The sequence below is a fragment of the Haemorhous mexicanus genome, chromosome 10, assembly GCF_027477595.1.
Source record: "Haemorhous mexicanus isolate bHaeMex1 chromosome 10, bHaeMex1.pri, whole genome shotgun sequence".
In the NCBI taxonomy this organism is placed as follows: Eukaryota; Metazoa; Chordata; class Aves; order Passeriformes; family Fringillidae; genus Haemorhous; species Haemorhous mexicanus.
In genome coordinates this window covers 11,281,170-11,403,065 of record NC_082350.1, presented here as the reverse complement: position 1 = coordinate 11,403,065, position 121,896 = coordinate 11,281,170, and the positions used below count along the sequence as shown (strand labels likewise).

General features: G+C 39.9%; 1 long non-coding RNA gene across 1 annotated transcript; it reads left to right on the top strand.

Annotated features, from left to right (window-relative positions):
- The first annotated feature begins 6,475 nt into the window (after positions 1-6,475).
- On the top strand, positions 6,476-117,563 carry LOC132331467 (uncharacterized). The gene is made up of 5 exons (XR_009487594.1): positions 6,476-7,071; positions 7,284-7,424; positions 30,574-30,644; positions 115,293-115,442; positions 116,268-117,563. It is a non-coding gene; the product is annotated as an uncharacterized LOC132331467 (long non-coding RNA).
- Positions 117,564-121,896: the final 4,333 nt, after the last annotated feature.

The window sequence follows — 121,896 nt, the reverse complement described above, 5'->3', positions numbered from 1 at the left end:
ATGTTTGTCACCAAAGGGAGGTTTTTAGGAAGAATTCCCAGCATCTGTGTTTTTTTAATGGCTATTTTCACGTCTATTTCTACAACTTAAAGTAGGAGGAGCTGCAACAAACTTTTCATGCGAGCAAATCCTGTTCCATCTCACTAAACCAACTTCCAAAAGCTTTAGCCAGGTTTATGTACTTTGGAGTTGAATTTTAAACAAATAAAAATGACAGAGCCAATATACAGCTCAGAGCAGAGGATCTATCATATTCTTATTTTATGATTCTGTTGCCAGAGGGAACCTTTTATCAAAACCGTGCTGTCATTGTTGCATTCATTAAAGAAGAAAAAAGGAGGGAAACTACATTGTTCAGGCAGTGCTTCATTTCTGATGATGGATCCCACACACCCTGGGACCTTGGAGTCAGGCAGGGACATGGAAACCCCCAGAGCTGCCCATGGCACTGGCTGGCCTCAGCAGCACAAAGGTGATACTCCCCACTTAACCACTGCATGTGTTTGAATGGCAAAGCTGGGTGGTGGATCTGGGCTGCTCCCTGACAGGATTTTACACTGCAAATAGGCAGCAGCAGGAGTGGAGCTCCACTCACTGCCCAGAGCCCCAGCTTGTGCCCAGAGTATGGCTGTGGGTGCTGAGGTGTGTGTCAGTGTGAGCCTGGGAGGATGGCGAGACAGAAAATACAATGTCTTTTTCTCAGAATAAAACCCCTTTTTCTCCCTTAGATGGACAGTGTGAAGAGAGGAGTTGCTCACCTGAGCTACAAATTGCTCAGTGGTTTTTTTGTCCCAGTGAAAGAGCCAAAATAGGATTCTTCAAGCTGAGTGTTTCCTCACCTGTGTCTGCTGTTGCCCTCTTTGGGCATCACTGCTGGGCCAGCAGGAGCTCAGCACACCTTTCAGCCTGGATCATGCTGGTGTTTATGGGAAATGAAGGGATTTAAGGTAAAATCACACCATGAGTGAAGCATCCTGGCTGTGGGTAAATCCCCATCAGATGGCATGTGGTTTCCAAAGGAATGCAGGATAGATCTTTGCACCTTCCAGGACAGTGATTGAGAGCAGACTGAGTATGCTCCTCCTTCAGAGCTCAGGCACCCACAGGGGCTGGAGGGCTTGGGAAGCCTGGGAGCACATGGGGATGGCAGGTCACTCTGCAGCCATGGGATGGGCACAGCAGCACTTGGGCATTAAGACATTCTTCAGGAGGGGAAGCTTTATAGTGAGAGAAAAGATAAGATAATTGTGTTTTTTTTTAAATTGGAAAGATGACTGAAGAATTTTAGAAATGTTTCATCCAAATGTTGAGCTCTCAAGAAGCTGCAGCCAGCCTCCTGCCCACTCTGTGTGTGCACTTACACTCTACAGTCATCACACAGCTGGGAAGAAATGTGGGTGGAAAAAATCTTGTGGAGTATATTGGCTTATAATAAAACAAAGTCTTTCTGGGGTAATCTCAAATAATTTCTATGTCGTTAGGAAGATCAGGACCAGCTTTTTATGTATTGCTAAATATTTTGAGCACAGTACTACTACTTCCTGCAGCTGAGGGCAAATTTTAAAAAATCCTTAGATACCTCATTCTCCCTAAAACCAGTATTTGCTAATTAGCATGTATTTATCTTCACACACATATACATAATTTGCATATTTCTGATGCCCTGCACAAACATAATACACCTCGGTCTCCAGACATTGTTTAGAAATTAGAGGAGTTGAGGAGGTACCTGCCTGCAGATCAATTAGCATCCCAAATTAGTGCTCTTGGATACCAGTTGTTCTAGATCCAGACACAGCTGGACTTTTCCTTGTGAAAGTTTGACCCTGCAGTAAGGTGAGTAGGTGACCTGTCTCTGCCCTTATCCTGCTCAAATTTAATCTTTAGAGGGTTGAAGATATGTTTCTGGGATTGGGGAAATCGAGAGTGTTTTTTCACTGGAAATTGTGGTGATTAAGGGGAAAAGGCATTATAATTAGGGTGAAACTAATGCAAACAGCATCTTCAAAAATGTGTATTTTCATGTTGTACAGAGACTAAGAAGAATGATCTGAGCTTCTAGCCTTTTTTTCTTCATTGCACATTTCAGATCAAATCCAGCACTGGTCTTATCTTTGGAAGTTCCTAGATCTATTAAATCTGAGATTGCAATGTATTTCCAGCAAGGTAAGCTGTTTTTCATGTGCTAGGAAAGGGGATGGATGATGAAAATAGTCAAATTTTCTCCTTTCCTTCAGGATGATATAGATAAAGTGTGACTTCTCTGAAGCTGGTGCAGGATCAGCACCAGAGGATATGGGTAGATGCCAGATAGGGCTGATTCTCCTCCCATGGTTTATATCTGAGCCACCACTTTAGACTCACAGAGAAAAACTGAGGAGTGTGGGGTTTTGGAAAGAGGAACAAAGGAGACAATTCTGTCTCAGCTGTTAGGGAGTGGCAGGATGTTCAGAAGCTGCTTGCTGGGAACTTTGGCTGAGCCACTGAGCTTTTGTGTGTTGCTCGTGTGCACAGCTCAGGAGGCCCTGTTTGCCAGCTGACCCCACAGAGGGGTGGGCTTTCCCCGTGGCTGCTGTGAGCTCTATGGTTGCTTGCCAGGGCAGAGCCTTTTTCTCTTGCTTGTCAGCAAACCCTGGCACTGCTGATGGGTGGTCTGGCCCAAAAGCACAGCAAGGACTGTGTTGGATTGCCCACATGATTCAGAGCTGCTGCACGGGGATGGAGTGACTGTTCACTGTCATTTCTTTCCTTCTGACATTGTCCTCTGCAAATTATGAGATGTAAAGAAAAAAAATGTGGGGAAGTTTTAGGATCAGGTAAAGGACTCTGTTAAATCCATACACCCATTTCCGAGTAACAGCAGCAACACAGGATAGCAGGGCTGGATCCTTGTAGGTGTGTATCTGCATATTTCCATCAAAGGCAGTCATTTGTCAATTTAAGCTTGAGCAGGTTTTTGCCCTAAAAACCTTGTAAAATGTCTCATTTTAGAGTGATTTTTATTGGTTTTTTTGTCAACCCAATAAACAAAGGCTTTCTCAATAGTATTTCAATGGGCTGGCATGGCCTGTGGCCATGCCAGGCTGTAGCCAGGGCTGGTGTGTGTTTCATAGCTCTGACTGAGGGTCCAGAGCTGACTGCCATCACTTCCATGACTGGCACCCAGAGATGCTGTCACAGTCAGGTCTGGCATCTTTATGAAGTATTAAATAGCCATCATATATCTCACTGGGGAAGACTAAGAGAACATTGGGTCTTCTAATCCAGATGGTACTAAACCCAGGTTTTCTTACAAGGATGCTGGATAATCTTCTGGTACAGAGACCCCTTTAATCTTAATTTTCAGAGCAGGAGATGGCCAGTGACAGGAGGGACCATACTGTGCCCTTAAAAAAAAAAGGCAAATGATAGGTCTGTGATTTCAGTCCTATGAAAATCACTTATTGTCAAGGTGGGAGTTTGGAGTCAGACAGCAGTGCAGGCAGCAAGGTGCCAGCCAGCCTGCTTGAACTTCAGTTCCTCTGAGCCAAGAAATACTCTAATTATTTTATGCAACATGTGGCCCTTTGATTCTGGCAAGCAGAAGCAGAGAGAAAGTTGCTATGCAACCAGGCAAGCAGCTGCTGAGCCAAGGAGTCCAAGAACTGGGAACATTTACAAACATGAATTGTCTTAAAAAACACAAATGGACAGAATTTTATGGTTGCTTCCAATTTTTTGTTTGTCATCATCTTCCTTCTGAATTTATTTAGTCAGTGTTGGTGAAGGGTCATAGAAATGTTGCCTCAGGTGCAGGCTGGCAGCCTGTTTTGGGAGCTGTAAAACTATGAGAATTTGGCCTTGGTGACAGCGACATTCTGTCCATGCAGCTGACCCGGGACTTTAATTATTTTAGTCTAGCCTTGCACTGAGCCCAGAGCCCTGCCCCTGTGACTGCAGTGCTGGCTGGGGCATGGTGTCTCTGGCTGCGGTGCCAGGTCACCAGGAGGTTGTGTTCAAGTCCACGGCTGGCAGGGATGAGCTGTGCAGAGGGACATCCCACACTGCCTTTGTTCCTGAACCAAAATGAGTTCCAAGGCCCCTGCAGGGACCATCACCCTGGGGTGAATGTTTGTTCAGATGAATGGCTGAATTTTGCTTGTGTTTTCTGCAAAAATAAATGTGGCTGTCTTCTCAAAAACTGGGCAACCAGCAAACTGGTGTTACTGCTCTGCTCAGATGCAGTTCTAGTGCTAGCAGGGAGGCCTGTCTGGCATTAGCTTTTTATTACATAAATAACTGAATAAATAGTAGTGAAGAACAAGTTCCCTTTTCTTCCCTCAAATATACACAATGAACTAGCAAAGGTCATTGACAATCTTTTTAATGGAGTTACAGCTGAATTACAACTGGACACAAAAGACAAGCTCTGACTACCACTCGGGCTATTTACCTACTTAATAAATTCCAGGAGAAGTGTGCATTCAGGGCTGTAAACAAGTCCTTTCTAACCATCCCTTCCCATACAGGCTGTAAACTCTGTTTAGACACTCTGACTTGGAAATAATATATTGGAATAAACACTGCTCCCCCTGCACCACAACCTAATTCACTGCATGGCAGACGGGGGCATTAGGTGAAGTCCCTGCAGAGGAAGATCGATGGTTAAAGAACTGCCAAGTAGGGCCACAAATCCTTCATCAAATTACAGCCAGGGTGTTCAGGCTGCTTCTTCTGGCTCTTATTGATAAAATTCAGACAGCAAATTATCATATCAAAGTATAAATTCAAAGCAGCAGAGCGATAATCATCTCCAATTCCTGGTGGATAAGCAACTAATGAGAGATTTGATGAACTACAAATGCAGGAGATAACAAAATAATTACAAAATGGCAAACTCTTGTCTGCCAAACAAGTTGGAGACTTTAAGGAAGAAGGATAAGGAGAAATTTTTTAAGAGGTGCTTTTTATAAGGAAAACATGTATCAACAGTCCATCTTTGACCAGATATATTAGGGAAATTATACCAAAGCATGTTGGGAAGTGTTCAAGGCTAGGTTGGAGGGAGCTCGGAGCAATCTGGTCTAGTGAAATGTGTCCTTGCCCATGGCAGGGCGGTTAGAACTAGATGATTTTTAAGGGGCCTTCCAACCCAAATAATTTTATGATTCTTTGTCCACTTGGTGCTTTTACTAGTTCTGCATGTTTCTTAAATTTTATTCCAACAAGAGATCATTCTGATTTTAATAGTAAAGCTCATTTTCCTGTTGCAGTAATTAAGAGTCTAATTTGTCTGTTGATGGTTTTGGATGCTCAGCGTAAACATAGGGAATGGGTAATGGTGCAGGCACCTGGGAAGCCTTTCAGTCCAAAAGGCTCTTAAAATTATCTGTTCTAAGATGTTAAATCAACAAAGGAGGTGAAGGGGGAAAATTACAGAGGTTTCTGCCTGTGAAGCTGCAAAATGTCTGCCTGGAGCTGGGAATCAGTGAGTGATGAGGCAATGGGTTTGGGTTTGCTGATGGCAGGGACCTGCCATGCAGAGATCCACTGAAGGGTCTCTGAAAGGGGATGAGCTACAAGGTTGAGTTTTTGAGGGAAGATTTTATCAGATGGGAGATGTGGTGCTAGTGAAACTTTTTAAATGGCTTAATATATAAGAAATTGCATCTTACAGATATCATGCAGATGGAATCTGCAAAATGCAGCCATACCCTGACCCTGGAGAAGGGAGATGGAGACTGTGCTCAGGTCCTGGCTGTCTGCGGAGGGGACCATGCTGGTTGCAGTGGAGGCTGAAGCAGCTAAGGGAGGTTTGGAAAGGGGCTGGAAGGGGGGGCTTGGGCTCTGCATGGCAGGACTTTGTCTGTAGTGAGGAGAAGGCACCAGGAGCTGCCTGAGTGGCTGAGAGTTGAATTTGGGCAGAAACACAACAGCTGGGGAACAGCAGAAAGGCAGGAGGGAGCTGAGTTGTGCTCTAGGAATGAATCCCTCACATTTGGGCTGCAGGGTGAGGAGTCCCTCATTCACTCTGTGACCTTATGCTGGGTGACAGCTCAGGACAGCAAACCACTCCCTGGGGAGAGGAAAGTGCTGTTTCACGTGCCTGTAAAGCCAGCCCTTGTCTCCTGATGAGTGCAGCTTTGGTGGCTGATCTCTAGAGACTCCAGCCTTTTCCCAAACACTGCAAACTGTTGGAAATCCTTATTCCAAAGAGCTTGCAGTCAGAATCAAAAGAAGACAGAGGCAGTTCAAAAGAAACAAGGACAAGAAAAATTTAGGTGTATGTGATATTCAAGATGTCATTAGCTGTAAATAATGATTTGTCTGACCTTGGCACTGCTCCCAGGAAGTCACACCAGGCTCAAGAATGCAACACGATGACGCACAAGTTGAAAATACTGTGTCAAACCCCACCTGGTTCCTGTTAGCTGAAGGTCTTGTTGACACTGCTCATTTGTTCTTCACTCGACTGAATACTCATGAACTCATTGAAGGATGCAGCTTGATGGAACTGCTTGGCAAGCCCTGATAGTTTTAAAACATTTAATAAATTACTAATTAAAGGAGGAGAAAAAACTCAGCTCAGAAATGTCAGCAAACATGTGCATTGTTTTTTTCAACATTTTGTAAATTAAGTAATTTAAATTGATTGATGAAAACTGTTTCCTTTTCTTTTTCTTTTTTTTTTTCCCCAATGTGGGATGTTTATGGAAACTACTTTGATTTGGGCTTGCCCAAGTACTGACAATGCTCCTTGCGTCTTCCTCAAGGACCTCATCATAGCTTGTGCAGAAAGGATTTCTCTAACCTGCAAGTGAATCACACCGACCTGTTTTTTGAACCAGAGCTTCATGGGGGTGCCTTCTAAAAGCCCAGCTAACAGCAGATACAGTGTTCATGAAGTACTGAATATCCATAATGGTTTTTTTGATGAATATGGTTTGAATATATTTTCATACCTCTTACACAAACATAGAGAAGTATTTTAACTGCTGTTATCCCTCTTAGCCTCCTGCAGACCATCTGACCCATCAGCTTTGTTTGCTATTGCTGAAAAACTGGGACTGAACTTCATGAATGAATTTTGAGGTGAGCTGAGGGAAGATACCAAGTGGAAGATATCACCTCACAGATTCATGTGCTGTTTTGTCCCCTTTTAAAAATGGTATAATTTTCTTAAATAATAGTGTGCTCCTTTCCCTGTGGGGAGACAGTTTGGACTCCTATAATATTTTGTGTGTTGGGGGGGCAAGTCATGCACATGTGGATATTTGTGCTTACATATCTGCCTTTTATCACAGTTTGCTATGGTTGCTACATACTCCTGATGGAGAAAGCAGGGCCAAAATGCTGCTTGAAGGGATACAAGAAGATGGAGGGCCTCGTGGTAATAATTAGCATCTCTTGAGGAGTGACTCCATGATCCTGAGCTGACCACCAAGGTAAATAGAACACTTTGCTAGAAATCCTCTAACTCAAGCTAGTCTCCTCTGGTTGTGCAAATGAACTTTGATAATGAAACAATTGTGGTTTTCAAGTTTGACACATCTAATGAACCTCTGCTCCTTCAAATTTGTACTGAACATCTTCTCCATGTAACCAGTGAGTAAGAGGAACATAGTTCAAGTATCTTTCCTCATCCTATTTCCTGATAAGATACATAAACATCGCCAAGTTACTTTTTCAAGAGAAAATACAATCCTCTGGCTTTCAATGAGCAATTGTGAAATAAACTGTTTCCTCTGTTGTAGGGGGATACAGTGTGGGTGAATGAAGGTGGTATAGAAGGTAATCTTATCCCCCAATGAGTTGCAGCTGGACCAATTATCAAAGATTAGAAGCAGGCCTGATCTTAACAGGCCACACCTGTAGCCAATAAGAACAAGTGGTATAAAAGAGTGGATTGGTGGGATGTGGAGTCAGATGACTGCTGCAAGGACTGGGAACAGTCAGTGCTGAGAGGAGCTGCTTGCAAGGAACATTGATCAGGTATGAAGCTTTGGTGATATGAAATCCTTGCACTATAATGATGTTAGAACTCATGCAATCTAAGACGACACTCTGTTCCTTAAAAATGCTAGTTTTAGCTAATCAAGTAAGAAGTATGAGAAGGACCACATAGTTCCTTCTGAGGCCTGAAGAGATTGTGTTGTGGCTCAAAAACTCAGTAAAATCAAACCCAAAACAATCCTGAATGATGATGGCTGACTGGAATGGCAGGGATTGTTCTGAAAGTCTGAAGTTCTATAGGAATTTATGTTTCTGAGTCACCCAAGATCCCTCAGTGGTAAGCAAAATAACAAAATGGAGAAAATGCCTAGAGTACCATCCATTAGAAAACAAACAAATCATAGAGAACTTTGCCAAGATATAACTCAGGCAATTAAACAGGGAAAGCATTCCTGCCTTAATCTTGCTGTGTGCTTGTTGGTCTTAAACAAGGATTAGAACTTGTAGATTTATGACCTGTATATAAAATAAATAAAAAATCCCTCATAGAAGAGGGATTCTCTTTGCATAAAAAGTGATGTTTGGCAGAGATGATTGTGCACTAGAAGATTTGACTTTCAAATATTCTCACAAATCAAAGCAATTCCTTGATGAGCCAGTTTTACTATTCTAAACCCCAAAGAAAAGCATCCCCAGGTGACACAAACTGAAGCCCTGACCTGAGCAGCTGCAGGCCTGTTTCAGTTGATAATTGAAATTCATTAAGCCAGGCCAAGAAAGGCAATAGGAACATGGCAAAAGAGTAAATACCTTAAAACCAAGCCAGCCCTTTCCTCCTCTTGCCCTTAGTCCCCAGACCCCTAGAGATCCTTCCCTCTAAATTAGCATTCCTCCTTCAGGGTCAAAACTCTTAAACACCTGTAGAATATCCCCTGAACCAATCCTGACCTATGTTTTGTGAACTTGGTTCACCTTCTGCTACTGAAACTCTGCCTATTTTTCAGGGTGAGAATGACAAAGACTGGGTTAGAAAGAATTTCTTCAATTTGTAAAATTTACTGACTTATCACAGGTGCTTGGTACCCAGGGGAGGGTATCTCAATCTGCTGGATGAGTCAAAACCTGTCCATAAAAGAAAGGGCTGTGTGACAAAGAAGAGTGTTGCTGGTGCCTCTGTGCAGCTCTCCTGGTTTCAGCATTGGGAAGTTTCCCTGGAATTGGTTTCTGTATCAAGGGAGCCATGGGCAGTAACTCTCTGCCATTAGGAGAGGGATTCAGAAAAGCTGGATACTGCCCCAGTGCCTCTGATGCCTCTGCTCCCTCCCAAACCATGGGGACTGTCAGGGCTTAGCAGGGACATGGGCTGAAGGAACTCTGAGCTGGTGAATGACCATCAACATCCAAACTTCTGCAACTTTATGTGAAGGTACCAAAAACCAGGGTGGATATGGGGTCACACAAAAGCTCTGTTTCTAAAGGCACTTTTCGGAAGAACCTCATTTTAAGGCAACACTAGCCCTGCAAATAAGTTATTACACTTATTTATAAGATGCTCATGAATAATTTATAGTACATTAACTTGTAAATGTGATAGCTTTTGAAATCATTAGGCTCCAGTAGCTTGCTTTGTAAGTCCATGGGCTGGATCTCATTATTAAAAGCTAATTAGCTCATTCAACTGGAACACATTCTGTCAAATAGCTATGCCAGTGCTCTTCTTTTTATTACAACAGATTATAATAATTCTAAAAATATTCCAGAAATGGCATAATGGAAATATTTAATAATAAAGATACAACATTCTCTATGAGTAGATAATTTCACTACAACTTCAAAAAGTTTTCCAAGACTCAGTAAATGAGGTTTCAGGATTATGATTATTTTTACAAATATATGGTATTAGAAATATCTGATATATATAATCTCATTTATTTAAATATTAAAGTGATAGCTAATACATGGGAGGGATGCTTTCAAATTGTTCATTTGGATGTGTGAGAAGCTTGGATCTGTTTAAAAAGTTATGCTGCTAAAGTTAGATTTCTAAGCCATGTTTGGCACTAGAAAGGACTCAGATCACAACTAAGTGTGAGCAACATACCCACAACAGCAGGGTCAGGGGGTGGGGCAATGCCTGAGGCTGCTCTTGTCCCAGTCACAGGGAAATACTGTGGCCATCAGTCAGTTGTAAATTCAATTTTTTTTTTTTCCATGAAAAGTATTTATTTGCTGTTGAATTTTACATACAGAGAAAACACTGCATTTTCCACTGTTCCTCCTATGGGTATCATTCCAGCCACTTTGAAGTGAAATTTGAGGAGGAGAGGAAAGACTAGACACTGACTGAGCATTTCCCACCTCTGGCACTGGACCAGGAGTCACAGCCAGCACAGCTCCTCAGGTGACAAACCCAGGTGTCAGAAACAGCCCAAGAACCACCTGGCCAGTACCATGGGGAAGATTATCTTTGCACAAATGACTTGTTCCCCAGTCTTCCCATACCACCCTTCCTATGAAAATAATCAGAGTGTACCCATCCAGCACAATATCAGAGGAGATGTTCTGTAGAATGTGTCTTTTTATCAGCATAAAGCAAAATGTCATTTAGGTCCATTTCTGCTAAAACCCTTTGGGAGAAGAGCCTCTGTAGGAAAAACAATTGCCACTGGGTATAAAAAAAAATCTAGCTGGTTTGATAGTAATTATCTGTTGTTGGATTTGTAAAGTATTTGCTGTATAAATTATCCAAACATTCTTTTTCTTTCCCAGTATTTTGGGTTTATATTTGTCTTTCCTTCAAATTTAAACATTTTTAAGCTTCAATACTTTTAAATCCCTATTACCAGTTTTAAAAGGGATTAGGGTAAATGGCTTTTATTGTGCAGCCACAATACTATTGCTTTCAAATACATCTTCTTGGATTTCCTGCTAAGAAAAAAAAAAAAAAGGAGGAATTTAAATAATTCACAGCAAAGCTACAATGTCTGCTTCTCCCCTGATGAATGTTTCCCTTTAGGAAAGGCAGTTCTCTTATTAATATAACATCTGGCTTTCATCTTGAATAAATACAACAACTCAAAAGCAGAAGAGTAGAAAAATATGAGCTTTCTGGCATATCAAGTAGCCAAAAGGTCTAATTAACAGAAATACCTCACAAGCAATGCTGCTTGAGAAATTGCCATAAATGAATCTTTTGGGACAAGGTGTTTCGGAGGGTCTACTTGGTCACCTGGAGAGCTGAGAGGAGAGGGATGGCAAGAGGAGCAGCAAGCAGCTGGGATTTGTGGCTCTGCAGGTCCCAGCAGCGCTGGGAGCCTCCCCTGCAGGGAGGGCAGCAGGAAAGCTGAGCAGTGCCACTGGCAGCTCTGGGCCACAACCCCTTGGCTGCCCTTTGCCCTTGTCAGAAAATGTGTCCTGCTCCTGCAGAACCCATCTCCAGGGCCTCTTGCCTTCTAAAATGCAGTTTTGAGAACCAGACCTGTCTTTAGAGAGAAAGTCAAGAGGGTATTTAATGATTTTAGACTTTTATCACTGAAATTAAAAACAACCCACAAAAAACCCAAACAAATGAAAAATAAAATCTAGAAATAAAAATCCTCCAGAAAAGCAGTGAGGAGGGCAGGGATTTAACAAATGTCTCAGAGTCATTTTGTTTCCCTGCTGCAGAGTAGGAGAGTGGACATGTTCCTGATGGAGGTATGGACCTGAATCAGGGGCTGCCATGAGCAGGGACTCTCTGAATTGAACCCAGTTCATATTTCCTGCCTCTCTCCTTTGCTGTGGGGAGTGCATTGATCTGCCTTGTCCATCAGTGAGCAGACACCAGGCTGGCCAGAGCAGTGCAGTTGGGTTTTTGTGTGCTGCTATCCCTGCTGGGTGTGAGTGCTCTGGATGTGCCACAACAGGGCAGGGACTGCAGCTCTGCTGGGATGGCAACTGCAGCGTGGGGGTGACAGCAGCTGGGAGGTTCCTGAGCAGAGTTTGTTGCAGCTTAGAAAATCATTGTGTTCACTGCAGCTGCTGACTGGAAGCTGAGCCCAGCCTGACAGGAGTGGCTGGCAGGAGGGCAGTTGGATATAAATGCCTTTTTATTTCTGTTCCATTTGGGCTATTGTGTAACACTTTGATCTGAAAGCTCTTGTAATTTAGAAGTTTTAAATTTAATGTTACGACTTTGAGAAGCAGCTAATATAATGTTTAACTTTCATGAAGTCTTATCTATTTTTTTTTTTAATAAATTCTTTTGGCCTTGCACTGTAAGGGCAAAGTCCTGGGAAATGAACCCAAGAGCTGGATCTGTCTCAGGGTCTTGTATCTTCTCCCTTTATTTGGTCTGTTTCTGTCACCCTTAAAACTCTGTAGCTTCGCAGCATGCCCCTATAAGGTAAAATTCAATTCCTCCTTTCTGTAGAAGGAAAAACTGATGCACAGAACAGATAAATTACCTGCCCAAGGTCAGAGTGTGACTGAGGGAGCACTAGCACACTGATGAAACCATTTCTATCCCATTTTGATAAGCCTCAAAGTGGCTCTTGTTAGGAAGCACTGGAATGGAATATCTGTAGCAATGGGAAAATATCTTTTTACCCCTTTTTCATGGGTACCTTTACATCAAACCTTTACATAAGCCTTGGTGATAAATTTTAGCTGCTAGTGGGGTAAGCATGAATGAACAAAAAGCAAATTTATAGGGAGCAGGCAAAATGTTGCAAATAAATTTGCAAGAATGTACTGTCTTATATCCTGCAAGACACAGGGACCAAGCCTGTTCTAGCCTGCCATACAGAATTCCCACTCACACTGATTGGTGCCTTTCAGCAATTTCTGAGGTGAGGGACACCAGGAGGATACAGTCAAGTTTTCTTATGATGGCCTGTTTCCATTAACTGAAAGCAAAGACCTCACATGTCAAGATCTAATGTTTCAAGAAGCCATTTGTTGTTGACTTGACTTTTGTTTGACAGGTACAATGTTGTTAATGAAAAGAGAGGACTCACTTTGTCACTATGGTGAAAACACAGAGAAAGATTTCTGTTGTGGGTTAGACTTGTTTCCTCCAGTGAAAAAACAGTATCTTATCTCTTGTGACTCTTCCTAAATGTGTAAACATCAGTTGCTCAGGAAAGTGATATCAAAATGAAAGGAGACATTTCACTCATCCTCGCCCACATGTCAAGGCAGTGGAATTTTGGCTGCATTCCTTTATTCCGCTAGCACCTGATTTCTTATGGTTTAACCTCTGGACCCTGAGAGCCAGACAAGTAACTCACTCATCTGCATCTTCACTTTCCTTCCCTGCCAGCTCTCAAAGCAACTTAGTGGGCTGGTTCTTGCACTTTTGTGCATTTTACTGATAATTCTCATCTGGTGATATGTCTTATTGCACTAGATTGCTACAAAGAAATCTAGGTGAAATGCCATGTTTAAAACAGTGGTTATTTGAACACTCTGTTGAGAAGGAAGTTTGCTTAACCGAGATTCACAACTCCTTCGATAGCCTGTCCCAGCTGCCCCCAGCATCTGGGGGGCTGCTGTAACCACCCCAGACAGAACATGGTGGGGTGCTCAATGTGCTGTGAATGCTGCTGAATCCTTAGCTGGGACCAAGAAAACACAGACACTCTCAGCTCTGGAGATCTTGTGCAATTAGGAGGAGAATGCATTCCTGGATTCAGATACTGATACTCTGAGGTTTATTTTTTCATCTTGAAAGGCATAAAGACCACGCTAGTGGTTTTAACGGGAACATGTACAGGTTGATTTTTCCCACTGTCCCTCTGTGTCTGCAGGAAATTATAACCAGGAAAGAGCCAAGCTGTGATAACCCCATCACCACCAGGGATGGTCTCTTGCTGCCTTCCATTCTGATGTGTCTCCTAACCTGCTCTTCTCCTCCCAGTGCCAGCGCTGGCCCTGTGGCAGTGGCCGCCCTGCGAGCGCTGCTGCAGCATCAGACAGCCCCGATGATGATGATGGGGAAAGCAGCAGCAGGAGATGGGAGCGAGTTTTTCCCAGTCACGGGACTTGCTCAGCAGCATGTATTATTCAGTCTTTCCATTTGCAATCATCAGAGTGAGTCTCTCCTTACAAGAGAGGCACAGTCCTGCTGACATTAAACGCTCTGGCAGAGGGCTGCAGACATCAGTGGGGAAAGACCATATTTTAATGGGTTTTGTCTCTTAAGTAAAACCTCAAAATGAATTATTTTCCCCTTGTTTATAATCATTTCAGTAATCTGAAAGCATTTATTTCTGTCACCAACAGAATAATTCTTCCTTTTGACAGAGAAGTGAAGTTCACAGTCTGTTGAGGTACCATTATTTTTGGGAAAAGGAGGTTTCAAAGGCACTTTTCTAAGTGATTACAGTAACTCTTGGGTAGCCCAACTGCCCTCAGGTGTCACCTCACTCAGGGGCTGCCCCACTACTGTGGTCATTAAAAAACAGCTCAGCATTTACATGAGGCTGGGTTAAAATTCATCTTTGTGAAAGACTGCATCATTTAAAAAAAAACACTCACAGACCAGCATCATTCTTGAAATCAGTTAGCTAATGAGCTTTTTGATTTTTAATTATTATTATTTTTCACTGTGTCTTTTACTGTACATAAACAAGGAGAAGATGATCTCTTTTGCTAAGCTTCTTTGCTGCAGTAGTGGAAATCAGCTTGTATAAGAATTGCTTTTTGCTTGGCTACTTGCTCTGTTTTCACATAGAAAATTGTTGTAAAAACTACTTTGAAAACCACATAGCAATAGTTTTAATATTATTGCCAAATTAATTATGACACTATTGGTAGTCTCTTGATCATTGCAAAAACTCTCTTCAGCATTCTGAGGAAGGTAGAGAGCAGAGGATGGAGCAAATTCAAGAGCTGAACATTTTCAAATAAAGATCATCTGAAGATCCAAACCCCCGTGGCAGAGAATGGCTGCAGCCATGGGACCACCACTGTCTCAGCTGTTTCAGTGAGCAGGCAGACACTGGACATTTAGTGTTTTCCCAAATCTACTTAATAACAATCCCTTGTATAACATGGTCTACTCCTGCCATTTATTAAAATCTGTGATTTGGGGGAAGAAAAAAAAGCAATATGTTTGAGCCTCAAAGGGTTTCAGTGGGGTTCAGTTTGTTTAAGTTGTCAAATGTTTATTAATTTCTTTCAGAAGAAAATCCTTATGCTTTGTTGCAGAAGGATATTTTATTAAGTTCAGACAAACTGAACTGACTTTCAGCAAATAGCATTTGGCTCTTGAACCAGGAGGAAATAGCTTGGTAAGGTGCCATCATATTACAAAAGTGATCTGGTGGCTAGAGGTCAGAAATTCTGGTGTTTGTTCATTTGTATTGAATATATTGAATTTGTGATGCATTATCTGAGTTCCTGTCAGTGCTTTTCTCAATCAGAATGTCACCCTAGTCCAGGAGGAAATGCAATAAATGTGTGGTCTGTGCTCCTACAAACAAAGGGCTTCTGGAAATGTTGATATTGCTGTGGTTCTCTCAAGCTGCTTCGGGTATGCTGCACATGTGGCCAGCCCCTGCCTGCCCTGGGACCCTGCTTTGAGTCTCATCAAGGCAGGCAGCTGCTGCTGGCCCCAAATGGGTGAGAGACATGAGCAGTATCAAACCAATTGGCAACACTGAACGAGAGCAGTGGTTTCTGTCCCTGTGTGCTTGTGTGACAGTCAGACCTTGTGGCTGTCTGCTTCAGAATCAGGATGGAGAGGTCAGAGATGGGCTGGCAGTTTTGAGCTCTTTCACAGATTTCTCCCCTGTAAGGCTCAGTAACTCACTCTGCTTTGATTTTCCAATAGGAAAGTAGAGTTTGCAATCCCCTTCCTGTCATGGCTCCTTGGGGGCTGGTCAAGGACAGTGATGCTTCCACTGCTACCTAATCTGCAGCATCCAGGGTAGGAACTACCTAGCCCTTGGCTTGCATTATGCCTGGTGCACTGGCCCTTGATCTCACCTGGGGCTTTGGAGCACTGCCTTGAACCTGAATTTAATATGTTGTACATAACTCAGCAGAGACTGAGCACTGTCCAGCCATGGCCAGCAGCACTGGGGACCCCCCTTGTGCATTCCAGTGCATGTTTCTGGATCCTGCATGCTTCTGAAAAATGTTCTTTCTGTGACAGAAAGACCCTCAGCTTTTCTTTGAAAATATTACTATTAAACCGGTATTTCTGAGACATGCCTGAGTAGTGGTTATGTGGTGGTTGCTAATATTTAGATGATGTTAGCGTTTGTCTGAGAGATGTCTTCATTCTTCTGCAGAAGTAGCTGGATGAATGTCCTGCTTTCTCACTGCACAGCTATGTATCCCTCCACAAAACAGAAAGGGGAAAGAGCCCTGGCAGCTCCATATCTGCTGATGCTTTGCAGCTGCTGGAGAGTGTTCTTCCTCAAGTGCTGCCACAGAATCAGGACAGCCTGGAAGATGTGGGGTGTGAGAAAAGAGAGTTAAAACTACTGCCCTCCCATGGAGCTCAATAATGTCTCTTTTCTCTCTAAATTTGTCTTTCAAGCATAGCAAAGGATTTATGTTGCTGGGCAGGGCAGTGTCAAGAAGCTGCATGGTACTGAGGGCACTGAGCAGCCTGCACAGCAGAGAGCAGGGACAGGGCCTCCAGCTGGCTGCTGCCAAATATTAAGGGGAATAATAGATGGGTTTGCTGGACTTGAGGAAGTTTGTGGAAAAAGGTTATACAGAGGCTTTCAAAACTTGTAAAATCATTTCAGCTCAAGCAGGGAGCGATATGAAATGAAAGCCTCCAATGTGTTTATAGCCAAGGGAGCTCTGGGGTGCCAGTCCCTCGCCTGGCAGCAGCCCCCACAGAGCCACCATGCCTTGTGCCAGTGCTAACGGGGTCCTCTGCAGGACTCCAGATGATTTTAGAAATGGTTTAACTTTCAGAAAACATTCATGTTTTTGTGTCTCATTGGTGAGCTTTGCCTTCTCTTGGAGCAGGGCTTTTGTTCTCAGTGCGGTGAAAAGACATGAGTGAAGATGAGTGTTCTCAGTTGCTTCTGCCCTCCATTTATGTTTTATTTCCTGCTGCTGCTCATTCTGCTCCTCCACAGAGCAGGTGCTGACTGGTTCCTCTCCTGTCTGGGGAGATGCACACTCAGCACATGAGCACACCTGATCCTGACCCTGTCCTGCAGCAGGGACAGGAAGGGGACATTGCTCTCCAGGGTGTGCTCCCAGCTGGCCCAGTCAGCAAAGCACAGAGAGGATGTGCATGTGCTGATCACCCTGGGGCACGACAGGGGGAATGGCTTTCCACTGAAACAGAGGAGCTTTAGGTTAGATAGCAGGAAATCATTCCTTACAGTGAGGGTGGTGAAACAGGTTGCTCAGAGAAGCTGTGGCTGCCCCATTCCTGGGAGTGTTCCAGGCCAGGCTGGAGAGGCTCTGAGTATCCTAGTGTAGTAGAAGGGGGCATGGAACTAATTGATCTTCAAGGTCCCTTCCAGCCCAAACCATTCTGTGATTCTATGATTCTGTGATCACTTATTGTACTTGCTAACATAGTAGGTGAAATAACAAAAGCACTTGAATTTGGGGCCACTTTGCCATCTCCATGAAAATACTTCTCAAAGGTGTGAATAACTCTGTAAACACACAGCAGTGGAAAGCCTGCACTAAGATTTAAACCACTCAGATCTCAACATCACAGTGAACTAAAGCCAAAATAATCATGCTGTGCATTTAATCAAACAAGGTCTATTTCAAGGAAAGCTTTGATTTTTTCTCTATGGCTTTTTCTGAGTTTTGTTTAAATACACTCTGGCCATATTCTGCCTCTGACTACTACAGTCTGATGCTCTCTTTGGAAAGGCTTTTGATGGTTTTGGAAGAATTTGTATATTTATACTTCTAATTCTACAACTCAATAAATATTTTAATTTCGGATTCAATTAGGTCTGGCTCTAACCCAACCTGAACCTCCCCTAGGGCTCAGGAATGATATTTAATTTTGAAAGCATTTTTCCAGGCTTGGCAAAGTAAGAAAAATGAAGCTCTCATTAAACATAGGAAGGCAACGTGTTGTTTGGTTTGCAGTTTAATATTATTATTTCCAAACAGCTTCTCAAGGAGTGGCTTTGCTCTTGTACAACAAAAGCAGTCCTGCATCTAGGCATAGTAAAGCTTTGCAGGAATAAAGTAAGAAATGCTATTTACAGTGAACAGGAAATCCCCAGACCCTATACAGAATATATGTGCATAATTTACTGAAATAATGTGAGTTTTTCAAGGTGGTCACTTTTCACACTCTCAGCAGTCCATCAAGGTGTAGCAAGAGCAGACACCCCCAATAAAAACAAAATGAAAAAAAGGGGGAAAACTTTAAAAGACTGAAGGTGAAGAAAAATTATATAAGGCAGAAATGAAACACTACATTCATTATCTTGGAATGCCCTTTTAATCCCTGTGCCTGGTTTGTTGGGTACCTTCCCCAGAGTTACCTGCATTTATCATCAGTGGCATTTGGCTGGTCGTGGGAATTCTGGCTTTTCCTCCATTACTGTATATAAAATAGACACTTTGCTTTGTCTCCTGCTGCTCATTACCTGATTTGAGGGGGTCATTCATGAATACGTCATTAATTTTTCAATTTTCTTTGGAGGTAAAATATAATTCTTGTCAATGTGGCAGTTAGGACAGTAACCATGCAATTATGGAATGCTATGTCTTTAAGTGACACCTTTCTCAGGATATGTGGCACTGCCAGTGTTAGAGTCTGTGATAACTTAATATTTAAGGGATCTGTAGAATGAATGATCTGCTGAAGCCCAGCCCAGAAGGTTCCTTCCCAGCCTGCAAAACTCATCCTTCTCCTTGCTGGTGCTGTGCCACGCTGGGTTAATATAAACAATTTTCTCACACTACAAAAAGTTTTTGTCAGCTCCTTGATGGGATACGGTGCACATTTCCTAAGTGTGTACCCAAAAATTAATTGATGAAGAGTTTTATTCTGGAAGAGTAGAGGACAGGCTGTTGAACTATTTTTAGATGCTTAAACGGGGAGATTCCTTGAGGGATTTTTTGAGCCCTTCCTGGGATCTGTGATAATGTGGTCCAACACTTTCAGAGGTCTGGTTGAGTCTCAGAGAGCCCCTTGAGGGTAGCACAGAAATCATTCTTTATCACACTGGGAGTTTTCTGCTACCTGCCAGACAAACAAGTCAGCTTTGAGCAGAAGTTGCTGTTCACTGGGTTGGAGGAGCCTGGGATTGTTACAAAGGGAGAAGTTTGTGTCATTATTCAGTATTTTGCTGACAACATAACCCCAGATACATGATTTCATGGACTTTATTTTACGAAGTAGCCAAAGCAAAAAGTATTAAAAAAATGATACTGCCAAACATGCAGACAGGAGCCTGAGGGAGTCCATGGGGCCCATATGGCCAGAAATCCTGGCTAAAAACTCTGTCAGGGAGAGAGAAGCCCACTGCAGACATGGATGACTCTTTTCCCATGCTTAGCCCTGTTTGCTGGCCACCACTGGTGCCAGAAAGGGCTTTGAGAGTCACCTGGGGTGCTTTGCTGAACGTGTGGAAGGCCACCAGAAGGAACTGCAGTGGCATCTGCTCTTACCTGGTGGCACAGATCCAGGCAGGGCTGGGTGCTGTGTGCCAGTGCCATTCCATCTGTTCCCCATTCACCACCACCACAGGTTGTGCTGACAAGTCTTCCTCTCGAGGTGCTTCTGCACTTGACAGTGAAGTGGCATTTCATTAACTCGGCCTCATAACACCCTCCTCAGTGACACTGACATGCTGTAGAGCTACTGCAGAACTATTTTAACTGTGTTACTTTAGGTACTTTACTCTGCTAATTATCTTTGGGTACTTTCTGTTATTTAAATGTGTATGGTTTATTGGATGACAGCAGGAAATAAATTTTGCCTTGCTGCTGGTACCAAAACAGCCCCCTAAAAATTCCCTCTATTCTTCAGCTGCTGCTGCAGTGCTGAAATGCACACAGAGAAATCAGATCACCTCAAATCAGCCTTAGTTGCCATAAAACATAACCTTTTCAATCCATTTCTCAGCAAATCACTACTAATTACCTGAAACAGGCAACATTTGTGAACATTGCATAGAAAATACAGTAAGATGTATCAAATTCTGGACATTTAATTTTTTAAAATGCTATTATTTATTGTAAATATTACCAACTTAATGGTAAACTTTACTTAGTTGCACAATCCCAATGGCAACAGTCCCTCTCCCAGAGAGGGACCTTCTCTAAGTGAGCAGGGTTAGTGCAAGGTTTTTCTTGTAGTATCAGTGTGGTATCTTCAAACTTGATGGACCATGAAGAGAGACAGTGAACCTTTGTATTTCAACAGATCAGTGACACAAGCTGGGGAGTGTTAGTGATGGGCAGGGATTTAGGCATTCCCAGCTAGTGAGCAGGGTGAGTGCTGTGAGACAAAAATCTGTCCAGTTGTGTATCTGACCACATGGCCAGTGTTTCTGGAGCTCAAGTCTATGTAAAAAATGTATTTCTAGTGCCTAAAATTCTTATTCAAATGGAGTAACTTTGTAAACATTTTTTTTTTTTAAAACAAAGAAGTTAAGAACAAAGACATGCAAATATGCAAGTCTGATAATACACATGCATCCCTAGGTAGAACATATTTTCTCTGCAAAGAGAAAAAAAAGCTTTTAATTGGAGTAAAGCCTTCAAGAGGAATGTTTCTACATAAATGGAAGTGGGGAGAAGAGGCTGTTTTATTTAGTTTACAGCTGTAAGAATGGGTTGTGATAAAGACAGGAAACTGGCACTGGCATTCTGAGTAAGATGATTTGTTCCTTGCTGATGGCCATTAACATTGTCAGCAATTAGCACACAGGAAAGAACTCAGCTGCCTCCCCTGCTGAGATTACAACCTGAATCCATCATTGGCAGCACACCTCAGACACTTCACAGGAAATTCAACACCACAGTAGATAAACTTTGAAAAAGTTAAGGGCTTTAGGATTTTACCTGCAGCACTGTGTCAGCCATTTTAACAAGATCAGGTGCCTTTTGTGTAAACAGGCTTGAACCAGGACTTTTGGAGGCAGTATCTCAGACATGGCCTCCAAGTAGACTTTTTTCCCTCCTGCAGACAGCCCAATCCAGATAAAGGAATAAAACAACCCAAAAGAAAACAAAAATTTCTGACAGCCAAAGAAATCTGACAAGGCTGCAGTCTCAGCTTGGGAATTCAAATCAGGTCTTGTTTTCTCTTAATTAGTTGAACATTCATGGCTGGAAATTACCTAGAATGGGATGAAAAATGCTGGGGGATGGGAGGCAATCACATATTTACCTTCTCTGTCCTGGGTTAGTGACTCCATGAAGGCTTTCACTGCCCATCTGGGAAGGTGAGGAGCATGTTGGGTGAGCAGCTGTGTCTGTGCAAGCTGGGGCTAGGGGCACAGAGCACCCACTCACCCTCCTGATGGGGACTGGAGGAAGGGGCTGCAGCCATGGTTGGACACACACCGTGGATGGACCCCACCTGTCCAAAGGCTCTTTGTTCTCTTAAATTCCTTGTAATTGTTATTGGACAACTCCTCCCTCCCACCACTCGAGTTCTCCATGACAGATACGGACCATTATGCCCCAGGTAAGGACTTCAGTCCTCTGTCCCTGCTGCTGTCAACAATACACAGGGTATCAATGGTCTCTTCTTACTGCTTTTCTTCCCTCACTTATCCTATGGCATTTCTACCCCCTATTGCCCTTTTTATTTCCTATATCTTTTTCAATTCCATTTCAATTTTTAATCCCCCTGAAGGAATGGCCTGCTTAACCTATGGGTCACTTACCCTGTATAGCATTGCTTTTGTACCATCATGACATCCACATTTAAAACCAACCTCACCTGTAAATGCCTGTCTATAAGTTTGAAACTTTTGGTTTTTTTTGAGAGGGGGGAATATTATTTAGGTTGTAGTATATTTCACTCTTTAAAATTTTCCTTTTATTAACAGGCCTTCATAAAGACAGGAAAATGTCTTTGGTACCCATCATCCACTTTTCTAACACGATGTTGGAGCTGCCTTTTAATAATTATTTAAAAATAGGTATGAGCTCAGGAAAACAAATATTTTTTTCATCTCAGATCATCTTTTATTGCGGAAACCAGCTGGTCTTTGCAGCCATCATATCAGTTGTACCTTCATAAAACTCTGCAGCCTCTCTGGAGAGTTTTCAATGTGGAATCCATTTTTCATGGCATAACACAAACAATCAAAACAAATTAGGCACACAGACAATTTAAATTCTTATAGAAGATGTGACCTTATTTCTAAAAAAAAAGCTCCCAAAATAGTCAGAATGACATTTTCAAACTTAGCAGAAGAAAATTAAGTCTGGATTTTCCAAAGAATTGCGTGTCCCAGATGAGTAGCATTTTCCTATTTTTAAGTTCAAGCACATAAATGCTTTCTGAAATCTCTCTTGGCCCTTCTCCCTGCCCCAGCAATGTTCAGGTTTTTGAGTTTTGTGTTTAGCACCTAAATCTGAAATGCCTGGTTTCTGAGTGCAGCTGTGCTGGTACAGCAGCCTCTGCCAGCACTCCAGGAAGGAAGTTGCCACTGAAATCCTTAGGCTTGGTCTTTCAGAGCTATCTTTAAATGTGTTCCTTCCAGTGTTTATTCAAATGGAGACTCTGTGATCTTGGCTGTTTCCTACCACGAGGAGGAGGATTTCTGCTGACTCCAGCAGGCAGCTTTTGCTCCGCAGAGATGGGCCTGTCTTAGAAGCATCTTGTCCATGCCAGCAGCCCGTGGAGGCTCTGGTGGCCCCCAGGCAGTTCCCAGGTGTCAGCATGTGCAAGGATTTCCTGGGCAAGTTCTTGGAATGTGAAGGAGCCCCTGGTACAGCAAACAGGTGTTTGCTCCTGTTCAGTAATGCCTGCTGGTGGAAAGGTCTTGGAGACATTTAGGAACTGGAGAGGACACTGCCTTGGAGGCTGGCCCTGCCCGTCTGCCCTCAGCACTGGCTCTGTCTGGCCTGCTTGCAGGAAGACAATGCTAAATTCCTTCAATTTCTATAAGTTTGAAGGATTGGCTTTAGACAGAAGGACTGGAGCACTTCATTCTGAAAATGGTGGTGGGCTCTGTGTTGAGAGGAGTATCTGGCAGCGGTGGCACAAGGTGCAGGAAACGTGTGTGCATGAGATCTCCCATCCATCTTTTACTTTGTTTTGCAAGATGGGACAGAATGGGAGTGGGGTTAAGGTAAGCATTTCATGACTTCATTACTCTAAGTTAAGGAAGAAAAGGCAATGAAAGTATACCACTACTTTTTGCAGACCTTGCAGACTCTTATTTGATAACTTGGTATTTATTGCCCCAATATATGTCGAGGTAAACAGCAAATGCACAACTCTGCAACCACTGGCCAGTTACAGAGGGGTGATGACTCCAACTCTTTCAGGTGTGTTGCCAAAGTCCTATGCCCATCCTGTGGTTTTAATTCCATAATCATGGGTGCAGCTTCGTACACTGGAGGCTGTGTACCATGTGATGGAAGCAGTAACACATCAAAAGGCAATCTTCACTGCTCTCCAAAGCAAAGCTGAAGTGCTGTGTGCTGCCAGCCCAGAGCCCTTTCTTTACAGCCTTTGTCAGAAGCCATCCAGCTGGTGCTTCCAGTGCTGACCCAAACTGTGACATTAACAAGTGAACTGCTGGTTACTGCTTCAGCTGTAATAGCACAGAGGATTTCAAAGCAACAGAAAAGTTATTTGAGAAGTAAAGCAGGAAACCAGCAGCAAACCCCAAAGGTGGACAATCACTTGGAATTTTATCTTTGCCCTGCTCCTGGCTATGTTTGGAGTCACTTTCTTGTCAGCCCTGTGTGGAAGAGCTGAGTATGTGATTATTGCAGCCTGCCTACAGCAGGCATTTTCCTCCTTAGCTCTGTGGTGTTTTTGGTGGTTTCTGGTGGCAGGGCTGTGGGTATTAAAAAGAATTGGCATGTGCCCAGCAGCTGCTGCTCTCCTGTATGGCAAGCTGACAACTGCTTAGTGTTGGCAAGCTCATGAGCAGCACTGGTTTGGGAAATGCAATAAAAGAAATACTCTAACATACACAGTCTGTCATTCCTTGACTTCAAAGAAGTTGGAAGCTCAGTTCAGCCATGCACAACTCTGCTCTACTTCCACATCACTCCTGAAAAAGCAAGACAAGTATCATACCAGTGGGAGTGTATCTCTTTGGAGACAGCTAGAAAAGGGATGAAAGCCAGGACCTGACAGTTGTACAGGGCTGAAGGCTATAACACTGCCTTCAGCTGTGACTTTTAGGTTCAGATATCTCTGAGGATTGATCAGCCTGGTGTGTGCAGGGAAAAAAAGTATCATTCATTCACTGTTAGCTAATTTATTCCTGGAAACTAATTACAGAACATTTTAAAAGTATTTTGTAATATTATGATGGGCTTCTAGTTAAGTAAAAAACTGAAGCAGTCTGGTGAAAGATAGAGTAGGATTCTGCATTGCTTTTCTTTACCCTGAGCAAAGCATGCATGGCTAGCAGTTGTTGACAACCCTATGTTACTTCTAATGAAATGTCAATTTTCACACTGGGGAAGAATAATTCAAGCAGTTGCATACTAAAGACTGCACTTTTATAAGCATCATAATCTCTTTTTTTTATGCCAAATTTCACATTTTGAAGCACAGGTTCCAGGTTTTGCTTTTAGTGGCTGCCTGAACTGGCCTTCCTACAACTCAGACTGCATATTTAAAATATCATTCAGCATTTGTTTGGGTTCATTGTTATAGCAGCAGTGTGTGGCTGATGGATCCCTGGAGTAAATGAGTCCTTGCTGCTGTAGAAAGGTATTTCTGCCCAGCCATGACTTCCTACTCTCCTGACTGTGCTGACAGATCTAATCAGATATTTAATTGTGTTCTTTCTAAAGTGAACAGGAAAGGCATTCAATGACCAGTGAAGACATTTCCAGAGGAAAACACTCACTTTCTCCTGAAAAAAATACAAAGGATTAGCTCTCCTTGGAATTGTGTTATTGAGAATGAATGGCTGTAAACATGGATTGCAGATGATTTATTGATTCCATATGATTTATTCTATATCCTAGGATTTGGGGGGATGAGTCATATTACTGTACCAGACAATGGCTGGACAAATTAAAAAAAAAAAAAAATTCTTCTTCTATTGGGAGGAAGAACTATAAAATGGGGAAAAAAGTGTTCTCCAGCACAATAAAAATAAATACACATTCAAAAGAATTGTAGGACTGCATTTATTTATAGCAGAAAAAGTAAAAAAAGAAAATGCTTTCATATCTGGATTTTTCATAATTGTTTCTGTAGCAGCTACATAACATATACACATTATGTTTGCATTTTATTTGTCTGTATGCATATATAAAAACAGTACAATTTTGAAAACTTATGTATTTCCTGGCATGTCTGCAAGCCCTGGATCACTTCTGGACAGAAAGAAAGCAAACCCTAAAAATCTGCTTACTTTGGATTTGGCCTTTGACACTTTGATGGATAACAGATAAGAGTGTCATTTTTAAGAGGCCTTCAGCCAAGATAAAACCTGTATATTAGCTGCAATATTTCTGTGCTAGATCAGAGGATATAATATAATTTTTTTCCCAGGGTTTGGCTGGGAAAAAAAAAAAAAAAAAAAGACCCCCTTGGCATGTGCTGATATCAAGTAATATTCTTACAGGTAATCTTGTGGTACTCATTCTTCCACAGGAGCTGCTCCACTTTTCCCACTATAGTCAGATTAAGCCTGATCAAGCCATAGTAAGGAGTTTCAGTACCCAAGCTCTTGGAGAAGTTGACAAGCTGAAGCAATTCCCTTGAGAAATAGGAGGTAACAGTCCAAACACCCATGCCCTAAATGGATCTAGAGCCTCTTTCTTTCATATTATTTTCATGTTTCTGGTATCAAAGACAAACTGTGTGCTGTGAGCAACAAGCTTGTTTTGCTGGAGTAAATGAAGCATGGAGGATTTGGATAAGAGTTAGTTATTTTAGGGAGACAAATGTGCAACATCATCAGCTTTAGATAGTTCAAGAGACAAGAGAATTAACAGGATGCCTTGAGGTGGATTAATGTACCCATCAGAAATCATTTTTTGCCTTTATTATAGTATGTGTGCAGATTTTCAGGACGTTGATGATATCTAGATCTATTAATCAAACCCAAATTCACTGAAGGTGAGAAGAAAGGGAAAAATAAAAGCCATTTCTAATTTGATATTAGTCACAAGTTCAATGCTAAGGTCTGGTAATTATTTGAGTAGGACCTCCTTTTGCTAGCTAGTCAGGAGACATTGAATTTTATTAAATGGGATTACTGGGTCATGACATTCACTGTATTGTGAATAGCACTTGATCAAGGAGAGTACAATGAAATAACCTTCAGACAAGGTTGTCAACACACAAAGACATCTTAAATGAAAAGCACTTTACTGTGAAGCAAATCCAGCAAACTTCAGGAAAAATTTCCTTTGTTTGTAGAAGAAAGATACTTAACTGGAGATTCACAGATGAAGTTCAGAACTCAGAAAAGGGCTTCCATTTTGTGTACATCAAATAGCTGCTCCACGTGGGCTCAACACAGTGAACAGTCTGGCCTGAATAGACAGCCAGCTTTGATGCCCAACTCCCAATGGGGTTTTTCTAAGGAAACCATGGGTTATATTTCCTGCCTTCTCTGCCAAACCTGGGGTTGTCACTCCCTGCTCTGCAGACCACCATTGTACCTAAAGAAAGCAGGTAAAGGGATGAATAACCCATTGAAAAAAGTAGTGTATTTTTTGCTCCCTAAAGTGTACGCTCTGTTAGACTGAGCTACTTCATTCTCAGGAGACTCTGGAAACAACCAGTGGATGATTTAGTGAGTATTAAGAATAAGTTGAAAATCATTTGCTATGAGATTACAGACTCATTTATGGGTGTAGACTGCAGTGAGTGCCCACATGACTGTCACATAACTCAAGCCACCTTCTAACCCAAGTGTATTCAGGTTCCTGAATATTCCTAAAGAGACTGCCCAGTGCTGGCTCTCCATTTCCATCTAGCAAACAGCTTGAACACAGTTTGTGGAACATGGAAACAATTTCTGTTGCCTCCTCCAACGCTGCATAGCAGCTGTTTGTGACACAGCTGGGTACCAGAGCTGGGCCTTTCTTCTGCCAGTGGGGGTGGCACTACCTGAGAGCAGGGAAGGGCTGGCATCATGTCAGCTGAAATCCTGAGGACCATGTGAGAACACTCGGACCATTTCTCAGTACAAGACATCTGCTGCTAGATGAAGCCATAAAGGTGAATATTTTTGACACGCTGCTGACACTGAGGACAAAGTGCTCAGGACAGGCACGATTTTTGTTGTCCAATGTATTACCTCAGGCAACAACCAAACTTTTCTGTGGCTGCAGTTTGGGGGCAGTGCAAAGTGCATTGCTACAGAGCTGGTGCTGCTGGAGGGGAGGCTGTGCCACCAAGAAAATTGCAACATGGACCATGAGAAAAGATTAGGCAGTTCAATTTAATCATCTTCCAACAGTTGTGTGCAGCTGGGTATGGCTGCCTATTGGATGTTAGTGTCCAGGGCAGAGTGTCAAATGAGTGTGTTTCAGCCATGTGTGTCACTGATGAACCCAGAAACCAAAAGTTCACAGGATGTTCTGAGTATGCATGAGAAGAAATAATTTGAAGTGGAATAAAATGGACAGTAATTAAGTGAGGAGCAGAGAAAATACATTAGGAAATGTTAAAGACCTTTTGCAAAGGCCCGTGAACAGTTTTGCTCAGGCACAACAGAGGAGAGAGTGAAGTGTGTGTCAGGAAGACTGAAATGAGTCAATCAGATAAAACACTGCTGTGACCTAAAGCCCCATTCAGTTACTTTTAATGGCAAAGTACTTGGAGCAATTAGTTCTTCCTCTCTGTGGCAGTTTTGTACGACATGGAAATTGATAAGGATGATGCTGAATGGTTTTACCACAGTATAAAAAGGAACAATTTCATTAATACAGTTATCATTGTGTGGGTGTAAACTGGAAATGTTTATTTACTTTTTTTTGTAAGATCCTATGAAGTCATCCAAGGCTTCTTGGAAAGTAAAGAAAACAAAGCAAACCCTTAACCAAACAAAGCACTCAGGTGGAGTGAATGTTCAGGGTGCCTGAGCTGGTCACATTTTACTTCAAACATCTGGTCATCAGCTTAAAGAACAGTATCAAGGCATCTATTTTAATCTGTCACTTTACCTTTACTCCATTGCAGCCTCAGGGCAAACCCTGAGTAAAATGCACAACACACAAGGATGCTGGGGGTCTCAAAGCTGTGCAATTGCAGCTTTGCTTATTTGTGCAAAGATCTGGGAGCAGAGAAGGAAACCCTTTTGTAAGTGGAAGCCAAAATGTCAAACACAGCTGGTCCTTATCTCTTTTTAGAGTGCAGTACCAACCTCAGTTTGGCATGATTGTAGTTATTTCATTAGCAACTCAGAAAGTGAAATTGCTTTTTCAAAGCAAAGCCTTTAGAATGCAAACATTTCAGTTCACTGCAGCTCAGAAGGCATTACAGCAATAGGGAAGCTCTCTGTGTGACTTCCTCCTCCACTGTGCCTTGGAAAATCTGAAACCTGTTCTGTGAAGAATAGTCACCTAACATGGTTATAAAATCGATTGCAGAGAAATGCTAATGGCTGGTAATGTGGAGGAACAAAAAGAGAAAAGGCCAATTCATTTCTATGAGACACAGCAATGGATCATGGTGTGACACACCACTGGGACTGCAAAGGAATGAGCTCCTCTTAGTGCTCATGGATTCAGTGATTATTTATGACTGCTAACATCCATCACCCAAAGGGCAGGGTAGTGGTGCTGGTGCTGCATCATTTCTGTCCCCATTGGAAATACACAGGAGTGGAGTGAAGAGGTGTCTGAGGGCAGATTCACACACTGGTTCTTTGGGCTGGCTCTTCTACTGTGGCCTAGAAAAGTATTGAGTAAGAAAATTACTGCTCATGGCCTTAAATTTTTAGAGGGAGAGCTGAGATATGTGAGAAACAGGTCTACAGCATACACTGGGAAATGCTGACATCAAGGGAATAATGCTCTGCATAGCCCACATTTCTTCCCCTGTATGTCACCTGGCCCCCTTTCCAAAGCACATGCACATAGAAGGACCATGCCAGGGCTGGCAAGGACAGAGCAAGAGAGGTAAATCTTCAGGAAAGAGATGGGATTTAGCCCAGAAGTTAGCTCTGTCTCACTCAGGATCACTGCCTGACTGCTCTGTGACACCTTGAGGTTAGGATACAGGAGGCAAAAGCAAACCAACTTTTTTTTCATTTTTAAACTTTAATTGCAAGCACCATTTATAAATGCATGGCTGTAGATTTGGGGTGGAGGCCACAGGATGTGTAATTCAGTGTAATTTTAGGGAAGTCAGAGAAGAGAGAGTTTACTGTGGCCAAGGATTTAGGTCTTAGTAATGAATGTTGGAAATTGAAAGGAAAACAACCAGTTAAAAAAAAAAACCTGCATCAACACTGCCAAATTAAAAGGCTTATTAGTAGCATTGAAATAACCTCATAACCACTTACATCAAGTTAAAACAACTTCCCTCTTTAACAGCAGCAGATTTCTGCCCTTTCTGGTAAGGCTGTTCTTGCTGTGTGCTCCCTGTCACTTGGGACTGGGATACAGCGAGTGGAAAGACGATGGCTCGGCAAAAATGACTCAGTTCTCATTTGTAAACTGACAATTGTGTACTGGAAAACATGAAGAGCAAACCGAGTTTGCTTTGTAAACAGTGGGAAACCTCAGCAATATCTGGTGTAAGTGTTATGTAACGCCTGAGTGAGACACTGATTTCTGGGTGACGCCTGCGATACCATAACAAACACTGAAAAACAGAAAGGCAAAGAGAAAAGGCAGTGGGAGTAAGAGGAAAAACAAGTAAAAACTAAAAAAACTAGAGAATTCAGAGGCTACTCTAAAAATTACTGAAGAGATTATTAGTAAGTATTGAACCCAAAAAACACAAGAACCAAGCATCATGTACCAGGAAAAACAATTTCCCATGCTCCTTGATATGAATTCTTCAGTGTGAGAGCTTTGGTCCACTGTTAGGCACGGGCCAGCTGTTGGGCCAGAGCAGAGCCTGCCCCTGTGCCCTGCCTGCCTGGCACAGGGCACAGGCACAGAGCAATCCTGCATGTCTGCTCTGGCCTGTCTCTGCCTGGTGTTGTCACCCAGCTGTCCTGTGCCCTCTCTGTGCTGTGAAACACAATGTCCCTGGGTGAGGTTAGGGTGCTTGGCTGTTAAACCAAACAAACCAAAAAACACAGAAGCTTAAAAAGAAGGGAAAGAACTGAACATTTCTATATAAAACAGGGTTGGGAAAGCTTGTGGCAGGGTTACTTGGAAAGGTTCAGACTTGGGTGAGCTTGAGCACCCAGCACTCACAGGGCTGCTGTTTCCCAAATAGGATTTTGCAAGTGCTCCCTCTTCAGTGTTCTCTTTTTCTTACGATAAAACCAATAAAAGTGATAATATTGAGCAGAGATTTTTGTGGAGTGACCATGAGCAATCAGCAGTGACATGGTACCTCTTTCATTGCAGAACCTACTGGTTGATCCATCTTTGGCTTTGATGTACATGGTGTGTGTCACACCCCCTTCAGGGACACAGAGGTAAGTTGAAGGCTTCTTTTCATATTATGGTATTCTATGTAGATTTACCTTGTTTTATATTTTTGTTCACATGCTACAATTATCTGCACAGCTAAGGCTCCAAGAGTGGTAGAGCAACTAAAGGTAAATCTGAAATGATTCCAGTAGGGGAGATAAAATGCCTGATCTACACAATATTATCGTGTCAGTCAAAACTGGCCAGTTTTTGAGGCATGTGCAATAAGTGGCCTTTTCTGTTATGTCTCTAAAATAGAATGGGGCTCTATTTCTGTCCTGCCAGGCTCAAAAAAAAAACCCATAAAAAAAATTAGACTTTAAGTAAAGCAGAAATTAATTGCTGCTGAGCTGCTGCATTGCAGATGAGTCCATGGTTCAGTAAGTCCATGGTGAAGTGGCTGCACAGTGTTAACACTGTCTAAAAAGTAAAGCAAGAGAGGTATAAAGAAAAGCTTTTATTTTCTTTGAAAAGAATTTTGAATTTACAGCCTAAACTTTCTGTTGAATATGACTACAACCAGGGTTGAAATTTTGGGTTTGTTTAATAGAGGTGCAGTAAAATAATAATTTGAAAGTGTGTAGACAGGAGCTCCATCTGCCCATAATGGTCCCTCTGGCTTCTTGGCTGTGAGAAGTAGTAAATTGCAGACATTGCCATGAAACTGGACTTTTATTAACCACAGGGCCAGTTCCACACATCTGATCTGCTGGGGAATGAGTACATGTCCACACTATTTTCTCTGAGTGAACCTTTTGTACTGAGAATATTTCTTTGACAAAAAGAGCTTCTTTGATTTGACCTTTCTACCTCTTGCCAATAAAAAAACCCTTTGGAAATTCTCAGACTGTCTTTAACCCCAGTACTCCCTTAAGGACTTCCTGGAATGACCTCTTCTAGAAAGCACCTCTGAAGGTGATCGTGAGCTGTAAATCAAAATACTTTTTAGTTCCATTAACTCTGTCTGAATTGAAATTTGCAGCAATGATTTACTCTAATTAAGTACAGTTTGAATCAAATACTGACTCACAACACAGGGTTCTTTCCAGAAAAAAAAAAAAATACACCAATTTCTCAAGATTGAAATTGTAGCAGACAGTAACAGATTTTTAAATTGCTATTCTTCTGTAAGGACCAGCACAGACAGAGCAAGTGTTGAAAAATCCTATTTCTTTTTGATTTGCTTGGCTCCCACTTGTCTTGAATGATCAGAATGATTTTTGTATCTGATCCATCAAGGGCTCTGCATTCACCATAACTGTGCAATCGCTTCCTTCGTTTCTTTGTTCCTGAATACTATTAGAATTAAGAAATTCAGTCTTGCAATTCTTTTTAGTAGATAGAAAGGGCTAGTCATGGCTAAATTCTACTTTTTGTGGCTTTGGAAGTCATTCCTAATGTGGGATAGCCTTCCCAAGCCGATGACTTTAAAACAATAGCACTGTACTGCACACTGGGAGTCCCACACAAGCTTCCTCTGACTCATGATGTTCCCTAAATACTCAATGAATGTTTTATTCACAAAAAAAGGAAGCACAGGAGTAGAAACAAATGATATTTGGTGCAGATTTTATGACATATTCTCTGGGTGAAGACAAATAATAAAATTATTTTTTTTACCACATTGATATTGTTCTAGTTTTGGATTTTTGGATGATTGCTGATTATGATAACTGGCTGCTGTGGCCATGAGTTAGACTGGGGTAGATTTTCTCCCAATCACACACATACTTCAGGGGCCATTGATGCTCAAAGGTTTGGTGCCATGCTCACTAAACTGTATTGTGGGTGCTCTGACCTACTCTGGTTTACAGCCAAGCAAAAGCAAAAGCTGGAATTTGCAGGACCTGAAGGGAGCCGATGAGCAGGGGAGGTATGGAAGGGGAGAGGGAAGCACTGGCCCCGTTGTCTTTCTCCTGGTGGCACGGGTGTGCACATTCCTGAGGTTGTGCTGTGGGATGGGAAGTGCTGCTTCTTCCCTCATCCTGTTGGGCTGTTGATGTTTGGCCAGGAATGGGTTTCCTCAGCTTTTCAGTTTACTTGTTTGTGCATCAATTTAATGCTGCTATGACAGAAGGACATTATGTGAGTTAAGGAATTCATTAACAGATCTCTTCAAGCTCATCAGTGAAACTCATTACAGGAATTATAAAGCATTACTTCTGAAGATGAAAAATGTTGTGCCTTGCTGCATCTCCTGCTGTTTTCCTCTCCTGCCTCCTTCCCAGTTTTACTCTCTTTGTGCTGAAATACTCTTGGCAGAGTATACAAGGTTTGGCCTCTGTCATACCAGGTCCTGATGATGTGGGTTTACAGGCATCCAGGAGAGACCACCAAGCTTGTTACACTTAAATCTATCTCAAAACTAAACTCTGTATTTTAAGTAAAATCATACTATCTAGCCTGATTACTTTTGGTTTGTTTTGGTTTTCCTTTGGGCATGCCTTGATTCCTTAAATGCTCTGCAGCATTCATTGCTGGAAAACTTTGAGATTTTGTTTCCTGACGTACACAGACTTTCCTCCAAGACATCTTTTCATGGAAATTCATTTTGTTGCTGCCATGATGAATTTACAGTCCGTGCCAGTTTTGTCTTTTGGATTTGTTTCTGTGAAGTCTTGCACCGCCTCCACACCTACTCTGATAAGTGGCCAGAATTAGAATTACTCAGCATGTCAGGCATTAGTACTACAGGTACTCAATCTAAGAAAATATTTGGAGAATAAAATACAGAATGAATCATAATAAAGAGTAAGGGAAGCTGGTGCCAGATAAATGCAGACAGAATTATGACTGCTAGACAGTCGTGTTTCCAGCTTCTAAATTTTATCTCGACTGTGGTGATAAAGACAGACTATCATTATGTGTGCCAGATTTTATGCATGTCTTTCTTTAAAGCATAAGTTTATGCTGGAAGGATCCTGGAGGTGCCTGATGCTTAATCTTAGAAATACTAGCTCAACAGAAATAAAGCACTCAGGAAACAAAACACAAATTATATTTCCAAAACATTTTTTTTTGTAATTTGATCCTCCCATGTAAACAAGAGACAATAAAACCTTCTGGGAGTCTTGTTAGCCAACAGTCTCCAAACTGCAATGAAAGAAGGATTTCAAAACTATTTCACAATTGTGTTTGGATGAAACATGTGTTTACTGTATGTAAATGAACAAGACATTCTGTTCTTTTAGGCTTCATCAGATCCTCACTGTCTTAGCTGGTTTGGCATGTGCAGGGAAGCAGGTCTTCTTCAGAAGGTGCTGGACAGACAAACAGTTATTTTTCAGTGGACATTTCCACACTAAACAAAAAAAAAAATCCACTTTTATTCAAATTTTTGCCTCACAAGTCATTTAACTTGATCTTGCCTTATTTTGCTTCCTAGAAATAATGACAAAATAAGTTATTTAATGAAAGAGACACGGAGGCAGAATTTCCTGTGCCAGTGAATGGCTGTTGCATAGCTCTCATTGTCCAGCAGCACGTACTCACACTGTCACTAGTCCCAACTGCCTGAAGCTGTTGACTTTTGTGTATGAGAGTCTCCTGTAATAGCTTGGGTGCCTGCATATAGCCAGTCCCTGGCATGGCATGTGTGCCAGCAAGCCTCTTTCCAATTTGCCAAGGGAAACCTGGGATCCATGGCAGACTGGTAAGCTGCAGTTTTACCCCAGTCTTTGGGCAAGGAAGCTATGCAGTAATTCACTTTATTCCTTTTTTTTTTCTGGCCATTGCTATGATACCATTTGCTGAGTTAGGGAGATTTTGCTGTTGTTTGCAACTTGGATGTTTTATCTGGGTGCAATCACAGAAAAAATATCTAATTGGTACTGCAAGTGTACAGTACACAGGCCAAAAATGTGTGCTCTTTTGTGAGCCCTGCTGCAAAGGGTGACTGCTGTGGGGCTGAAATAAAGAGCATTTTATTGTTCTTCAGCCTGCTCTGTATTGCTGTGCCACCACCTCCACTGTTGCTAGAATTCCAGCTCAGGCATATGTGTTCACCTTTGCTGGAACAGAGGATGTGCCTCATGGGAGCTGCTGGTGGATCTGATAATCCAGGCTAGCAATGGCCTTGTATAGTGTTGAGGAAGAAGTGTGGAGCTAGACAGTGATTTATTGTTCTCAGGCCAGCAAGCAACAACAGTTGTTGTGTGCTTAGGCTGCTGGCTCATCCCTGTAACCTGCAAAATTCCTCATTCTGAGCTGGCTTTGGTTCTTCCTACCTTTCCATGCAGGTACTCTGGCCAGGCTGGCCATGCTTGACTGGAGCTGGGAGGGAGGACAGCAGAAGGCATTCCCTGCTCTGGGCAGAGAGTCTTAGTGATAACTGATTTTATTGCTGTCTTTCATCTTCATCTACATCAATCTTATGACTTCAAATCACTTCAAGATGCTAAAAGCATGTTTGCCATGAAATTTTGCTCAGTGTCATAAAAAGAGTATTTTTTGTTTGTTCTTTGTGTGAATATTGAATTGCTTGTTTAGTTTCTTTCCTTGCCTCAGTCCCACGCTACTCATATTTCTAGTGAGGCAAAACCCCAAATCTTTGTTTTTCCTTTTACAGCTTTATAGCTGGGATGTTGTTCTGCTTAGCAAACACAGTTTAAATTACACAGGCATCTTGCTCTCTCTAAATCTAAATCTCATCTAAATCCATCAAAACATCGCACAGTCACCAGTCCAGCAGTGTTTTTTTTGTAGTAATTCTCAATTTCCATATTGCACTAAGGAAAGTGTTACAAACGTCCTGCCTGCCTTGCAGGGTCCACTGATACCATTTATGAAATGTTAACGTCATTAAGGGCATCATTCCCTCCCCAGGCAGGCTTAAAGTGGCTGGTTTTGTGAAATCCTGAACATCAAAAAAATTACTTTCTTTTGCATCTGAATTCTGTAGGGTTTTTTGATAGGCTGCAGTACTTTAGATTCTGCAGGTTATTGTTGACTGGGTTTTTCAGACTTAGTTTGCTACCTATTTATTTGGCTATCTAGAAACCCAGCACAACACTGAAAATATTTTCAAAGAGGAAATGTAACTAAATACCTAATAAATGTCTATGAAACCTCTTCCAACCCATCACAATGTCAGCTGGTTTACATTCATATGGTAATACAGGATAGAGCTACCCAAGAGAGAAGAATTACTTTTAAATAACATGTGAATACTTATTTAGTCATGCACTGGCAGCCTTGGTACAAAAGCAATGCACACTCAAAAAATCATTTTTGACATTAGATGCAGGGATTAATCCCAACAGCTACAGATAGATACTTCCCATATCATGTGGCATTTAAGTAGCTGTCAGATACAGAGCATATTTTAGAAGGACTTAGTTTGGTTTTTGGTATGGATTTTTATTGCCTTATTTTCTTTGTACCATCTTCCTTATATTGCTCTATTGCTAACAGTCTGCTTCTTTTTCCATTTATTATATTATTCACACTAAAATACAGATTTTGCAGCATTTGGCTGTTCCTGGATGTTTCCTGCTCTCCTGCCATCTTTTCTGTCTCTTTATCTATTTGGTTGTTTTGCAATCTTTTACCCATGATCTCTGTAGGCCAAGTTTGGGGATTTTGCTCTCACACCCTGCTGTTCAGCATGCTTTGTGTAATTGGAAGATGGATCCCACACCTTCCAAACAGCCAAAAGTATCATGTTGGAATGCAGGCACATCTCCTCCTTCATGGCCCCAAATACTGCAGTAAGTAATTGGAAATTGCTCTTAATTAAATGTTCAGTATCAGTGATGGCACTGTTAGTTATTAGACTGGTTAACAGAGCTTAAACCATAGGTGGTTAAACCATTCTAAAATTATCTTTACACTAGATATAACTTTCAAACATGCTAACTGGGCCAAAGTTCTCAGGAGAAGGCAGGACTTGTGCAAGGCTTCAAGATTCAAGAGACTTTTAATCTACATGAGCCTAGCCTCCCATTTCATCCAGTTCACAACTCCCTTGCTGTCCTTCACCACACTGAAGGAAAGGGAGTTTCCAGATGTTGGACAGAGTTTGTTGTGCTAACAAAGAAATCTCAGTTGATGATAGAAGTATTATTTCAAATGTGCTCTGTTTCATCTTTTCCCAGAGTTAAGCTTGAAAACACAGTGTCTGTACAGAGGAGGAGCTGGAAGTGCAGAACTGGGCTGCTGTTCAGGGCAGTGCTAACTCGGGCAGCAGTGAGGGTGTCACACATAATCCAATTTTATGGGTGGGACACATGGCCCATAAGGCCCAGCAATCTGCAGCCCTGACTCTCTTGGGGTGCTGATATGGGCTGTGAGCCTTAGAGCAGTCCAGGGCCACTGTAATCTCCTGCTGTTGGCTCTAGGGCAGAGATGTGGCTGCTGTTACCCAGAGGAAGCACAGCACAGCAGTGCTGACCACGAGACTCCTCCCCACACCTCTGCCCCCGTGCAGATTTACACACACACAGGACAGGATTGCATGGACTTGTCAGGCACTAAAGACTGGGGAGGCTGTTGGCACTGGGGATGGGGAAGAGACATTGAAACAGGTCTGACAAAAATGATTCAAGCTGTCCACATCAGAGGATGTGAAAGGGGAACTTGCCACAGGGTAGGCAGTGACCACATCCTCCAAATGTGCACAGTGGAATTCTGCTGAGTCTGCTTTCCCAAAAATGCCCCAGCAAGTCACTGTCTCCTGACTGGCTCCATGCCCTCTCTTAGTCCAAACTCTGAGATAGTGAACCTGAATATAGGAACTGGGATGCAGGTTTGGATGAACAAAATCATCAGGATGGCAATTTGAATATATCTGTAATGGCAATCATAGCAAGAGCAAAGGTTAAAAAAAATATGTAATGAAGATTTCATGACCTTCCCAGTCTTTGTCCATTAAACATTTGCTCAGAAATTCTCCAGTATACACAACCTGGCCAAAAAATGAACTAAATACATTTTTCAATGTGCAGCCATCAAGACTTTGCTCAGGTATCAAAAGCCTGGAGATGTTTTAACTGAGAAATCCACTGTTTTTAGTGCTATTTGGCTGTTAGAGTGAACCAGAATGTTGCTTCTTAGCTTTTACCTGTTTTTGTTATTTATTTTTTTACAATTATTCTTACTCAACTGTTACTTTTTAATCTGGACCTTTTCTTCTTTTTTGAATTTTAAAATTTGTTAAACAAGTTTCTATCTCTGAAGCCCCAATTAAGAAAAATAGCCAAGTAGACAACTGATGTAGAAGCAAATAGTTCTGAAATATCAGTGATTGTAGCTTACAATAGACAGAAGTCCATCTGTCACTTTAATTGATAGATGCTAGGCCCTATTTCAAAAATTCAGGGAAATGAATAGCATTCAGTTACTCTGACCTTGCAAAATAAATAGCAATGCCCTGAAGACTCACTAAAAACATATCAGGAAGTAGAACTGTTTTCTCTGTTTTAAACAACATTTCATTCAATGTAAAAATAGCCAAAGAATACATTTTTCCAGATGATTTAAGATGCAGTATGCTGATACTTGTCTCTCAATAGCAACAATTAAAATAGCTTGGTTTTGTAACCACAGTGTAGACATTATTTCCACTATTAGCCCTTACTTCTGTAAGAGCAGGAGTTGCAAAAAACCTGCAGCTCAAAAGCATTTGGTTTTTCAGAATATGTATGGGGATTTTCCCCTTTTTTTCCCCAAAACCTCCCACCAGGATAGTAATTAGTGATAAATCCACACAAGAAAATTCAGCTCAGAATTTAATACGTAAGACTCCAAACTTGAAAGTGCTTTTATACTTCAGTCTTCTCTATCTTCAGTGCTTCTATACTTCAGAATGTTTCAAGGAAACAGGGTCTGACAGGCTACAACATCTTGCATTGTCAGGCAGAGCTTCCCTAAAATCACAAATGTGCTCAGGTCTAATTTTTTAGTTTGCAATTTTTATCAATAGCACTTTTTAAAACCAATAACAAATAATTTTAAAAATGCTGTGTAAATGCAGATGGAGGTTCTCCTCAGTTAAGAAGTGCTTTGCAGGCTCTAGATTTGTAGTTGTATTTTATTCTCTCAGTTTAATTCCATTAGCCAAAAAAAAAAAAAAAAGAATTTGAATAAATATTAATCTCTTTGTGATGCAGAGAAAAGCAATTGTATTGCTTTAGTGCAGGAGGCTGGGTTCATGCTCCAAGAATGAAAGCTGCTTCTGCTCGGATGAATTAACAGATGAAAGGACTTCCAGCCCATGCTCCATCAGGAACAGTGGAAAGACGTGCTCACAAAATTCAGAAATGCAGAAAAAGAAAAAATTACATTATCTTTTCAGCCTTTCAGTTTTTTGATAGGAAGATACTAAGGAAATATTTTTAGAATTATGTCAGAAACCTTCAGGGAATGGTGCTGAAGTTCTGTGCAGGAGATCAGAGAAGCTGCCTTCAGCATTCTTGGCAGCAGCTGTATCCCTGTCCTGCTGTGGCAGAGGTGGGTGTGTAAAAGTTGACCCAGACTGGATCTTCATGGCAGGTGGCCATTATTAAAAATCATTATTTCCTGGCATGTACCACTCACTAGTATAAGGTTTTTACCTACATTATCCAACTTTATTTTGCTGTTAATACCGGTTGTTATTCAGTCCCTCAATTGTTCTTGGCTGCTCATAAAGTCTAAAAGGACCATGGAGAGGCAGAACTATCCTGGGGCTATTCTACATTTCATGTCATTCAGTAATGAAATGCCCCACCCCAGAAATTCTGAAAGACAGACACATAATGGTAAGGAAACTTTTCTTCCCCTTCTGCTGCAGACACAGTGGCCCCATGGACCTGAGTCAATGTTTCTGGAAGTAGCAGTTTTGCACCAGTGATTCTGTTCCTTCTGAGACCTCCTCAGAGCCACAATTCCATCTGAAATCAGCTCTGCCTTTAGCTTTCTCCTCGTGAGAAAAGCCCTCCTCTTGGGCTTTTCTGATTTATTTGGTAGCTTTATGAAATAAGGCCTTTTAGACTGTATTAAATAATCTGAGATTTTTTAAAAATGGAAGTAATGTCTTTTATACTGAATTAAATACATCTGAGAATTCTTTTACCAGTTCCTAACGCAGGAAGATGCAGCAGTTAATACAGCTCCTATTCCAAATGCTACCCTGTCTCTTTGTTTTGTCAGAAAGATTTATGAAGGAGAGCAGGGGTCATGCACATTGCAAATGTGCTTCTGCTAAAGCAGTGTATTCCTGGAGGAATAAACACAGACAGTGCTGAATTACTTTGTCATCATTAGAAATTGTCAGAGTCCCATAATGTTCGTGAGAGCAGACAGGTTAGAACTGCACAGACCAGAAAATAAATGCTCACAATGAAAAATACATGGAACTCCTTAGTCCAGTGCACACAGCTTTCCTCAGCTGGGAGGAACCAGTGAGCTGGGCTGCTGAAAAGAAGTGCAGGTTTTAGCTGCTTCAGTGGCTGCAGGGAAGGTTTGCTTGCAAAAAGACTCTCCTTGGTGTGATAATTTCTCAGTGAATGGCTAAGGAACTTCTTTTTTTTGAGAGAGAAACTGCTAAGTATTATAAATAATTTTCCAGAAAATGAGGAAAACAGTCTTGTAAGTATTAATGGATCATTTCAGTGCTCCAAGGGGAGGTTTCTATGCTTCACGTTTTTTGAATGTAAAAACGGGATGTGGTAATCGCTGTCCTTTTTAAAGAAGCATGAAGATAAACCATTCATTTGGCAAATGTATATCAAATAAATGCTAGTATGTTCTTGTTGCATCCTCTTCCTTATCTGTAAAGTAATTTCAAATATTAGCTTGAAAAGTTTGCTTTGGTTTTACAAGCTTAAAAGATTTTTCTTAGCACAGTCTCACTCTTGAGTGATGGTCCCTTATACTCTACCAAGGCAGACAATCTTGAGGCAGTGGGGCTTGCTGGGAACGTGACTGCACTGCTCTGCTGGATCATCTGGCTTCTTTTCCTTTGAAAAATATATGTACTACAGTGTAAATTGCTGTAATTTGTAGCAAAGACGTACTGTAATTATTACCAACACTGGAAATTTTAATGGGCAACATTAGCTAAATAACCTGTATTTTAAAAAATAATCCTTCCTGGATTCTAGACTGAAATAATTCATTCTGAGTGATGTATTCCTGATACCCATAATCTAGACGAGAGAGTTTTTTCATTTATATCTGGTGCCTCACAGCTTGAAGACTCAGGTGTGACTGCCTCCAAGTCTTCCTATGCTGCTCACAGTTCCAAACTCCTGATTTGTCTCCATTAGGACTGCAGTAATCCTTTGTAAACCTTTGCTGTGTCACCCCTCTGAAGGATACTCAGTCTTCACATTTCCTGTCAGCACAGAGACCCTTTCTCTTGTCCTTTCCTGTCTAATCTGCATCAGCAGATACAGAGTGGGTTTGACTGTCCAGGGCATGTGAAGTGCAGCTCCTTGGGCCTTTCTGTGTCCCTGTGCAGAAAACAACATTTCACTTCTCTGTCTCCAAAACAACTGAATTTTAACTGACACAAGTGCTATAACCACACAGGCAGGGCAGGTAAGAAAAATGCCCTGCTGAGGCTGTGTGTTCAACCTCCCTCATACAAGGAGATCTCCTTTCTCTGGTTTGCCAAGAGCCAACACAAGTGTTTATGGACTCTAAGGCTATTACTGAGTAGCCAGTAAAACAATTTGTTAGGATAAGTGATTTCAGTTGGGAGGGACCTACAATGATGCAACATTTTCTGATGTAATTTCCACTCAGTAAAAATTCAGGTATTTGATTTTACTTTGTTATAATCGAAACTCTCCCCTGTATTTTTGGAATATATTCACTGGAGTTGGGAAAAGATGCAAAAACACCACAAAAGAAAAGGAAAAAAAAAATTCTTCACAGTTTTCTAGTAAAAATATGATATGTGAGATAAAACGGAATATCATGCTGCTGTACAACATATTTTACATTTCTGCCTCTTTAGAACTTTTAAAAGATTTTGAGATTTGGGCACCAGCCTGATTTCCATGTATCCACGAGGTGAAATATCAAACTATTTTCTTTAACTATTCCTGGAAATATATTGTTCATTCCTGTATTAAGTTTTTGAGAAACAATATTGTCCAAGGCATAATCACTCAGAATACAAGTAATTAATTGTGTCAATAATTCTGGAATCTTTAATGTGTGTAAAAAAAAAAAAATATATATATATATATATATATGTATGTATATGTATATATACATATACATACACATGAGCAGCTTACCTAATACATAGTAGAGATTAAGTTACAGAATCTTATCTGTAAGCCACTGCTACCAGCTCTGCAGATTTCCTTAGACTCACAGAATGGGGCTGCCTTGAAAAAGCCTCCAAGGGAAGATATCTAATTAGCATTGGTATTTTCACAGTTCTTGGGGAGCTTATGCAGATATGGCATGCAAGGTCTCCACTTAGACTATTCAGATCACTCCTGTCTGAGAATTTATTAGATTTCCTGATTCTTTAGGTAACTAGAGCACCATCATGAAAATGAATACAGGTAGAGTTGAGTTCGTCCTTGCCAGCTGCTAGGATGAGAAAAGGAAATTGGAACCATGTGACCATTGAATAGGGATTACAACATAATGCAAGAGGGAAAAATAGAAAAAAAGAGTCATACTAACATAGAAAACCATATATTTTGATAGTTTCTTGAAAATTTCTTTGTCCTAGAATCTGCTAGAACTCTCTTGAGGCTTGTTCCTGCCACTGCACTGATCCAAAATAACAAAGAATGCAGCACTTAAAATATTTGGCTCTTAGGAAATAGCTTGCTAGAGCAGGAGGCAGCTTTCTCATGTGCATTTTTCATGTCCTGCTACAAAAAGATCAAAACATTGTGAAGGATGTGTATTCAGTTGAGAAATGTTAAAAATGCCACTTCTGATGTAAGACATACTTTTGATATTATATCTACTGCACATCTAAAACTGTCAGGCTACAATGAAATTTGTCACCTCTATTTTACACTTGTATTAAGTGAGAACGTGACAATTGACCTCTAGTAACACCAAGTTTGACAATTCTTGTACATTTAAGTGTTACCAGAATGATTTTATAAACCAAAGCTGTCAAACACATCCTGTTGTAATCTTTTGGGAGAGAGAATGCTATACTGTATTTTTTAAGGCAGTATTTTTACTGTCTTACAACTCACCTAAGGTCATATTAAATAATTTGCAATGAATTTTGTTAGGCAGAAAAGCTTGTCAGTGCTGAAACTAAGAATTGCTCTGTCGAGTTAGAGGTGCAGGAAAATCCAATTTGTAATTGAAGCCATGTATCCTTTGAAAATGAAATAAGTGATTTGAAAGTAAGCAAAGTGAAATGTTTAGAAGTACAAGAGACAAGTGATATCCTGCTAGCTTCTAACTTCAAAAGTCATGAGAGTGTGGTCCAGGCTTGTGTATGGAATTCTGCAGTTTGCTTTTCCCTTTTGCACACTGGTATTTCTCCAGTCCACCTGAGCCAAAGGTTGATGTCTGCTTGACTCCATCTCGACAGCATGAGCTGAATTCTCTGCTTAAAACTGGGCATATGCCAGAGGACAAATCTTAGCTGGGCTTTACATACATGCTTTACACCAAAACACCTTGTAAACACTGAAAATAGTGATTGGGGGGTTTCTGCTCTATTCCCAATAGGTTTGGGAAAGCACAGAAAAATTTCTAGATGGAATGCAAACAGACTGAAATCCTGTTGCACTCACTGAAAATAGGGAATTCTCACTGAGAGTTGCAAGAAAAAAGAAATACCTTTGGTATGCTGATATAAACTTTGGGTGAAATCTAAGAAAATATGCAATTTAACACAAGGCATTTTCCCTAGACTTTCCTATCAGAAAAAAATGATGTTAATTAGGTAGAAAAGGAAATTAATTAGGAAGAAGGGGAAAGGAACCCCGCAGTGTGCAGGGCATTGCTGGGTGCCAGCTGCCATTAGTGGAAAGCAATAAGCAGCATACCTGGACCATGTACTTCATGGAAGGGGAGAGCAGTGGGAGACAAGTCACAAGCCACTGCACTTCCAGGTCACTCACTTGATTAATTTTACAGTTTTTATCTGATGTAGGAGCTCTGTATTTTAAGAGCTGCTAACATTGTATAAATAACCTGATTAATGGGTGTAACTGTAGCTCAAGTCTTTAGGAGCCTCCATATCTCAGTGCATAATCTTTTTCCTTCTGCAGTCTGTCACCTGTCAGCAGTGCCTAAGGACAGTCTAAACCAGGCTTCACTCACCTGCTGGCCAGTGCTATGAGATCCTTTGTCAGAAAGCTCCTTCTGGCAGTTATTTATAGGTCAACATTTGGGTGAGCTAATTGCAGGCAGGACCCCTGGAAAGGTAACTAAACAGTTATTGCTCATGCTGTGAGGAGAAATGATTATGTGAATTACCAAATCTCATTAATGTGCTACTCTTGGACATTTTGAACCAGCACTGCTGCACTTGGCTTGGGGGAAGGGCTGCTCTGTCAGAACTCTTGGTGAATGTCTCCATCTCTCATTAAATTGGGGGTGATATTACCATCCCCCTGCTGTGTTTTCAAAACTTTATTCCAAAATAGAAGTACCTTAATCTCCCTTTCTTTTCAGGGAGTTTTCCTATGAGCATTGATACCTTACACAGGCTCACCCATTTTATACCAGTCAGACCCTGATTCCTGAATGGCACTTTTACCTGACACTGCTGTGCTCTCTGGAGCTAAGCTCAGTTAATGTGAGCTCATTAGCAATACCTTCTCTATTTCCCAAATTCCCCTTGGTACTGATCCTAACTTCTTGAGAGTGGACTATGATCCATCCAGGTCCTTCAGTTAATCCTCCCACTTTGTGCTGAAGCCTCTTGTTACCCTGATCTTCTGGCAATTCCCTTCCCTCTGAGTGTTCCACAAACACCATGTTGGGTCTGAGCCCCAACTCCTGCTGCACTGGTGAGCACCAGACCAGGGCATTTCAGTCAGGGACTGACAGACTGTTCTGTCTGAAGCAGTGCAAAGCCAAAGGTATTCAAGTTTGTCTTTCTAAACTGCTTTGATGCTGACACTATGAATTTGTTTCCTCGTTGTTAATACATCCTATGAACTATCATTTTATCTTTACTTCTTGCTTTATAATAATCAGAAGCTAGTTGCAGTTTGATAACATGAAGGGTGCCAGCTGGGCAGAAATGAAATTTTGCTTTGATTCAAATAGTTCTTCCTGTTAATTGTCATATGATGATTTGGAAAAGTCTCTTAGGTTTATTTAGTTTTATTTAAGTTGTGTGTAACACTTGCTATGCTTGACTGTCCGTTCACATCCACATGTGTAAATTCAGAGTAACTGCTGTAAAGACAGTGGAATTTTACTTACTCTGAGTTGTAAGAGAAAGAATAACTGCAGCTTCAAGGTTGAGTCTTTAATCATATTGATATCCAGTGGATTTGGCTATTTGGCTCTATATCAACTCCCACATTTCTTTAACAGGCATTAATAACCAGCTAATACAACCCAGTGATGCTCCTAACAGATTGAAATTGTTTATCAGAGAATAAAAAAATTAAATCTTTTAGCAAGAATATTTATCTCCTTCAAAATTAAGCTCCCACATCATTTTGCTCAGATTTCTTCGAAAAAAACTCTGTATTTATATGTCAATATTAGAACACATTCAAGATCAATTTACAGTTCTAAAAGAAACCACATTTCTATAAAGCAACAGAGGGTGCTTAAAACAACTGCAATGATCCCCTTTGGAGTATTAAGTGTTAAGGATTGTGAGTTTCTGATCTCAAGTACCATCTCCATGGCTTATGAATGTTCTTTGTGACTTAGGGGTATGTGCAGATGACCTCATTTCTGATGTGACTGTCACCTTTAGCATGTGGACTTTCTGCTTGTTTGCTGTTTGATAAATGAGTCTCTGTCAACAAGACTTGGTGAAATTAGGGAACTCTTATACTCCATGACTGCATACAAGGTTGAGTAATTGGGGGTCATTCCTGGAGCAATTAAAAGAGGAAACAGTGATGTGGGAATCTATGTCCTGATGGCATACAGTAACCTGACTGCCTGTCAAAAATAGAAAGAGTTTAAATAAAAACAATGCAACTCACAGGAACTGCACAGAGCAGATACAAATACAGGTTTTCCAGCAGGTGAAAAGTGAAACACTGTTGTAATATGCTGCAGCTCTAGTGAGACCATCCATTCAAAACAGCACTTCTACCAGCTCCAAAGAAGGATGGATGACTTTTCCTTCTGGGGGACAAGAGTGTGTGGGTGTTTACCAGTAATCAAAACTCAGGAATATTGCTACATTGCATCCAATGGGCAATGATTGCTTTCCAGCAAATAGTATTTTATTCCCAAGATGTGAAGGAAGTACTTTGACCATGCACGTACACTGTGCTCTGTCAGATCTGCTCTGCAGATGCCCTTTCCTCAGGTGCTCATGTTCCCTCCAGAGCAGATGAGGGGCAGATCACTTCCATTCTCCCACATGCTTTGCCATTATTATCCACAGGTTGTGCCTCCAGAGATGGAGTCTACAACTCTGGGTAATGAAATCTGTAAGGTCACTTTACCTCTCTTTGTCTGAAAAAGAATTAACACTCCTGGAGATACTGAAAATTTAATTTTGGCATCCTTGAAGTTAAATAGGGAGTGAAATGGGGTGGGGGAGGTGGGGGAAGGGCATCGGGAGAGCATGGGGAATGTTTATAACCTTGTCCTTGCCAGAAAAGCTACAGGATAATCTTTCTGGGCATTATTAGTGGTTGAGGTGAACTGAATTTATGGCTCATAGTCACTTGCTTATTTTGGAAGGGTATCTGAACTCATATATATCAGAATAGAGTCCAAGACACCACTTCTGGCATTTAAATCCCATAATGAATCACAAGTTGAGGATATGATTCAATATCTTAAATTGCATTATCAGATTTGTGACTCATGGTTAATGACACCGAGTCTGGCAGGGTTCTGAATGATGCCTTCAGGAACAACAGTTTTTTGATCATTTTCCTTGTGGTCAGGAGGTGAAGGTGGCATGCACTGGGGTCACAGAGCTCTGTTACTGCACACAACCAGTGTGCTGCCAAGGAAGGACTGTGTTTCAGAAGCACTTGCAAAGAGCTATTCTCCCTAACTCTCACTAGCAGTTCCACACTATAGCAAGACCTTCAAAATGAGGTACCCTCAAAATATGGCAGGTGGGTTATTCTGTGAATATATTGTTGCACGTAACAGTAAAAACCCTTTTTATCCCTCTGTCTCCTCTGCTTCTCAGGATACATGTCAGCAGAGCAGCAACACTTAGACTTCCCTAATCTTAGCACCAGCATCCTGGTGTAGGTATCATTCCTTGCTAGGCTGGCCTATACCCCTACATGCTCCAGGACTGTGTGACTGGCAGGAAGTGCAAGAGAGGCCAAATGACAATGTCTCAGGTGTGTGCTGCTCAGCTAGCACTGGCTGCACTAGCACGAGGAGCTGAGAAGAACAAAGCTTCAAGAGCCAAGCTTCTTAAAGCAGGTTTTTCTAACAGGAAGAAGAAATGAAAACCGAGCAAAATGGCATTTTAAAGGAAGGAGATTAAGGAATAATCAGTTTCAACTGTGGGTACTCAGAATATGCCTTGGAGGAAACTCAAGTGAAGAGGAAGAAAGTGAACTAACTATTCATAATATAGCCAAATTAAAGAAGTCTTTGAGTTACCTTCACAGTCCTTTTGCCAATTTGACAGGAATTATGCTGTTCTCAGTGGTATCAGAGGCTGTGCTGAGATCCAACCAACAGCAAATACTCATTTCCTAGTTTTCGTTGCATATTTAGTTATCTTTACAATGTAACCACAGGAATGATTCCCTGGTCTCTCTAAGGACTACTCCACATTAAAAATATAAAAGATGATGTAATTCAGGTATTGTCTGAAAGAATATGAACAGAAAGAAATTGTAAACAGCCCCTTTCTTGTGAACTTTGTCTACAGATGCTGAATGCCACAAGAAGGTCTCTGAAATCTTAAGGTCACAATTTGGGTATTACTATTCAGCAGAAGACAATGTGCTCCTAAACCTCCTTAGATGATTCAGACAGTGTATAGTGCCACCCACATCTGATCTGTGTTTGGCTGAACTGCCAAAACATTAAAATCTGTGAAGAAAGCATCCTACTGAATTTAAAGTGGGTGTCCAGATTTGAGAGAGCTGTTCTTAGACCAAACACTCCAAGCTGGGAGAAGCCTAGGACAACTCAAAGTCTGGAGTAGGTAGCTAAAGTGAGGTTAAATAATTTCCTCATTGCTGACTCCTGTTAAATACTAAAAGGCACAAAGGTAGTGTGTGAAGTAGCAGAGGAAATGCAAGTTGTGAAATTCTCCACTTCATGTCATTTCAATAGAAGGTCTGTTCTTTCAAGATGCTGCAGACCTGAGTCCTGAGGCAGCAGAGCACAAACACCCCTCATGGATGGCAGACCTAGTTTTTTCTGATTCTTTCAGCTGCTGTCACTATACCACTAGAGGGGAGCCAGGATATTCTCTTGTCTCCACTTGAATACAAGTCTTTGACAGTAAGGTGGGGCTAGCAGGGATTTCTCTGTTGGCTTTTAAATCATATTTAGTTGCCACCCTTGAGATGAAAACCCATCTTTTCAACATACTTTCATTCTGAAGAACTTAAAGCTTCCCTGTAGCATTTTATTTACCATCACACCAGTATTGTGAGGGGGTCCATCTTCTCATTAAGATATATGATATTAAAAGAAAATGCAAAAGAGAAAAATGCATGAACAGCAAGAGTTCTATTCCCACAGACTTTGCAATTTTTCTAACCATTGTCCCAACCTGCCCCCAGGGAGCTCCAGGAAATATGATGCATCTATTGCTGCTGCTCTTTTGTCCTCTGACACTGATCTGTTGCCCAATAAAATATCTCTCAAAGGACAGCATGGTGTCATAGCTGGTTTAGAACCTGAGAAAACCAGCTCTTTGCATAAACAGGCTCCATCTTCCCTTTGTCCTTTTTAGGAAATGTATCCAAGGATATATTTTCATGGTATTATCTGCTACCCAGTGCCCTCCACTTTGTGGAGGGTCACTAACACAAGTGAAGGGCGTCACGTAATGTAATATCCTCTGTTCAGCCACCTATTTTATGTACCTTTGTACTTGTCTGAGTAGATTAGGTAAAGTACAATAATTTGTAAAGAAAGAATTTTATACAAAGAAACTTACTTTCTTTTGTAGTTTCTCTGTTCTTTTCTCTGTCATGGATCTGTTCCCTCCTACTGTAGTGAAAAGGGTACATTAAAATTAATATTCTAAGCTGGGGTGTTCAAAGCAGACTATGGCAGTAAAGTGTCCGAAAGCCACTGACATTCAATGGGAGCTAAGTCCTTAACCTCTTTGAAAATTCTTAGCCCAAATCCATTAATCCATACTTCAAAGAGATAATATTCACAATTCCAGGAGTAGTTTTCCTAACAGCCTTTTATTCTCATTTCTGACAGGCCCTTCCTCCCTAGATCCAAGCCCCCCGTTGAGGAACAAAACCAAATTGCTTCCACGTCCCCTGTAATTCAGACCTCAGCTTTAGCTTTGGTTCTTTTGAGGCATTTGTTTTTATATCTAATGACACACAATAATTTGTGTCTAGAAGACACAAAATGGGATTCTGCAATATTGCTTTTCCATCACTATCTGGTCTCATCTGTCATTACACCTCTTATAAATGGGTGTAACTGAGGCTTTAAAAACACACACACACTCCTTACTGGGAAAAGTGAATTCCTATATTGTGGTTTTTTGCTTATGGTCACTTCTGATATTTTGAAAAAAAGCCTACATCCCACTTTGTCAGCCTTTCCTTCTAAAACACAGTGCTACAACAGTGGTGACTTATCACATTATAAACTTTGGTCATTTATACTGATTTTTCACCTCACACCCCAGCAATCATAACATGAGAAGACTTCACTGATTAAATGAATCAGGTACAGAAAATGTGATCTGACCAGAATTTTTGCAATTAGTGATACAAATATCCTATCAGAAGGCAGATTTTAATTGCATTGAAAGTCAAAGGAAGCTGCAGTAACCAACCCTTACTGAGAATCTGCTACACTACATTGACACCTTGTGGCTGGCTCATCATAATGCAAAGTATTCACCCAGACTAGCAGGAATAAGAGTGAGTAAAACGTAAAACCTGTGGGGAAAATATTTTAATTTTAAATACTCACAGTGAATGGGAGCCTGATGAAGGGAATTGATCAAGCTCCACTTTAAATCTCAGTCTGATCCCAGCCCAAACTCAGTTTATATGTTCTTGAGTGCTGAACACAGAACCAAGACCTATACATTTCTGATTTTCACTAAAATTTAGATCTCTGTGGGATCCAGCCTTGAAGTGTGTGCCCCAAGCTTACCTCAGACTGCCCTTCTCCAGCTGACATGTTGTATTTCAGCTTCCACAGTGAAGATAGTGGGATAAAGAATGAACAGATTTTGTAGCAACGGTATCTGCTGCCAAAATAGAATGAGATTAAAATTTCATTTACAGAAGGAAATGCAAACTTTAGAGTGTGTGTGTGAAATAGCACTCTAGAAAGGTCGAACAGAATGAAGATGCAGCATGAGCAGTCTTTTTCCCTGCCTGCCCGCTGGAGAGGAAATGGCACAGTGCAGGAAGCCTGCTTCAAACAGGCAGATGGGCTCTGACATAAACCCAAGACAGCTCATCTGCTCAAGATGGAATCATCCTGTTTGAAACCATTTTCCTACAATCTTCCTGAGAAACACAGAACTCCCATGAATTCACATAGGAAAGGAACTGCTGAAATGTTAATAAAGGGAAGGATTTGAAAAGGATTCAGATAAATCACTTACAAAGAGTGCTCTGGCCAGCAGTCAGTGAATCACTGAGCAACATTCAATGATTTCTCAGGAAGACTAAATCCATCATATGAGCCTACCCTTCCCCAAAACCCATTAAATCTGCTTTGGTTCATTCCTTTACAAACCTGGAGACTTCCTGTATCAATCAGTGCCATCACATGAAGCTGAAGTTAATTGTTTCAGTGAAGAATCACACTTGAATCGTGACTTTGGCGTTCTGTGGGCAACTACTCTTCCACAAAATAAGAGTTAGTTATCCAGTTTTTGAGAACAGGGGAACTGGACATCAGGGAGTCCCTCCTTTCTCCTGCTTATTTTCCCCTTGGAATAGTGAGATGAGGCTGCTTGGAAGCCCTGCTGCTGCCTTGGCAGAGGTGTCAGGCACCCACAGCTGGAAAGGGCATTCACACCAGGATCTGTGGGGATGCTTGGGTGTCTGTGGACCTTGAACACTTCTGGGATGCCTTTGGCCAAGAGTGGCTGAGCTGGGGGCAGCCTGCACTGACAGCAAGGGCCCAGGTCCAAAGTCAAGGATATGAAAGGGAGGAAGAAGAGGGTGGGAAAGATGCCTGGACTGACTTGGTCTGCAGCCATTTCTATCTCTATCCAGAACTCCACAATACTTGTTTCAAGGTTTAGACAGTTTAAGGGTTATTAATTTCCTGTGTCTAATTTTATTAATTAAGAAAAGATGTGCTCTCTGATGGTCTGGCCACATGGGAGATCACAGTAACACAATTCCATGAGGATGTGGTTAGGAGTTGAATGATTTGTGGCTCTGCCCATGGGAGAGCTTCCAGCAAAGCAAGTATCTGCTGGATAAACCCTGTCTCTTGCCATGGATTTCAGCCAAGTAGCCTCAGTTTAAGGATAGCTGTTAACATTAAACAACCTGCAAAATTTTGTTCAAATTCCAGTAGAGTTAAATGATAATTCTTTAAAAAGAATTACAGTAATCTACTCATTGCCATGGAACAAGATATAATTAAAGAAATTCCTACAGCAATAACTCAATTACATATATTTTTGTTCTAAACTGGCTTTTAAAAGGTTTTCTAAGTGAACAATTATTTACTCACTACAAAATTGTAGCTAAATGCAATAATAAGAATCCTTAATACTGCCATGCAAGGCACTACTGGAGAAGAAACCAGTCTTTGAGGAGAGGTGTGAAGGCAATATGTCCTAAACAAAACCTGAGACTTTGTGTCACTGCTGTTGGATGTAAATTGATTGTGAACTTCTCTCACCTCCCCATAAATACTTATTGCCAGTATTCAGTAAAGGAAAAGACAGCTGAAATTACAGAACCTTTCCCCTCTGAGTTAAAGAAGGTGTGTTGTTTGGAGGAAGGTGGAAAAGGCCACCAAACATGGAAAATGTTCTTGGAAAGTCAAGAATCCAGAAATACAGCAAAAAGCTGCAGCTGCTCTCCAGAGCACTGATGACACTGCACATCCCAGTAGCAGGATTCTTTCCTACTCTTATATAGGAGTGATATGTACAACCTGCTGCATTACAGAGCAACCCACAGCTGTGGCCATTCCATGTGTTCTTTGCATTAAAAGCAGTTTTCAGTCTTACTAAGCCTATTCTTCAATAGAATTCTTCTTGCAGCATACCCAGACCTCTTCATCATGGCACACTATTCCCAGCAGCCAGTTTGCACAAATACATTGTGATTTGGAGACTAAGGTAAATTCACTTACATACCTGTGAGCTGTCCTATGCCTGTTGTCCTCACCAACTATGGAATTTCCCAGGGATTTTAGTTTTTAAATTTACTAAGCTAGAGCAACCAAGGAATATACTCCAGGCCACACAGAAAGTCTGTGCTAGGGAAGGTATATCAAGGTAAAGCTCTAAACACAAGCAAGGTTCCCTTTTTCTTTTTTACTTTTCTCTATAAAGAACCTATGAAATCTTTTCACTCCCTTTTAAATCCCTGCCTTCCCACCCTTTGGAATCCTGCCCAAACCCCTTCCTGCCTACCAGATATTCTCACATCCCCTCTGTTCTGCTCTTCAGATAACCACAGGAGTGAGCACAGCAGCTGCCTGGATGACAGCCATCAACCCAGCCCTCTCTGCTCTGTGGTTTACCCAGCTCTTGCAATGAATACATACTGACTCATGAAAATGATAACAGATGTGAAAAAATTACAGCTTTACCACCTGTTGCTAGTGTAATGGATTTAATTACTGGCAGACAGCTTGAATTATTTTGAGGCCTTTTACAAAAGGAAGATTTCTTTATCCCCTGTGGGAGATGCTTGTTGAGAAAATTGTGGTTCCATAAAGGCAATTCACTACAGGGGATAACCCTGCACCACAAAACCCTCTGGTTCCTTACAGATTCCTCCCCACCAGGAATTTTCCCTTGAATCATTCTCTGATGTGTTAATTATTTCTTTGCCTAATTGACCTGATGAATTTATCTCAGTTATATACTTTCAAACTGTCCTTAAGCTGACCATAATTTCAGAGCTGCTTTGACTACCACACTGGTATTCACCCTTATACTGATGGGTGCTTTTGCTACCATCATTCACAAAAAAAGGAGCAGTAAAACTCAAGGCATAGTCACTCCAGGTACTCATTGCAACTGGAAAGACAACTGCAAATACATCTTGTGTGGGCATTTTTTCATTCCAGCTCTGACCTTGTTCAGTGATATTGTTTCTACTCAACATCAGTATGGGTATCTGAAAATTTCTGTATTGCTACTGATAAATGTGAGACAATGGATTTAATTGAGCACTAGTATGCTCAAGCTAGATTGTACCTTCAAAATGTGCTTGAAGTTGGGAGATTGGGAAAGAATATCCTTATTTATAGCCTGATGTCTGCTGAGTGGCCATTGAGTTTAAGAGGTTAAACTGAGCTTCTTGATCATGGATTGACCTCAGAATATCCAGACTGAGAAGGCAGAGGGCAAGCTGGAAAAGGGAGATCTTGTGCTATACCCTCTATTCACTGGTGGGAGAACTTGATCTAAGATCTGGACCTGTTTGGAGAAAATTTTGACTGAGTCCTTCGCTATCTGCATCAACTGAAAAAATCAGTGTGGGCACTCATAGTTTCTCTCTGGTTAGGAAAACAAAAGAATAAGGCAACCCCTGCATGCACAAGAAACCCCTTTCTCCATGTTATAACACAAAGATTCAATGGGAAAACAGCCAACATGAGACTGAGTACTTGTGGGTATGTTTATCCCATTGAAAAGCACCACTGTGTAAACAAATGGCTTCGAGACACCACTACAGATATACTGCCAACTTGAAATATACTTGTTTAGTTAAGTGAGAACTATTGGAAGAGCAGTAAATGGCAGAAACCTGTGACCCTAGAGACAAGGAGAAAGGAAAACAGGGAACAAGCTAAAAGGTAGCACTAAGGGGCTTAGCAAGCAACAAAGGTGGGTAAAAGTACCTGTTCAATCTCAACACAAATGCTGCTGAATTGTTGGCAAAAAGAGCTGGAAGAAAGAAAGTAGAACCAAACGGAAGAAAAGGAACAGGAAAGCACAATGAAAAGATGTAGTCTACCTCCCACTGCTCTCTCACTTTTTCTCTCCTAGCCAAATTTTTTCTGCATAGAGTGGTGTATTTAATTTTCTTTAGCATCTTTGTCAGCTATGGTGGAAGGTTATTTGTGCCATCATTATCAAATTTGTCTTACTGACTGCAGTCTGCAGCTCAGATTTTGCTCGTCTTTTGCCTAGTAAGCTCTTCCCAGTCCTTTTTTTTTTTTTTTTTTTTTGTCATTATAGGATTATCAGTAGTTGTTTTATGTAGTTCAAAAATTGGAAAAAATGAGAGAGAGAATAAAAGAAACAAAGAAGGAAAAAAAGGCTTCTTTAAATTCAGCTGTGTACTCTTCAGGAAGCTGATCACTCCTCCTGAAAAGAGATATCAGGGGTTGCTTAGCAATAGAAAGATGGCATCCTGCCTGTCAGATGGCCCTTTTCAGATTATTTCCTAGATAAGTACAATAATTGGAGGGAAGCATCTTTTGTGGCTGGCTGCCCCCTTGCAATGTCTAGGTTAACACAAGGAGAAATGCTAAGCTTCAGCTACTGTGCTGCAGCTGCTGGCATCTCTTTTCTGGGGAATTAGAATATAATAGTATGTGATATTGCTTTACTTAGCATTATCTTCAGCTAACATTGTTTTTAAAATATTATTTTTAGTCTGATAAAGACATATTTAGAAATGGCTGCCATCTGTCCAGACATAATAGAGAAAATAAGTGTTTCACTAATGATCAGGAACTACAGTTACTTCTTCTTCTGAAAGAGAAGTTGTTAAAAGGCTAATTGCCCTAAGCAAGAACATAAAATACAACAAAAATTATAATGGGAAAACCGATGCGTGAGCACATTTGTCTATGTGTGGCTTCGGGAATTTTTGTATTTCCAAGTGGTGCCTTCTCATCACTTTGCTGTCACTGTTACAGCCTCCTTAATTTTATTTCGTTTTCTCCGCGTTGTTATCACGGGGAAAGAGCCCAGAAGTTCCTCCCCAGAGCTGCATTTCTGCGCGTGGCCATGCAGCGGCACAGGAGACCAGCAATCTGTAGAACGTGGTGCCTGAGAGGCAGGAACTGCTCAGCTGCGAGGCTGGCAGGGGAGTGCCAGGTGCCCGAGAGGCCGGGCTGGTGGCACTGTCCCTGTCCCTGCCCCACGGAGCCGGGCGCGCCGAGAGGGGCTCCGCGGGCAGCGACAGCGACAGGACAGGGACAGCGACAGGGGCAGGGGCAGGGGCAGAGCGGGGGCAAAGCGCTGCGCTCCCTCTCTCTGCTCCTGTCCCCCCGCGCAGAGCTGGAAGGCTGCACTGCTTGTGGCACACTCTGCTCCCGGCTGCCGAGCCCCGGCCGGGCCGGGCCGGGCAGGCAGGGCCAACCCGGCTTGCATGGCTGTGCTTCTGCTAAGGCGTTCCCTGCTGCGTTGGTGGCACTCTGCGACAGTTCTGGCAGGCCTGCAAAGCCTCGTGCCTGCTCTGGGAAATGGCAGCAATTTCTTTCCCTGGCTAGGAAGGGCTCAGAGTTCCCCTTGCCCCATTTACCAGCGCTGTGGGTACAGCCTCCCTCCATTAACCAGGCTCCTGGAGTCAGAATACACATTCACACCGGGCAAGGAGAAGATACCCACTGCTCATCCTTGGTACACACTGAAACCATCCTCGGGGCAGACCTTCGTGGGGTGTCAGAGAAAGGGCAAAGCTGTTTCAGTCATGTGAGGAGGACAGTGTGATGAGGGCTCTGTCCCGGCCTGACATCCTGGAGCCTGCAGCAATACCGTGGCTGCAGAACCCTCGGTGCACTCAGGACAGCACTGGCCAGGTCCCTGTAAATATATAAATGGAAGGTGAGTCCACTTTGGGCAGCCCGTGCTGGGATGATCATGTTTTCTGTACTCCAAGGGATATTATGCCTCATGCTTGGAGCATTTTCAGTAAAGGAACCATTTCTTCCCTTTGGCAGTGCCAGGCAGCAGGAGAAGGGGGAAGAGTCTGCGTGAGAATACTTAATGCTTTTGGCAGGATTTTATTTCAGGCTTTTAGATCTCATTGGCATGAATGAAACAGGTTCAATTATAGAATTATTCTTGGGTTTTAAAAGAGAGCTTTCTTCACATTTTCCTAACTCTAAAATTTAGAAGGGACCTAAAACTGCAAATCAAAATCAAAGGAAAAAAAGCTGAAAGGAAGCATTGAATTCTGACCCCCCAACATCATCCCTCCTGCCTCTTTCTATAAACAAGATGAGACACCCAGGAGTTTATTTTGAAAGCACAGACACGTCATCTCTAGACCACAAAAATAAATCGAGTATCCAGGCTTTGGAGCTATTTATTCTGGTACAAAGACTGATAAAAGGTGCAACTACACAATTAGCCAATTCAAATTACCCCTAATGATAACCTCAATGCCAGGAACTTCTTTCCTCTACAGTTAAACCCTTGTGTTCAGAGACACCACACACATCCTGTCCTGGGGAGCCAGTCACGACACACGGGTAAGGACACACAGATCCTCCAGGTGGCAATACAGCCATATTTTCCTTTTTTTTTTTTTTTTTTTTTTTTTTAAATCTCTGAATTTGAAAGAAAAGCTGCTTAGATTCTGGACAGTGAGAGCTTATGATTTAAATTTATCTGTAAATGTTGCATTTCTTTACACTATTTATTTATAGTGACAGTAATTCAGTGTGTGTGTATATATATCTGTGTATGTACATCTATTTAAAACATATGTCTTTGTGTATATACATAGATGTACCCACATTTACTTCCCACTGTAGCTGTGCAAACTACATGTCTGCATTCTGCTCTGCTCTGCCTCAGCTGAACTCTGATGCAGTTGAAGGAGGAAGATGTCCTCATGAGAAGGAATAAAGAGGGATGACAGCAGTTTAATTTCTAATTAATTAATCCATCATGATTAACACCTGACATTGAAGCAGTTATGTTTATTCTCTGCTGAGTGTCTGATCCAAAGACAGCTGCAGTCAGTGGGTGCTCCAGCGGAGATGGTGTGCCACTGTTTTGTCAGTGGGGACTCCTCTGGATGTGCAGGGTGGCACCTGCCCTCACCCTTCTCCATGCTGGTTTCTGCTCAGCTCCATAGCAGGAAAGCAGAGAGATAGGCTAAAGGGAAATCTGGATGGGACAAAAAATTAAAAGGAGGGTTCTCTTTGCACCTTGTTACTTGTAAAATATAAAAGTGTGAGCTGAAAGCAGGTGAGGTGCTACTGGACTCAAGGAAATGCAAAATTTAAATCAAGTTATTCCTTTGCAGTGTACAGTTTGTCTTGGCTGTACTCACACTGAGGTGGATCAGGAATTTTTCCACTGCATTTTAGCTTCCATAGCACTGTAAGGTACATCAGCTGCAGTTTAGATTTGGAAAAATGAATGACTGACAAAGCATTGTTGTCATGAGCTTCTTCCCATAAATCAAAGTGGCATAGTTAGCAGCATGCATATGTGCCTCAGGATGCCATTTGGAATTTGACATGCCTCCTGGCTGGCTCTCACCCACAGCACGCTGGGGTTTACATTTGCTTTCCTGAATCTTAGATTTCTGCAGATGCCCCAGAAATGTTCTGATTCACTCCCTGTGGCACTTGCTGGTTGGTGAGCAGCCAGCATCAGACACTTGTGCTAGAATATGGCATTTACCTTGATGAATTAATAAATTATATAGCTGACCTAATATCTTCGAATATAAAAGTGGAATTTTAGCTTTAACATAAAATGTAAATCAATGGTTGAAAAAATATTCCAAAATAGTAGCAGAGAAACCAAAGGAAATGAATTAATGTATAATTCAAACAGTTTAGCTAGGAGCAACAATTCTATTTTAATACTGTGGATGTTTCTAAATCAAAACCATGTTCTGATGCTTGATTTCGTTTTCTTTGAGCCCATTTTTTGGTTGTTGTTGAAGATATGAATGGTAATTAAAAACAACAGTGAATTATGAAGCTATTAAAAGCTGAGATTAAAAATTGAATGATGGCAGTCCTATGATTTATGTTACTGAGCTCATAAAGCACATTTAAAGCAAACTCACTAAGAAATTCCTGCTACTTCCATGTCAGCCATTTTATTCAATACAAACCTAATTTACTGAAAAGAGCTTACCATGTTCCAGTTAATACTCAGTTAAAGATTTAGTTTGTGGTACTGGTCAGTATATTAACTTCTGTGCCCTATGTTGTTAGTGGCCTCAGGGTGAAAACTGTTAGAGCTTGCTAAAGATGAGTATTTTACCTGACAGAAGGAAAGGTGATGTGTTTGGGGTGGACTCTGCAAAGCCAGAGGTTATTTTTATGAGAGGTAGCACAGTCCATTTTTGCAGCCCTTTCTGTGAGCCTGGGAGTGCCACTTGCCTGACTGTCATGGACTCAAAACTCAGCAGATGTAAGAGCTGATCAGCTGCAGTGCCTGCTGGGGCTGGAATTGCTCTTAGGACTGCAGAGCCACCAACACCCCCATCTTCCCTCAGCACACCATTACTAGAGTTTATGTGTTATATATATGGAAATACCACAAGGGTTACTACTCCAGTTAATGACCTCTGCCTCAGCAAGTTGTTTGGTCTGGCATGGCTGGAAGCTCCTGCCTTGATAGCCCAGAATGTTCATGCATTATGAACTGGTTTAACAACAGCATCTAATAGAAGGGAGTAATTAAATACCTAATTGCTGTTGCATAAGTGCTTTGAAACCCTCCCATGTTCCAGATTTATGTAAACCACATGGGAGAGAGCCCTAGGCCCACAGTGGGCCTAGGTTTTAAATAAGAACTTTAGAAATGAAGCTCCCACAGTGTTTCATTATTTTAATTGATGCAATTACTGTAAGAAACAATATTATTAGCCCAATTTCCGTTATTTATTTACAAAAAATTCAGGCGCAGCACAGTGATATTTTTCTTAGGCCTTCACATGATCCATCAATAAAGAAAGATGATTTAAATTACTCAGCAGCATGGAGACAAGGACTATTACTAAGTATCATCCCACCTCAACAGGCAAGCAGATAACTTTCTATACATTGATGCAAATGACATTAATATTTTGTTGAAATGCCATGATAAAGAAATGAAGAATATATTTGGGTTTTTTTTTATTTTCTGGGAATCTAGAAAACCAGGATAAAAAAACTGCATGTCCTCTTTTGGCTAACACTGAAACCCTAGGGAACAGGTTTATAAACTGCTGGAAAGCATTCTGCATCAGAGTCACAGAAGCCTCATTTCTCACCTTTAATGAATTACAAATTAGAGATGTATAAACTCAGAGTTTTGCACTGTCACTGTTCCCCACTGAAATAGACAGGCTGTAGAGAGACTGATGGCATGAAGGGACCAACATTCAACTGGCACCAAATGAACAAAAACCTACAGGAGCTGCTTCATCACCTACAGCCTTCTCCCTCACCTCCCACAAAAGCAGCAACTCCAAAGGACTGGCTTATCCTGCATGGTTTGCAAATTATCACTGTCACAAGTACTTTATTCCCTTTTCCTTCTTTACACTTCAAAAACAAAATGAGATCAGTCTGCAAGCAGATAGCAAAACCTAGATGAGGAGATGGCCTCCTGGAGAATAGAATGTATACCCATGCTGATGTTTCAGGAATTGAAACATATACTTTATGAGGCATAATTGCTACATGCCTCTCTCATCAAGGGATATTTTATCTTGGAGTGCTGTGCAGCTGATGTTTTGAGGTTTTCTCGTAAATATCTATTGAAAAAAGAAGCTAACAGGTCAAACTGCACCTTACTGCAGAAGAGAAAGCATTGAGGTTCAACAATATATTAGAGAATATATACACTGACCAAGGCAAAAATATTGGTTAAAATCAAAGTCAGAGCAAAATAAAAAAAGGGAACCATGGCTCATCCCATATATCTTCTAGCCCACATGTCATTCCTGTTCTATCCCCAAGCACCTTGAGAAGGGCAAACAGGATTTGTTGACAGAGAGGAGTGGCTGGAGTTTGTAAAATAAAGAATAATATGTTGTAAAGTACTGCTACTCTTCCTTTAACGAAGCTCTTGCTTTACTGTGGCTGCTGCTTGCTGCATGAAAGACAATCTACCCATTACTCTGTTTACCTGTTCATTGTACTTCTCATCCAGCTGTTGTTTCATCTACAAGCAGTTCGAAGCAGGCATGACATCTTTGGATGATGTACTTTGAAAAGATTCTATTGCTGTGAAGTCCAGGTGCCCAAAGGGAATGTTTATGCAGAAATAAAATGTAATGACAAAACATGAGAGTGCAGTCACAAAATGTTGAGGGCAAATACAACAGTCTGATCTGTTTTCTTCTGGTTTCCTGGCTTTGATGGTCCTGGCTGCACTGATCTCTGGGATTCCCTGGGTGGAACTAAGAGCTGACCCAGAGCCAGCCACCAGTAGCTCTATAGGAGGTCTGTCCTGCATAGATTCAAGAGAGTGAAACAGTGGATAACCTTTTATTTTCTTTTACTTAATTAAGTCAGAGTCCTGGAGGTTCATACTCCCAATGTGCTGCATTAAAATCCTGCTATAGGATTTGCCTAGATATATCCTTAATTATAGTGTCTTGTTGACTTCACATTGATGCAGCTTCCTGAGTGCATTTGTATTGACAAATTGGAGTTGTAATGGATAACTTGGAATCTGGCAAGTTATAAACAAAGAAAAGCAGCAGGGAGGTAACATATAGGCAGAGCCATCTCTTTTATAAGGCATGCAATGCTTGGAGTTTTAGCCCAGGGAGGTGGAATGATGGAGCAGGAGATGGAGTGATCAAAACTTCTTTACATTGTCTACTAGACACTGAATCTGTCAGGAGATGACCAAACCTTAGCAAGAAAAGAAAAAGTAATATTCTCATTGCTTTGATTATCTAAAAGGATTGTGAATACTAGGATGGGAATTAAAAATGCTCCAAAAAAGTACATTGTTGAATGTCTGAAGCCTGTACCAACCCTGAGCATATATGTTATTGCTTTTATGGTTATTTCTAATAATATTACTGGGGAAATAAAGAATCTAAGATGATACTAATGAGAAATTATAGCAGAGATTGTAGGTCCAGAGGTACTGCTCTCATATGGGATCTGTGCTGCATAGCTAAAAACACCAGAACTTTTTCTAAAAGCATTGACTTTATTATTGTTTCATTTTGCTCACAATATCATACCTTTTTGGTTTTTTAAGAAATAATTTGTTTTCTTTTGGTAATTCTCTTTTTCCTGTCTTAAGATGTTGTTTATTGACAGGTTTTGCTCTAGTCTAATTCAACAAAGCTGTTCTGTGTCCATTCATACTCTCAGTTATATTGCTTGACGTGCCCTTGGAAGTGAAGCTGTAACTCCACTTCTGCACTTTCTTTGCCTGTCACTGCCATTGTTTGCTTTCTGCTTAAAGTATCAGCTTGATAATGTTGCCTTGTTCTTTTTCATAGTGTCTGAGCAGAACTAAAGCACTGGGATAGAGGATCATGCACTTGCTAAAAAATAATTGCTGGTAAAGTAAAATCAATGAAAACATATTGCCTTTCATTTATAAATGGAGGTTCTGCTGTCCTGAGTTTGGGAGCTTTGATCTCCCACACAACTCACTCTACTGTTGTGACTTCCAGGAGCAGAAAACTGCCTGTGTGCTGTAAGACACTGAGATTATCAGGCAGATGCTGCTGGATAACTGGAAATTCTGTCAAATGCTGGCTACACTGTACAAATCTCTCCAAATCACATTCACATGAAAGCTGACATTACCTGTAGCAATATCCTTCTGATCTGGGCTTCAGTTGATCTCAACAACTCCTGTACAGGTGTTTTTGCAGGATGTTTTCTTTAATCCAAGTGTTAATAGTTGCAGAGTGGGAATATTTGTCATGTTACCAACACTTCTGTCAATCTGAATAAGCAACAATATTATAAATAAGGCCATTTCCATGATTAAATATACAGATGATACAATCCTGATCCAGCCACATCTTTATGATCAGTGAGTAAACATATTCCATAAGAAAACCTGGCTGAGGAAGCATTGCAGAGGTAGGTCAAACAGCTCTGCCCTGAAGGATCCTTCATGATGAACATTGTAGCAACTCTTCATAAAAAGATGTCCTTGTCTAGATGTCAATTCATCAGCTGGTGCCACTCTTTTTTTTATAATAGAGAAACAGATATAGCTGTCCAGTATCTAAGTGTTGCCCAAAAAATCTTATATTTTTTAAAGGTAAGACTTGTAGAACTTACTCATACATATGAAAAACTCCAATATAGTTAATGGTAGTTTTGTTGTGATGGACATCACCATTAAAATAACATATATAGCATCAATAGCCAAGTTAGTAAAATGCAGTGAGGGAGAGAAAAGAAAATTAATTGCCAGAACTTTGACAATGGCTTGTGCTCTGCTTCCTGAGATTTTCAGCCTCTCAAAGAGCTGGATTAACACCCTGGGGGTCCTATCTTCTCCCTAATGGAAATGCTTCAGTGACATTTCTGGTTCCCTTTGGAAAATCAGACATCTTTAAGAATACTCTCTCTGAAAATATAGAAGACACTATTTAGCTATTAAGTACTTTATGGAGATTAATAATCCGGTTAATACAAGTGCCTCTGGCAATTCCTGCCAGACAGGACATTTTAATCCTCTCCTTGAATCCCCTGTATTTAGTTAGCTGTGGTAAGCATGAATTCCAACAGAAACATCACTCACAGCACTGAGTATTTTCAGGTGTAGTGTGCTCTTGTTGAAGTCTGTGGGACCTGTGTGACAGGATTAGTGCCTAAACTGCCATGCTGAGACAATGCAAAACAAACCTCCAATTAGCTTAAGGAAAAATAAAATAACAGATCTCCTCTAGGGTAGAAACATTTGCTTCATATCAAAGAAAGTGATGCTTCAGTTTCCTTATCAGGGCTTAACAGCTCTGCCCCTGGCTCCACTTTGTTGTTGACATTATAGTCAAAATAAGGCAGAAGATGACCAGTTGTTCAAACAGGAGAAAGAAAAGGAGGTAATGCTTTTATGGAGAGCACAATGTAGCACAGATATGGTACAAATATGTACCATATAACTCACAAATATGCTGAGCTATCAGCTAGTACAACTGAGCATTCAAGGCTGCTACCTGAGAGCCCTCTGAGAAAATTTAATATTATAGGGGGGGGAAAGAGTATGCAGGACCTCCTGGCTGATTCTGTAAGAATGAAAAGGAGGAGGAGGAATTCAGCTCAGAGTAAAGTCCTTGTTTGCAGACCCGTTAGGGAGCACATCCAGCAGTGTCTGAGCACTGCTCCTTATCCCAGGGGTGTGCACATTGGACTACCCACTTGTAAGGCAATTTCACACTCAGAGAAACAGGCTGGTAACAGCACCAGTGCACTGCACCTACTGAGCTGTGACCAATAGCCATGCTAGAGAAACAAAATTTTTAAGTTCCTTTTACAAATGTGTCTAACAGAATGACTGCAGAGCCTCAGCCCCCATAAGCTAGTATCTCTGAAGTGACCTCAGTGATTTGAAAAGCACTTTGACCTGCTGAAAAGCTAGATTTGTAACATCATGATTTCAAATCTAAAATCAAGTTTTATTTTAATTTTTATGTAAAACTATTTTTTAAAATTCACATCACACAACCCAAGACAACAAGAACAGAAAAGGAAATGCATAATTTCTTTAGAAAAAAATCCAAACTTTTAAAATTAGCATTACTGTTAAGAAAACTGTTGCTCTGTGGCAATAGGTACTGCTTCTCTCCCTAGAAAGTAGTCTAAAAAGTGTTATGGTTATAGCATTTCCTGTTCCACTTTACTCAGCTGCTCAATATCCAGATCATGAAGTATATGCATATTACAAAATGGCTGTTGCTATGGAGACCTCAAATATTTAATTGGAGGAAAAAGAGCTGAATAAACTTTCATTTACAAGCCAACAAAAGATGTTTGACAGCCTGAACTCAAGGAATGCTTTCTTTTCTTTTGCTTCCCTTATACTTCCTATTTTAGTTTTTGTTATGTGTTCACCAAAAAAAAAAAAAAAAAAAAGTTTCCACCTAATTTTCTATCCTCTTTCTCTCTGTATTTGAACAGGAAAGGTTTTTAGGAAATCCAGAATGAGGATTTAACACTTGGGATAGGAATGGTGGCTGTTCTCTGTTTCTTGTTACAGTAGTACTAATGTTTGAATAGGCTCATTTTGTGCTTTAACCAGGACAAATCAGTACCCTGAGCACACATATTGTGGAATATTGTGACTGCAGAGAAAAGTCTATATTCCTCAGCTGTGAGTAATTACTCTCCCTTGCAAATGCCTTCAATGTCTAGGACCCACCTGATGGGTTTGAGATGAGTGAATATACTGCTTTTTAAAGATGCCCTAACAGCTATTTCTCATTTACACATAGATGAGATAAATCAGCTGGGTTGAAGATAAATGTCTCAGCTCCAGCCTATTTGTTTTTGGGGAGAAGAAGTCTGTGCACATTTAACTTTTGCAAGAACAGTTGTGCAAATCAACCAGAACTATCACCTTTCTTTACATGTTCATGAGTTTCAATTTTTTTTAAACCTCAGCTGACTCAACCCTCTCATTTGCGTTTCTTCCTTCCAGAAAAGTTCAAATATCTTCCCTAAGTAATCTCTAGAAACCAAAACTATGTTTCTTTCAGAGATTTCAGAAGAAATTCTGTTTCCTGGTAACCTAACCTCTACGCACGAGTATGGGCAGAGTTCTGCTTCTCCCCTAACCAGCAGTGCTCCCTCCTAGAACAGCTGATAATTGCAGTACATCTGGGGCAGGAGAGAAACTTCAGCAGAGTTCTGGTCTGGGTTGCAAACCCCCAACATGGAGCAGGGTGAGTTCCTCCAGCCCTGCCTTAGCCTCTGGATAGATGGCTAATAGGGCAAAGTCATGGCTCAGCCATATGGTAGGGCCTGATGGCCACATGTTCTACCATATGCTTTAATACTGCTTGCAAATTTCCTTGGTAAATTCATGAAAAATTAAAGGGATACTTTGCTATATCTCAAGATTTGATCAGTGGGTTGGCTGATTTGCCTCCCTGCTATTTTCAGCTCCTGGATAATTTTCTTCCAAATCTACCAGTAAATCTAAAGAATAAAATAGCAATGTTTGTACAACCATAGAAATCTGAGATCACTGAATTTCAGTGTACTTACAAATACACAAATATACCTTAAAAAGGAATTCACAGGTGTCACAGAAGTAGAATGTTCACTGGAAGGTTCCTGAATGCCTGAGAGACTTTAAATGTTTGTTCAGTTCCTCTGTGATCTCTATTTGATTTTGAACCATCTGTGTAGTTGCTTAACATTTAATACAGTAAAAATTCTGTGAAATTTTACTAATACTCATTGTATCACAGGGTGGTTCACAGCTTTCAAAAGAGACTTTGTATCTTGGAAACAACCAGCTTTCTAGAGGAAGTCAATGATAACTCCAGAACTGCTTCCTCAAGGCAGAGGAAGACACAGCAAGTATTGAAATCAACAGAGAGCCTTAGAAGCAATTGGAGGATGCAGAAGAGATGTTGAAAAGCCTTCATGTGGCTTTACTGTTAAACTCTGCCACTTAGTGAATTTGCACATTGCTTTGGTGCTGTATCAAAGGCAATAAAGTTTTAAATCCCTAGAAAATTAGTATCAATGCATCCTGACAGCTACACCCTTAGAGTGACTCTAATAATGATTAAAAGAACATTGACTTATCCACCAAAATGTGGTCCTTACATGAGACAATTGTTTTGGGAAAGGGAAAAATAGTTGCAACATGGGAACTTGACCAAGGAAAACCAGGCTTGGGTGACTTACCACATGCTGAGCCTCCCCAGTCACAAAAAAATATTCCTCCAGAGCAGAGCTGTGCTTACCTGTTTTCCAGGGGTTTTGAGAGCTGCATACATTATCACTGCTGTGTTGAATATTCCATCAGATTCTGCTGTGTTCCCTCATGGTGTGCTGGAAGGAGTAGCTCTTTTTCATTGTCCTGTGTTTGTGGTTTACTGAAAAAAAATCCACAACTCAAACAAATGGGAATTATGCCTCCCACTGTACCATCATGGGAACGGCTGATGCACATAAACAAGCATTGTGATAAAGGATAATAAATGTGAATAAACTGTAAATTGAATAAAAAGCATTCACCAGCTATGCTGCATGGATCTCATGAGCAGCTTCATTTGTCTTTCCTGAAGGGTCCCTGGTGTCCAAGTGGGTTCATCCAGAGCTCGAACTGCATTGTGCACACACTGGGGGTCCATGCTGCTGTTCTGATAGCCCACAGCAGACACACTCCAAGGGAGGCTGTGAAAAAGGAAAGCTTAAAAGTAACTCTGCCTTCAAATAATGTTTCAGGTAGACTTTTGGGGTGGGGAAAGTGTTGTTTGTTTGTTTGTTTTTAATTTTATCAGAATAAAAGCAAGAAATTAAATGCTCTAAATCTATTCTGCTATTATGGCATCTCTTTTTACAAATATACAATTTTTTAGCAAAAGTGATCCTTTTTGTTTGATAGCTAGTTGATTCCAGGGAATCTGAGGAAAAAGAATGAATAATATTTAGATAATGTACCCCTGAATGTAATCTGTAATTTTGTAGAAAAAGGGAATAAATGTACATTCTGCTGCTCAAATTCTTCTCCGTGGTCTTCACTTTGCCCTTACCCTGGGCTCTGGGCAGTTGGCACAGGGAGACAGATGCTGAGCTGGCATTTCCTCTACCTAAAACTTGATTTTGATTTGCTTTTTAAAATATGTATATCAAAAACTCCACAAACAACAAAAAAGAAAAAAAAGGCAAATCCTCAGCTTCAAATAACATGTTTGTTCCCAATTAAGACAAATTTTGATGATCTAGCAGACAGTTTTAGAGAATTGCAGTTACAGATCTATTTCTGGATTCCTATTTTAGGTCTCAATGCCTGATATTAAGTACTTTGCTTTGTTTTCTGAATTTATATAGTCTTGCTGGCTTCAAATGAGCCTACTCCTGTGTTTAAATCCCTGGATGAATTAGCTCCTTAATCTGCCCATATTAAACAAATTGCATTATGTATAAGGAAACTCTCAGGACTTATGCTATTATCTCTTGTGGAAATATTTGAGTTAACTCAATGTCAATAAGACCTACAGCTTAATACCTGTGAAAAACACAGAGCTTCATAGAGCAATACAAGTTAATTTAAACTGCAAAGATGATAATAAGCTGGAATAAGAGTGCTAAAAGATTATTTTTCAATATAATCTTAGGCATCTTTGATTTTCCTGTAAATTTGAAACTGAAATCTGCATTAATAATGTTGCAGCATTTTACGTCACCAGACAAAATTAATTTAATGAACTGACCCTGTTTCCAAAAGGCCTTTGGCAGTGTGCAAGCAGACATTGTGCAGACTTTTAGCCTTTTTTTTTAAATTTTTTTTTTAGACATCATGAGTTGTCTGCAGCCTGCCATGAATTGTAGGGTTTGGCTACACTGTTAATCTGGAAGCTATAAATTTCATCTGTCTGTGATATGGGACAAAAAGTTATTCATGGAAGTCCTAGAATAATTTTTATCTGATCTCAGTGAGGACAATTTATTTTTAGAAAAATTGTTCTGTTTTAAAAGAACCCTAGCCCAAGAAAGAATGAGAACATAAGCCATGTTTTTGTTCAGCTTTACATAGTCCCCCTTATTTCAATCCTTGAAAAGAAACTGTGGCAATTATTACACATACTGTAGTTGAAGAAACTCAATTTCCTTTATTCCCTAAAAGCTGAAAAAAACTGTTCTAAATCAAAGGAATTTACTCTTAGGCTTGTCAAAACTCCATCAATATTACAGGTTCACTGAAGTCCTGTTTGTAAATTTCACAGTTTTCTTATCATCACTGAGTTTTGGAACCTGTAATAAGTTATTATTATTATTTTAATGTATTTTTTAATTTCTCAGCAGAGTAAGAGGCAAGGAAACAGTGTTTACATCTGAATAGGTTTTCTTTGGTTTTGGTATCATGTCCTGGTCAGAGTGTCTAGATGCTCAGTAAATGATGTATTTACCCTGTGTGCAGAAGGGCACAAATGTATTGCTACAGTCCAGGCCCTGAGCACCCCCTGTGTTTGGATAAAGGCACGAGCTCCCAGGTGCCATTTCTGTCAGCCCTGCAATGGAAACTGTTCACCCCAAATTAACCTGACTTTGCTGGGGAAGTCACTTGGATAATAAAGCTCAGGAACAGACACAGAGAACACAGCATCAACCTTGGACTATTTCCTGGTGCAGGAATTAAATGAGCTGAGTTCAGCACGATCTTTCACAAAGATCCAGATTTACCCCACTCTCTCCAGTGCAGAGTTCTAACAGTGTTACCTGCTAAAAAAAACCCTCAAACCAATAAACCAATAGCAGCAATGATACTTCATTCAAATAAGATAGTTCCTGCTGGAAATTCCTCTTCCTCATCTGATTTTCATTGAATTGCATTTAAATCTAACAACATCTAGATAATAGAGAGACATATACACATCTTCAAAAGAAATTATTTATAGTGAATCCCTGAAGATTACACCAACATTATCTATTCTCTCTGTGTATAACTCCATGTGTTTCTTGCTCTATATTTTCCTAGTGTTACTTTTCAGAGAAGAATGTGTTAAATATATAGGCAAGAATTCAGAAATCCTTATTCAGAAATCTGTAACAAAACCCTGAATATTTTTCTGAAACTGTATGGCTTAATAGTATCTCTGCAGGTGAAATATTAATGTTTTTGATGAATTAATTCAGAAAACGACCAGTTACTTAAAAAAAAATCATAAAGACATGCATCATCAAACTATGGATTGCCATATTAATATTTGACTGAGGAATGATAGCTAGAAATGTGCTTCAGCTTCAGTTTCCATTATTCTTGGCTTTAATATATTGTGTGGTTGTGTTTTAGGCTCATTTCTATGAGACTCATTTTGAGAGAGTCAGAATGGTAGGAAAAGCAAAAGAATGGTTCAAACTTTAGCATTTAAAATTGTTATGAAATAAAATTCACGTCTTAGGACCAAAATGGGAGAAGCTAATTATTTTTGGTTTGCTATCTTCTACTAGGTTTCATTTTCCCAAAAGAAAACTCATAAAGAAATGAACTGCAGAACCACATTCAGGCCTGCAAACTATTACAGATCTTTGAGCTGCATAGAAATATACATCTGGCATAGAGTTGAATAGAGCATCAAGGATGTAATTAAAGCTATTTAATATGATCAACACCTTTTGACTGAATTCAAGGCAAAGACAGCTACCAAAATAAGGTATTGTATCAGCAAAGGTCTAATCTAATCCATCTTTCCTTGTTTGCAAGCTTTGCCATTACACATGTTTTTGAACACAATTTTCTAAGGCTGGATATCTGTTTAGGGTCAAGGATACCACTTCTGCTAACTGAACAAGATATGTAACAAGTAGATTTCCTCACAATGTTGGCCTTGGAATGGGACAGTTGATTAGCACTTCTTTTCACTAGACAACTAACTGAAGCCAAGAGTTATTTCTCTTCAGTAAGGTTAACTTCAGCCAAAGGCCATACAGTAAAGTAACATAAAGGTCAGTGATCTTCTGGCAGTTATTTATGCCTCTTGTGACAATTCAGCTGCTATGCCTCTCTTTATCCTCTAGTGAAATTGCTAATACATACACTTTAATCATTAGAGTGGCCAGTGCTTTTCAGAAATGAGAGAAGAGGAGCTGTAGGAGACAGGGGGAGGGTTAAAGTCATTCAATCAGTGTCTGTCTCTAGCTGGTCATGGGAAACCCTGATGGTGCTGATTCAGGATCCAGCTTCCCCACAGCAGCCAGTTCACATGGAAAATGTCACTGTAGCACACACACCAATGGCTTTTGAGCCATAAAGACCTCACTTAGAAGGCTCTTAAACATCACTCTAACATCACTCTATTTACTGGCAGTAAAGAGAAATTCATGCTACCAAACAAAACTATTATAATTTTGTATCTCCAAAGGTACCTCCCATACTTGCAGTATTCTCTTAATTTGGTTTTGTTATTGGTACCTCTGCAGCATGGTTTTCATTGATTTCTCATGAAAATGTTCCATTTGAGGCAGTTGTAGTTTATCACAACTCAGGAACAATGGATCTACAGCAGCACATTGAATCTCGATCTCTTCAAAATAGTGGAAAAGAACAAATGAACAAAAATAAGCTCCATCCATCTCTATTCCCTGCAATTATGTAAACTACCAAACATAAGCAATTGTTGACTTTTGCTAACATCAGTGTGGAATCTTAATGAGTAAAATCTAAGTGAGATAAAATGGAGCTAAATATTTACCATTGGGGCAATAATTTCCAGTAGCGGTTGGCAGCCATGTGTGTAATGAAGAATACTTTTGCAATAAAAAAAGCACTGCAATCTTTTCTCTAGCTGCAATAAGATTTGACTGGAAAAGTAACAGCTTCAGGAGGAGGACCTCTAAGTTTGAAGAGAAGCTTGTAAAGATATACTGCTAATCCAAGGTGGTTTAGAGCCAGTCAGCCCTCTGTGAGGTTTTTATAGAATAGTGCCAAGACAATATATATTAAAGAGAAATCTGATGGTTCCAATGAGTCTTTTTTCCCATTCACTGCTCTCCTATTCCAGTTAAAATACATGGAAACATGGTATTCAATCTTGATCTGAGCTCTGCACAGCTGAGATTTATTAGGACAATAATCAGCACAGCCTCTGACTGTGAGTTCAATAACCATGACAGTATTTGAAAAGTTGTTTATAGTCCTCAAGTTTCTATATAAAACACAGCCAGTTTTCAAAGTGCCCCTGTGCCCCTCAGTACTCAAGCCTCTTGACTAGTCAAGTGAAATTGCTGTCATGAAAAGAAATCCTTCAACATCAGAAACATGAGAGATGTGCTTCCAGGACAGGAAGGAATATGCTTCAACTCTCTATTCACTCCTGCATTTCAAGGTTGCTTTGCATACTTCACAGCAGCTTTCTCTGCACGTGTCTGGCTAGCACTTCAAGGACTGGGCCAGTCAAAATAGCTTTGCACTGACCTGTGTTGTGACTTGATCCTTTCTTCTCTTTACAAATTGCTTAAAAGTCTCCACAAATGCACTTGTTGTTCACAATTGCCCCAGAAAATTCTTTTAAGGAGTTTTCAGTTTCCTGAGTGTTTGTCCAGCCACTCCTCAGATGGTTGGCTCAGTGGCCTGTGTTGTGACTTTCATGGGCTTAGGTGGATGTACAGCTATTTTTGCCCAAGTGGACAGCTTATGTGTTTAAAGCAGACAATGAGCTACATTTCTATCCCTTGCTTTCCTGAGGCTAAGCAAGTAGGTTAATAGGATACAAATATGCATTGGGCATAGGATAAGGACTATTTTTACTTGCAGTCTGCCATATTATTAATACAGTTTAGACACAGAAACACTGATCCACTTTGATTTGACACACAAGATGGCTTGGAAATGATTTTAAGTTGTCACTGTTATTATTTTTTTCCTTTTTTTAGCTATATTTTGTTTAAGTAGAAATGGCAGTTCTGTCAAGTTGAGAGACTCAGTACACATTCATTTAAAACACCAAAAAAACCCATTTTGTGTGTCCTGTCAATAGTGGAAAATAAGAGTTGAAAAACAAAAGCAGTGTAATATAACCAGAAGCTGATTATTCCATCTTTAATTCTCTAAAATAAAATAAAATAAATTCCTAGACTTTTCTTTGTAAGACAAAGTTCTGAATGCTTTTGTATGACCTTATTTCTTGCAAAACATTACAATTTTACAGTTCATTATAAACTTGGTTGATTTGGTTTTTTGGGTCCTTGGTATTTGTTTTTTTTTTCCCCAGAAATGCAGACATTGCACATTAAAAGATAAAACCTTTAATATAAAAAGGTTTATTCAGCACACGTCTTTTCTTCCTGCTGTCAGCTAGAATTGACTGTCACAGGAAAGCATCAAGTAGAAAATGTGCTCTATACAGACTTCTAATTTTGGAAAATCTGCATCCTTCCTTCAGCACAGGGATCTGAGTCTTACTAATTCAGAGAGGAAGGTATCATGACAACTCTGCATGCTCTCCTGAAACAGCCTGTTCTCTCATCCTCTTCACACACACTTGGGACATTCTAATCCCCCACTCACCTGAGATACCCTCCTGTTTGTCTGTCATTCCATCTCCTCTGGACTCTCAAGAGCCTATTACTCATTTAATAGACAGGGATCAGTGGGCTTTGTATGAAATGCCAACAACAGCAGATTAGTAAAAATATTCATTCTTTGGGTGGAATTAACAATGTGATGTCCTTCACTGCTAAATGCTGGACATGTCAGGGGTAACATCCATTTCTGTACATCTACTGCAAGATACAGGGCCTTCAGTCATCCTCATTCCCATCCCTTCCCCTCCTGTTGCACAGAAAAGTGATTATCCACAAAATCTAAAACCTGGATATGAAATAACTCAGAAGTACTGCACTGAGTGGTGGTTAGTGCTGCTGCAGCCTCTGCACAAGGCGTTGCCACCATCAACATGTGCTAAGTGTCACAGTCACCAAATGCTCTGCCTAGCCTCCTCTAGTTCTGAGGCACTGCATGCAAATCTCTGCAGTGATACCTCAGCTGGTGCAGAGAAAGCCTTGACACTGTGCTAGCCCTGTTCAACACAAAACACTGGGCCTTTATCACCACTTCTAATGACAAATCCAGAACCATCACAGGCCATGATGGAAAAGTTAACTCAACCCCAACCACTCCCAGTACACTCAAGCTGTGTGGCTTTTATAATGGCTGCTCAGCCATTTCTCTGTTTAGGGGAAGGTCAGAATCCCTTCTTCTGCTATTGATATATATATATATATATATATATATATATATAAATTCTTTTCAATAAATCCAGACCACTGCTATGGCTCAATTTCAAAGCTAAAGAGTAAGTGGAGTTAATTTTCTCTAGGGACATAAAAATATTCATAGTTTATAAGCAGAGGCTTCCCCAGAACATCTTCCAAAGCAGGAGTGTGAAGGATAAAGTGAGCCATAGTTGCAGACGGGTGAACTAATGTAGATTAGTTTCCTGCAGTTTTCAGAAAAAAATGAATTAAGGAAGATAAGCTGCTATCCCACACCAGGAGACTTCCAGGGAGAAGTATTTGCACAACGAGATTTGTGCAATCACAGGAACCCCCATCTGTTTTTGTCATTCTACCCCCTTTAGCCTCTACTGACACCCTCCAGCCCCCTTGGATCACTGGTTTATTTCCAGCATTCTGACCTTTTGAGGCCACTTTTGCCCTCTACTTTTTTTCCTCTGGTCCACTATTGTCCCCCACCTCTGTTCAACCTCAATTTTATTCTGGGACTCCAACGATCTTTGGGTCTACCAAACCCTTTCATCTCCACTTTCTTTCACACAAACTTTTCAGCCTCACTAACTGCCACCCCTTTCAACTGCTACATATTTCTTGGCCTTGCCTCTTCCCCCAAGCCTCTACTTTATTTTGGGTCTCCTTTCAGACCTTTTTTCTCTGCCAGTACAAGATGTCAACAGTTTGAAAGTGGGACACAGGCCTTTTTTCTTGTTTTAGCACAAATCTGTATAGCCAAGGGCAATTGCAGTCCACTTTAAAAAATGGTTTGTGCTCCCAAGATTGGTGAAAAAGGCAGATAACAGATATAAACTGGATTTCTCATTTCACTGCTCTCAGAAGAGTCAGAAAACAGTTTGTCTCACTAGGCCAAATTCTGGTTTGAATTACGAATTTGTGTTTATCTCAATGAGAAAGCTATGTACTAAAGACTGTGATATTTAGCCTTATTTGTTATCTACTTTTCTCTTTCTCCAGTGCTGTGAAATTTTTGTTGGTATCAATTTGCTGAGGAATCACTGCAGCAGTTTGTAATATATAAATCTTGAAAGTTTTGATGAAGGAAATTTTAATAACTAATTTTACACCACTGGAGTCAAAGAAAATTTTGCTATTAACAACAACCAGTGCAAGAGCAAGGCAAAAGTTGTCTTTGAAACATGCAAGCCTTTGAGAAATACTTCAGATAAAATACCAGAGACATGTTTCTCCCTTAAAGACTTTTGAATGAGCAGCACTTACTAGAAATGTTTGACTGGGTTGGAAGTATTTGATCATTTCCCCAGCTTTTATCAAAGGTTTATTACTTGAGAGAAAGAACTTTTCTTCTAATTTACCCATTTTTTCCCACTGACAAGCAGGAGAACTTAGTGGACTGATGTTTCCAACAGCCCTGCAAAATTTGCTGTGTGCAATGTCCCAGCACCCTCTCCCCATAAAAGAAGGTTGAGCAGAAAACACAGGAGCTGGCAAGGAGTGTAACAGGGACCTTTCCCCCCTTGCTTCATCCACTTCCTCAACAGCAGGGAGCCTCACATGCCACTTGCTGCTACTTCTCTTCAAACATATTCTTTAAAGATTTTGGGCCATTTCTCACTGCTCCTTAGACAGAAATCATCAACCAGAGAGGTCTAAGTGCTTGAGGGACTCATCACAGCCCCATCAGACCCTGCTGACACCACTGAAAGACTCCCCCTTGCATGCTGTAAATTTAATGCCCATGAGGCAGAAGCACACTGAAAGCCCCCAGCCTCTCTTTAAAAGCAGCTAGGTTATCTTCACTCATTTGTCTGGCATTTTGGGGAGCTAGCTGGCCACTCTCAGCACTGCAATTAGCTCATCAGATGTTTTGGGGCATGGTGGCTGCTTTTCTTCCAAATCTGCAAGGTGCTTATCACAGCAGGAGCCTGGCTCACAGGTAGGCAAAAACTATGTTGAGAAGGGCCACCAGACCCCTGAGGAAAGGTGTTACAAACAAACAAATTCTAGGTGAAATATCAGCCTGTAGATTTTACCCTGCTGAGTTCAGAGTGAAAGGAGAAATGCATCCTTAATTTAGACTTGATATTAAAGGTAAATATTTATGTCTGTTGATGGAGGCACAGATGAAATCTCTATTAAAATCTGTCCTAGGAGGCTATGGCTGGAAAAGAAGATGGCATGGGTGCAGTAATGGCACACCAAGGAATTCAGTTACACAAACTCCAGTAGTTGGAAATGACAAAACATGCTGTAAATGTCTTGATATGAAGAAAGTGTCCCTTTTTAATGGAAAAATAGAATGTAATACTCTACTGGAATATTGTGTTGGTGTTAATGTAAGTGGTTTTTTTTACCTAAACCTCCATTATTACCAGAATTCATCATATGCTTTTTCCCTTATTTACCGTAGTAAACTAAACAGGATCAATATGTAGGAATAAATCCACATCTCATTTTCTGCAGAGGGCAGCTGTGAATTAAGGAAAGATTGGTTAGAAGAAATACTAATCTTGATGCAGAAAGGCAAGGAAGCTTTAAACTCTTCTAGATCACCCTTTTTTCTTGCCTTATATATATATATATATATATATATATATATATATATATATATATATATATATATATATAATTCTTCAGTTGTCTTTAGATTTCTGCTTTCAGTTTAAAATCCTTTTCCATGCTGTGTCTTTCTTGCCTCTCAGTCTGGATGTCATAGAAAAAAAAATGAATTATAGCAACTTTGATAGGGATATTAAGTTCTATTCCTCACCCATAAGCTAATCTCTAATGATTACAGACAAATGACATAATGGGGGAAATGAAATCTTTTATCTGCAGAAAAGAATTTATTCTCTGAGAGTCACTATGAATTACTTTTTTCTGAGAGTAACCAAGTAGGGCTAAAGCCTCCCAGCAACAGAAACAAGGGGCAATGGACACAAACTGAACACAGGAAGTTCCATCTGAATGTGAGGAAAAACCTCTTTACTCTGTGGGTGACAGAGCACTAGAACAGGTGCCCAGAGGACTGTGGAGTCTCCTTCTCTGGAGATACTCCAAACCTGCCTAGATGTGGCTCTCTGTAAACTGCTCCAGGTGAACCTGCTTTAGCAGGGGGCTGGACTAGAGCTCCAGAGGTCCCTTTGGAGCCAGTCTGTGCCTTTGTGACTCTGGGATCTCTACTTTTATCAACTACAGCCATGTGTTTCTATCATATTCCTGATCAGTTGGCCAATGGCACAAATTTATGAGACACAGAGACAACAGAACAGAAAAGGAGGCAAAGAAAGACCAACAAAAAGATTCTGCCAATTTCACAAGTTAAAAAAAAACTTTTGTAGGAAGCTTCACCTTACAGATAGGGAAACAGAAGCAGAGCATTCAATTAGGTGTAAATATTACCTTCTACCCAGTAATTGCTGTAAGACCTCAAATGTTCTGCAATCAGCCACAGCCTGAGTATTAATTTGAGTGACTCACCTGCAAACCGCAGTAGTTTGCACTGGCATTACCACTGTCATGTTTTATGTGAGCCAAATGCAGGCTCTAAAATGTTTCTGCTCTTTGCCTTTCATCAAATCCAGTTTTTTTCAACTCAATACAAACCCCTCCCCCCCTTCACAAATTATTAGTTTTAAATTATTAATATAACTTTTGGGATATAAAACTGGTTACCTCATGTTTTGGATCAGGTCAGAAACATTTTTCACAGAATTGTCTCCTATCTTCAACTGTTCCATTCTGCAAAAGAGCTGAGTATTGCCAGGGAAGAAGCATTAGAAATTAATTTACAAAGAATGACTAGGAGAGCACATTCAGTGAGCCTTCTGCCCAGCTTTTACTCACCTAATACCCAGTCTTTGTCAGACCCCACTAAAACCTGCTGGGATTACCAATGGGGTCAGTATAATTGCAGTCTACTACAAATTTAATAGTCCTTTTTTTGTTTATAAAAACATATACAGCTATTGCATGTTTTGCCTGAAGCATCAATAATGCAGAGAATATTTCAATAACTAAAAATGAATTATTCCAATGTTAAAAAGTAAAAATGCGGGTTTGCTAAATTTTATACATAAACCTTTTTTTTTTTTTTTTCTGTAATAATATAATGAGAAAAGGTTTATTGAAGTGAAATGAGAGCTTTGGAAGATTTAAAGATTCTTAGTAGACAAGAAATATTGCGCAGAATGATCACCCCATAGTGTAATTATTCCAAAAATACAATTAAAAGACAGCACTGAGCACTTTCACAGTGCCCAAGGAGACTCGAGTATGTGCTTTTGGAACTGCTGGGTCAAAAGAGTATTGTTATCCTCAGCAGTTACTGGAGGCAATAATTTAATCTCCTTAATAAATTTCTTAACAGTCTAAAACACTCTGTCAATGGAGTTTTCATGTGTCAAAGTGATAAAAGTCAAATTTTCCATTGTCTTTTAGTACTGTAAACTAGAAGTTAAGAATCTGGAAAATATCCTCATTTAAGAAGCTAATTTCAAGGGAATTAAAGAATTAGCCAAAATTGCTAAACATATTATGGTATAAAAGAAGCCTGGAAACTCAGAAAAAATTTATATTCAAATCCCTACTTGCAATCACAAAGGCATGAAGCACTTTCCTTTGCTAATAATGAATATAAATGCTTTGGAGATCATTATACATTCTTGAAACTTTTAGACATTCACTTTAAGCCCTTAGAAGAAGATCTTATCTTTAATGTTCATAGGAATGAAGAACTGAAGATCCATGCTTGTCAAAAAACCAAGACGGAAATTAAATGATCATTCCCTGTAACTGCACATACTTTCTTTCTTCTTTAGATTCTTAAATATGGTTCCTGCTCATTTTAGACTCTCAAATAAAGTGTTAGTGATTTTGACCTTTCTTGGAATGAATAACTAACTCATAAATACTCACCAAGCTATTTATTTGAACAAGTCTCAGGTAATGCGCTCTTAGGGAACCATTCCCTTCCTTGACTTTCTACCCAACAGTTAAACTGAACAGATCAAATTTTGGATGACTGAAACTCTAATCAAAAATAAAATCGTAAAACAAAATTAACTTCCAGGTCCAGTTATAAAACTATAGATTAAACAGTTACTGGGATTCAGCAAATACCACACCAGTGACTGTTACACATTAAAACTTCTACAGAGACTGATGGATAAAATTCAGCCATTTATTTATTCCATTTCTCATCCAGAAGCTCTGTATTAAAAGCCCTTTGGGGAGAAAACTATCTAGGACATCTCAATTAAACAATCTGTCTTGCTGCTATCATACAGAAACTTGGAGAAATGTTAGAGATTTCTTTTATTTATTTTTTATTTTTTTTAAAGTAGACCTTTTATTTTAGTACAACCCTTCTGACAGCCTCTCAGCCCCCTCAGTCTGACCTGCTTTGGGAAGGTGGCATGATGGGCTAAACTGGAGTGAAATAAGAGACAAATTATGTTCTGAAAAGAAAAAAAAATTAAATCCTCATCCTCTAGCTTTTCTGTCTTTTAGTAGTGCCAGAGTTACCACACAATCAGCTTTTATGACAAGTCACAATTTTCACTTCATCCCCATCCTCAGCATTACCATGGATAACATATATCAAACCAAAACCAGAAATGGACTCTCCATTTATTTCAGCTCTCAGACAGGTGGGATTGAGTTCAAATACAATGAGTAACACTTCTTTCTTTGGAATTCAAAGATTTACATGACATGGCCATCACCTTTCCTCCAGCCTTCAACATACACAGGCATTTTAAAAAGAGTATCAGCTAAATCTCTCTTGCTATTAAACAGCTCCATCCACACCAGCTCACTTCCACAAACTCCATACACTTCCATTCCCTACTGGGACCTGTTTTATATGCTGAAAGGTCTTACAAAAACCCTTCATGAGTTCTGGAGTTCTGGTTCAAATACACATCCCTCCCACCCAAAACCACCCAGTGATCTCTCCATTCTATTTTTTTTTTTTTTTAATGCAACTATTTTTGTACAGGAAAAATTTGTATAATGAGAAACTTGAGTGAGGTAGTGGTGGATTGTAAATCTTCAGAGAACAATGATTATATTCCATATGTCTCCTACACTCACTCAACTGTCACTAGAGTGAAAATGTTTTTTTCTCACTGAAAGTAAGAATGGAACTTTGTTGTGGTCCAACCTTTTCAGAATTTATCGACAATTTACAGGTATGAGAGGAGAAGACAGCTACAGACACAGTAAAAATGTTCAAAACCATAATTTAATTTAAGAAAAGTCCTTATATGAAAAGCAGCAGCAGCAGAAGCTCTGAAGACTTTTTTCCTTATTACTGGAGATCGCATATCTTTTAACTTTATTATTTCATCTTCAGAGAAAGCTGACATAAAAATGCCTAGAATATCAAATATTACAGTTCAGTACATTTTTCCAGTCACCAATGCCAATTTTCATTTGTTTTATTTCCTACTTTTTATAATATTTTATTTTCATCGCCAATAATGGTCATCAAAACTGAACAAATTCTCAGACTTTTCATCCCTGGATGAAATGGGAAAGAAGAAAAAAGACAACCGAAACTAACTAAATGTGAAGCACACAAGACTAAGACAATGAGGGTGGCCAACTTCTAAAACTTAAGTTTTATTGCTAATTTAGCTTTAGTTTTTCCTTCAATAGCTATATGTAAAAAAGAAGTAAACTCATCTGATATTTAAACACAAGAAAAAATTCTGTCTTTTGAAGTTCCATTGCCTCAGTGAGCAAGACTGGACTGAGATCATTAAATGTGCAATTTGCCACAACTACTGTGAGGAACGACAGTATTTTGAAATTAGCATCTGCAGTGGTTCCCAATATTGCAACCTTGCTTCTCAGTAGGTAAGAATGTAATTCTTACTTCTCCCTTTTACTTACTAATTTCTGTTCACCTAGTGATGAAAAAAAAGCCAAGCCCAAAATAAAATACAAAACAGAGGCAAAAATCCTAACAGCAGAATATTCTCTTGGCATTTTGCTGTAAAATGTCAACATGAGCCATTAGTAATTTTACAAATCAAAAGGCATTTTAGTAACTTTCTTTATGGCTTGAAAATTAAAGTAAGTAGAAAAGACTGCTATTTCCTATGGAAACAGAAAAGATTTCAAACCATTAGAACAGACAATACTCAAAGCAGGGTTTAATTTTAGCAATTCACATAATTGTGGTAAAAATACATAATGCTCTGCAAAAAGTATTTAGTATGAACATTCTTCCTTTAGATGTCACCAAAATAAACTGTATCTTTGTTCCTCCATATCATCTGTCTTTTCAAAGTAAAGTATCACCAAACATTTCCTATGAAGACATGAGGTTCAGCACTTACCTTTTGTTAAATCTCTTGAAACCAGCACTGAGACAAGAGCCATACACTGCTGCATGTGTTTACAGAGATTCCATTCCCAGAAGTGTTGTTACGAGTTACATTGGCATAATTGGAGCTATTTATCAGCATATCCTAAATGAACAGGTTTGTTATATTTTAAAGAGTCTAATATCATACAGCCAGTGCTTAATGAAATAAATCAGAAGGAAATGCTAAAGGTACTGACATTATTGGAAAATCTAGATTTCCAGCAGAGTTAAAGAAGTGCCTGTGAGAAAGCGACTTACAGCCTGGGACTCAGTTTCTGTTGGGAGCTCTCTGGGGGCTGCCCTGGGCTCAGGGCTGCTCCCAGCTCTGCAGCCCGCAGATCCAAGCCCTGGTGCCAGGTTGTGCAGCTGCAGAGCTGTCAGGGTCGGCTGTGTGGCAGCCTGGAGTTCATGGCCTGTTGCCACTGATGTCCCTGATGTGCCCACTTAACCACCTCAGTTCCAGAGAAGGAGGAACAACCTAGCTAGAGGTGTAATTTAAAATACAGCCAGCAGTGAAATAGAACTATAACATTAAGGGCCACTGACTTCCACAGCTGTTGACATAAATGAGATAGACTCTGCAGACATGTACTGACATGGTGAGCAGCTGACCAGTTGGCTGGGTTGAGTGAAAAACCCTTCTGGCCCAGAGTTATAAGTGATTGCTGCCCATCCTGCTCCAAGCAGTTTAAAATCCAGTAGAAACTGTTAAATAAGATACACTAAAGACTTAAAAAAAAAAAAAAAATCCTAGAGAAATTGCAGATAGAAGTACTTTATTTCAATAGAAGAGGAGCAGACAAGTTGGAACAGTGAGTTGCCATCACAAATCTGTGTAGGAGCTCCCTAACTGGAAAAAGCTCACAGCCTCCTGGACCAAGCTTATTAATTGTGTTTCATTCTTAGCGAGCATCAGACACATGGGAACCCCTGAATCCAGAAAGGAAAATAAGGAGAGAGGCAGGCTCACAGCAAATGCCTTGGTTATTATTCAGATGAGCTGTGTTTATTTTCCCTCTCTACTTTACAGCTCAGACATAAACCAGAGCTGCTGCTGAGCAGGGCTCTTGTCACAGCATCCTCCCTAGCTCTGTTTCCATTTTCTGTATCTATTTCCAGTGTGCATTAAAATAACTCAAGTTCATTTGCAACATCAGCCCTAACTACTGTTATTTTCATATCTAAAAATAATTCAAGTTTATTTATGGCATTGTTTTGACTACCCAACTGCTGATGTCAACCAACATCATAGAAAGAGAATCAATGACCAGGCTTAGATTATTTTCAACCGCAGACAAAAAAATTTGAAAAGATTGATGATAAATCAGGATGATTCTGCAAGAGAGCCTCTGGAATGTACTGGCATTTCAATTTTATTAAGAAATAATAAACAGCCTCCAGCAATAATATGTTTCCACAAGACAGTTGTGCTCTAGCAAGTATGTGTGTGCCAATGATAAGAGTTATTTCCATACTTTTCTTTGGATGTGAAACATTCAGGCCTTGCACTGGCACAGCTGAAATGGCACAGATACAGAAAGTGGAGCTGCCCTCCCAGCATCCCAGACTACACAAAGAATAGGTTTGTCCTATGTCTTTAGCTTTTCTGTGGCCATCAGAAACTGTATGAATTTAAACTTTTTTTTAGAATACAAAATTGTCTCAAGAATTCAGTAGTTGCATTTGAAAACTGCTTCTGGAAATAAATTCTAGTATAATTTTCTATGAAAAACACTTTTCAAATCCCTATAATTTTCACTTTTAATAGCTTAGTTTTTGTGTGGAACTTTTGTCTTTCTGTGTCATAGCTGGAACAGGAGATCTTTCTTACAACTACACCAGTGAATTGTATCTGATTCATCTCTGACTCATTATGCTAAAGTTCTTAAATATATCCATTTTCTGGTCTCACTTCAAGTAATTTATTTTAGGTTTGGGTTTTGTTTTTTTTTTTTTTCACATAGGTAGAAATCCCTTCTCTAATGGCATTGCACAATTTAGGCTTAAAATAAATTACAATCAAATTTAGGTGCTCAGTTCATTCTGAGAATCTGAGTAAAGCTAAATGTTGGACTTCTCTACGTATGTAAGAACAAAGCCAAGATGTTTGTCCTGGAGGCTCTACAACAGTGGTTTCCTTTTCGCAGTACCTTCATAGTCCACTTTACTCTCCTGAAACTTTTCAATTGTTTTTACTGTGAAAGGTCAGAAAGTTTCAGCGTTGACCTTTGAAACAGATTTTTTGGAAAGGGTCAAATTTTGAGCTAGGTTGCAAATACTGCTGTTTTCATTATTTAAAATGAGAAAAAAACTGAAGGCATGACCTGAATCAGAGTCACAATAGTTCTAGACAAGAAAGCAAACTGAATCCTCCATCATATGAAAACATTTAGAATTGATGTTCAGTTCCTTTGTGTCATCTTCTTGAAACAGTCTGACTGGTAAAGCAAAAAAGCTTCTTCATTGCTGATTTTATAGTGCAATTTTATATTGAAGATAATGCCATAAAAAGCTTGTAGAAAAGTTTGTATTAGTTCTGCAAAACAGAATCTGTCTCTACTATCAGATTTTTAAATATTAATGCAAAACTTTTCTGCCAAAGGAACCCCCAAATCCCTCTGAGCAAAAAAATTTCTAATATGGGATGTTTGCCAAGGATGATTTTTTTTACAAGGACCCACAAAAGGATATTGAATGCCATTGAATTTTTTTTTTCTTGCTATTAAGCATTCATCATTTATTCACAACTACACATCAATGAATGATCTTTAGCTATTAAAATAATCTTGATATGCATATGAGTGAGCTAAAGAAACATTAATGCATATCAAAGGTAAAACCAACTTAACATACAAGAATGCTCATATCAGTGAGAAATCCTTTAATAACACTGCACAGGTTTAATCATTAAGGAGGAATGAAAGGGTATGGCAAGGCTTATCTCCAATTTGAAATGAATTTGCTAACTTCAACTCAATGCTCTCAGTGTAAAGTAACAGAAGGGGGATCTACAAATTTGTCATTCATCAAGTCTTTTTACAAACCTGAATTTTTTATGACTAAAAATCTGCTATTAACTAATTTTCAATTGACTAATTCTAAAAGAGCAGAGCAATTTACATGAAAATACTCATTTTAAACATGCTTTTAATGAAATGCTTATTAAGGGCAAACACTATAATTTGTAAAGTATGTTATTTCATTGTAATACATTTAATTTTATGCTGTTCAGAATCATGATTTTAAAACTTCTCCCACAAATGTGCATTGGTTGCACTGAATTTCAGACACATTTTGTTTTTCCTTGTAAAGTCATAAATAAGCTCTGCCTGCTTCTATCCAGCACATTCTTTGTTATGTGGCACTCAGAGGAGACAAAAGCCTCCAGCACCATCAGCTGCTCCTCTGGACACAGGTGCCTTGGGCTTTGCAGGTGTCCTGGCAGCTGCAGGGCACACAGTGCTGCCAAGGGCTGAGCCATGGTGCTGGCACTGCTGCCACACCTCACAGCTCCCTAAGGCTCTGCAGCCAAAGGTCTGCCAGCACAGGCAATTTTAAGAGGCTGTGAACAAACAGAAATAAAAAACAAGGGGACTGCTGGTGTGGAATGCCCTCACAGCTCCCTATGATGGAAGCTAAAACCCCTTGTTTGTATCATGGGTGTGCTGGAGCACAAGGTTGGAGCTTGCAGCTCTCCATTTGCTAAAGGCACATTCCTACAGAGCTGGACAGAAGCCTTGGTCACCCCTCAGCCTCTGGCCTGCATGAAAATACAGCTCCCCCAACAACCCTCTCCTCCTGGGGGACAGAACTGTAGCTCAACTCTTGTTTGACCTGAAGCAGAAGCCATCTGGAGAGAAAATATCAAAGAATTACTGATGAATAGTTTTCCTTGTGGTTGAAGCAGTTTTAAGGTTTTTCCTAGTCCAAGCCTAGCCGAAACTACTTCCAGCAGGAGACATAGCTAGCCAAAAATGTCAACAAGGACCTGACTCATTTCAAACACTTCCAGCTCATTTTGCACTGTCTGACCCCAAATGTAACTCTCCTGCTTTAGAAGGGAAGAAACCTGCACAGAGAAGCTTCCAAGCATAAAATGTTAACAGAAATCTCCAGTCCTGTCTGAAGTCCCTCATGTGCTTCAGATGTGTACAAGGGATGCACCTTGCAGGTGGGGTGTGGCTTCTACCCCAGGTCACGCTGCAAACAGGGTGCACAGAAAGAAGAGGGATCACAGGTGAAAAACAAGAGAAACAGCAAACTTTGTGTATCTAACACTTGAATCATGACACCAAGCTAGTTCAGGGAGCCACTGAGTAACATGACACTGGTAACTCATGCACACACAGGGAAAAAGCTGATGTGTTAATTCCTAGCACGTTTGTATTAACACAACTTTTATGATGGTTAAACTGGGCCACAGCATGGTCCTGTCCATGACAATCTTCTTCTGTGGTTGTAAGCACGTTATGAACAGGTGCTTAACCCAGAGTACAGGAACTGTACATTTATTATAAAGCTCTTCCCAGCTTCATTTTTTCTGAGAGATGCTTTTCACTTGCTGCAGTGCCTTTCTTACTAAGCAACCCTCAGTGGTTACATTTCTGTAGGGTTATTTTGGGGGGAGGAGTTCAGGGAGACACAGCTCTTTCCAGGTGTTCTGAGGCTGGTTGCTACATTAAAAAAATAGAGGATTCATTTAGGTTCTCTGCAGTGGCTTTAGCTCCTCTGAATGCTGCCTTTTTGCCATGGTCATCTGTTGGCCTTACAGACTGGCAGGTCTCCTGTGCCTGATGTGGTTGAAGATTTATTTTTCTGGATTCCTTTTGTTGCCACCAAATAGTTGGCAGGTTTTTTGAGCTGCATTTTTAGGTGGAGAGGAGGTAATAAAATGGTGATGTTATGGGTCAGTGTTCTCTAGCACTGAATTTCCTCAGGCCTGTGTGCATCATGAAACTCTTGCTCATTTGCAATGTCACATTTAAGGCTTGAGTAAAATATATCTTTGAGTGCCTTTATATTACCTAGCCAGGCACCTACTACAGAGCTTTGTTGTCTTGGAGCATGTGTATTGTGTATGAAAGCTCTTTTTGCTACCATGGTTTAGAGCACACATATTTCTTCAGTAGTGTGTCTAGAAACAGAAAAAAAATACTTTTAATGCACTATTAGTATTTTTGGTGTGTTGTTTTAAATTCACAATTCACTCCCTGAATGCCTGTATCAGTGAGGATTTGCCACAAGCAGCTGCCTGCAGTCCCTCCTTATTTACTGTTCACTGCTTGCTCAGCAAGAGGAATGCAAACATGAGGAGTCCAGCAGAGATTAGGTGATGATTAGACCAGTCCCCAGCTCCTGTCCTGAGCATGTAGCAGGGGCTTTTCTACCTCTTCCCAAGCTGCTGCCCTGATATTCTGTCTCCCCTTTCCCAGCTATAAGCCACATCTTGCTTCCCAACCCTCTCACTCCCTCTCACGCTCACCATGCAGCCTCACTTTTGTTAAAAAAAAATATTAACTGCAATATTTTCCTCAACTGAATGCTTTATAGAAAGAATTAAGCAGGTTTTTTTTTCATGTTTAATGCATGCCTGCCATCCTAAAACACAGTCCTGTAAATGCACAGGAGAGATCCAGTCAGAGGAGTGAATAATTGTACTCCAGCTCAATCAAAGATTGATTGATCCTTACTTTCATTTATTTCCTGGTCTCCTCCTTAGTGGACTTGCTGCAATTAGAAAAAAAAAGGATTTTTTTTTTAATATTCACTAAATGCTGCATGCACAAATGTTCTTTAGCATCTCGCTTCAACCTCCTGCTGCTACTTGGAAAGCTGTGCTGTGCCTGTGGCAGAAACGTTGCATACATTAATCATCAGGGAAGATGGTGCCAAGAAACTAGGTAATAGCTTTACTAATATTTGTGCCTTTAAAGATTGAGAAACAACAACTGAACTTAAAAAAAAATCTTTGTTAAAATTTAGTTTGCTGAAGAGAGCTCATTATTCCAATGTATGGCAGCACATCCATACAAAATGTGTGTATCAAAGGGCTGGCAAAGCCAAGGCTGCTGGGAACTCACCCCGTCTCCACACCAGTTTAGGGTAACTTACCCTGAAAAAGGAGCCACACAGAGGTTTCACCTAAGTGTGCATCCAGGAAAGGCTCCATCTCTGGGGCCAGACCCACCAGCAGAGGGAAGAAAGAGTGGTGTCAGTGCAGCTGGGAATTACAGGAGGCTGGACCCAACTGCTGCTGCTGTCTTCACTGCAGCAGAAGGCAGGCTCAGCCCCACCTGGGAAAGCACTGCCCAGCAGAGGCTGTTCTGCACTGCTGTCTAGAGGAAATGCAATCCTGCACATATTGCGACCTTCTCATCTTTTTCAGACATACCTTTTCAGCTCCCTAGCTTCTTGCTGCTGTCTTATGCAGTATAGTTTCTGTTTTCCTTTGTGGATAAGATTACTCTACTTTTTTACATTTAAGTTTGGATATATCTGAAAAATGAAGAAATGTCTCTTGTCTTCATCTGTACCACCAGACTTAATGTCATCAGCTGAAGAAATAATTTCCATTTCATAATATAACATCTCCACTGGATAAATTTAATGGAATTGCTTGCCCATTTATCACTTCATGTTCGATTTAATAGCAAACTGCTACAGGCTTAAGTAATAAAATAAATTTAACATGTAAATACAATAATCCATAATTAATTAAGAATGTCTACACTTGAACAGAAATGTGGGTGAATAGAAAGGAAAATCATAAGGAAAGTATAATTTCTTTTTGATAAAAAAGCTGCAATGTGTTTTTCACACTTAAATCATTAAATTCACAGCACAGAACAATCTTGGATTTTTGAATTCCCCCTACACTTCCCTTTCGTATGCTATGACTCAGATGGTCACTTCTCTTGTCTCACTACTAAAAATAAAGGGAGAATAAATCTGAAGTCATAAAACTGTTACCTTCTAGCTGAGTTCACATAAAGGAGAATAAAGAATAGAGGCACTTCATCACTAGAAAACCAGTGATGGGAGAACTGTTCTTTTTCAAAAAGAGCTACTTCATATTTTTTTGTTCAATGACACGAATTGCAGTGTTGAGCAGCTACAGTTCAAACACCCTGAGCTCAGAGACAATCACAAAAAGGCAAAGGATTAATATTGTGTTCACCACATTAACACTAAGCTGTTGCCTTCAATCTGACTGAAAAATTCCCTGAAATTCTAGACACACCCTGAAATTTTTCAAGACTTTTATGCTTGTTTCAGCCCCAGTATTTGAAAGTAATCTAATAATACACTCAAGTAGCAAAATTCAAAGAGTGTAGATTTGATTAATTTAATTTCTTAAGGATAAAAATAATGTATGCTTTTCTTTTGCACCTCAGTATAGTTTGTTAGGATGCTGCATGCAATGCTACAGCATTTCAGTCACACCAAGTCATGTGTGACAAAGAAAGGAAAAAGGAATTCTTGCTTAGTCCAGCAAGCCTGGTGTCATGATAAAATCTAGGAGGAGAAGACAGTTTATAAAAACACTCCTTTTAAATCTAAGGGTAAACTGTTGGTTATGTGCACTTTAGTATTTTTCTGGGTGGTGTTTTTCCAGCCTGCCTTACATTCCTTCAGGGAACTGCTGCCCCAAGCCCATCTCCAGAGTGTTTACCCTTGGTCTGAGTCACTCCTCTAATGCTTTGTGACAATAAGATCTACTGATTGATTCTTGCTTACAAAATTCATATCTGGAAGTGGTTCAGAGCTTCCTCAGGATCACAAATCTCAGCTCCTTCTCTGCTCCCCTGAGCCTTTTATACATTTGTTTTTATTGTCCACTGCTGTGGATAAAACCCTGGGCCCTCCTTACCAGGAGGTCTTGATGCTGCCATATCTCATAACAGGGTCAATTCCACTTGGTAAGTCACTGAAACCACTTTCTTTTCCCAATTAGTCACTAACTGTGTGTTTCTCATTATGGCACAGAAAGTCTGATTTAAAACAGAGAAGGTTTATCTTGTTTTTTGGGTTGTCTAAGTCTGAACACTCTTGTCTGACTGGTATCACTGTACTCTGCAGTTCACTCATCTGAAAGCCTAAATCAGCAATGGGCCCTGTAAATCTCAGTTAGATGGTGACCATGGAAGCACACATTTCCTTTACTCACTCTTTGTATAGGTTCTGTATTTGTAAAAAATCATGCAACACTTCTTTACCCAACTTTCTGAAAAGGAATCTGCATCTAGAACTAGGAGTAGCACCACAGAAGGACTGTTAATTAGTAGCAATTTTTCCTTCACATTAGGGTTGGAATCATCTCTAGTAAATAGGCCACAAATTGAAACATGAAGAGATAAAGTACTAAGAGCTTTGTTGATTTTATGACTTAATGAAGAAGGAGACCTATAAAGCATAGTACAATTGTGCTTGATTATAATAATGAATAATATAATGCATTATACACAAAGGAGCAACAATTCAGTTTCATGCAGATGGCCTGACTTTGGGGAACTTGGGTTTATCACACTAATAATGTAATGTAATTTACATGGGCCTTATCCATATATATTCCTTTCTCTCAGTGTGAGAAAAGGGAGATCTATGGACATACTGACATATCAATCCTGTTGCAGTGAACATGGAACTTTTGGGGGAAAAGTGCAGAGGAGAGTAACTCTGTTTCTGGGAACCCCAGAGACCTCTGGTGTAGAGAAACTGGACCAAAGCTTCTCTGCAGCCCTATAACTTTCCCTCTTCCTAAAGTGAGACAGAAAAAAAAAAAGGAAAATTAATTTTCTAGGACTGTGTTTTTTTCTAACTACTTATGTTCTTCCATGGATACTTCTATGCAGGTATATGGTGTGGCCCAGGCAGTGCCTTCTGTACTGAGTTCCGGTATGGATATCAACCCACATGGGCCTTCTTTATGTAATAGTGCACAGAACCTGCTACAGTTCTCTGGGTTCTACCAGTAGAAGGAATTAATAATGAAGAATAAATGAGGCATCTGACTTTTGAAAAATCTTGCATCCTAACTGGTGTAAGATTGTGCCAGAGTCCTGAGATTTCTGTCCTGCTTTTCCTTATTATAAGTTTGAAGCGTCTTTTAACCAAATCAGTGAGGAAATTACCTGAGATCCTGCTCTAGTCCTTCCTGTGGCAGTTGAAAAAAAATAAGCAGAAACTTGGGTGAGCTAATTTGTTCAAGAAAAAAAAAAAAAGCTTTATTCCCTGAGTTTTTGGAAGAAAGACATCTACTATGTGGTATAGAAATTATTTAGCTTCTCTCACAAAATAAATGAATTTTTCAAACTAATTTTGCATAATTAAAATAGAAGGTTTTTTCCTTGTGCTTCCTTTCCCTGCCAAATTTTATTTCTATTTGCTTAGTACTGATCATTAGCAGTTTGTGAGCATGTACAGCACAGTTGTTGATGATATTGGATATTACATCAACTCCTGCCCATAAAAAATGGGGTTCAGAACAGTTTTGGCTCATTTTCTTACAAAACAAACTATTTTCTCCTTTCCATTCCCTTCCTGACGATTCTCAGAGCATCCATTTTCTAGCTGAAATATGGTTTTCAGAGAAACAAGCGGTATGAAATGAAATTGCCCTGTGCCACCCCCTGCCCCACTGTGCCCTCCTGACAGCATTCTGTTGTTATTCTTTTAGAGAAAGCTGAAAACATGGATTGGCACTTGGCTTGCAGAGCAACATCACTCTGTCAGGACAAATATGATTTGGCTGTCACAATAAACAGAATATGAACAAAAACAACCTGGGAAGGAAACACTGCTCTGTTTTCTGTGTCCTGTATGGGCAGACAAAGGATTTGGCGGGTTCCCTCCAGTGAAGGGAGGCCTCTGCAGCAGCAGGGATTTTATGAGAAACTGTGGCATGATGTTCTTACCTGAAATCCTTAATGTTCTTCCCAGGTTTGTGCCCATCAGAGCTACTCAGAGGGTCGAGACTGTCCTGCAGAATTTGTCTTTAAATTTGATCATAATAAATTGATTTATTCCATGTTCCTCATTTTTCTTTGCACAGAAACCCACAAAAGCCTAAGCCTGCAGCCTTCTTAACACTGGGAGCATAGCAAGGTTTGGGAAGCAACAAACCCAGATATTCTGCCTCTGAAATCTCTGTCAATACACTCCATAAACAGCATTTTCCAAAGTCACCATCTTTAGCATTCAGACACAGCAATAAACTCATTTGTTGCAGTTTGCTTACTTGGTTATTTGAAAAAGAAACAAAAAAATTTAACCATATTATCTGGCCCAGCAGAACTGACTACAAAAGCTACTTCACCAGAGCAACTGCAACAGCACATGAAGAAAATTTCTGACAAATAAGAGGTCTGACACAATCTCTCAAAGCTATGAAAAAGTCTGAGAAAACCATAGTGCAAACCTCAAATCTCACCATCCTTCTTAGGCTGAGAAACTGAAGGAATACAAAGCTGCTTGTAGCTGTGAAAGAAGACCCCAGCTGCCAAAGTACTCCACTCCACCTGATGCCTCATCATCCTCTCTTGCCCAGGAGATGGCATTGTTCATGACAAGTTCACATAAATAGTGTCCTTTATAATTTCTCTGATCCTCTAATATCAATTGATTTCACTGCCAAATGATATAATCTTCATCCAAAATAATACCTAATCTTCCTGTTTTTCAAATATGGCAAATTGGATTTATACTGTAATGCAAGCAAAGACTGCAATATTTTTGTGTCTTCCCTCTGAATTGAGAACTACCATTAAGCTGTCTGTGCCAGTATATCCTTCCCCTCCTTTGGTCCATATCTGGATGTTTTGCATTGTATGGATGTGATGGATATCCTGGAACAAAATGCTTATGCTGAGGAAGCTATCTGGAGTAAAAAATCTTTGATCTGATCCTAACCAGTAACTTTTATTTTCATAAATAAACTCTCTTATAACCTCCCATAAAGTCACAGTTCTCCTCACTAAACAAGAGGTAGGTTCAATAATCGACATAAAGAAAACCACCCTTTAAAAATTGACCAGCCCCTTATCTTGCTCATGCAAGTGTGTTACACAGATTGATCTCTGCAGACACCTACAACTCTCTAAAGCAAGGATTACAGGTAAATATCTTATTTGCAGTTCATTATACCTGTTTGTGCCCATGCTTCCTCTGAGGCTTCCAGGTTACAGGAGCAATTGGCTACTTCTCTGTTTGGGTCAGTGGCCAGTGGAGCAGGGAGCTCTTTCTGATAGACTTTTGGGTACTACAACAATAATGATGGTAATTAATAATTTTATATTAGTGATTGATTCTTTTCCTGTTGCCTAAAGCTGTGTGCTGGCATGAGATGAGACATTTCTGCCCGTGATGGTTCTGTGCTGCTCCAGTGAGAGGTCACCAGCCTGCCCAGATGAGCAGCTGTGAGCTCTCTCCTGGTGCCTCCCAGGCAAAGCAGCCAGCAGCAATTAGTGTAATAGTATAAATTAGTATAACAATATAAACAATTTAATCAGCCTGCTTGAATTAGACCCACAGTTTTGTTTAAAATGGATTACAAGAGAGCATGATGCCCTGAGAGCCTGTATCTCCAGCAACCAGGCACCAAGGGGAGATCAACTTCTTCACCCCATCAGCCTCCAGCTGAATCAGTTCATGTCCACAGCCTCATGCCTCTGACACTTGCTCTGCTTCCTTGTGTTTTTCTCTTAATTCAGTTCCTTGACATCCCAATGCTAAGCCCAAGAACAGAGCTGAATATTTTTGCAGGTATTTTTTGCACACAACCACCTTTTGTCTCATGTGCTCCACCTGTGTCCATGGCAACAACTTCCATCTTCCTCTTTGGTGTAAAACAAATTTAATTTGGTTGCAGTTTTTATTTTTCTCTGCTGTCAGACCCATTAACATTTTCTAAAAAAAATGAGTTTAAAATACAAAACAGTTTCCTTTCTCATGGGAAAAGGCTTAACTGAAATGACTGTCATGTGTTGAAATGTAAAATGAATTATTGTTCAGATCTGCACATCTCTTGAATAGCATAAAAAAGTCATCAAAACAGACCTGACTTCAAAAACCCAAGTATAAGTCCTGGAATATTTACATCACAATAAAATTGGAAGCACTCCTCATTATATGAGCAAACTTTAAAGAGTAGTAATTGTACTAAAATAACATCAACTGTCAGACACGATTGAAGGAATGAGAAGTTCTCCTGAATGCTATGTTCAAATGATGACTGAGTCAGTGTTCCTTTTTCAAACAGCTTTCACTACAATTTATTACTAAATTTTTCACTTTCAATGGCTAGATTGAAACCAGGTTGCAATTGCACTTCTCTGAATAGAAACTCAGTTTCTAAGAGCAATGTGTAAAGAGAAGTCGATAATTCTCACTTATAAAGGGGAAGCTCCTTAAAAGAAGAAAATGAAGGCAAAGAAATCAAGACAAAAAACATTCATTTTGAAAAGTGACCCTTAAGACAGGAGTACACTCCTTAAATGTGAAATTGCAGCATCCTGTTCTTGGATGGGCAACTTGCAAACTATTTGGTTTTAAAGGCTGATGCTCTCTCCCATCTTTATCAAGCTCTTTTCACTTTGTTTTCTTGCACATATCTGTGGTTTACAGAAGCTTCAGGATTGACATATACTTGTCTGATGAACAAGTTACCTTGCTAAAAGTAAAACTGCATTTCTGTTCCTCAGGATTTTATGCTGGTGTTCCTACAAGAGCTATAAGCTGTTTACTTGTTACCTAACATTGTAATACAGGCAAAATAGGTTTTCCACTGTTTGTATTGATTTTTCTGCTAGCTCATTTGACTGTGCAAAACTTTAACAACACATGCTTGAAATTATATATTAGAAAGTATTGCCTCAGTTATTTAGTTCTGTAAATATCATGACAGAACCATATGTCCTCTGAGTTCCGAAATATAAATCACAGGAGAACCAAAAAAATTCTTTGGTTTGGAACCTATAATCAGAGAAAGGCTCCAACTGTCAAAACTGAAATAAACTGAGGAAAATGAGCCATAAAAAAGCATTTTGGATTTGTGAGTGCCTTTGCCTCAAAAGGATTTTTAATTGAAAGAAAATGGTTATTTTACTACTGCTCAATTAAAAACAATTAAGCTTTTTCACATTGCACTGAATATCAATATCATAAACCTCTTAAAATCCCAATTACTCCCTGTGGTATTCCAGATGAGATAGTGAAGGATAAACGGTGCACAATCTATGCATGACTGATGCCCAAAGTTCTCTTTGAAAAGTACACCCAATAAAACCTATTGAGAAGTGCAGCATTGTCCCATGAGCAGATCCCTACCAGCTGCAGGAAATCAGGGACTGTCATTGGTTGGGAGAGACACAGCTCTTGCAATATTACTGCTCATTGATGCTCCTCTGATCTGGCACACCAAGCACAAAACTGAAAGTTATTTAATCAGAATTAAAAATGGGTTTTGCACAGCAAAATGAAGGCTGATAAACTTTAATAAGAAGAAACCTGGATTATTTGAATATATCTGATGGTCTTGGTGAAAAAAAGGAAAAATGAGGTACATTTCCAACTGCCTAAAAAGTCCCACTTCTTATTACAATAGTCTTAACTGTAATTAGATAAGTCATTTTGCTGCCCATTTTCAGATAACCTAATACAAATATCAGGATAGAGGCACAATTATATTCATTGATTTCTATATACTCAAGACCTCTGAATAATTTTAAAACCAGTGGACTAGAAAATCACAATTTTGTGAACAAAATCTTTTCATTTCCCCAAAGAAACAAATGAAAAGTGAGCCCCTGAGGAACCATTATTTCTACTGCATCCCAAAGGTTTTCCACAACCAAGATGAACACCTTATGCAGGGCTCTAGTTAGTAACCCCTTTCTCCACTTTGCCTCTTGTGCACGATGCTTGGCAAAGTTTCCTCCAGTGTGTGGGGATGGAAGGGAGGTGCCTACATATGTTATAAAGCCTATTGCATTTATTTGGCACAGAAGAGGAAGTGCTTTCAGCCTGCAGCTGTGGGTCCACTCTCTGGGGCAGTCAGAAGCACTCATTTAGACACCTGGCAAACACAGTGGCCTCTTGTGGTTCACTGGCAGCCAATGTGCTGGCAGAGATTAAAGCAAGGCAATAGGGAGATGACAGCTTGGGGGATGCTCTCACATGTAGGCTTCTAAAAGTAGGAGAAGGTCCTTTTCCAAGCCATCTCTCCTGCCTTTAGCAATGGTTTACAGTGAGAAATTTAAAATGGAGCTGAGAACTCAACTTCAGAACAACAGAAAATAATTCCTGCTCTGGGATGCTGCAGCAGGAAAGGATAAAGCTTGATGAGGAATGCATGAAACATCACAAACTCAGCAACACAAAGACTCTGCCTTCTACTTGTGCTGTCTGCACCTCATATTATAAACCTTGGCCCCACCATATGTGCTGAGTCTTAATCACGACTGCAGGAACACAAAAGGTCCTATCCAGGACTCAAACTGGTCTGGCAGCCCTCTAAGTCAATTGATTGTCAGATCTGCCTCTCTGGCTTTCTTGTCCACCTGGTCACTCTGACCATGTCATCCATCTGGTACCATCCATCTGGTCCCTGCTACAGGCATGGACTTTTCCTGAATTCCCCAGATCCTGAGTACTTGATTTTGATCTCTTGTGTCACCAGCCAATCTACAGGTTGGCTAGAATTAAAAATTATGTTACTGGAACTCCTTCCCCAAATATATCATTATTGTTCAAAAATGTCTGAAGAAAAGTTTTGATTGAGTTAAGTGCTGAAGAAAATTTCCATCATGAAAGAGCCAAGCACTTGACAATCTATGAAATTCAGAAACAGCTTGTTTATCACATAGAAGACATTTCACTGATGTTTTTGCTGCTTATTGTGTCAAAAATCTTGTATTTTTTTCATTTTTCCAACTGCATATAATAGAGGATACTACCTCTCCAGAAAGCCCTGTTTTGCTTGTATCTTATATGACTACACCATGGCAATGCTCTGAAAAAGGTGAAAGCTTTCTGGGGGAAAAGGGCTGCCATTACTTTGGAGATGTAAAACTTCTGTATGCTGATGACAATGTTTGTAAATATGGTAATTTACACACCTTCTCAGGCTCGAGGTTCAGTATGTTCTTAAAGAATAAACCTGTATTTTCAAGACTCACATTACAAAACATCAACATCCATAATCATAGCAATATAAAACAGCACACAAAAGGAAAAAAAGCAGCTGTGGGTTACAATCTTAAAAGGTAATCCATAAAAATCTTTACAACAACCTTTCATCTTGCGTAAGTTTAGCATTTTTTATCAGCTGACCTCATATATATATATATTTTAAATAGTATTATAGAGACAGATCTAGAGTAAACCTAAATGGCAGGCTAATAGGTCTTAACAGAAAAAAAGAAAATTATCAGAATAAATTGTGTCACTCTGATCTTCCCCTCTCATTGTATGCTTGCATTACATCCCCTGGCTGTAAGATTTTATAGCTCTGACTAGACATCCCATTTAAAATTCTGAGTGAACCTCCCTGAATTCCAATTCATTATTAATAGCAAAATGGTGCTTATAGAAGAGGTGGATTATTTATCCATGGGAAATTTAAAAGCCAGCCAAACATCCAGGAACTACAAAGCAGAAATGTGAAAAGCATGCTTGTGACATTTCTCTTGAATTCATTTCAAGAGCTCTCTCTGAACTTTTCTGGAAAACAGGAAAGGGAATAGTAGCACATTGCAGGAAGATGTGCTATATAAGAAGTTTAGTCTTTCAAATCCAGCAAACAGTGTGATATGCAAATATTTTTTTTTCAATTTTTTTACATTGTTCTAGAATTTCAGATGTATTTCCTCTTGTAAGAATGAGGCATATTTAATACCTCATGAAATATAAGGCACAACAGCAAGAGTTGTAGCTTAAAAAAGAGGGATGTTGGCAGTAGTCAATTGGAAATTAGTCCTCCTTTGGGTCTGCAGAGCAGGTACCTCAGGCTCAACAGCTTTCCAATACATCCTGATCCTTCTGGGCTTCTAGGCCCTTCAGATGAAAGTAGTCCAGAGGACAACAAGCAGAGCAAACTTGGGTATCAACAATGGCTTTTATGGATGAACAGAATTATTATCCTAACCTCTTACAGTGAGACAACTCCCAACCAGAAATCACAAATTATTAATGGATAGACAGAGTTATCAAATATTTCCCAGCAAAAGCAGCTTATGAGACACTGAGATATGGGCACGCTTTTCTGAATAATCTATCCTTAGTCACAAAGAGTGAAGCACTTAAATCACATTTAATTTTTAGGAAGTATTTAGCATAGTACCTTATCCTTTCCTCTCTCTAGCCTGTGGAATACCATTGAACTGATATCCAAATACTTTTTTAAATTAGAGAAACACTTATAACTATGTGGGTTAAAAGCATTAAGGATCTCATCCTCAATATGCTCATATTCTGACAACTACAACATATGCAAAACAGACACTCATCATGTTAAAAATGCTGCTCCCAAGCATCCTGGAATGATATTTGCCCCTGATGCTCCTGGAAAATGGGTTGCTCCTCTGTACAACAGAGAGCTCACCAAGGCAGCTGTGTTGATGAGGTCTACAACCTTATTTCCACCTGGCTGCTCTTTTCAAACTCCCATTCACCTTGTTCCAGTTTCACCAATTTCCACTTGGATGTTCACCTCTGCCCAGCAAAGAGCACCTGCCTGAGTGTGCAGTCTCAGTGACATTCTAGTTTTGGGTGTTCAGGGTGTTTGGCCTTAACTTAGACTATTCCTTTGAGGAACTTCCACCTTTTCTGGATAAAATGTTAGCATCAAGCAGGTTTTTTCTTGGTTTCCAAGAGAATTTTCACTGACTTTGTGACAGACTAGCAATTAAAATATCATTGCTTCCACCATCAGGAAACTGTATCATCTTACACGAGACACAGCCCCTCCAGCATGCTACAGTCTTTGGTAAGAGCCTCTGATCAGTGATTTATGGAAAGATTAAGACATGGCTTGGGTTCACTGTTAACTTTCTGTGCAGACAGTGGATATCCTGATTAACCCTGGGAGAAACCAGGTCTGCAAATGGCCTGCCTGCCACTGGTCTAACATTAGAGCTGCAAAAGAATGAATGACAGGAAAAATACAAATAAAGTCCCTTTCCCCTCCCACAGTGCTCACTGTGTTCTCAGCACAATTATTCAAAAGTACCCAGAGCATCTGAGTGAAGACATCAAACAGAACCTCTCTGTATCCTGAACTGGATACAAACTGCAAAGAGAATTGTTCCATTAGGTAGCTGACAAAGGTGTCACGGGGTCTGTAGTCAGCTCAGACTGCAAGATATAAATATGCTCTTTCAATAGCAGCTGCAAATCCCTGTTGTCTCAGAAGCAGCAGGAGACAGGCCAGGGAGACAGCCAAAAATAACAATCAAACATCCCAAGAGACCAATTCCAGTCTCCTAACAGGCATGCACACCCAGAGTTGATCATTGACATAAAATACTAGACAAACATCTTAAAATTTGCATCTTTATTTCCTTAGGAGTTAGCAACAATCAAAATACAGAGTTCAGCTCAAGTGCAAGCCATACATAATAATGGGAAATATGGTATTCCCCTGGGCCTGTACTGTTCCACTGCTTACATATGGCCAAAGTATCATTCACAGCAAATGAAATAAACTATATTATTGGGATGAGCATTAAAACAACTAAACAGGGTGTTTCTCACTCGGAGAATATCTCATGCATTATAATTTCAACAAAAAGTTATTTCAATTTAGAAAACACACAAGAGCTCCTCTATTAACAAAGCAGAAGCACTCGTCAGGACCATATTGATTAGAATTTTTTCCATTTGCCCTTAGCACCGAACAAATGATTTGCCTAGTAGGTGCAAAAAGCAAATTGGAAGGCAAGCAAGAGAGCAGCTGTTAACATTTGGAACTATCAATATTAGTGGGAACCTTTCATTGTGCAATTGTTTTAATGCCCTGTATTGGGATCCAGAAGCAGTTTGACTACTGATCTCTCTTCTGAATCACATAATAATAAATAAATAAATAGTCTATAACACCTGATTTTTGGACTTCTCAAGGCTGAGTCTCATGGTAGCATATGGTGGGCTTTTAGCAGAGTATAGTTAACTAAGAGGTCATAGTAAGCTAAATTAAACATAATTCAATCAGTTGCATGGTAAAAAGGGGTTTTAGGAGCACTGGTTATCTTGAAATCACAGAACTACCAAATATGGGTCAAAAGTCTGCCTAAAGTGGGCCAACATAGAGGAGGTTACAGCAACACACAACATTTCGAGTAACTTCTTTTAATTCATTTAAGTAGAAGAAGTATAAAAAATCTGGGTGGGGGCTAGAGGTGGCACATGAGTCTGAAAGCCACCTACATTATAGCAAATAAATACAGCTGGGAACGGAAGATGATTTTTTTCAGTGGATGTCATTCAGAGATACTACTATATCAAGATGGCCAAAAAAAATAATACCTACGCAAAATGAAATTAAAACTTTAAGCAAAACAATAAATTCTGGTATTAGTTGTCAGATGGATCTTGTGATACTCTGATGTTAGCCCCTGGATTAAATGTTGTTCTGTACCTCATTGTGAAGCCTGTGAAGTCAGGCAGGTGCTCACAGAACACGCACAGAAAAACCCACACAGCCATTTCCGAGGACAGCCACATTTGTACCCCTCACAGAGGGTCCCAAGAGCCTCACTCAGAACCTGAAGACAGAAATTCAACCATCAGGTTTTTAAACCCATTTTCATTAGCTTGTTTATATTTAACTTGAGAATTTGAGAGGAGTTTAATCTTGATCATACCCTTCACAAAAACTCCAGGGAAACCAAGAAGTGATTCTCAATTAAAGAAGTAGAACAAAACTGCACGAACAAAGTGCAAGAAAATAAAGTATTATTAAGGTTTCCAGAAGGAATCATGGTTTTCTAATCCATGATCCATTTGTTTGATGGCTTAGATCTGTATCCCTGGCACATAGCTTTCAGGAATACTGCAACATTCCTTGCAACCTTGGGCTACTCACACGTGGGCTTGGCTACTGTATGTCTGGCTAGAGCTGATGTAGGTGAAGAAGTTACACATATTAACAGTAATGATAATTGCCTGAAAAATCTCAGAAATCTCAGAGATTTGGGTTTAATAAGAGCCCAGCATGGAAGTAATGAAGCAAAAAATATCTAGCTACTATCAAGATTATGTTTTGGAATCTTCTTCATTATTCTTCATTTAAATGTCTAATGTGATATTCAAGACCTCATTCTTATTCTCCATAGATTACAAATTATTTTAAAAAGGGATTTTTTTTGTCAATAGTCTGCAAAGTGATGTTCAGACCAAATAAATCAGTATTATGTAAGATACCATTAAAAGGGCACTAATACAAATGCTCTTATTTTGCTTGGACCTCAGGGCAGTAAACAAAATTTCATTCTGCAAAAGGAAAATTCTTTACTCCTAATTAGTTCAAGTAAAAGCACAAATGTAATTTCTACCTTAGGGTACAGCTATGTGGAAAATTTGCCATGCTGATGGCTACTGGTTCAAGTGAGATTATGAAGGGCAAAATTTATTCCTGACTACAGACAATATTAGAGATTTTTAGAAGCTGGTCTGCAAAACAACTAAATCTGAGCAAAATTTCATCCAAAGTGAGCTCAATAATTTCCTGTGCATTTTCTTCTTGAATTAGAAATAAATCTAATTTTCAGGAGCAGCTTATAAACTCTGGGTTAGCAAACCAAGGCCAGAGACGTAAGAGCCTGGGAAAGCAGGACACTTCTCACTCTCAGGCTTTCCTGCCATCAGCTGTCACATTGCAGCTCCTGCCAGTGGCTCTGCTGTCACTGGAGCAGGAAATCTGCTGGCTTTTAGGATATCTAACAGCCCTCCTCTTTTATCTGTGACCTAAATATGATTATTTCCTCACAGCAAACATTGAACACTTTGATGTATTAAATCTTTAAAACCCATCAAACCAAACGCCCAAGCTCATTTAAAATTAGGAAGCACCCTGCTTTTTGGAAATATATATGCACACACACATTTGTGTGTATGCGCACACACAGATCACACCTCTGATTTCTACTCAGAAATTAAAGCAATTCCCACAAGAAATACCTATCAATCTGTTCTGAGAGGTTATACCAACACATTGCAGTTTTATATAGGAATAAAATTTCTAGTTTCTTCCTACATGGCAACAAATACGTTATATTTTTAATAATCTACTCTGCCAAATAAGATCTCTTCTAAGAAAGAGGAAGGAATTTTTGAATAAATGATGGTCAATATCTCACTCCACAGAAGATTGAAAATACTTGTTTCCATATTCTTCTCAGAGTGTCATATTTACAAGAATAAGTGCATTGCACTCATATCTTTACACAAGTAGGTAATGTGGTTATCAAAAAGCTTTTGTTATCTCAGATCAGCTATTAATCTTATTTCTTCTTCCCATTTTGTTACCTGGTGAAGTTACATCATTGCCATTCTGCAACTCATCTCTGCTGTTAGGTGGAGACCCAATAACATTGGTCCCAAACTGCTTGATGACCTGAGTTCAGTTCTGCCAGATCAGCAGATCTGAAGGCATCTTTGTCAATCAGAGGAAGCAAAACTGGCTGTGGGTGGATTTGAGAAAATCAGTATACATTAGCATAATCCAGAAATGTCACATCTGAGCTGGCAGGCAACTAAATTAGACACAGAATGACAAATAAAAAGGAATCAAACATACATCTAAAATTAGAGGTGACTTCATGGGAAAAAAAAAATTGGTAAGATAAAAGAATTAAAAGTATTTGTCATACATCCCACAGTAGCTGAACAATTGACCTGGGTGAAAAGTAAGAAGGATTAAGTAAACAACATCTGAGAAATGAAAATTAGGCTCATACACTTTTTGCAAGCAAACAGTAGCTAGAAGAGTTACTTTTAGACAATTCTTTTCAAACTTTTCACCCTTTTTCTTTCTAAGGAAGAACAGCAAAAAGGAAATCTATCAGAAGTCTCTACCCTCCGTAATATATGAAGAGTTGTATAGCTTTGGAATGGAGAAGAGTTCCCTTTTATCTCCACCTCTGACTCTTTTTTATATCTTCCACGTCATTCAAATTTTCCTCTCAAAATGGCCTTGATTTAAAGCTACTGAAAACAAAGGAATTCCACTTAAAATCCGTGCCTATGTCTTGATTATCACAATGTGACTTTCCAAGAGGCAGCTAAAAAGAATAAACAGCTTACCAAATTTCATCTTGCCATGGAAATTGTTCTATTCAAGCATGGCTTAGGATCACAGACTAAGGCAGCAGCTAAGCAGAGGAAATAGGCTTATGCCATAGATTTTCTATTTGGTTCGCATGTATGGGCACACTTCTTTCAAAAACTCAAAATTTCCACTCTATTTCTACAGCATTTGCATGATTTATGTGTTTTCTGTCAGTCTGGAAGGAGTACACGTTGCACTATCTGTACCAGTCCCATTCTCTCTTTGAAACTCTAAACCATCTTCTGCCTCCAAACCAACCACTCATTTTCATGAAAGCTGAACTTAGCTAAACAATATTACAATCTACATCAGTTTTTCCCCATATAAACAAGAAAGATAATACCCTTCATTGTTCTGTCACTCAGTGGCAAAGAATGGAAACTCAGTTCTCATACAAAAATCAAGGTTCTTCAGCATTTTGCCAGAACACACTAGGAAAAGAAGAAAAGATGGCAGAGGTATGTTCCTAGGAAAGAATCACACATGGTTTACAAATTTTGGGCATCACAGACAGGAGAGAGGGAAGAAAACAAAGAGGAACATGAAAGAGAGAAGAGCTCAGCAGTGTATTAGGGTAAGGTGATGAGATTTACTAGTAGTAGTAAGGGGACACATTTCCAGACAGGATGAAAGAATTGAACTTGCTTGCAAGGCTGATTTTTTCCTTGCTTACACAGCTGCCAATGCACCATAGATTTGTAATTAGTGCACAATTTCTCCAAGGAATGCCTACAACATCCAGAGTCAGACTTGGGTTTTATTAAACCTTGTGGGCCCTGAGAAAGAAATCCTAGGGACATATACATGTGGAACAGCAGAGTAGATGCTACCTCTTAAACAGCACTCACTACCATTGCACTACCACTGACATGCACTGAATTGTCTTTCTTGGATAAAACCTCCTACTCTCTAACCTCTTCTTTGCTCCTACCAGAAATCCACCTGGATACCTGCAGGCAAACAGGCTGAGGTCCCAGGTCCCTGAGGAATTTACCTAGGGACAAACTTTATGATTTCAAGGCACCAAAACATACAGTGATGGCACTCTCCTTATGCATTTGCAAAGGTCTCTGCAGTGAGACACTTCTCACAGTAGCATTTAACTGCCTTCAGATTTAATGAGGTTGCTATTTTCCATTAAAATTTGTAGATTCCTGTGACATATTTTTGCAATAACTTAATCTTTCATTAGTCATGGAGATGAAAGTGTTCAATTAGCTGTTTTGACACTTTTGACTGTACTAAATAAAATCTCCAAGTATTTCCCAATGATAATGCCTCCTATCTAACAGATTTTCTGGAAAGATTACACTTAATGTAAGCAAAGGGGGACATAATCAATTATACAACCAGTTCAAAAAATGATAGGATAATGCCATAGGAGGAGCCTTGATGGAAAATTAACAGCTGTTTGTTGGTTTATGCTTAAAGTGCTGCAGAGTCAGTTCAGTGGAGATCTTTTCTAACATGAAAACCCCCACCAGACCTAGTGGAAAGAAAACCCTCAGAAATGCACCTGAGTATCTCAGCCCATTATAAAATACATTTTGAACACAAATGACACACAGCAGTGACACAAACAACAAACTTCCTTCCTTAGAGAAAGCTACGCTACAACACACAGCAATGGCTCCTCCCACCCTGGCTGCACTTACAGCTCAGGTAAGTCTGGTATCCTTCTGTCAGTAGCAGCATGTCTGAACTGGGCCAAATGAGGTACATAAGACCTCAGTGAAGATCCTTATGGGAGAAACATGGAAGCTGGTTCTTGAGTACATGAGCCAGATGCTCCAAGTACTCCAAGGCTAGAGGAGCCCAGTGACTCCATGATGAACACTGTTCAACCAAAAACTTCACACAGTTCAGCTGCTCTTCTTGGATCTTCAGAGCTTGATTTAATCAATTTTAGCATAATTACAATCTTCCATCACTGAGATGAGCTGGTAGCATCTCTTGTTGAGTGAGTCACCAAGATGAGCCTGGATTGTTTGTGTGTGTGGGGAAAGATTGTGCTTGACTCTGCTGCCATCCATGCACAGTCACTGTGGGATGAGTTCCAGGCTGTGCTGGCACCAGCTTCACTGCACACCAAAATAAGAAAGAGTGGCACAGGAACATGAGGGGTAATGTATTCACTGGGAGACAAACTGCCAGTGTCCTTAACTGGAATGGAAAATCCCTGAAAGAGGAAACTTTTTTTTTGTATAGGTATTCTAGTTCAGAGAAACCAATTCCAGATTTTTTACTTTCTATAAAATTAACCACGCTTTTCTGAGTGGGAGTTTGCCTTTTCTGATGACGGATTTAAAAAAAAAAAAAAATTTTTTTGTAAGTTGACCTTTTCTTTCTTTACACTCAAAGAATCTTTGGCCAACACTGATGCCTGCTAGACAGTAAAGACAAAATTGGGCACTACTAGTCAGGAAAGTTCTTCAGAAAGTCTTCAGAGTTGGCTTTGGTTGGGATTTTCTAAAACTGCAAAATACAGAATATTTCAAAATGTTAATCAAGAAACACTAGTCTATTTGTACATTATATTTTGGTTTGCTTTTCCTTTTGATGTCCACATTTCCTAAGATTCTTTGAATCAAAAACCATCCAGCAAAGCTGAAAATTGAAGAGATTTTTGGCTGAAGGAAAAAGATTAGAACTTAAAATATGAAACAAGTTCATTAGATTCTTCAAGGACCTAATCTTGCTGCTCATGCTGATCTTCTGAAATCAAGAGGACTCAAGGTAAGAACACATATTTATTTGCAGGATACACATGTCTAGGCAGTGCTAATTACTCCATGAAAAGACTTTTGCAGTACAGAGCAGAGGGCTTCTTGTTATAAGGACCACAGTGAAAAGATAGATTCTGAAGCAGATCCCCATGTTATCACTGGAGGTCAGTAAGATCTCCAATGACAATGAATATTTAAGGGTAAAAAGTGTGCTCTATCAAGATATCTACTGAATTGAAAATACTTCATCAGTTGAAGAAATCCTTGGGAATTTTGCACTCAACAGACTTTGGATAAAGACCAGACTGACCATAATGAAACAGTTCCTAAAAAAAATACTTTCCTGATCACTAACACCAGCTGTAGTTAAACATACTAATGAAATATTAATTCTGCCCTTTGAGAATATTTTATATGACTGATGCAAAAAAAGTATTTGATCAAAAATTAAATGCAAACATAAGAGCCACAAATTTAGCAACAATGTTGAATTTTGCATAAGGAACCACAAACAAGGTCTAGAGACTGAATAATACAGATAAATCAAAGAAATGAGTAAGCCTGTTTTTGAAAAGCAAAGTTATGTCAAACCTGAAATAGAAGACTGAGAAAAATGTGACTTTAAGTCTCATCTCCTTCCCAAGGCTCCCACACTGCCTATTATGTTATGGAAATGTGTCTTGTTTATCAGAGTGGGCTGATTCCAGAGGACATGCCTGTGTCTCTGGGCATTCATTTTCATGAATGCAACGGCATGTTAGCAGCCTAGAGTGGGAAACTCCTCAGTGTCTTGAAACAGGGTATCAATTCACAGAGAATGTTCAAGGGATGAAGACATTTACAGGTTTTTGTTTCTCTCTTGTCTGGTGAGCAGGCAAAAACGTGCAGTCTTCTTTACAATAATTCCAGGTTTTTCATTATTAGACAACAATATAATTGAAAACACAGGGAGGTTAGCCTACTAGGGTTATTATTTTACCAAATCTTCTCTCTCCCTAATGAACATGGACAAGTATGCTAACCCCCTGGGAGGCCAAATAAGAACAAGCAGAAAGGAGATGACTGCAAAGAGCATGGCAAATGCTAGGGCTGTCATCTCTGATCTGGGAAACCTGCAAGGCTCACAAGATAAAGGTGCAGTGAATGCTTCTTTAGATGAAGCACTTACAAAATCTTATAACTGCTTAGAGAGGCCTCCAGAAAGCACACCCTTAGGTACATTTACATTTTTTAACAAATCCATTGAGCAAACTAGTTAGGTGAAGGAGAGTGACCATTGAGGATGTATTTGGAAAAACCAACCTCTGTTTGTAAAATTACTATTGGATAAAGGACAAAAAGGATCAAGAATAGAAGTGAGGGGCAAGAGGCATATCCCACGTATAATACAGGAGACACAAACCACAGACTCAGACTGAGATCAGCAAGTATGACGTGGGGAGGGTGGCATACCTTTCAAGGCATGTGGTAAGTGCCAAGGAGTCCTTCTTCATCCAGTACATTTCTTATGATACATTATTGTTTAAATATTTTAATAAGGCAATACTTCTCCGAAAACTGAAAAAGAGATTGCAGAGACTGAAAGAATAGGGTCACATTGGCTGACAGTGGAAGGATGGCTATGAGGTAGAGGCAGCCTTGTGAGTCTGTACTTGAAGCAGCTCTTCCAATCATCTGTGTCACTGTTTTATCTGTAAGTTGTAGCAAAGCTACAAGTCTGCTTTTCAGTGGAAGAGCTGCTTCTGAGTTGTGCCACATAGAGTGCTGATGATAAGGAAATGTAGGCTGTTACTAAAATAAAAGCAGACTCCCTGAGAGGTATGTAGCAATCTCACACCTGACTGAGCAGGAACAGGAAGTACAAATGGCTGCATGCTCAAATTCAAAGCCAAATTATATCATCAGTGGAAATGCATATCAAAGCACACCTGTGCATGGCTCACCACAGGGTGTGCAGTCAGAGACGGACATTGTAATATAAAGGATCTGGCTACAGTCCTGACTGGGAAGCAGAGCTTTTCTGAGAAGCAATGCCTTAACATATGGACCTATGGGCCCAAGCCAGGACATTGACTGCATTACTGACTCCTGGTTATACAACTGAATTGTTAGAATATACAGTTAGACTTGTAGGAATATCTTCTTAGATGATGCTGCAGGAGCAAACCAGCCATAAATTACAAGCTTAACAACTCCATATACTTCCATGCTGTGCTATATATATATATATATATATATATATATATATATATATATATATGTAGATAGAAACACAGCATGGAAGTATATAAACAGAGTTTATGCAAGAAACCAGTGGTAGCAAAAGTCTATGATTGACCAATAGCATTTGAGTTACAAATATCAATCTAAACAACCTGCTTTGCAGCTTCAAATAGCCACATAACAAGAGGAAAATGTCCCTAAGTCATCCAGTGACAAAGGACATTCCAATTCCAGATGCATTGTCAAGGGCAGGATTCAGACTGCTGGAATGGCCAGTTTTGGGCCACCTTGGGAATATCTACAGAGACTGCAAACACATCCTTGAGTTAAAAAGCACAGACAGAGGTGTCAGTGTTTCCATCATGTTCCACCCTAATTGTATAAGAGAAATAATTGCACTGTCTGGGGCTGAATTAGGGTTCTAGTCTCCTTAGGTTCCCTGGATAATCAATGAAGAGGGAAAAGCTCATTCAGGTAAGAGTTTGGATCGAACCTACCTGAATTACCTGTGTTGGCTCCATTGGAGAAGGCACAAATGAAGCTGGAGAGCCAGGGGCATCAGCCTTGTCTGCAGCTTGGGTGCCCAGCACTGGGTACTCCTAACAAATAAATGTGCAAAGGATGCAAATACCTATCCCACCCTTGGGTTTCACGGACTCAGCACAGGTAAGGGGATATGCTGGCAGCAAATAACCACATGGATTTATAATAAACTCAACAGGAAAGCGTTCTTTATTCTTCTACGTGTTCATGGTGGATTTAGACAAGAAGTAACAAGAGAAAACCAAAAAATTACTTTATTTTACCATCTGAAGTTAACTGGATTCCTAAGAATAGGAAGTGCTGTGCAGGAACAGTTTTTAGGAAAGGTTACTTCTCAGAGAGAGCAAATTACTGGTGCAGCTCAGTAAGTGCATAGCTGAAGTTTGATAATCTCTAGGAACAGGAAAAAAACACCAAACTCAAACAGCTGATCTTAAAGCTTATTTACCCTAAAAGAATTGAAGATGGTGACAGAAAAGGCAGCATATTTTTAGAACCAGAAAATGTTGAGTAACTCTATTTGTATAGACATAACTTGTGTGGCTAACTGACCACCTCAGGGAAAACAAGTGCTTATCAGCTTTCTGGAACACAGAAGAAAAAACCTGGGCAACCCAAGTACTCTAAATACTTCAGTTAAACAGACAATTCACAGTTAACTCTCTTGACCTGAAACTCATAATAAAATTATAGAGCACAGTGAAAACCCTTGGATTCAAAACAACGTTTTTTGTGTGTGTGTGTTTGCAAAAATAACACTTTTCAAAGGCTTAAATAGCTACCTAATTTCCTTTAACCAATACCTGTGTTTCTATTTCATAAGTTTATGTTTGTGTATTCAAATACTGTTTTGATTTATCATATTTTCAACTTTAAAATCATATAAATCAGAATGTTATGATGGATAATACCAGTAAGAAACCAACATCTAGGGAAAGCCTCAGCCTTTAGGCAAGTGGCATGCAACAAGGATTTACATCCAAGAGTTAGCAGAGGGATGCTGGAAGAAAGAATACTTTTGAATAATTCCCTAGATTTGTCCATGGAATAATTTAAGAAATGTGTAGAGTCAATGTTGTTTAGGCATTATGTGTCTTTGGTGAGTGAAAGAATCAGGATTATCATGGATACTGAATAATGAAATGGCTATTTTAAGAAGTTTGCTGGTATTCCTGGAATGGAATTTTATGTGCACTGCAGATACACATAATGGTTCACCAAGGTGCTTTCAGGCATAAAATCTATGCTTTTAATGGTAATTGAATGCAACCCAGCTTTAATATCAGAATTAAAATCTTCCCATAGTTTTTCTATTTATGCGTTCCATCTACTCCTGTATGTTAGGAGTTTCATTCAAGGGGTTGCCAAGGATTTTATGGTCTTTGGAGAAGAGAAGCAGATGGTCCCAGAAAGACAAGCACTTCAAACATTGCAGTAGATTTGGGAAACAGACCTACAGCTGCCTGGGGATATACATGAGAATTTTAAAAGGTTATTAACTGAACTACCACAAGCTGGGAAAATAACTCAAAACCAGATGCAATCACTAATTGCTCACTTGAACTTTGCCTATGAAGTTATTTCAGCAGGAAGAATATTTTTATGCTGACTCTAAACAAAAGTTAGAAAAGGAGATAATTAATAAGATTAAGAAGGCAATTAGAGCTGGTGGTGCTCAAAATTCTCTGTGAATGCTGCACATTTGAATTCATTAGCTGACAATAACTGCACAGATTCATCATACGTGGAAGACCTTTGTCCTGGAATGGACATCAACAAACTCAACTGTTCATTTTTATTGTTTCACACAGTTAGGAGAAACCACAAATACCAAAATGTCTTTCAAATACTCCAAAGAGGCTGAATTTCAGTTCTCCCATTAAGCATAAAGAGTCCTCATCCTATCTGCTACACATGTAGCATAAAAACCGTTACCACCCCTGACAAGAGACTTTTTATCTAACCAAAGTATAGTAAAGCCTTTTGTCCATAGCTCCAAATTAAAACAGAATAATAAATCAAATCAAAACAGATTCATCATGGAGTTCTGACAGACAAACAAACTCAGTCTTCAGTCTTGAAGTATTTGCAGTGGGAAAGCGACCCAACAGAACAGGATGAAATGTAATTGATGCCAATGAAGAAAACACAAGAATGGCAAAAATGTTAGGAAATTCAGCTGCAATGTAAAATCCCACCAAACGGACTTCAGGGCTATTGTGTTGCAAGATTTAAAGGGAAAAAATGATGAAAAGTGAAGCTAAGAACTTTGGCCTTGTTACCACTACAGGAGCTGTAAGACTGCAAGAAATCTGTTACTGTGAGGCAACATCAGCACTCGCGGGGTATTACATATCCCTCTGAGCACATGCACAGGAGCTCGCAGAATAAAGATTCCTTAGGCTGCCAGCAGTGTTCAAATACTAAGAAGAAAAATGCCTCATTGCTGAAGCAAAACTGTGTGTTGGTTGTAAAGAGGAGTGTACACACTTGTCCCTTGCAGCCAACACACAGCTGCTCAGAAACACCAGCAATAGAATACTCTGAAGATGGGTTCATTGCTAAGTGGTTCAGAATTGTGCCACGATGCAGACATGAAGAGTAGCTCCATGGGATCAAAAGAGAACACAGTTCTGCTTTCATGTTTGAGGTCCTCTTTAGAGCAGCTATTGCATCAAGATAGGATTTCTTCAAAAGGAATACTGAGTGGAACAATAAAATGCCCACATTTCAGTAGGAATGCCATCACCATATCATTCTAAGTAGGAACGAACTATTACTGTCACATTTGCCACTTTCAGTTATCCACTGCTTAAAATTTTCACAAATCTCCCAGCTAGGGGCTATCAAGCAATACAAGTTACAATTGATATTACCCAAATGTGAATTGACAAAAATGTTCAAAAGTAATTTTTTGGATTTATGTGAATAGCAGAAAATTTATCCATAGAAAATCACAATTTCCCTTTTAAGAGATCTAGGAATAGAGACAAGTTAGAGAATCAATTCAAATGGAATCATTTAGCTGGCTGTCCTAGCCACAATACTGTGGTTCCAGTGTGGGCTATGAAGCTGTATCTCAGAGAATTTTTGCTATATTAGGGAAGTCCCAATCTTCTTTTTAACATACCCAAAAATGCATGCATGGAAAAGCTCCAGACCCACACTGCCCTTGCTTATATTTCTAAATATAATCAACAACCCGCAAGTTAAGACTGCTAATTTTAACACAGGGAGTTTTCTCCTCCATGAGTATTAAAGTGTGTGCCATTCCCACCACTCTCCTCTTAAGCCTGAGCTTAAACATATGTAGACAGTGTAGCCAGGTATTTTCCTACCCGTACCCATTTCCCTGCCCAGGACTTCCAGACTTTACTAAAGACTGTTTATTAAAAATCCAGCTTTTAAAAATTCTCCCATCAATAATGTCCATTTGCCTCTACATGGAATTACAGATGTATATTCATGTGGTCACATTACATCAACTATTTTTACTATGTAGCCCAATCTTCTAATCACCCCTGAGAGTTGTTCTTCCCCCATTTTACATATTAGAATGAATTATCTGGCTGTCAAGGAGAAAAACCAAAACTGTGCTCTCCATGAAAGTCAGCCTGATTGTTCCTGTGTATGCAGTGGCATATCTATACAAACATTACCATGTTAGTTTGTACTAGGGTTTTACAAAATAATATTTTAGAGTTTATTAAATCTTATTAATTCTGACATCATTTCAACTAGTTTTCTCTCTCCACACAAGTCACATACGCTGTCCCTTCAGTAAAAATATCAAATTATGTAGGCATGCAACCCAAAAGCAAAAAAGTGCCCCCATCAGTGTTTTCCCTTTCTGTAGCAGTCTCGTTGCTTCTGTCAATATGATACAAGGATCTTTATAAGACTTTTAACAGGAAAATCTACCAAAAGAAAGGGTCCACAGCATCTCCATCTTTGATAAGCAAGCCAAGAGCTGGCACAGATGTAACCCCTGGCTGAGCATTAAAAGTACATGAATCTTTAAGCAATTTTTCCTCCAGGGTCGGATGAGTCAACTGCTGCTTGGCCTGACAGGAGCTCAGGGTTGGCAGTTCCATAGAGAACTGAGCAAACACACTCTTCAGCATCATTTGTGTTCCAAATGGAGATGCAAATATGGCAGCAAACCCCAACTGTTTTTCTGTCCTTCAGGAAATCATTTTATCTTTGGTGATTTAAGATTATGCATAAAGATTGAGTGCCATATATTGAAGACTCTTACTCCCCCAAGAGATTTTAAAATGCATGATTTCATTGCCCAGTAACATGTCACTGGGTGTTTGCCAAAACAAGGTATTGTTTTATTAAACATGGAAAGGTAGTGCCTATTTAATATTTGCATTTATGTAAGCAAATGATAATTTATATTCTTAGAACAAAAGACCACTATATATCCTGTGTCTCTCTCTCTTCTGCTCTTCAATTTCACTTATTTAAAAAGAGGAAAAGAGAGAGAAACACCTGAAATCTTAAATGCTGCTGAGATATGGACTGGTTATGCTGTAAAAGAGAAGTGCTTCTTTTCTGCAGCTTTGGAGCCACTGTGGGTCCTTATTCTACACCTCCCAAAAAGCTCTCCCAAGTGCTGGGTTGCGCAGTGCTCATTGTGGCCAGCCACTAAAATTATTCTTCACTTTCCAAATCATTAGATCAAAATGAAGAGAGACAAACTTCATCCAAAAAAATTTAGATGATCCCCTGCAGTTTGAGGAGTTTGTAACCCTGCTCTTAGCACTTTTCTTTATCATCTTTATAATGCATACTTAAAGCTGTGGTTTAATCCTCGAGCACATCAAAGTCTGTTTTAACAAGTATACCAAAGATGTATTCTAAAAAGTTAAATCAGGTTAAGAAATGAATGACTTTTATTCAGAACTCGATACTTCAGATTAACTAAATGCTGCTCACTAGATTTTGTTTTAAAACACGTTGCAAAGCAAAACTATTCTTTACAGTAAAATCCATTAAATTAAACAGAGAAGGGGACAGGAAACCTGTGTGTCATCAAATCAATTCAAGGCTCATGCGGCTTCCTTTGAAAATATATTTTCAAAAACATGGTATTACTAGTAGTACAAAGATTTATGTACTATTTATGCTAAATCTATTCTCAGACTGAAGATTTGTTACCAGTGTTTTGGTCAAATACTTTACATTCCATCTTTAAATGTTCTTTTTACTAAGTAAATATACCAACTTGATATTAGTCCCTCCCTCCACCTCTGCAGGTATCATATTCTTCCAAATCTTACTTTTTGTTTGGATTAGACAGGTACAAGCAGCTGGAGCACAGGTCAGAACAGGCACAACTGTTCAATGAAAATAACAACATGGCTAAAAATTTTGACAATTGCCATCCTTCCATTTTCCAGTTATCAGCAGTGAGATGACAGCAATAGGTTTATCTATTATCCTATTAAAAATTTAGCACTGCCAACCATACTATGAAGTGATATTTTGTTTCCCATTTAAATGTCACGTTTTAGTATCTATATAAACAAGTGGCTGTTCTGAATCTATAACAATAAAATAAAGTTTTGTGCAGTATATTTTGATGTAAGCTTCACAAAACACAGAAAACTCATTTCTGAAATACTCAGGCACCTGTAATACCTAAGGAGCTGGGGCAATGGGGAAGAAAAGAGAAGCTTATATTTGCTTTGCTCCCAAAGCACATTTGGGGCAGAGATGGCAGCTCAAATTCTGGCCTCAAATTCTGCTTTTCTTTGTGAATAAGTTATCCAAATTAGGATACAGTAAATATAGATCACTGCATCTTCTCTGCAAGTTCAGTTGATGGAGTTTCGCAGGGATGAGTCACCAAACAGACCCTGTTCTGCTCCTCCCAAGCCTCCTGGACCAGCTGGGAGTAGCTGCTGTAGGAGGCAGGATACCATGTTAGAGGGACATCTGGCCTGATTTTCCAATGCCTTCTCACATCCTCAAAGCCAGAGGGATGGCACCATCCTGCCCACCCTCTGCGCCTGCCCCGTGCTGCAGAACCCTGCCCAGCTCCCAGGAGCCACAGCCCGTGGGTGGTACAGAGAGCTCAGTGAGACTGTGCTGGGGCAGCTGCAGCCAGCTCACTGCACTGCACAGACCACTTAGCTCAGGCTCAGCAGCATTATTAGTGCTCCTCATGGGTTGGCACTGCTCTGCACATCAGTTAATAAACACTTCTGACCCTCCTGCTCTTGTGCCTTACGAGTCTCAGGACTCCAACCACTGTTACTGGGCTAACAGACCCATCTAGAGCATTGAGAATATCCTTGTGCTCAGCCCCACCAGCACGGTGAAGGTATCTCAGCATATCTGCATCCATCAGCAGGGCTGATGAGCCATCCTCTGCACCATGACATGACTATGCTGCTGCTTCTAGAGCCCTGGCAGCTGCACTAATGTATCCAGTGTGCTGTATCTCAGGCATGAAAAACTTGTAATCTATCTTTTTAAAGACTGGCCTTGTAAAATCCAAATCTTGTTGTTCCTGATCCTTACAGCTTTCAAAGAGACCCTTTTACTGCATCTTTCCATGTTGTTCCCATTTTGATACCATTTACCACACATGAAAACACTGCTGACAGTCTAAATCATAGCAAATGTAGCTCTTTGACAAACATGATGAGACCAAAAAAAAAAAAAACCACACAAAAAACCAACTGTTAGAGAAGTAACAAGACCAAAGCTTGACTGTGACTTAATGCAGAGCCTCTGTGATCTGAGTGCTACCCACCCACTGGGGTGATTTCAGCATTTTCCTGCCACTTTTTCACAGTGACCCATGCACTAGGACTCTGAGAACTGAACTCACTGAACTCCTTCCTCAAAACACCCTTCACAAAGGCAGACTAGCACAGAGATGCTCTTTTCTTTTCACCCATGACCATTCTGTCATAAATAAAATTTACAGTTATAAGCAATTCATTTGGGAGGTGTTTTGTTCCAAGGCAAAACCTAAATGATTAAACAGCTTTTGCAAACACATGTTTAAATTCTGCGAGTTATTTTACTAGACTACATACAGTTGTTTGGTTTGTTGTGCTCTTGAAGTAAAAGCGACCAAGTAGGAGATGCCACATCTTTGAATTATTGTAGATGATGGACAACAGACTGTGGGACCAATTTAGTGTTAATGTCAGAAGCAAGCTGCCAACAGATAAATAATGATGCTCATGCAACAGCCAGACAGCTGAAACACGTCCACTCAATGCACTACAAAGATAGACTTTCTGTACTGTCCCATTCAATTATTCTCCTCTTGTTTCTTGTTTCCCAGCAGATAATTGGATTTTAAGAGAAGGTATCTTCAATTTCCAGGGCTTCATTTCTCTTCTGTTTTCCTTCTGATTTCACACAGACTCTTATCTCCATGTCTCATATAGAATCAGCCAAAGGCTTTCTAAACTTAAGCTACCCTTGAAGTCAAACAAAGTAAAAAAAAAAAAAAAAAAAAGTCTTCAAAGGTAAAGGTAAAGGACTTGATCCTACTAGGCAGGGAGGAGTGCTCCTAATGTGGTGAAGGCATCACTGTTACAACTGCTAAAGAATCTGTAGGAACATGGGTCTCCACAGAATAAGTATCTTAATAAGAATAAAATATGATTTAACTGAGAAAAAGGAACTTAGTAATTTAAGCACACATTCAAAATGAGAGTAAGGAAACAGTGACTATTTCTATCTTAATATTAAGACCATTACTCAGAATGTTCTCCTGTAGCAGCTTTCCTTCCATAACAAAGGAGGTATTATAACCCATTGTATGAAACAACATGTATTTTATTAAAATATGATTAAGAAATTTCTCTATTCTAGACTCATATAATGCATATAGCTTGCCAGTTTTCAGTGATTTTTGATTGCTTTTTGTTCAGGGTTTTTTTTCCTTAGCAGAAAGTAAATGCTTGTAACATCTTAGAGAAAGACCAGCCTTGACTACAATGCTGTACCTTCTTGGGTGGACATGAAGTATTCATTAAACTGCCTTCTGAAAGACTGAGTTACCAGTTGTATATTATTCAAATAAAAGTCTTGCTTTCAGCCCAGAAAGGCAATAAAACCCTTAAAACTCTCTGTGCAATTCTTTCTCAGCAAGTACTTCTCCGTAAACTGAAGGAACTGAGCACACCCGTCATTTATGAATCTGTGCTTTCCCTTCCCACAGCAAGCAAGGTTGTCATACTGCCTCCATTTGCTAATTCTGAGAGTGCCGTGGCTACAGATGGCCAGTGAGTCATGCTGGGAACAGCCATGAAGCAATGAGCACCAGCCCAGCAGCAGAGCACCCATGTGAAAGAAGACAGCACACCTGCAGGTATGACACTTCACAGCTTTAACATCCTAAGTCTATCCAAGCCACTCTTGAAAAGCAAAGTCTGCAGCTGCAGACTCCAGCAAACACTGCAGCTACACCAACTGCTCCAGCTAGCCTACTGGAGGGTACATGTTTGTGAGGTCTCTGAGAATGGTGTCAGAAAAAGCTCTGGAAAATTGGATCATAATCTATGCAAAAGATTTGACACCTTGAGAAATGAGTAGGCCCTTCCAGGAGTAACCCAGGGAAGGATCAGAATGGTTTTCATTCCATTCTTCCTCTCAAAAGTTCATCAAATCTCACTTTTCAGAAGCAGCCAGGGAGCTTCAGGCTGCTAAAGTAATTCCCAGGAGCTGCTTGGACCTGGCTCAAATATGAGGCAAGAAACCAAAACCAGCTGCCTGCCTGTGCAATTAATCTCTGCAAACTTCTTGCCCTCTGCCATACAGGCAAAGGAGCTCCAGTGTCTATTTTTACCAAAGATTTACATGGCATGCTTTGACACACTGTCCAGACAGAACACACAACTTCTGTCTTGTTATCATCTCTTTGCTCTTGTTATATTCTTCTATATATTCTTGTTATATCTCTTTATCACATTTTTATTATTTATCCCCTCTGTAAATCTATAAAGCACTACCTTTGTTAAAGCAGCACATAAGCATGTGCTACATAAAATCTCAAATATGGTCCATAATAGTTATATAACAGCTAAAATACTGCCTTGCTATAAAGCTTAAATAATGAGATAGGCCATAAGAAACCACAAGGGTATCTCACCTGGTGTACTTTTCCAAATGAAATGCCCCTTATCCCTTTTGACAGGTCCAAAGCCAGCCCAGGACACAGAGCCATCTGCGCACAGGACAGCAATAAATGTGACTTCTGTTTCTGCCTGAAGAAGGTGCCACCTTCAAGCTGGGAGTAAACATATGCAAGCCAAGGGACTCCAGAAGAATTCATATATTTTCAAATCACCCTTATTCCTCAGCCATCACTCTTTTTAGCTTTGGAAAGTGTCTTTTCAACTAAGCTATTCTTGTCGTCACTCTATTTTCTGTAAACCTGCTTAACTACTCTTCCTCTGTGCTTTTGTTTGACTATAAATGAACAAACAGCTTGTTTTCCACAAAGGTCACATTTTCCCTTGAAGAGCAATTTATACAAAGCTTATGGCAGAGCTCTTATTGTTGCCTTAAGGTATTTAATTCTGATTATGCCCTTTGCTAGCATTATGCAATTGCCATGATATAGGCTGTCCAAATCAAAAATACAAATTCATTATCATGTGCTCATGTAGTCAAGACTGATCTTTAATTATTTATCAAGCTTTCATAAGTCAGGACTGTGTAAAACAAGTATTGTTAACTAGGATTACTTATGGGACACATCTGTATCAGTTAATTATTACAACAGTTACCTATTACCTATCAGAAAACTATATCTTCCTCATTTAAAATCCACTCCTGTTTTATTAAACAGTATAATGTTATTATTGGTTTTTCAGAGAAGTAGAAGGGTTAACAATGAGATTGCTGTGCACTCAAAATGGAGCTGATGCAGACTGAAATCAACTTCTAGCTTGACTTCTACCCAGTTCAGGCACAAATGACATGGAAAAAAGAATCCCCATGGCAGGGAACAATGTACAAGTCTCTTCTGCAACAGCAAGCAGAAACTCTTAGGTAAAAAGTGGTTTTTTTGTCCCCACTGACAGGAAGCATAATTGGAAATGTTAATATCCTTGACACAGAAAAAGAATATAATCCTTTCAGAACATCAACATTGCTTCAAAGAGCTCCTAATGCATTGATTTTTTTTTTTTTTTTTTTTTTTTTTTTTTTACCCCTGACATTAAAATAAAAGCAAAAAGAATGCTAGTATAGACTCCCTGTGTAGTACACTGTCCTGCCAGAACTGAAATAGTGCCTGCAGGACAGAGATCAGTCGGGAAGCTTTACATTCATCTGGCCCCAGCTGAGATTACTTCAGAGCAGCGTTGTAAAACTCCTGTTCAGAAAGCAGCCTGGACACAATGCCCTTTAATTCCAGATTCAGAGGTAGCAAAGCACACAGAGCAATTCCATTCATCAACCACATGAATACCCTTAAACCCAACAAATTTACCTACCTAAACACTCTAGCTTACGCTATTAAAACTTAAGAGATAGATAAATTATCTCATGTCAATTCTCTTATCAAAGATATGAAAAAAAGGCCTGGGTTTAGGTGTGCTGAATTTCTCTCTTCATGGGTTTTCAGGGGGAATTTTAAAATGTTTTTCTTCAGTCTTTAGTCTGCTGAATGTTAAGAAAATTGGACAATTAGTTTCATCCATACCAAATAAGGGTTATCATATGCTAGTGGAGATAAGAAGAAATGACATTGCTACATCCCAGAGGAACTCCTTGAGAATGAACTAAATATAAAAGATCTAATTGTCTACTTATGTAAGTTTAAAAACATCAGCTTTTGCCAATGTTTTGAAGGGAAGTCAAGAGCTCTCATCAAGAGACAGATTCTCTACAGGCATTGGCACACCACAACACAGATTCCTGGCATAAGCAAGGAGATTGTGTGATTCTCAAGATGTAGCTGATTTTCCAGTTTTCCATCCATTCAGTTTTGCCCTGTAACAGCATCTGGAATGTTGCAGTCATGTAGGTCTATTTCCAGACCATTTATTCCCCCTCTCTGTGTTTGCTTGTCTCCTGTGCATGTTCAACCAATCTGTAAAGTTCTGAAAAGCACCAATTAGGCAGTGACACTGACACTCTAACACTGTGCCTGAGGACCTTTCCTGGAGTTTTCACCTTTACCCCTGAACTAATGATACGTAAATATCATCACTTCGACCTTCACAGCTTAAGAAAATCAAAGCATCCTGAGGGCAAACGTAGGTATAAAGGAAAGCCATTTATGTCTTCACTCAGTTGAACTCACATAATAAGACTATGCCTCAGGCATTTTATCTGTCATTTTAATGTGTCAAGTGAACAGGATATTGGCTTATTTCAGAGAGGGAACTGTCTCATTGGGAGGGGACATCTTGACTTATATGTAACCTGGCTTTCTCCCTGAATAGCCAGACTTTGATTCAAATGCAAAATATCTTCAGGGCAGCTTTCAACATGATCAGTGTGTAAAAGCCATCAATAAAAGGAACCAAAAAATGACTAAAAAATAATAAATGTCAAACATGTGAGATGTCCATTAGTTTCTTCCTGACCTAGATCCATAAAATAGAAAGCAAACAGCAGGTGCCTGGCAAATTGATCTTCAGGAGTGCTTAGAAAGCTTAACCTTCCTGTGCTTAGTCATTTACATCATTCCACTTTGTGTTCAGTCCATTGAACAGTTCCAGCTCTCTGTGCTTTTCACCTTTTTATTTATGGAAAAGAGCATCTAATTGACCAAACTCCACTCTATGGTTCTCATTACACCAGCTTTTTCAGGAGAGAGATGAACAAAAACGAACTAAGCAGAACTTTAATCTTCTGCAACACCCATGGAAATTTATGCAAAAGTTAGAACTAGTAGCAGAGAATTTTTCAGGCAAGTCCATACTAAAAAATTTTGAAAATGTATCTGTGGTATGAGGGAAGTTTCAGGTATGAATTGAAATCCTTGGCTTGTACCTTGTATGGAATATCCCAGAGTTACCAGGAACAGTGTGCAACAGCAGACATTCTATTCCTTAAAGATTTAAAAGTATTAAATATATTGCAGGGTGGACTGTACCTAAAGAGATACTGAATAGTGAGAAGCCTTCACTTTCCCGTTTTAGTGAAAGTATTAAAGCTCTATCAGCTTCCAATCCCTAAGTAAATCTGCACAGGCAGAGTAGAGTGAGTCCCATCTTCTTGCTGAGCTACTTTAGCAGGCACAGTTAGACATAGCAAGCCTAACTGCAGTGTATTTTCTATGACAGAGATAGCCATGTGAAGGCAGGAATGGAACCAGAAGGCAAACTCCTTAGACTGGAGACAGAGTGGCAAGTTCTGTTCTCAGCTAGGCAGAGGACTTCGGGGGAAGCTCTTCTCCTCCACTTACAGTGTTACTGTGAACAGAATCTGACCATTCCTTTCCAGGGTACTTGTCAAATAACATAAGCAAGAATGAGATAACCTAAATATTTTCTGGCTTTGCACTCTCCACTGCCAGATTTCTTCAGAAGAGACTTGCTGTTGTGTGTCTGCACTCCATAACAAATACTAATTTGTGTAAAAAAGCTGTTAAGCTGTATTCAGTCAGCTCTGGCATTTAAAAACTCTCCTTTGGATCTCAGTATCAAAAATTAACTTTTTTTGTAATGTTTGTCAAAAACCCTGGGACTTTTAAGTGGACTTCTTTGCAAAAGAGGTCCAGGAAGGTTTTTCTTATGCTTAAATGGAATTTCTTATATTTCAGTTTCAGCCCATTGGTTTTTTGTCCTTTCTTCAGATATCCCTAAAAAGAGTTTGGCCCCATTGCTTTTACACCCTTGTTAGACGCTTATACACATTGATAAGGCACTCCTCACAAAGCTTCTCTTCTCCAGACTAAACAAGGCTTAGTTCTCTCAGCCTTTCCATGTTGGAGAGATGAACCAAGCTCTCACTCATCCTCATGGTCCTTCAGGAGGCTTGCTTTTGTAGGTCTGTGTCTCAAACTGGAAAACCCAGAACTGAACCCAGATTTCCAGATGTGTCTCAGCACTGTTGAGTGGAAGGACAAGGATCACCCCTTAACTGTGGAAAAGCTCTTCCTAATGCAGCTCAGCAGGCTGTTATCCTTTGCTACCATAAGGACACATTGCTGGCTTGTGGTTAACCTGGTGCTCATCTACACCCTCAGAAACCTTTCTGATGTCTCCTTCCAGCCAGCAGCCACTGATGCCCTGTACATAATACAGGCATGTAAACAGATACAGGAAACAGCTCTAATCCCATGCCTTTTCAAGGATGTTAATTAATTGGACAAGAAAAAAAAAACAGTCACAGATATAATCCCAGGATAACAGCAAATGCATCCAGGTAACCTAAAGAAGTACCCAAAAAAAAAAAAAGGTAATCAAGAATCAAATTATCAAGTTGCCACAACAATGAACAGAGCTCGCTCTAGAAGGAAATACTAGATACAAAAGGGTTCTCTACTGCAGCACAAAGCATCACCACAAAAAGCAGTGCCTGCAATACAAACAAAGCAAACCCAGAAATTAGACACAAACTTTAAGCCACTGAGAGAAAGAAAACGATTTCTTTTATCTGTTGTTGGAGGCACAGACACCATGTCCTTGAAGATAAAAGGTACAGCAACCTTGTCACAGCTACTTTCTTCAATTCATTCCATGCCCTGATCCAGTCTGATCATGTACATTTTATGTATATTAGTCCGTGCTTAGAGCCTATTTTTAGGTTGGATGAACCAGTTTCCTTCCAGTGCTGTAGTTCATCCAGGGATAGTTTGTTCCAAGGACTATTCTGCATACAGAGTATGCAAAAGTTGCTGAAACGTTGAACACCATATGCTCTACACACTAGTCCATCAGCATCCCAGCAAGTCCTGCACCCTCAAACACCCCTTACCCTCCTACAGGCTGTGCTCCAGCCCCTTTGAGTCCCAAGCCCTTCTGCACAAGTTCTGAGGCCACACTGAAGGGGAAGGCAAAGACTTCTCTCTCCTGACAGGGACCAAACACGTTCCTGTAATGCTGGATGTCATTTCAACCAACACAGAGCATAAGCACATCTGCATGCCATCAGCAGAAAATAAAAACTACTGTGTGTGTGTAAAACCGAGGTAGAGAGGCTGAAGACAGTGAGGAGAAGAGAAGGGACACAGCCCTGCACTTTAACAGTGCACGCTACAAGACAGCACATTTCAACACTCAACACCACAGCCACTGACTCCACTTCACTGGAAGGGGATATCTATTTAAGAAGTATTTACACTTCACTGGCTACTGTCACAAGCTCTGTAAGAAAATTAAAAGATGTTAACTAACAAAACACATGGGTCTAATAAACACCTTAGAGACAGTTCCTTTAGGGGAAAGGGAAAGAGACGCTGGAGTTCTCCTTAGAATGATGGTGGAACAAATGTCAAGTGTAAATACAACTTAAATACATTTTAAAATACCTGCACTGAGATCTGCCTCTAAAGATCTTTTAAAAGAGCACTTCATTTCTAGCTTGGTTGACTAAACCTAAAAGGCAAACAAGACAGGGATGTAAACACATTATTTTTTGTCATGAACAGTGTAGCTCCCCTTCCTTATTTGTTTCCTACATTATACTGTGCAGAGTTCTCGCAAATAATCAGCTTTTGGGAATCTCTGCTGCCTCTAGAGTTAAGAGGTCACACATATGACTTAGGAGCACAGTAGCTGTGCTTCAGTAAGGCTATGCAATTAGCAGCCTAAAAGTAAGTAGTTCCTATAGTTCCTATATAAAAGTTATCAATAAAGATGAAT